Source organism: Rhipicephalus sanguineus, chromosome 8 (assembly GCF_013339695.2).
Source record: "Rhipicephalus sanguineus isolate Rsan-2018 chromosome 8, BIME_Rsan_1.4, whole genome shotgun sequence".
In the NCBI taxonomy this organism is placed as follows: domain Eukaryota; kingdom Metazoa; phylum Arthropoda; class Arachnida; order Ixodida; family Ixodidae; genus Rhipicephalus; species Rhipicephalus sanguineus.
In genome coordinates, this window is record NC_051183.1 from 167,252,119 (window position 1) to 167,396,297 (window position 144,179).

A 144,179-nucleotide genomic window follows, 5' to 3' on the forward strand; every position below is an offset into this window, starting at 1 on the left:
GTTATGACGCAGTGAGGCACAGTGATGTCACGTGCCAGAAGTACATCAGTAATCGGCGTGACGACGTAGTGCCCATCCAACACGGATGAAGTCGTTGTGAATTCGGCGAATGTTAGGGCTTTAGGCGGTAGGCGGATGAAATCCGTGGTGCAGAGGCTGTGTGGAAGGTCGGGGTGAATATCTGGCTGAAGAGGAAGGTCCAAGCAAAGAGTACCAGCGGAACAGTCTATCAGGGCAGAATGGGTCGATAGAAAGTCCATCCCTAGGATGAGGTCATGAGGACAATTATGGAGCACCGTGAATAGGACAGGAACGTAACGGTCGGCGATGCTTATACGAGCTGTACACATTCCAATGACAGGAACAGTTCCGCCATCGGCGACGCGTACAGCTTTTGTAGTAGCAGGCGTGAGGACTTTTTTCAGTCGGCGACAAAGACGAGCACTGATTATGGACACGTGAGCTCCAGTATCGACTAGAGCCGTCAAAGAAATACCGTCCACATGCACATCGATTAGGTTCTTGTTCGTAGGAAGCGTCAACGGAGGATTTGGTTCAGAAGGAGATGATGCAGCACTACCTCCAGGAGCTGCACGATCTAGTTTTCCGTCGGGTACGATGCAAAGTTGGGCGGCGAGGGGTGGCGGCGTGGTTGGGGCGACGGGGAACGACGGCGTTGAGGGGACGGTGAACGAGCAGGAGGGCGGCTGTTAGGTGTGTCACAAGTAGGGTCTGTACGGCTGGGCGAATACCGGCGAAGATCTTCATATGGGCGGGAAGGCGAGAAAAATTGGGTCCTATATGGCGGCGTCCAAGTGGCGCGGCAGTAGCGGGAGACATGACCAACGCGGTGGCACCGGAAGCAGATGGGTCTGTCGTCGGGAGTTCGCCATTCCGCTGGGTTGCGAGATCGTGGAGGAACGAATGGGTCACTTCGAGATGCATTCATGGGCATTGGTCGGGACGAGGGGCGAGAGACGGGGCAGGCGACAGGGAACCCGAGGTTGGCGAATTCTTGTCGTACGACCGCCTGAATAACGGAGACCGCGGGGGTGGGTTGTAGAGTGGCATGGTCGAATGGAGAGGGCTGGAACGGCGCTGGACTTGCCGCTTCAAGTTCCCGTCGAACGATACGCGTTACACTCTGCTCAAAGGGCGGTGTAGCGGCGGAATCGGAGCAGGTGGACGTGGCAGCCGTGTTTGGCAACCGAGAAAATTGAGGGTGCACACGACGGCTTTTGGCCGTTTCGAAACGGCGGCATTCTTGAATGATGCGGTCGATAGTCGAGACGTTGGTGTAGACCAGCAAATGGAAAGCGTCGTCCGCGATGCCTTTCAAAACGTGACCCACTTTGTCAGCTTCGGGCATTGCCTCGTCCACTTTCCGGCAAAGAGCAAGCACTTCTTGTATGTAGGAGACATACGACTCAGTAGGCGACTGGACACGGGTAGCGAGCTCTTGTCGTGCAGCTGCGTGGCGACCGGTCGGGTTCCCAAAGATGTCACGTAGCTTCTCCTTGAACGTGTCCCAGCTGGTGAGCTCGGTCTCATGTGTTTCGTACCAGATGCGCGGGGTTCCGTCCAAGTAGAAGAGAACATTAGCGAGCATCATGGTAGGGTCCCACCGGTGAGTTTGACTGACCCGTTCATACAGGCGAAGCCAGTAGTCGACGTCGAGGCCAGGTTGCGCGGAGAATGTCCCGGGATCGCGGGGGGTGGGGACCGCGACAAAGGTTGTCATAGGAGCCGCAGATGGAGATGGGGACGGGTTGTCATTGGAAGCCATGGCGAGAGGCTGGATGACGCGGCCACTGCGGAGCTGCGTGGTGAGGACGGGGATCGTTCCACCTCCACCAAATATGTTACGTGAGTTACGTGAGTGACGAGTCGCTTTTACAAGTCGCTATTCACAAGATGTATTCGCAAGAGCGGCTGCAGCGCTGACCAGTCCGGCTCCGAGCTCGAGCAGCTAGCGACCTTCGTCCTCTTCGTCGGGCGCACACGCGCGTCGACAATATGAATTCCGGCAGCCTACATGTAGCAATATATATATATATATATATATATATATATATATATATATATTAGTGTCAGTGTGTGCCTGCGTAGTGAAGTTCGAATGGCGCACACTTTTCTACGTGCACTGCGAAGTTATTTCCTGTCCGCCGGCCTTGTCCAGAGCTTGGATCCAAGGTGCTACGCGCCAGATGTGACATCCTAGGTGCGCGGTGATTGTGTTAGGAAGGGTCCCCCGAACTTTACTACTACTTGCGCAAATATTTTTTCGGCCAATGGCGAGAAAGACACGGACAGGCGCGAACTTCAAATGAACTCGTTAGCAAGGATATATATATATATATATATATATATATATATATATATATATATATATATATATATATATATGTGTGTGTGTGTGTGTGTGTGTGTGTGTGTGTGTGAGAGAGAGAGAGAGCGAGAGTGAAGAAAGAGAGAGTGGCAGAACTGACAAAAAACCAGATATTTAATGACACGGGAGTGGCACCCTCGAACTTCACGAGGGTGCCACTCCTCGGTCAGCTGCCTCCCTTTTGCACCCACAACGCGTCTTCGATGTTGTACGCCGGGGCAAGTAGGCGGCAACAGTCATAGGAGCGCCTGATCTTTTTTTTGCGCTTGTGTGGCTTTTTTCATCGCCGCAACTCTGATCTTCTGGCAGACTGTTAAGGCTGTCACGCGCTGCGGCTGTCATAACGTGTGGCGCTAAGAACAACGATAATTCTTGGTGTTTAACGTCCCAAAATCACGGCATGATTTTCAGGGACGTCGTAGTGGAGGGCTTCGGAAATTTTTAATCTCCTGGGGTTTTTTAACGTGTACATAAATGTGACGCTAACTGGACTAGACTGAGGACAGCTTTCAACTTGGGCAATTTTCATACACGTCTGTGTAAGGCCTCACACCAGTAGACGTCTGCAGCGATGTATTAACTGTAATGCCAGCTGCCGGAAAGTGGACGCCCCAATCGTCCTCTCCTTTCTGCTCTATTGCATTATATGGAGCGAGTCTTCCCTGGGTACTCGGATTAGTTCGCTCGGTCAGGTCGTTTGTCTGGGTATGGAATGCAAATTCGTAGTGGTGCTGGACGCACTCTTGTGAAGGTTCCTTCCTAGTTTCAGGCTGCAAAATGGTGCTCACATCAGAAATCTTGTTCAGATCAGATAGATGTTGATCGGATATAAATGCCTTCGGCAAGCGATGTCTTTTTTTTTTCTCTGCTGTGAGGGTTCGCTTTTCTCTGCTGTGTCTTGTGACCCGGCCGTTGGTGAGCAAGCCAAATGCATTTTGTATTCTACATTAGGAGTGATACAGAATAAAGAAGTGGTTTTCAGAGATTGTACGAATAGTTACTATATCATGTTGCATTACCAATCATTGTTGTCAGCGCAAAAACGCCAAAATTCGCTTTTCTGAAACTTCGTGCTCATCAAAGTGGACTATTGGGCCAGTAGGAGATTCATGATCGAGTTTGTACTTGCTGAAGTGCAAAGTTGAAAGAGACTGCGCCTACAGAACATGAATGGAGAGCTTCACGAGAGCTTCCAGGCCATTAGAGTAACCTGTTGGTGTACCTGCGCCAACAGGATTCAAGAGAATCACCTCCAGCATATGAGTCAGTCGACTGCGGAAAAAAAGAAAAAAAAAAGAAGAAAGAAAGAGAAGAAATGAGATAGGTTAGATAGGTGCCTTTCTTGCGCCCGATAGACGGCAGATGTAGAGGTTATTGCACAACGCGTCGGTCGTATGTGTTCTACTATACGTTCATTCGTACAAAAACTAACCAATTGCACATTTCCCGGTGTACAAGATCATCTTTCAAAGACGTTATCATTTTTGCACACCCGCTTCGACGGCGCCAAGCTTGCGGTGGCAGCCACATTTCAACAAGAAGTAAATGAAAACAAATAAACACTATCTTTAACTTCGTTTTTTTTTTTACTGTCATTCTTAGCGTTCTCAAACTTATCCAGTTTTAATTTGAGGTAACGCAAGGAGCAAACGAGCAACACCTAAGTGGTACACCAAAGCAAATTCGGTTATTACGCAACGACATTATCCTGTTCGTACCCCAACATAATGCTTCCCGCTAACCCGAAAAGAAACTCGGAAAGCAGCATGCTGATCCAAAAGCTCACCGGTACGGCAGCGCAAGAAACTAAACAAAGAAACAAATAAAAAAACACGATTCTCTTGATACATCGCGGGCGCGTCTATAACGGCCAGACATTCGGCACGGTACGTCTAGAAAAACTGCCGATTCATTGCCAGTCGTTGCCGTCGAGATAACGCTGACACACAGCGGTCTCTTTTCTGCGCACTGAGGTGAAGCGACAGTCTCGCGGCGTGTGTACCGTTTCTTTTGATTCTCTTTTATTTAGTGCCGCGTCACTGCATACGTCTTGGCGGGACTTTTGAATTCTTTAAGGTCGGTACGCCACGTGGTGTCGTTCAGGCGAACTAGACCGCTGGTGTCCAGAAAAGCTGCATATAAGTTGATACGCAGGTCGGTGATGGATCATGCGGCCGAGCCTTCCGAGTGCTACACACGATCCCATATGCGCGCCAGATGCAATATTCCTCCTCATACTTATTCTAGAAGTTAGAGAAAACTAAAAAAAAAAATCCCAGCATATCCACGTGGTGAATGATGATGAGTGGAGCGAAGTGAACTCGCGCTGCAGCACGGCGATGGCATTGGCGCGAGCGTGGTCCTTCTTGATGGAAGATATTGTGACTAGATTGTTTGAGAACCACAGTCTGTTGCACACACCGCAACTATGGCCGAAACTGTTATCAAGGAAGTCCCGCTGGAAGCGCGCGTCGGCGCCTTCGAGCAGAGCCCGCCTGATGCGTATTGGAGCCACTTCACGTGCTCGCACAGCCTCGGGCTCTGCCTGCCGGTACGCGCGCTTTCTCGCCGCTTCACGGTCCTTCACATTTTGAAGATCCGATTCGCGCCGCAGCCGTGCAGCTTCGGCCTCGCGGGCTCCAACGGCGGCGTCTTCGCGCCGCAGCCGTGCAGCTTGTCGAGCAGCTTCGGCCTCGCGGGCTTGAACGGCGGGGTCTTCGCGCTGCAGCCGTGCAGCTTGTCGAGCAGCTTCGGCTTCGCGGGCTCGAACTGCGGGATCTGCTTCGCGGTGTCGACGTGCAGCTTCGGCCTCGCGGGCTCTCACCTCAGGATTCTGTCTGCGAGCGCGCGCTGCCGCCGCCTTCCGTGCCCTCCGTTCCGCAGCCTTGTCTTCCACCTGGCGACTCCGAGCTAAAGAGAAAGCGTGCCAAGAGGGAGCCTCATGGCGCGTTACTTCTGAAACGTCGTCTTCTTTTACTGCATACCAGACCGCGCGCATTAAAGAAGAAAGAATGCCACACATGCGAACACGCACGAGAGTCTCACTCGTCAACGTCGTCTTCTTCTTCTACTGCATAACAGAACACGCGCTTCTCACGAGGTAGAGGTGGCTACTACAACGCTACAAACGGAGGATGGACAGACCCACGGCATAAGGAGCTTCGCCCCTAAAAAGGCTTTGTTATAGCGACGTCGATGCTCTTCCGAGCAACAGAAGCGGGCGTATGAGCCGCCTGCGCCACCCCTTCTGAAAAGCGGAATTTACCAGAGTCATACTTGCTACCATGTGTCTATCCCATTGCTATCATGCGTACCATATAGAGTAATTTCAGAAAGGGCCACGGTAAGTCTGAAGCCAAGCACTCCCTACGCGCGCTAGCCTCCGCAACGGCCGGAAGCGGGTTGGCTCGGAGCGCCCCCACAAAGTTGCGGCCTTAGGTAGAAACAGCCCCCCGTGCGGAGGCCGTAAAGGAACGAGCTAGCGCGCGCCTGCAGACCGGCCGTGCTTGAAGATTGACCCTTTAGGCCTAGACGACGAGTGCTTAGCTCTATCGGGCGCTCTGAGCAGCTGTTCCGGTTCCCGCGTTTGTTTTGAGAGAGCTTTCAGGAGCGTGCTTTTGGGAATCCAAAGTTTTGAATTATGCAGATTTGACATGTTGGGCTGCATTGCGCGTAGATAACTATGACAAGCAGGGGAATCCTCAGCCGTCTGGCCATCCGCGGACTAGGCCAGAGGACTGAAGATTCCGAAGATGGAGACCGACTACGATTTCTGGACGGTCAGAGCAAACCGACGTGAGGGCGGAAGTGTTTCGGTACCTAGGTGGCCCGAGAAGAGATATCGCCATGCTGCAGGACTATCCAGCTATGAAGGCGGTATTTATTCAGTATAACACGAATTTGTGCTCGTCTGCAGTGGTTGACAGACTGTTTTCTTTCGCGAGTCTTGTGTTTCGGCCGAACCGACGCTATCCAGAAGACAGCTTATTTGAGAGTCTCCCGTTGCTTAAATGCAATTAATAGAACAACCTCCTCAGCAAAACAGATCTTATGTGCAAAATAAATCTATACTTTTTCTTAATTCACTGGTGTCCGTTAATGATTCGAGTGATTTCTGTGAACTATGATATTTCTAGCATAGCTCAATTTTTTGTCACTAAGTATGTCGATTTCGGTGTCCAACGCGGGTTACGCTTGCTGTGATAGAGTCTACTTTTTATTGCAAATGATACCTGCAAATACGTCATTCTTACAAAGTATGTACTATATTTTGTGACAACGACCCCCCCCCCCCTCTTTAATGTTTTAATGGCGCTGAAGATACTGTGACAAATAAATAAATAAATAGATAAATATATAAACTGTAAGTTTCAATGCGCTGCAGCTCTATTTACAACATTAGGCTGCACTTAGTAAACATCTTCGTGCAGCATAAGTATCCATGAAAGAAAAGTATTCCAGTATCTGTATCGCTGTATCTGTATTCCGGGATACTTATTCGTGTTTTAGCAAACGCATTTCCGAAATATCCCGTTACGTCAATGCCAAATGTATCTCAGTATCTGTATTTTGGGCTTCCAACCCAGGTATTTCGATATGTGTATTACTAAACACTTTTCCGGGTATCTCTGCCCAGCCTTGCCTCCATCCCACATACCAGACTGCCTGCATGCGCCCCCCCCCCCCCCTTGTTTATGGCACTCGAAAGAAATAAATGATGCAATCAACTATTTAGCCAAGTGTCTGATAAAGCCCAAAGAAATTTCTAGTTCACTTCGCCATATATAGAATTGAAGTATCGGAAAAAAATTCCTTGAGATTTTGGTTTTCGTCATTTGTCCCCTCGTCACCTAGTCTCCCTTCAGTCGTACGGCGGGCGTTGATGTCTGTGTCAATAGGTGTTCGAGCACTTTTCGTCCCAAGTTTCGCGACTACATAATTTTACCTCGGTGGAACTGCGATGCCTGTCTGCGAATGTGGTATTTACTGTTAAGTTCTCACTGACTATATTACTAACGGCGTGGGCGCTATCGGAATGACGTGGCGTTGTGAATAGGAAGGTAGCTAGTGCACAGTTTTCGAGAAAGGAAGAGCTAGGCAGCCGCGTAAGGACGAGGTGGTATGAAGAAATGAATGCATCAAACAGAATTAGTTCGAAAGGAAAAGCTTTGCCGCAGGTTAGTTTCGAACATTAAAGGGATTGTCTACCGTCCTTCATCGCTTTTCTGTTTTGTACCACAATAGAAAGTGTACCGTCTCAAGTGTCCAACCTTGCAGCGGTTTCTCTGGAAAGTGAGTAAAAAGTTTTAAAACAGAATTTTTCGACCTGCGTTCTCTCTTCTTCCATTGGCGCGAAACATGCCCACAACACTGGTTGGTGGACACGGTGATGATTGTATTGCCAGTAAGAATTAAAACCGAAAGCACATGTGGTTTCTGTAACATTGCTTCATTTTCGCTGAACACTATTGTAATGAATGTAACAGTCGTTTTCAGCGCGCTAGCGGTTAAATGAAGTCCTATTATACGATTACAGAACACTTGTGTTGATCTAATCCCTGTCTATGCTTTTAGTTTAGCCCTGCTGCCGCAATCCAAGCCAAGTTGATTCATCAAAAAGATACTATAAATGCACGTCTTCACAGCACAACACTTGTGAGATACCCTAACATCGATACAGCGGCACAGTACGACCAGCGCGGAGGGCCGCATGGCATAGCGCATGAGTTGAAGCATACGAAATCGAAGACGGCGCCGCAAGCAGCGCTACCCGGCGCCTTTTTGACTGCGTGAGAAAAGAAAAAGCAAAAAATTGCTCTCTGACAGAACCGAAAGCCGTCTCAAGTGCGTAAAATATAATTTAAAGTTATACATGTTTGTTTTGAAGCAAAATGAGTCTACCTGCGAGGATTTCTTGTCCTACCAGTAGATTGACCACATCGCTGTTGGGTGACGATAGCGGTCATTCTTTCACGCTTTTCAGCATCAAATTAGAAATATAATTACTTTTTTATGGGGAAAAAGCATGCTCGTTGCCGCCGATGTGACGAACGATCTTCTCATTTTCACCACAATCAGAATTTTTTTTTCCGAGCGGCAGATAGTCTCTTTAAACCCCACACTCTAAAAAAAGAAAGGAGTGACCTCGCTCCTCGCACCGCCATCCGCAGCACGAAATCACGACGTAACGCGGCATGCGCGCAAGACCATGTGGGTTTAGGAGAAACGTTTCTCCGCTTGTGCTTGCCGCAAGAGAGCTAGACGGGTAATGTTTTCTTTAGGGCAGCATGTGAAGTGGACTCACAGCATTGTAGGTATCGGGAAAGTTTCGACATAGCGAAAGCTTATAGCCAAACAGGCCACATCCCCCGCGTACCTTCTGTCCACGCGGTCTTCACCGACCGAAGTGATACCACTCAATCTGCAAGCATCGCAAGGAGGCTGCATACGGCGGAGAACTACAGCAAGACGCTGACGAACGCAAGGAAGAAGTCGAAATGCGCCATGTCACACGACAGTGACCAGGGGCGTAGCCAGAAATTTTTTTTGGGGGGGGGGGGGGTTCAACCATACTTTATGTATGTTCGTGCGTGCGTTTGTATGTGTGCGTGTATATATGCGCAAGCAAAAGTGAAAAATTTCGGGGGGGGTTTGAACCCCCCCCAACCCCCCCCCCCCTTGGCTACGCCCCTGACAGTGGCGTTGCTGGGAAGGCCGCAACGCAGAACAAGCGCGAGATATACGAACGCGCCCTACTGGACGTCATTGGAAACCGAGACCGCACCACTCTTCCTTTTTTCGTCATTTTGTGCTGTAAACACCCGGGTGTTGCAACTATGCTTCTCCGTTTCACGGTTCCTTCGCGGTCTTTCACGCAACTAACATTCAGTTCGTGGCATTGACGCCTCATTTATTTAAATCCCAGAGGAGATTGTACGTGGAATTTTTTTCTTCGCTTATTTTATACGCCAGATTGCTTGCGCCGTTGTTCCGTTCGCTAGTGGCCCCTCGACCAGACATGCCTGCCGTTGCTACGAAGGTAAACGCCAGGCTCGGGGATGAAAGTGTCCATCACAGCGCTCCGCACCGCACATGCGATAAGTGGTGGATGCCTATGTCCATGTGGCTGCAGAGAGACAGAGTGAAGGAAAATAATAATGTAGAAATCCCAGGGTGCAACGTTGCCAAAACAACAAGAAGTTTATGGGAACACCGTACCGACTGATTCAGGAATAATTTTGACGACCTGAGGCTCTTTAACTGTACCAAATTTATTATAATGGCTTGGCTGAGCATTTTAAGCCCTAGCACAAGGCAGATTAGCACGATAAAGAGGCCGACGAACAAGGTCTTGAAACTTTTATTTTGTAAAGAATAAACTAATATGAAAAACTCACTGCACACGCGCAGAACGTTTATTTTCGCAACAAGCATTTCATTTTCCAAATGTGAAGTTAGTAGTGACTGTAGCGACCGAGTACATGGCCTCCTCGTATATGGTGCTAAGATGTTTCACGCTAAAGCCTAAAATTCTCCAACTATACCTACTCGCCCAAGTATACGTTTGTTTGTTTACTTGTTTGTTTTTTGAGATTTCGTCTCCATTGAATTCGATTATTTGAGGTTAACACAGAAGAACTGTCACTCCACAACCACCATCTAAGCAGCATAAGAAGGGCGCAGAGACGTGACGACACCTACCAGGGTTAGCGACGTTCTTAACGACGCACGCAGCGTGCGCGCTGCACTTGGTGCTGATCGGGGGAGCCGTGTACCATTTGCCGGCGGCGATGTCGTACCTCTCAACGCTCGTCACGGTGGTAGTTCCTGTTGGGGTGATACAGGCAAGCATCAGCATCAGTTCGAAGTGTGTCCAGGTACCTCTGTCTTGAACCAGCAGAGTTGAAATTATTCCTCCAGTTATTCCTGAAGGCTTCGTCAGACAAGCTAATTCACCACCGTCCTTTCTGCGCCTCACCTCACGTGGCGCCCATCGGAGATCTTTAGTTCGTCCGTAAAGTTCCTACCGTTGGAGGATTACGAGCTACCGGAGAGAGCCGTGATCCTATTAATGACAGCCAATGATGCGGACGCTAACCAGAGACAAGCTAGATAATATTGAAGCGACTCACGTCTTCTACTCGTCTTATGAAGTAAAGCATCGGCACTGAGATAATGGCTATCTCGAATTACTTCCATTAACTTTCAGTGAGAACAGTAAGGCGACTGAAGCGGCTTCCCGCTCAATGCCATTTAATGTACTTTAATGTAACGCTTGTAATGAAGAGGGAGCGCGTGCTGGGGCCGCAAAGACGAAGAGGACGACGAGGTAGAGAACAGCCGGCCCAGCAAACGGGCCTTTCGTCTGTCTCTCTTCATTACAACGGCTGCGTAATTTGTGCGATGCTTCAATTAAACTCCATCTCACAAGCTCGTTACAGCAGGGTGGAAGCTACGAGGTGTAAACAAACCACATGCTTGCAGAGCGAGACATAGTTCTGTTTGTAATTGCATTTTAATTGGAGAAGGTTAAAAAACTGAGTTTGTTTAGCACGTGCTTCGTCACAGCAATACGCGACACACTAATCACGATTCGCATGTACGTCATAAGCATTTAGTTATTGTACCGGTAATTGCCGATAATTGTAATGACGAACCAACATGGCAGCCTCCATGCAGACGCGACCGCCCGTTTCGATCCGCTCTCTCTCTTGCTACTTGCCCACTTTCCTCACAGCAGTAGAAGGACGGTGGAATCGACAATCGCATTGTGTTATCTCACGCTGAGGATAAAGTAAGAGGTACGATTTGTCCTAATTATGGAGAACAGCTGTTTGTTCAGAATTTCAAAATGAACCTTGGGAGTGCTACAAAACAGACACGAATACATTGCTGTCGAAGCGTCAGGATGCAAACATTCAGGACACAAAGCGTCGGTTTAGACCTTACTGGCCACACAGCTCACGACGCTGAATTCATAATTTTGAGGCACAAGGAACTACCGTCGATGTGTACTGCCATGCTGTCGTTATATTTTTCGGCGCTACCATTGCTGCTCAACGCTAAGAGCATTGGTTGCTACCTTATGCTCGCTTAAAGCGCCGAACGGGCGTTTCTTTTCTGTGTTTTTCCAGCTCTGCTATTGCTGTCCAACGCTAAGAGCGATGGTTGCCATGTGCCCGCTATACTCGCCGACCGCGTGAGCGCAGACGCTATGGGGACAGCGAGCACACGATGCGGCGCGGATGAGTACATCGTGAGGTGTGTTCGCTCTTCCTATTGGCTAAGCAGCCCCGTAGCTTACACAGTGCTGCAGCCAGCTTGTGAGATGGAGTTTTTCTTTTTTTATATACTGACAGGACCAAAATATGTGAAACAGGTCAGCGCGGCTGCCACAGAATTTACACATTGCGCAAGATTGTTCTGGATCTACTTTGGCCATCGTGGCCGGGCTGCTGTACGAGCCGACGTGAGGGGTGGGAGAAGGCTTTGCCCTGCCCAGCTCTCGATGATGAGGGGAGCTTCGTGAAGCGGGCGCGCGTTGCAGCTCAGTTCAGAGGTGTCGGAATAGGAACCCGCCCGATGATCTCTATAGGACTGCTGGCACTGCAAGTGCCACCCTGCCGGCACTGCAACCACCATCCAAACACGACGTCCATGCCTCCTCGGCACCTGCCACCCTGCCGGCGTTGCAACCAGCAACCAAAGACGGCGTCCATGCCTCCTCGGCACCTGCCACCCTGCCGGCGTTGCAACCAGCAACGAAAGACGGCGTCCATGCCTCCTCGGCACCTGCCACCCTGCCGGCGCTAAAAGCACCATTCAAAGACTGTGTCGAGGCCTCCTCGGCACCTGCGACCCTGCCGGCGCTGCAACCACCATCCACTGACGGCGTTGAGGCCTCGTCGGTGGCACCAGACCAGTTCACCGACACCGCGATACCTTCATCGGCATCACGATACCCCGACCACAAACGGGCTCATGATAGGATAAAGAACCAGTTTAGAGAAGAGAAACTGTAGCTTGACAACGGTAGGAAAATAAGCAGTGGTAGCACATGAAACTACCCATTGTATTCAAGAGATGGCGCCGCACAAACAGAAAGCGGAAGCGAAATTTTCGTATTGCTTTTCTGTGTGAAAACGGTGGCCGCTTTTGCTAGTTTTTTTTTTCTTTTAACGCCTTCAGAGCACATGCGCCGACGCTGTGAAAGAGGACGGGACTCGTAACATGTGCCTCTTACTCTTTCGCCCGCTTGTTTTAAGCGCGTTTACACGCCTAGCAGTATGCCCGCCCTTTGGAACGCTGTACTGGGGTGTACTAGGCTGGCATGAAACCGAAGGACATGTATTGGAACCAGTACAAACAATTCGCTAGTCACTACAGAGAATAATATTTTTTATGGAAATCAAGCGAGCAATGCTCTTTCTTTGCAACAGATAAAATTATCGTGTTTAAACCATTATCGGGAGCTGGCAAACGGCTCACCTTCGTCTTCGGAGACAAAACGAACGGGAAAGCGTGTTTCGCCTGTTAGCACAATCAGCTAGCGTTCACAATAACTAACTTGTATTACAAAACAGTCGTAAAAATCAGCATTCTCTGCTACAATGGCATGGACAGCTGGGAAGTTCAGCACTGGCTTTCGACGGGAATGGGTTAACACGGCCGGGTTTTTTACGTACGACATACTACGGTCAAGCTGAGGACACCAAGCAGCGGGGAGGGGGTTTACGCAAAGAAATCACGTTGGAGCGGATGTCGAGAGAAGCGTAAGCATTCGAACACGGGTAGGATCAGTGCAAATGTATGTACAAAAATACACAGCCCTGGCACTGACAACAAAGCACCAGACTGCTTTGTTGCCCACCAAAAATAACAAATATGCACGCATGAGCAAAGCAAATCTATATGCCGCCGCCGTAGAACCTGCAGAAATCGATGCCTTCGCCGGTATCTAGCTCCTCCGACACGATACAGCAGTACAGTGAATACCTACCATAACTACAATGTGGCTGCATGACTGAATTACAAAAAAAGAAAAAGAAAAAGATACGCTTGCAAGAAAAGGGAAAGCAGCGAACTAGGCTGAACATCGGATGAAAGCTAACTGCGCATCTGCGCGTTAGCTGCGGCCGCTGAAGAGCAGTGGCGCAGACTTTCTACTTCGTCTCTATACTCGGCGACAACTTTTCTTGGCATCACTGTGGAAGCTACAGAACCGAGACGCTTGCCTGCGCGCGCGCCAAGGAATAGTGCCCTTTTTCATTCCCCAATTTTCAGAGTTACCTAGCAAGGATAAATAAAGCTATATTCATTGTAAAAATAAAACAAGTGTGGGAAGCCGTTGGTGGAAAAAATTATCCTACACTTTAATGTATTTTTTTCTCATTTGTAGGAGAGCGCCTCGTTTACCGCACGCCTGTTCTCGCAGTAAACATGGTGTCCCCGATGCCGGCTTGACCGTCGTGTGCGGCCGAAAACTCGCCGTTTTGTTCTCCGAGAAAGATATGCTCGAAATATGACAGAAAGTGGCTGTCAAAACAGACCAAGCAAGTTATCTGCAACGACTATGCTGGGGTAAGGTGCCGCCAGCCTGAATTGTAGACGAATGCCGCGAGCAGGCAAAAGCGAAACTGTAATTGAAAATCGGCTGCAAGATGCTGAACTACTTGCGTAGTAACACAATGCCAAGATAAGTTGTCGCCGAGTATAGTCCGAGAATTCAGGGTAGAAACCATGTGGCAGGTCGTGACGTGGAACGTGCGAACGTCTGCTGAATATTACTGCATCGTAATCTCTAGACAAAAAACTTAGTGCTGATAAGTACTACGCAGAACACGGAATTCAGATATTACTTTTTATTTATATGATACAAAGCAATATTTTGCGAAAATGATAGTTCTCCTTGCGTTAAATATTGCGCTTATTACGGCGCCTCTAGCGGGAAACTGTGTGTTCACGGCGGCAGGCTTTTGAGCGGCGGCGTGGTCAATTTTTTCGCCCCCTTCGGAGATGGCTGGAACTTGAGTTTCCGGGGCCTAGGCTCGTCTTGTGTGGGGACGCAGTTCGCGCTATGACATGGATCCCGTGCCCACAATTCTTCCAACATCTGAGCCATCAACGGACGCCCTCCACGCTTCTTTGGCTATGGATCCCGCCGCCGAGTATGCTTTAACAGCCGCATACTCCACTGACGTGATCCCTGGATCTTCTGTCGCCTCGCCCGACAGCATCACGAAGCTCTTGCGTGCCCTCACGCAACTGCCGCCAAAGCTCGACAGCTGAACGTCGCCGTGCTCCGGCCGGCCGCCAAACCATCTCCGCTCTCTCTGAACTGCCGGAGTTCCGCTTCCAAGATGATATCTATGGCGACCATCAATGCGCCAGGATCTCTCCATGCCTCGCCACACTATCAAAAATGGCTGTTGACCATCAATCGCCTTCGTGGTGGTGATGAAGACGTGAAGCAGGGATGCTGGCGGGAATGCGTGTCAGCCTCGTTGCTGTTTTCCGCCGGATCTGTCATACAACTAGCCAGCACAACCACAACCAGACCACTACAAGGGACGGATCTCGTGAATGGCATCAAGCCGAAGGTGCAGCTGTGCCCTGGAACACCTCTAGAGACAGCTTGGCGAAATGCTCCGCGGAAGACATCGAAAAAGGCAACAAGGAGGGCTTCAAAGTCCAGATGTGACTCCGCTTCTTTACTCACCACACGGACTTCTTCGTCACAGACCACGGCCACCTCCAAGTCACAGCAGTTGGCGACGCATACCTAAAGGTCTGCTGCCGCCGCGCCGCGCCGCCGCCACCGCCTGTTTTTGGTCACGCTGCTTGCGCCGCCGCCGATGTCCCAAGAGAGATCACGCCACCGCCGCCGCCGCGCAATAATTGCGGCGCGCCGCCGGTAGTTTCTTTTATTTGGAATGGGGAATCTGGAAATGAAATACAGCTCTTCGCCGGAGGAGCTCATCAGCGCGGTGACATGACGGCTCACCGCTTTTTCGAATCACTGAATGCGCTCTGCCGAAATGGACTGTGAACATCTCCTTTGGATGAACGCATCGAGAATAGCTCCCCAGAAGTTGTAGTATCTTTTCGCTTTTCTCTTCTTTGCGCTGTTCTCTGCTTTGCGATAGGGGGCGAGACACTGGAAGTTGTAAAGGAGTACGTCTACTTAGGACAGGTAGTAACCGCGGAGCCGAACCATGAGAGTGAAATAACTAGAAGAATAAGGATGGGATGGGGCAAACGCGTGAGGGGGAGACAGAAAATTAGGTGAGTAGATGAGATTAAGAAATTTGTAGGTATAACGTGGCAGAAAGCACAGGACCGGATTGATTGGCGGAACATGGGAGAGGCCTTTGCCCTGCAGTGGGCGTAGACAGGCTGATGATGATGATGATATCTCGGTGCGTTAGTACAGTTTTTCTTTTCATTCTTACTCGAGTAAATTGATAAATAACTACAGAAGTAAAGAGAATGCCAAACTTAGAATGTAGCTGAGCTAGTTGGTAGGTATTCATGTTAAGAAGACATGACGTGGAAACACGGACATAAGAGAAAAATCAAGAGAGCGAACAGCTATCGCTCACGTAGACCAGTACTCGCAATTGATTGATAGGTATGACCTATTATGTGGAATGCGCAGATATACATTTGTGTGTACCTTCGGTTCCGCCGTTGTGTGATTTTTCATTTGTTAGCGGCGTTTCTGGTGTCTTGACATACTCTCCTGTGTCCGTGTTTTCACGCCCTGTTTTTATGAAGGGCCCCTAACAGGTTCTGAAAATACAACAAAAAAACAAAAACAACGAGCGCGTTATTCTATTTTGGCGTTTCTTGTCTTTTGGTGCACTTCGTGATACCAGAAGAGTGATTCACGTGGCATCATCAGGGTACATACTCTCGACTGGTCCATATACGAGAAATAACGGCTGAGAATTGTCTTCCATACTGCTTTTCTATGCAGCCGCCCACCCGCTCTTGCTTCTCTCGCACGACTATCGTGCGCGATTAACTGATTTCGCTCCATTTTGTGCGTTGCGACCGCTCATGCAGGAGATAACAGACTGTAGCCGACAAGCGCGAAATCATGATAGGTTCAACGCTTAGTGCTGACATCGTACGCGTGCTTTATGAAGAAATAAGTGGCGAGGAGACGTCCCCTGTAATAAAGGTATTGAAGGCGATAACGAAACCAGTGGAAAATGCGCCGGATTATATGATTCTTCCAACGGACGCACTCTTTACAGCGGAGACGATGCAGCTTTCCAGGAAAAAGGCGAGCCCGCTTCGACGGTTTTTTGTATATCTTTTATTGCGTTAGCGATTGTATGGACACTCAGGACAGGTTTTCACCGTCGCCGTCATGTTCCGTATAAACTATAAATTGATAACATCGCTCCGCGCATTGTATGTTCTACCCGCGAGCAAAAGCTCGCTAGCGTTGGCAAGGAACGTAGCTAAAGCAGAGATGAAACAAGCTGGCCATCTCCGTCACACGGAATAACATAAAGCCGCGTGCGAGGCCTGCTATCGATTACTCCTCAAGCAGAAGGAAACGCCCCGCCCGTCATTTGCTGGGCGAGGGAGCAGGAGGTGATACCAGTGTTTTGTAGAGTCAAGTGAGATCGGAGCAAAAAGAGTTAGCTGCTAGCCCTCGTTCATGTACCATTACGGCTTGTACTTATCGCGTTCACTGCTTCGCACTCCACCGCTCCACACCCCCCCCCCCCTCCCCCCACCATGCCGCCGCCGGTCCGATGAACCCCGCGCCGTTCACGCGTCGCCGCCGGAGGTGGAAACACCGGCGCGCCGCCGCCGGTGATTTCAGGTCCGGCGCACATGTCTACGCGTACCCCAAGCTTATGTTCGCTTGGTTCGCGAGGCACCCCCAATGGTTCCAAGGTGCGTAGGAAAGCAGACCAATGAATGATATTTGAGTTCTCTGGCTTTTTGAATAATATGCAGGACCTGGGGAGCCACCATGCTCATCTGAAAAGCCTTGATATTGACCTGAGAGTCTGAATAAATTCTGTCATGTACACCGTCCGTGAATGCAAGAACAATGGCAACCTGCTCTGCAATGATGGAACTAGAAGTGCGTATGGTAGCGCAGCTGATCACCTTGCTATCACAGTCGACGACCACTGAGGAGAAGGCTTCTTGAACGTACGAAGAAAGCTCGATCCTTGTCCAAGCGGACACTGGCGAGCAGAGCTTCACCCCTGTCTCGTGTTCGTGCTTCGTTGTAGGTCGTATGCATATTGCACGCACTCTAAAAACTGAAACTCCTGCAGTGAGAGTTACAGAGCTGTGTTACTCCCACAGATCTCATTATACTCTCTCTCAGGGAGGCGCTTTACTCTCTTTTGGCCAGGAGGAGTGAAAAGGCTTTTCACTCCTCCTGGCGAAGGAGAGTAAAGTGCCTGTTTCACTCCCGCATCCCACGAGAGAGTAAAAGGTTGTTTTACTCTCTTGCCATATAAAAGCTTGTGTCAGAGCTTGTTTTAGTCTTGCAACTCTCCAAATATAACGAGCTGGCAGTAGCTCAATCGAAGAAGTGACGGCGATAGATTCCTCGTCAACTTATCGCGACGAAAACCGCTGACATGCACAAAGAATCTGCGATTATACTCACACGTACGCACACTCTGAGTCAGGTCCTAGTTATTAACTGACCAGAGACGGCACGCCGCAGCGTACGCAATAAAATGCTGTGGACAGAAAGCACGAGGAAAAAAAAAGAAAAAAAAAGGGGGGGGGGGACTGTTAGTTTCGCCTTTAAAACGCGACAGCGGTATTCGTACACACGCATGGTCGCGCACACACACACACACACACACACACACACACACACACACACACACACACACACACACACACACACACACACACACACACACACACATACTATCGCCTTCTAAATCGCTAGCTTGCCTGCGCTTCTCGATGGAGACGTATACACAGTGCCGCAAGGAAAGCCAAAGTGCAAACGCCCTCTGTCTCTTTGCATCTACCTCGACTTTTCGCTCACGACCAACCAACGCTGCTTTTTCGCTCAGAACCAATGACGCCGACGCCGCCGACACCGGAATTTCTGCGAGACGAGCCCTTTGACGCTATCGCGTCCAAAAAAAAAAGATATATATAAACGCGACTTCCTTCAAGCAGCCGCTAAACGGGAGGGCTGTTACATGAGCCGCCGAGAGAAGCACGATAACGCAACCTTACGACGCAGGCACGCAGGCGCGAGCGAGGAAAGACCAAAAAAAAAAAAAACAGACACACACACACACACACACACACACACACACGCGCGCGCGCGCACCAGGAGAGGAGAAGCGTGCGTGCTCAAGTCGAAGTCTCGCCGTCGCCCGTCGCTGCCTTCGCCATTTTCTCCCGTTGCCCGGTCATCGAAGTTTCCGAATTGCTCAGCTGTGTCGGCTGTGCGTGCCCGTGTCCTGTGTGTGCGCGACTCTGATCTCAACGCTGGACGTGAACGGCATTTAGCGACGGCAGTGCAACATCGCGTACTGTGAGCGTGTTCGTGTTGGTTTCATGATGGTCTGAAGACTCAAGCGTGCTTGCACCTTCGTGTATTCGTGTTCGGCCAGCACCTGGTTAGGCACAGTCGGAAATGCGAACGGTAAGTGGTGCTTCTGTGTTCTCAGTTTCGCGTCGCTCACGTGTGTAGTGCTGCACAGTGTGTCGCGTGGAAAGTACAATAAAAAGCAGAATAGAAAAGCATTACGCGCACATACGTGTGATGCCTGATGCGCGTTTAAAAAGCTTTTGTGAAGGCACACGCTTCGCACGGCCAGTCTATCGAAGAGCGGGTACGCCTCAATGAAGACAATTTGTGCTATACAATTTCTTTGCTTGCCATTAAGCGTGAATACGGCAGCGTGCTTTCAGAAAATATAAACAAGCGAGAAGCCGCGGTTATCACTCCGTCATGTGTGCATTAAGGCTAACTTTTGTTTTCAGTTGATTCAGTTATTGTAGTTGTCAGCCTCGGTTGTACGATGGTTGCGGTGCTCGGCTGCCGACCCGAAAGTCGCAGCTTCGATCTCGGCCGCGGCGGTAGCATTTCGGTGGAGGCCAGGGGCGTAGCCAGAAATTTTTTTCGGGGGGGGGGGGGGGTCAACCATACTTTATGTATGTTCGTGCGTGCGTTTGTATGTGTGCGTGCCTATATACGCAAGCAAAACTGAAAAATTTCGGGGGGGGGGGGGGGGTTACGCTAAACGCCTGTGTACTCTGCGATGTCAGTGCACGTTAAAGAAAACAGATGGGCGAAACTTCCGGTGCCCTTCGTTGCGCCTTTCACTTTTTTAGAAAAACGCCTATTTTCATAATTCATTTTCGGTAAAACACTCCCCTCCATCAGAATTTCGCTCCCCCCCTTCCCCTGTGGCTACGGGCCTGGCGTACGCTATTCCAAAACTCCCTAATATTAGTAAGTGGGAATACTTTTCGATAACAATTTTGCATTGCGCACTCAGTTCGTCTCTAAGACAAAAAAAAAAAAAAAGAAACAGCATACCATATATGGGGTAATAACGTCATAAGGTTGGACTAGAACGAATAAATTATGCTGCAGAGATATGATTATGGCCATATTATGTGAAAGTTGTCTGCTAAGTGAGAGCGTTTATGGTGAAGCACGTGCATTTTACGATATAGTCACTTAATTCGTGACAATTTTGTGACATAATTAGTGACATCTTGAACTTTCCTGAATTTCATGTGGATATTCTCATCGAGTTGAAGATGTGTGAGCTGTGCCAGGCTTATTCAGTCACATCAGTGCAAGTCAGCTCAATGCAATACTGATGGCAGAGGGACAATAATTAAAAAAATGTGACTCTCATAGACTATTATGAAGCTTTGAAGCAAGGCTAAGCAGCCATTAAACATTATCACAGTTAAAAAAAACTAATGTTCAGCAAGAACAGAACACCTTTCGTCATTTCTAATGGTTTACTTCTTTAAGTCATATGTAAGCTTCCTACCTTCATGCTTCTTGATGAATGTGAATATTGTGTTTAGCGCAGCACCAGAAGCAGTAGACAATGGCACGCAAGTCACCAGATGACTCTATCGCAAATTCTCAAAGGATGTGCTGTTGTGCACCTACTCCTTGCTGTATCATGCTTTGTTTTGAGCTCTTTCATTACCATGATACACGGCAAACAACTTAATTTATCAGAAACTCAAATACTGTGTCTTTGACGAAATGGTAGGTGTGGAGTGAACTTGAAACCACAAGTATTTGCTTTCTAGTCTCGCACAGGCAGTGAAATTTGTGGTTGGCTGTAGGTTGGCTGTAGGTTATGAATGTTTGTGCAGTTGGCAACACTACACTACTGAACTTGGTGTGTATATTTGTAAATGCTGCAAGACTTAAAATGAAGGAAGGAAAGAAAGAAATAGATGGGAAGACAGGCAGGTTAGCCACTTCTCAAACTGGCTGGCCATGCTGTGCAAAGGAAGAAGGTACGAGGAATAAAGGATAATACAAAAGAAACTTTACAGAAAAAGAACAAAGCAGGAAAGAAGGGTATGATGCCTCGTAAAGTCTGTCTCTAAGCTCACTTTTGCGTAAGAAGCACAGCAGCACTTTCAATGTTAACCTCAAACGGGAGCAGCAATGAAAAAGCTTTGGAATCTGTTTTCCCTGAGATTAAAAAAAAACGCTTTATCTACACTGCCAGTTTTGTATTATGTACTGAATTAGTTCTTGGTGTTTGAGTGCATTAGGATAATAAACTTAGAGTTAAAAGATTGTTACATGCATGGACGTCTAACTGAATTTATGCCGGTTATCCGAATTAGGTATTGGTGTGCTTTAAGCTGTTTTAGTGCAGCATGAAATAGTGAGTCACTGCAAAAAATCTGTACATTTTTTTTTTCTTTGCAGATGGTGCTCAAGATGGCACATGCAACGCTATGCAGCTGTGGACACCAGCAGCTTGATAAGAACTCTTGAAGCTCATCTGGATGCTTCACAGAACCTGGGTTGGTAGCAGTAATCTCGTTAGGAGAGAGTGATCAAATAGAATCCATTTCTGAATTGTGCAATGCATACCTGTGTTTAATGAAGCAAGTCATTGATACATTGGAAACATTGAGAGTATCACTATTTTGAGTCCAATGTCATGGTAGCTCTTATCTCAATCATCCGATACAGTATGCAGAATCTGCACCTGCACTCTGTCACGCCTATAACACTATATTGAATTTACAGTGGAGTGCCTCGATAATAGACACCTGTAGCATGATATTGACTGTATTGTGAGGGATTCATAGTGTTCCTAGCGAAATGGTCAGTACTTATATAACGGCAGTGCTAAGAAGACAAGTACAAGAAAGTGCACATCAAGAGCGCTTACTCACAACTGAAAGCTTTATTGCCTAAACTTGAACTTCGCCTATTACCCGCCAACTAGTTCACATTCCCGTTTTGCTTCAAACGATCAGTATTGTGATGCATTACCTTAACAATGAAGTGGCATATACATCGATATACATTGAAGCTCACTAGCGCATTGTTATTATGGTGTTTAACTTTATTTTTGTGTTCGGTAGTCGCAAAACCGCTCACAATTTGCGACACAAATGTTAGTCCTGTTGTGAGTCACAACAGGACTAACATAGGATGGGCTGCATGCGCCTTGTGATTTAAGTTATCACTGTTAGGAAAATTTTTACATTCATTTCCACTTGATAGTTATATTAATTGCTTGTCTAGTTTGTGTTGGCTAGGGGAGATTTAAGGTAACAGCAAGCAGTAAGCAGCATATAAAATTTTCAGTATGCACGCATTTCATAGTTGGCAGAAGCAGGATGGTGCAGTGCTTACAGGCAGGTGCTATGTGCACAGCTGGTTTAGTCCGAAGTGCTGTGAGAAGGACAACATCTAGATGTTGCTTTGGCATAAACAGAGTTTTATATTTAAATGTAAATTAAAAAATCGAGGCTGTCCACTGTGGCATGCCTCATAAGTACTATATATCTATATTTTGTCCCGTCTAGCCTAGGATTTTTAATAATTTCTTTGGGAGAACATGCACTAAGTTTTGAGAATAAATGAATTATTTTATAATAGGAGTTGCCTCCACAAAACAACAACCAACACTGCACACTAGCTATTGTACCTTGTTCTTTTGCTAGGTGTATAAAAACATGGTAGCAAAACATGGACAAGCAATTGAGCCTCGTCTTTCTGTATTATAATGCTGCGTCTTTCTAGATATTACAAGAATGAAAGTGTGCTGCACACTTATTGCATATCTCACAAGAAAATACTTGGCAGCTTCTTAATTTTGTATTTTTCTGTTTTTTCGGAAAAGTCTGCAGTAAGAGAAGACAAGTGGGTATTTTGTATGGATGCAGAAAGCTTAATGGACTTCTTTGCTTGATATCTTTTTCAGGAAGACTGAACACTTTCGGCAAAGCAGCAACAGTTCTGGCCCACCTGTTTGTCTACAAGACGATCTCTTCTGTGAACACTCCTGTGCCTTACAGTATACTATACTGATGATCTTGTACATCTCTCAGTATTTAGGATTGTCAGCACTTGGACTGCTGCATTGTGTTATGCACGGTGCTGAGTCCAAACTTTCCAATAACTGTGTGCATTTGAAAATTTTACATGGCTTGAAAAGATGCTGAATGTAAACTCATTTAATTTACTAATCATGGTTCTTGACTGTTTTACAGGCGTTATTTATTCCCTGTTCAATTTTTATTCAACCTCATGGCATGTCCAGTCCTTGGCTCTAATGTGCCAAGCCACCACCAGTATTGATGGGCAATTTTTAATTCAAAGCATGTTATTGCCTAACTCTGAGGTAACTTTCTTGTCAAGGTATTCGCGGATTCAATTTCAATGTGGCACTTCTGCATGAGCCATAAATTGAGCTGTTGAAGGTGACGAGGAACCAATTTTCCGGTCGCATTTCATGGAACTAGCTGGCATGTAAATATTGTAACCATTGGTCTACTATTTATGCATAATAATACGGGTGAATAGGGTTGCGAAATAATGCCATGTTCCCAAGCTTAACTTTATAAATTTACATTATTTCTTAAAAATATGTGAATAAAGGCGACTGTGTTTACAAACCTTGGCAGATGGATCTATGGTCGACACCACAGGTCTTTATACAAAACATTGACCTGCACAATCATGCGTAACATGTTTTCATGCCTGAGGGCAAACTAATGCAATATATAAGAAAAATGGTACACCACCATGCCTAAGTGTTGCAAGCCTTTATTACTTATCGAGTTGCCTTCATGTGTAAGCAGACACCAAGTTCTCTGTGCATCAGGGGCATAGGCAGAAATTTTTTTCGGGGGGGGGGGGGTCGTCTCCTTGATTTGAAGTGGGAGCCGGGCAGGCATATGTGTTCAGTTGTCATTTTGGGCTCTGTATGCCATAGCAAAAAAAAAATTTCGAGGGGGGGGGGGGCGAGGGAGGCCCGGTGTGCCCCCCTGGCTGCGCCACTGCTGTGCATGCCATCTCTTTGGATTGTACTTGCATACTGGCATTGCGAAGTGTATGTGTCTTGCTTTGTGATGAATTTTCGAACTATACTTTCATAATATTTTACTGCTGTGAATTAGTGCTCAGGTTGCATTGTGTATGTTGTTTCATCTGTTCAATAATGAGCATAGTTTCTGTGGTAGATGAAAATGTATAATTTACATTGACATTGTGAATGTTATTGTTTTGATTCTAATAAAGTGCTACAACCAGCATTTATTGTATCATTTGAAGTTTTAAGAATTTGTAATGAATTCAAACAAAAAAGTCCTTGTACATGTAAAAGAAATTATTCAGGCTCTGATATATAGGTCGTGGTTCTCAGCCATGGATGTTTTGGAGACCCCTTGTGGACTGGTGGAAGTGATGAGGGACCCCTTGCAGTGAGAAGGAGGGTGGGGGGGGGTGAGGGCTTATAAATTAGCACAACATGCAGCATGAAATAGGTGCCTTGCGTTTCTCCGTGGCAAATAATGGTCAAACTAAAGTGCCACGCCAATTCAATCTCAACAGCTTGTCACTAAGTTGTGCGATCTGCCGCCACATTTCAGCTGTTTCTCGCTACGCTTTCTCTTCAAATATGCAAGCCTGGAAAAGCACATGTGGCAGAAAATTGCAGTAAAAGCTTTACAGCCATCTCATGAAAAGCTTAAGTCAGCTCCGCCGCAATGCATAACCGTTATGCGGTGAAGCAAAACAAAAAATCGTGGGGGCCGCGGTCATTGGACATACTGTTTCTTCAAAAAGGGCGTATTTTGTTTTTTGTTCGAAGATTCGTTTCGCGGACCCCCAGAAATGGCTTCGCTGACCCCCCCCCCCCCCCTTCTTGAGAACCACTGCATGCTACAGATAATGCTTGCGTTACTAGATGGGTTTAACCGATGATTCTTGCAAAACATCGTGCAAATAAGCGACAGGCAGTAAACGAAAACAGATCAACTGTGATCGAACATTGATGGGTTGATCATTCATCAATGGTCGCATAATTTGTAGATTTGGAATCAACTACAGGTACACGAGGTAGTAGGAGTGCACCTGGCACCCACTTTTTTTCAGTTTTTATTTATCTGCTGCACTCATGTTCGTACTATGTGTAATCCTGAATCACGAAAAAGTCAAGTTGTGTCCTGCCGTGACAAAAATATCCTAATTAAAATGACAGCTTATTTTCTGAAGAACAGCTGTTTCACTGAGGCATACAATAATGCCTTTTTTTTAATAGGTACTGCACAATCTCCTCAGGAGTAGTGCCAACTACACGCGGACGTTCGCAGTACAGAGGCGCAACAGTATTATCTTTTCTATTTTAAGGGAGACATGTCACTCGCGAATTAATGGACATCGTGCTTAACCTTGGTGGACGCCTTCGACATACATTTTAACGGCGGCGTGATACCGAAGAGTAAAGGTTACTTAGTAACCGGTAGCTAGTCTCCGAGTATAAAAGCAATTAAATACTGACTATGACTAATTCAGAAGCACTGTATGTCGTGCTTCAGCACGCGTAAGTGCTCATCACGCAAATATTCGTCTAACTGCTCAGAGGTGCCGCTGACCCTGCGTGCAGATCGCAACAGCACCTACACGCGCAATAAATGCACGAGCTTGTATAGGTGCACGCTAAAATACCCTTGCAACTCTGACATCGACGTATGTAACAAAAATATGTGACATGATGGTCTTCGAACAGCTGAGAACGCACTGCCGACACTTGCAGCTCGCGGCAAAAATAACCAAAACTGCTCCAACACCACACGCTCGTAGAATAGATATACGTGAGTTTCGCTATCTAAAGGTACTTTTCACGCCGGTATGAGCAAATTTTTGGGCGAGCGAGACATCCACGATGTATGGTGAACACACAAAAAACACACGTTTATCATTTCTCTTGCGGCACGACAAACAACGAACAGAAGTCGGAGCTGAAGGTGCTAACGGTGGCCTTCGTGAGTTCATGGAGCCGCGCTAACTATTTGCTAACCTAATCCACGCGCAAACACACGCCGATGATGCAAAAAAAGAAGTAGCAAACTCCACCCTCTCGTTGCAAACCACTTTGTAAATATACAAAGCCGTGAAAAGTTAACGAAGCATGCGGTAGCTCTGTGGCACAGTGGTTAGAGTGTCTGCTTTCGGTGCTTGTGGTCATGAGTTCGATTCCTGTGTCGTGTGCGATTTGTATGTGTTGTCCTATGTGCATGTTTACATTGATGTCCATTTTCTAATTACCCCTAGAGATAAGCATTACAGAAATTATTCCGTGAAACGCTGTTCGAGTGCCGAAATTTTTTCTTTTTCGCAGCCGCTTTGTGTGCCGTAGCTGCCGCCACGTCAAGCTGCGCCAGCTATGGAGGGTAAAAACAACTAACCGACACATAATGTATGACCTTCGAGATTCCGGGATTGTCACTCGCTAAGCCTACATCGTTGATTATTTGAGTATGGCTCTCGAAAACGGTGCCGAATCGACACGAATACCTTGCTGTCGAAGCTTAAGGACGTGAACCTAAAGCAAATAAAAGCATCAGTTCGGAGATAACGAGCGACAGAGCGAGCGACGGCCACTTGATAGATCCGAGGTGGGCGGCAATCGCTTTCGGCGGCGCGGCCATGTTTACCGGGCGTGTGTATGCGCAGTTCACACCCGGTATTCTGGTACACGCAAAGCAATTTGAGTATACCGGTGTGCCGGACAGACTAAAATCCTCTAATGTATGCGTTTTGGTTGCGAGCGCTCTACGTGTTTTGGTTGCGTGAATGTGTGCGCGTATGAATGTGCCATTTTCTGTGCTCGATTAATTTTATTTCAAAGCTGTTTCAACGTGATAGCTTTACTCCCTCGGAGGAGTGCTTTCACTCTATCGCAGACGGAGTACTGTATTCCATGAGGAGGCGTTGAATCACTCCCTGTCTAGAGGGAGTTGTTTCACCCCGGAAAAGGGAGTGCCCAGCGGGACAAGCCAAAACTCTCACAAAGGGAGTGCCCCGACGCCCTTTCTTCTAAGAGTGCGGCATCCGGTGTACGAAAATCTTGAATCTTACGTCGTTGGGCAGCTTCACAGCGGCAGGATCGACAACCGTGTGATTGCGCCCCAGCATTCGCAGTATGGCTCTACCCAGTGGAGTGCCAGAAAGTCTGACAAACTGTGAAAACTCTTGGGCTTCGACCATTTATTCGAACGTGTTGTGGATTCCCAACTTGAGGAGCTCTTCCGTGTGCGTTCGAACGGGAATGCCATGGGCCAGCTTGAAGACTTCTTCTTAAGGCACTGATTTTATTGCGCTCCGACACGAGTCAGTTGTGCAGAGCCGCCGCATAAGCGGGGCGGAATAGCAAAAATGCGTGGATAATCCAATTGATTGTCGCATGACCTGTGGTTTACGTTCGTCACGCACTCATGTCATGCCATATCAGTATTGGTGTATATCCACTTAACAAAACGGCTGGAAGCTACCAAGACAGTTCCATGTAAATCATGCCGTACATGACATGCATGTTATGATTTGCGTGTTCGGACCTGTCATTTGTCTTCGTCACACAGTCACGTCACGAAATACCAGTTTTTGTGTATATCAAGCTAGGGAAACGGCCGCGAGCGCACCATGAGCGTGGCATGGAAATCATGCTGTACATGAAATGCATGTCACGATTGTCATGTCACCACCTACCATTAGTGTTCACCATACAGTCGCGTCACGCAATCACAATATTGGTGTATGTGAAGCTGGCGAAACAGCCGCGAGCAGACCATGAGCGTTGCATGTAAATGAAGCCCTGCACGACACGCATGTCACGATTTTCATGTTACCATCTGTCATTTATTTTCGTCATACATTCACGTCACGAAATGTATATTTTGGGGTATACCAAGTTAGCGAAATGGCCGCCAGAAAACGATGAGCCTGGCATGTAAATCATGACCTACACGACATCAGTATCTTGATTTTCATGTTATCACCTGTTATTTATGTTCGTCATACAGTCACGTCACGAAATACGAATGTTGGGGTATACCAAGCCAACCGGCCGCGAGTGCACCATGAGCGAGGCATATACCCGTTTTCTGTTTTGTTCCCAACACATCAACCGAATAATCATGTTATAAATCATTATTCGGAAAATTGGAGTTATAATTACCCTGCAGAAAGCACTACTGGCAAAAGTATCAACTCCAGCGCTTGTTAAATGGGTGCCGCAAAGCTACAGTTGACCTGCCGCTCCGCCTCCCCTCGGCAGGTCAGGGGAGCTCACCCGGGCCCCCGCTGACTTTAAGCCCTGGGCTTCAGCGGCTGCGTCAAATTTCTTTTGCTTGCCGGCCAAAAAAGGTATCGTAACGTGGGCGTGGTGGAGGAGGTAGTGGTGGTGCACTCTAAGAAAAAAGCGACTACTTGGAGAGTATTTCTGCCACACAACAATAATCGTCATCTGGCTTGCTCGCATTTCCTTTCTTGAAAACCCGGCTCTCGTCACTTTCCTATAAAGAATGCCAGGTCACGCTGATTCGTGACCTGCAAGTGCCGGGACCGCGGCGATAACGCGAGGAAAATACGTGAGGTTGATGAAAATTATAGTTGTGTGGCAGAAATACTCCTCAAATACTCAATTTTTCTTAGAGTGTGGTCACAGGATGACAAAAATAACAGTTTTTGCGCTGCTGTTATGTAAAATAAGTTCAGCATTTACGTATTCGAGACAATTAACGTTAACAGACATTCGTTTGTCTTCTTGATACTTTCGATATCTCTGAATTCGGTTAATTCGGACATGCTTTCCCGTCTCGTGAAATCCGAATTAACGAGCTCTTACTGTATATGCTACCATACGAACTGGTTGACAAGTCTTACCATCGAAGCCTCCGATGGTATAGATGCAGCCTTCAAGGACGGCGGCCGCGAAGACGCTCTTGGCCTGGGGCATGCTGGGTAATTCGCTGAAGCGACCTCTCTTCACGTCGAATTCCGCCACTGAAAAGGGTGAATGGGCGAGCCTGAATTAAATGCGTGGACAAAACTCGGCTTGGCCATGCGGAAGCCTGGCATTGCCAGAGTTTATTTGCACTATATACTCTTTAAAAAGTAGTGCTATCAACTTTGAGGTAGTAAGCGCTTGTCATAGCATTCACTATCCATGTAGCAGCTGCAAAGTTAGTAACCTGACTACCATGACACTTAGAACGACCGATGGGTCCTTATAAGTGTCATGGTAGTTAAGTAACAACACAAGCGCCGACTTTCAGCTGAAAAGGTACACCACGGCGGATAAGAAAGTAGAGAGTAACTTATCTGCACATCCGCAGGCAAAGAGCGCCACCAGTTAATCGACCACCGAGTTAATCGACCACAGTTAATCGAGGTCGCGCTTGAATCTGCGTGAGAGATAACTGCTCTGGCATTTGATTTCGTATGCAAGTCAATCGACGGCTGGCAGGCGCAGGCGCTTCCACTACTATTGATATGTCAGGCCTGAACCGTTAGACGAGTTTATTCGTGCCTTTGCCTGTTGAACACTTTCGTGACCGCGCCTATTCCTATCCATAGTATGTTATCGATGACTTCAAGCTCAACTTTTAGCTAACGCTATTTAAAGGGTAAAAGAGTTGGTATTTGGAAAGTTTCGCTTTTGAGTTTCTTTTCTCCGTCGCGAGGGGGGAGGGGGGGGGGGGTTAAAGCTCCTTCGCAGGCAGGTAGGTGAGCGCTGGTGGTTTCGGTAATGGCGTCGACGTCGCTCGCGGGTGCTCCACGAGAACGGCGAATTTCGACAGATTGCGATGAATCTGAGCGTCAGTCTCTCGATGACGGTAGCAGCACAGACACGGAACACGACTTCGATTCGTCAGACTTCAGTACGGACGGAAATAGTGCGTCAAACCACACCGGAACATCACAGTGCACTTCAGAGTGTCCAGCACCAACCACAAAAGTTGAAACCAAAACGACAAGCTATGCTGCGAAGAAGGGAACATTTAGCAGAAAAAAATGCATTCTGCGAAACATGTGCAGCGAAACTGCTTCACGCTGCCGCAGTATAGGCACTAGTGCTTATAATATTGTATGTATGTAAATAACTTTTGCACTTACAGAGCTTATATTAGCAGCGTTATTGTATAAGGGCTTTATGTTCAAAACGTATATTTCGAGCTTTTTAATTTTTGCCCTCTGCAGAGTATCATTGATATTTTCATGAATTATTTTGTGTTTGTTACACTTTTGTTTGTTTTTTCAATTTTTGATAATATTTGAAATAAGTCTCTTGTTTGAAATTTATGTTGTTGGAATGACAAATTCTTCTTCTATCGTTTGATACCCTCCGCTTCAGCATCAATGAATTTCTGTGGCAGGAAAAATATTGCCTGAACTACCCGAAAACAACCGATTTTTCCGCGGTCACGGAAGTGTTAACATCACGCATTCATTTAATTTTGGCGAGGACTTAGAGTCTCGAAAATTCTGACAAACTGCAGCGCAAAAAAACACACGGACCAAACCCAAACGACGATGACGAGTGCTGAACGCTTCAAGGCTTCGCTCACATATAAAAATGTTCTTAGTGTAGTCGGGTACGTTGTTGATTATTTAGTTGTTTTAAATTATGGCCCGCAGGACAGTGAACTAGAAAGCAAAGTGCTGCTTTATATGTTCTTAGATGTGATGATCCCACTCCGCCTAACGCCCGAACTTCCAGTAAATGACCATATTATACTTTTAGATATCCGGTTTCTTTCTGCTTGTGCTATGAACCGCGCAGTAACAAACCACTTCTGCCTTTCAAGTCCGCCCGCTCTAAGCTCATTAAACGAGCTGTTGCCACGTCGTGCCTCAAGAACGCTCTTGGCGAATCTTGCCCACACTGTACTTCAGATGCGTTCGAGCGTCAAACTGAAAGACTCCTAAGCGCTGGGTATCCCCAGCCCCTCCTGATTTCGGTCGATGAGAGCCTGCTCATGAAAATGCGCCATCGCCCGCAAATGTGTGAAGCCAGCGCACCGTGCAGGCAGAAGGTGGCTGTGATACCCTATGTGCACAAGCTTTCACGCAAGCTGGCGCCGCTGGCCGAGTGGTATGACGTGAAAACCGACCTGGAGGCAAAGATACAGCAGGGCTATGGCACGAAACACAGGCGACACTTTGTAGAATGCGCAGAAGGGGTGGTGTACGAAATTTCTTTAAAGTGCGGAAAAGCGTACATTCGCCAAACTAGGAGATGCGTCAACAATATGTTAAGGCAGCATGCCAGCATTGTGAAAAATGCGCGTGAAGGAACAGATGTTCAAGGTTTCCTGGCTAGCCATTGCATAACCTGTCATGATTGCTCAGCCGACCTAAACAACACGTCGGTCATTAGGAAAAGCAAAACGCAAATTACTAGAGAAATCGTAGAAGCGGAACGCATTTCATAACTGGGGGAGGAGTGTGTAAGCATGCGTTCCATACAACTTAGAGATCAACAACGTTGCTTTTTGGGCGAGTTGGAACAAGTCAGTCATGATGGTATTTAGCGGAAACACTAGACAATAGACAAATCAGAGCACGTGGACGCAGCGCATTCTTCCAACTAAAATTTATTCGAAAGGAACACACATATATATACGGAGCAGGTGACCACAGAAAAAAAAGAGAAGAAAATAAAAACCCGAGAGTAAAAGGAAAAGTTTATAGAACCAAAAATGTGCCCGCTTGGAAAAGAATAACATGTCAACGCTCTGCCGTGGTACCGCCCCCGTCCCTACGTCACGCCAGAAACAAAAGTTCTTTGTCGGAAAGGTGCAGCGATGGCATGCTTACTCATGCGTCGCCAGACCGTGCGATTTCCTCAGGCTCAATGATATCCCTCACCCTTTGATCCTGGCTGCGTGCAAGGACCACAGTGGCTTCAAAGATAGGGCTACATTCGCAATCCCGCACGTGGATGCCAAGGTGTCCTGATACCGTGGTTCGGACGCTGTAGCGCTGCTCACAGAGCCTATCATTCAGACAGCGCCCGTCTGGCATACGTACCTGCTACCACACGTCAGAGGAATAGCGTAAACAATGCCTTTAACACATGGCACAAACTTGACCCTATGGTCTGTGCTGCAGCCTATTTTCTCGTTCATCCGAGATGTCGATCTACACAGGCCAGAAAGCTTTTCAGGGGCCGAAAAAACCACCCGAATCCCAGCGCTTTCTTCTATTTTCTTGAGCCTGTGTGAAACGTGATGCACGTAGGGCACCACAGCTGTCTTCCTCCTCTCTTGCGCCTTCGATCTGGCTCTGCGCTCCTCTTAGCGCCTGGGATCTTTCACATCCCTAAGCAGGCCTTCGGCCACAGATGACACCACGTCTTGAGTGAAACCTGCGACCTTAAGACGGGACACTTGCTCCGAAAATGCAGCATCCACCTTGTGATGGCACGAATTGCACAGGGCCTTCTGCAAGGCCGAGTGCGCAATCGCCCTCTTCACCAGCTTGCAGTGTCCTGACGAGAAAGGCAGCAATGGCTTACGAGCACGGGGCTCGTATCGCCAACAGGTGTGCCGTTTCGAAAAAAAACAGCCTCAAGTTCAGAAACTTGATTGTGCCACGTTCAGGAAGCTCATGCGTGGCCTCAAGAGGTCGTAGCTCGCCCTGAAAAACCTTCAAAATGACAAAGCATCCTGCTCGTGGCCTATCGATTCTGCCGAATGAAATGTCAAAAAATCATCCACCTTCACAACGCTGGACCCTTGCAACTGGTTATCTATTTTTCTATCAATGCGGGCCAAGTACAAGTCGCTAAGGATCGGCGCGACGCACGACCCTATACAAATACCCTGTCGTTGCAAGTAGACATCTGTCGTTGCAAGTATACAAGAATGCGTTGCAAGTACACAAGAGGGCTTGCGCATGCGCAGTAAGGGTGGCCGCAAAAATAACGTGAACGCCGTATCTACTTCCCCCTTTCTTTAGCATTTGAGGTAAGTAATGGATGTATGGAATACCTACGACACGCTTGCTACTGTTGGAACCATACTGGGGATTAAAATGTACGTCTTTAAACGTTCAGCGATAGTGGGTACTGCAAGGCGGGAATATTCATCGAACAGAGGCGTAGCCTGCGCGTTAAAGTGGCGCTCGTTATGCGGACACACGATTTTGTGCGAGAAGACCAAAGCATAAACTTTATTCAAACTTTAGAGTACTTCGACGACAAGTTTAACAGCGGTTTCAATGATCTACGAGAATACTGCCAGCACAACTGGCTGGCCTCCAAAACTCTCCACTTCCAGAGAATCGCTACTAAGGTAGAAAAAAATGTCTACCACAGCAATAGTACCTCTACTCCGCAAAAGCTCGCTAGACTTCCCCCTTTTGCTTCCCTCGTTAAAATACCTAGACATTATTAAGAAAATCTAGGAACTGCAGCCGTATTGAGAGCAGCATCTCCACTAGAGGCGCCGAAGTATAGCACAATTTTAACCAAATCAGTTTTTATCGGGCTAATCACAGCGTTTGATTATATTGCCACGCACGTTTACAAACATAGTTTTGTTGTATTCGGGTTTCAGCTACAAAAGCTGTTAGCAACGCTCGGCGCAGACCGCAGGGCAATGCTTGAGAAGCTTCCAGATTATTTCAGATCCTTTTGTCAAGATTACGCGCAGGACGCGAATAGTCATTTTTATTCGTGAGCTTACACGAGCACCAGCGATATCGCTGGAAGGCTCGATTGCTTTATAAAAGACGACGTACGTACAACGCCGATGATCAGATTATTCGACGGTCGACGACTCTTCACGCCGCTATCAGTTTACAGTGTGAATCGCTTGCACGCTGTATTTTCATTTTCCGGGCAAAGTTCACCCAAATAAAATGTTTAGTCATGAACACGCCGACTGCTGCCTTCGTGAACGTCACGAACACGTCACATCTGGTGGAGGTGCTACTTCATTATTGATCACGACGCCCCGCGACGCACTGATCCAAGCACAAGCCGCGAGAAGCCAACGCTAGCGACAACCCGGATCGTTGAATTAGCCGCAGGCAGAAAGGACTAAAGCCAGAGCACGGGCGGCTTCCCGAAACAACCAGGCAGCCCCAAACAGCGACATCTACAGAAACGATGACCACCCCAGTGGCCCCTACATTCATCCCGCTACATAAACCCAGGGAGCCAATAACCTTCCGCTGGTCTTCACTCGAAGACCCGGACAGCTGGCTTAAAGGTACGACCGCGTCGCCCTTTTTAACAATTGAACCGATGAATACAAGCTACGGCACGTTTATTTCGCCTTGGAATATCTCGCTCGGACATGGTTCGGGAACCGAGATGCCACGCTCACGACCTGGGAACTATTTCGCGCCGCCTTCCTGGACACCTTCAAGAGCGTATTCCGCAAAGAGAGAGCCGAAACCCTACTAGAGACCCGTGTACAGCTGCCGAACGAGAACATTGGCATGCGCACTGAAGAAATGATTTGCCTTTTTCGCCATGCTCACCCCGCTATGTCAGAAAAGAAGCTTCGCTTCCTGATGCAAGGAGTTAAGCAGGAACTGTTTGCCGGCCTTGTACGCAGCCCACCTAGGACGGTCATGGAATTCGTCTCGGAGGCCACGACGATAGGAAAGGCACTTGAAGTGCGTACTAGGCAGTACAACCGCCGCATTCCCACGACGAACTACGGGGAGGTTGAGGCGCTGCAATCCGACGACCTGCGCGAGACCGCCAGAGACATCGTGCGGGAGGAGCTACGAAAATTGTTGCCATCCTCAGAGCCTCAAGTGGACCCGATTGCTGACGTCGCACGTCGCACGCAAGAAAATCCAGTAATTTCTGGGAGAATCTAAACCAGCGCTACCTGAGCAACAAGCGATGAGCTGCGCTGCCGCACTCCGCAGTACCGCTCCCCACTCCGCGCCCACGCTAAGACATTTGCACCGCCGCAGTACCTTCGCCAGACACCACATCCGCCACCGATGCCATACCGTCCGCCTATTGGCCAGCGCTACGCGCCAAGGAATACCCATGTTTGGCGCGCCCGTCAAAACTGCTCGCTCTGCCACCACTGCGGGGAAGCCGGCCATACGTACCGCCGCTGCCAGAACCGCCAGGTGAGACTACGCGCCTTCGCCGTCAACGTACTGTGACCACAGCGTGTTGAGCGTCCATGCGACATCGCCAACTACCTGGCTGACACTGAACGGACACATCGACGTCCGCCGCGTTCGCAGTCGCCAGAACGCTACCGATTCAATAGCGACGACCGCAGTACAGCGGTCCTAACCGGAGCAAAACGGAAAGGCGAGCTAGTTGGTACTGATTCATAATGGTGTAATAGTAGCGCAAAAAAGACGAGGACAAGAAAGTGAACACCACAAGCGCTTACTCACAACTGAAAGCTTTATTGCTTGAACAGAAAATATATCTAAACTTGACGCTCGACTAATTCCCGCGCATGCGCATCGTGGGCAAGGCAGAAGGCAAAAACCAGAACAAAAACACATCGCCTTCAATCCTCCGCCCCCCAACAAGCTACCCCCTCTCCTTGAGTAGCATCACTTCCCTCTCCGATATGGCTAAAGACGGATGACTAACGCACGTAGATGCCCTCGTGCTAATATGAAAAGCTTCAGCGAGTTCTCGTGTCGTGCGATCGCGGTGTTTGAACAAGATCTCCGTCGCGGGGAATTGCGCTTCGCACCGGCACTCAGCGCAGTGCATGGCCAAGTGCGTTAAGGGTCTCCCCTGCAAGGAAGACTGATGCGCTCTTAGACGTATGTTCAAACATCGGCCTGTCTGGCCGACGTAGACACGACCACACGACAGAGGGATGCTGAGCGTGGTACATGGCAACTGGCAGTTTCTGAGCGTGGCACATGGCAACTGGCAGTTTCAGGCTTTTTGCAGAAACACTTAGATTCCTTGTCCATCCGTGATCCGTTTTTTGTACGCAACTCCGAGGAAGTAGTTCAATTTTTGTCTACCGTTGAGTGTTCCGCGTGTACGGCTATCAGCATTGACGTAGAGGATCTTTTCTACTCCCTTCCACATGACTCATTGATGCAACGCGTAAAGGAATGCATTGTGGACGATAACGATGAAGTGGAATTCAGGAATTCCTCTGGAACCACGGTAGAGGCCTTTTTGGAGTTGTTAAGCTTCTACCTAAGTACCACCGTGGTGGGTTTTAAAGATAAGGTCTTCGTGCAAAAGAGGGGTGTGTGCATAGGGTCACGAGTTGCCCCCGTGCTTAGCAACATATTTTTGAGCAAGATTGACAGGGACTTGCAGATTGATTTGCAGGGCATAGCCATTAAAGTTTTTCGGTATGTCGACGATTTTTTGGTTTTAACGAGAAGTGCACATATCGAATCATATGCGGATGTGGTACTCCGAGCTTTTAACGGCAGGGGCGGTGGATTGAACTTCACATGTGAGGTGCCAGTTGACAACACCTTACAATTCCTCGACCTATCACTGCATTTTTCTTCACAGCGCGTCTGCTGGATGTATGCACCCCGGTCTACAAAACCGCTCTTGAGCTACCGTTCCTTCCACTCTAAGCTGGTGAAGGCATTGCTATGTCGTGTCTTAAATCCGCTGTCAACAGATCGTGTGCGCATTTCGCTCTCCGCAGCTTTCAGGAGCAGGTGGAACGTCTAAAGAACGCATCCTTTCCTATATCGGTAATACAAATCACCTGCCAGCGCCTCATCAAACAGATAAAAGGTATCGATGCACGCGGCCAGAGCACCGATCAAAATGATAAAATGGCTGTTATGCCATACGTACACGCGCTCTCACATCGGCTTAAGAAGACAGCCCAGCGATTTGGGCTAAAGGTGGTTTTCTCTGCTAGTAACAGGCTAGACAGACTATGTTCAATGGTCGGCAACAGGCTTGACAACGTCGGGACGCGCGGTTGCTCTATTAACCACAAAGTTAGGTTTGTGTCGTGCAGGGCCAACGTCGTCTATTGCATCCCTCTGTCGTGTGGTCGTGTCTACGTCGGCCAGACAGGCCGATGTTTGAACATACGTCTAAGAGAGCATCAGTCTTCCTTGCAGGGGAGACCCTTAACGCACTTGGCCATGCACTGCGCTGAGTGCCGGTGCGAAGCGCAATTCCCCGCGACGGAGATCTTGTTCAAACACCGCGATCGCACGACACGAGAACTCGCTGAAGCTTTTCATATTAGCACGAGGGCATCTACGTGCGTTAGTCATCCGTCTTTAGCCATATCGGAGAGGGAAGTGATGCTACTCAAGGAGAGGGGGTAGCCTGTTGGGGGGCGGAGGATTGAAGGCGATGTGTTTTTGTTCTGGTTTTTGCCTTCTGCCTTGCCCACGATGCGCATGCGCGGGAATTAGTCGAGCGTCAAGTTTAGATATATTTTCTGTTCAAGCAATAAAGCTTTCAGTTGTGAGTAAGCGCTTGTGGTGTTCACTTTCTTGTCCTCGTCTTTTTTGCGCTACTATTACACCATTATGGGTCCTAACCGGGGCTGTTCCGCGAGGCCATATCCGGAAAACTAAGGGCAGCAACCGATGGATGTGCGGTTGTGTACGACGAACTACCGAAAATCCTTGAGAACACGCCGCAAACCAAACGGAGCCCTGGCGACAAAACCTCGTGGCCAGAAGAAGGCCGGACGACTCGAGGTAGAAGAAGCGGGACAAGCCGACCCAGCCATGACCCGACATCGCGACTTAACCGCAATGTAGCGAAACGTTGGAAGTCTGTAATGGGTCACCCTCTCGAGCGCTTTCTAGTGGGTCTTCCTCTTCGGCTCTTCTCTGACAGCACGCTCCTCGCGCTCAGAGTCCGCGCTCTGTCTTGACTGTCACCGTTGTGCTTCGTCGACTAGTGCCGTCAATAAAAACTTTTATAGCAACGCAAGACGACGGACCAGCGACCTCGACATAGTATTTGACGGCCACAGCATCACCGCTATCTTCGACACTGGAGCCAACTATCCCGTCCTCAGAGGAGCGGTTGCCACGAAGTTGAAGGAAAGACGCCTTGGCAAGGCCCCGAAATCCGGACCGCTAGAGGCCGTCTAATAACGCCGGCTGGAGTCTGCACAGCAACAGTCACCCTCAATAACCGGACGTATGCTGCGACCTTTGTAATCCTACAACATTGCTCTCGGGATGTGATACTTGGGATGGACTTTCTATGTCACCACGGTGCCGTCCTCCACCTGAGATCGGAGTCCATAACACTAACCTCAGAAGAAGCGCCTCCGCACCACACCACGCCAGGGAGCCACGCCTTGAATTTAGCTCACGAGCGGGTCACTCTTCCGCCTCTCTCCAGCATCATCATTTCCGTTGGCACCGAAGAAACCCCAAACTTGGAAAGCGTCATCGAGGGCGACCAACACCAGATGGTTATCGTGACATTTAAGTCGCAAGAGGAATAGCTCAGCTTCGTGGACGGAAAGCAAAGCTGATGCTCACAAATTTCAGCAATGAATACAAGCACGTCAACAAAGACACGACAGTAGAATTCATGGAATAAATGTCGAAGCCAGCAATGCTTTCCCCTCACATATTTTACGGAAACTTCTGCGACGACGCAAGGGCCAGAAACCGGTTTTGACACCAACCCGAGTCTTCCGCAGCACAGGCAAGTACCGGTCAAAGACCTGCTCCAACAATACGAGGACTGCTTCTCGTCGTCATAGCGAATTCGACAAAGTCCGGTTGCCAAACACTATTATAACAGAAGATTGTGCTCGTCCGCTCCGTCAGAGCCCGTACCGAGTTTCTACGCGAGAACGTGATGCCTTTAAGAAGCAAGCCGACGAAATGCTACACGACGATATTATCCAGCCGCCCAAGAGTCTGTGGGCGTCTCCCGCGGTGTTAGTGAAGAAGGATGGGACGCTACGTTTCTGCTTCGATTATCGTCGCCTAAACAAAATCACAACGAAGCACATGTACCGTCTTCCACGGACAGACGACGCCCTGGATTGACTCGTCAACTTGAACTACTTTTCGTCGGTGGACTTTAAGACCGGCTACTGGCAAATTGAAGTCGACGAGAGAGGCCGAGAAAAGACTGATTTTATAAGACCAGACGAACTGTTCGAGTTCAAGGTTATGCCCTTTTGCCTTTGCTCGGCACTTGCGACTTTCCAGCGCGTTATTGATACAGTACTGGCTGGCTTGAAGTGGCAGACATGCCTCGTGAACTTGGTCGACGTCGTTGTATTTGCCTGAAACCTCGACAAATATCTATGGCGCCTTAAAGCTGTACTTCAAGCAATCAAGAGCTCCGGACTTTCCCAGAAGCCAGAAAAGTGCCGCTTCGCGTAAGAAGAGCTGTTATTCTTGGGCGACGTAGTTAGCAAGTCTGGAGTTCGCCCCTACCCGCGGAATACAGCTGCCATCACTTCCTTCTCGCCGCCTGCCTACAAGAACGCCGTACGCCGATTTCACGGCTTGTGCGCCAATTACGGACGCTTCGTCACGAACTTTTCATGGATCGCTGAGCCACTAACACTCCTGAAAAAAAAAACCACCGTGGAATTCAAGTGGGAAGCAGCATAAGTCGAGGCATTTCAAAAAATGTAACGACACCTGCAGGCACCTCCGATATTTGTGCATTTAGAAGAATACGCCGACAACTAAATCCACACAGACGCAAGCAGCTTAGCACTCGGCGCCGTCTTTGAGCATAGGACTGACGGGTTAGAAAGGGTTTTCAGTTACACTAACCGGTCGCTATGCAAGGCGGAAGCCAGCTATTCCACAGCAGAAAAGGAGTGCGGCGCTATCATTTAGACTACATCCAAGTTTTGTACTTAGATTTAGGTGCACGTTAAAGAACCCCAGGTGGTCGAAATTATAGGAGCCCTCCACTACGGCGTCCCTTGTAATCATATCGTGGTTTTGGGACTTTAAACCCCACACATTATTATTATTACATCCAAGTTTCGCCGCTACCTCTGCGGCAGGTCCTTCAATGTTGTAAGCAACCACCACGCCCTGTGTTGGCTAGCTGACTAGAAGGACCCTTCAGGTCGCCTTGTGCGGTGGAGCCTGAGACTTCAAGAATTCGACATTACCGTCGTCTGCAGCTCCGGAAGAAAACTCTCCGATGCCGACTGCCCGTCTCGTGCCCCCGTCGACCAACCGCTACAGGACGATCAGGATGATGACTGCTTTTTGGGAACCATAACTGCCGACGACATCACTGAACGACAGCAAGCCGACCCGGAACACAGGGGCCTGCAGAATACGTCGAGGGCAGGGCCACCGTTCTTCTGAAGGTATTCACTTGAGCACTGGCGTCGTTTCTCTTGTGCAACGGTGTTCTTCAAGAGAAGAACTTCTCGCTACTTCGAGCCAAGCACCTCCCCATGGTGCCTTCATCGTTCCGACCAGAAATCATCCAGGCCCTGCAAAACGACCAGCGGCAGGACACCTCGGTGTTTCCCAAACACCCGCAAGAATACAGAAAAAGTACTACTGGCCTCGACTTGCCGCCGACGTCGCTTGCTACGTAAGCACTTGCCGAGACTGTCAGCGACGCAAGACACCTCCAACAAGTCCGGAAGGCTTTCTTCAGCTGATTGAGCCACCTCGGCGACCATTCCAGCAAATCTGGATGGACCAACTGGGGCCGTTCCCAACGTCAACTTGCGGAAATAGATGGATCGTCGTAGCTCCCAATACTTCACCATATAAGCCGAATCAAGAACCCTGCCCAAAGGCAATGCCGTCTAGGTAGCCAAGTTTTTCGTTGAGAACATCGTGCTTCGTCATGGCATTCGAGAGGTCCTAGTCACCGATATAGGTTCGGCCTTTACTGCTGACCTAACTAGGGCAATTGGGATAAGAGCAGACAAGCCACCGCCGGATCACCGCCTACCACCCACAGACCAATGGCCTCACCGAGGTCCTAAATAAGACCATCGCCGACATGCTCGCCATGTACGTCGATGTCGAACAGATGATGTGAGATACGATAATTCCGTTAGTAACTTTCGCATACAACACGGCCGTGCAAAAACAAGACGCAGATGACGCAATACAAGTTGGTCTACAGAAGGAACCCGCCATCGACGCTCGACGCTCTGCTACCCAACATCACCGACGAAGAAAACCTCGACGGCACCGTCTACCTTTAGCGCGCCGAAGAAACCAGACAACTCGCCCGTCTGCGCATCAACAACCAGAAAAAAACTGATAGCCGGCAGTACAATTTTCGACGATGCCACATGGAACACCAGCCCGGCTACCGTGTTTGGATATGGAGGCGAATGCGTCAACGAGGACTTAGCGAGAAGCTTCTGCGACAATACTTCGGACTGTACGGGGGTATCTCGACGTCTTGGTGCACTCGTCTACGAGGTTGTCCTCGACGGCATCCGGAACTATCAGCGGCACCGGGTACACGCCGAGGTCGTGTATGTGGCGCGCCTTAAACCGTTCTATGCGTGTTAAGGAACCTGAGGACTCTAGTTTTTGGTCACTTGGTTACTGTGACTTCGTATGAATGCATTCATTTTCACTTCCATGTTCTCTTTCAAGCATCGGTACGATGTTTTTTCAAAGGTCGGCGTTGTGACGCACGTTTATAAACTTTAGTTTGATGTGTTCGGATTTCAGCCGCAAAAACTATTAGCAACGCTCGGTGCAGACCGCGCCGCAATGCTTGAGAAGCTTGGCGATTATTTGAGATCACTTTGTTAAGATTACGCGCAGGACGCGAATAGCAATAATATCTGGCGTTTAACGTCCCAAAACAAGGATATGAATGTGACAGACGCCATAGTGGAGGGCTCCGGAAATTTCGACCACCTGGGCTTCTTTAACGTGCACCTAAATCTAAGTACACGGGCCTCAGGCATTCTCGCCTCCATCGAAAATGCAGCCGCCGCGGCAGGGAATCGATCCCGCGACCTTCGGGTCAGCAGTCGAGCGCCATAACTACTAGACCACCGTGGCGGGGCGGACGCGGATAGTCATGTTATTCGAGAGCTGACGCAAGAACCAGGGATAACGCTGGAAAGTTCGATGACTCCGTATAAAAGACAACGCGCTGCCGCCAGTATTAGTTTTCAGCGTTAAACACTTGCACGGTGCTTTTTGATTATCCGGGCGCAAGTTCGCTCAAATAAAATGTTTAGTCTTTAACACGTCTTCGTCAACGTCATGACCACGTGACAATATGACAGATGCTACTAAATTGTTTCTTTTTATTTATACAAAGAGATATTACGTACGAACTGCAATTTTTAGTTGTCGCGAACGCAAATTATTCAGAATCATTGACATCTCACATCATAATCATCATCAGCCTGTCTACGCCCACTGCAGGGCAAAGGCCTCCCCATGTTCCGCCAATCAACCCGGTCCTGTGCTTTCTGCTGCCACGTTATACCTACAAACTTCTTAATCTCATCTACCCACCTAATTTTCTGTCTCCCCCTCACGCGTTTGCCATCTCTTGGAATCCAGTCAGTTACCCAATGACCACCGGTTATCCTGCCGACGTGCTACGTGCCTCCCACATGACATCCCACATGACCTGTGCTTACCACCGTACTGGTCGCCCTTTCTCATGGCTCGATTTTGCTCTCCCAGGAGGATCCGATCTTAAGTCGAATCATTCGAAAATAGTATCGAGTGTAAGCACGAAGAAAAGCTTTTACCGCAGGAAGGGAAAAATTGCAGTAAAGTTTACCGTGAGAAGCATGGAGCTAGTCGTAAGCTGTACACGGCGCGGTACTTCACCTGCAAGCCGCGGCCATGAACTCACTGGACCCGTGCTTCCCTTCTTTCGTTCCGGCACCAGGATCGCCCGGCCGTATTTTAGTGCTCTCCCTTTCTGAGCACACACTGTAAACGAAAATATACCCTGGTGGGAGGTATCAGGGGATGATGCTCCCGCTAAACTCCGGTGGCCTCACTCCAAGTCAAACAGATCGGAATGTACCCGAGTATATAGATTCATTCAGCGCCGCTCTACTACCGCAGGCGACGGACGGAGGGAAAGGGCACACATTCCGTGATTATACTCCGGTGGATGCTCCACAAAGACTCCGGCGCATCGCTCAGCGGCTTTTATTCGCTGCTTGAGGAGTGACGTTGGTAGGCTCGCCGGGCGGCCGGGCGGCCGGTCGCCAGAAACCAATGTTAAATATCTTCCATTTCGCCCGAACCACCACGAGGTCTCTGACCGACACTTGCCTTCCCACGGTAGAGGTTAGTCGATTAGGACACCTGCCTATATGTTCTGGGAACGGGATGATGAAAAAGCTTGTAGCACCCTTTCCTGGACCGGACGGTGCAGCTAACAAGGAGTGATGGAGAGGGGGTGCACCCCCCTCCCCCCGCGCGGGCCACCCCCTCTCCTTTCCTTGGTCGGCGGCCGAGGAGCGGAGACGTTCAAGCAACGATAGGTGAAGGATCCTTCTTCAGCTCTTTAACAGTAGTAAATATGTAACTAAACTTTTTGTATCATCTGGAAACCTAGCGTCATCGATTTATTGAAATCGAACCCTTTTATAACAACCATCATGGCACAGGTCAAGCCACCCTAATGGAAGTGTAACGAGGATTGGGCGAAGCCTTCGGCCGCGTTCGCAACAAGGAAATCGTTCTGTGCACCTTGTGAACATCACAAGCGACTACAAGCGCCAACGAAGGTTGTCATCGACAGCAACAAGTTGCAAGAACCTTAATCGTGTGATGGTGCCGTGGAGCAAACGACACATTGTGGTCTCGCGAGTGGCGAACAAGCGGACGATCACAGGTGCGGCGCAAAACTGGTGAGTGAGCTCTTTTAAAGTGCTTTATGCCGGGGTCCATCAAAACTTTCATGACGTATTTCTGTCACGGAAATATGTGAGCAAAGCGAACGCCTTAAGAGCAATAAAAAAACTATAACAAAAAGTTCCATTGACAGGAGGCGAACCCACGACCTGTAGGTCCGTGACAATGGCTGGCGGGGGTTTAGCCCACTGAGCTGTCGCCAAACACATAACGGAGACTACATGAACACGTCTTTTATCTTTCACAGTTTCCTCTCACAGTGCTCTTGGATAGATGGATGGATGCAATGAGCGCCCCCTTTATAACGGGACGGTGGCACGTGGGCCACCAGGCTCGAAAAAAAAAAAAACCTTCGTGGTATCTGCAATTATCTCCGGCAACGCACCGTTCCTACGACCGTCCCATTCGGCGCGTTTATAATAGAAGTGCAATTTCGTCAACGCTTTAGCACACCGCGAGGTGGCGGCTTTTACCCAAGCCTCGCGAACATGGCAGCGGGACCCGTGGCAGCAGGAAGTCATGCAGGGAGGACGTGTTTTCGAGAGCTCCGGAGCGACAGCAACAGATAAGTGTATTTGCATGATTCGAGCTGGCCTCTGTCCTCTATATGTAGCTTTATAAGTACATAAGACGCTAGCGTAAAGCTTGATTGGGTATATTACGTTGTACGGTTTTTTGTAGTGCTTTGTACTGTGTTTTTTTTTTCCTGCCACCACGTGGCTGAGATCTGCGTGTAGACAGACACGTGCATGCACAGGTGCTTTGAAGTGTAGCGTATTTATTGATTCTTGTGGTCCTTTTTGGCTTACGGCAGTGTATTTGAGTATGCCGCGATTATTTGTTGTGACAGTTTTCTAACACTTGGGCATTGGTTAATTGATCTAGCCATGGTAAAAAAGACCGTTAAGTGTTCAAGGTGCGGGGTAGGTAGGAAGAGAGAAGTTTGTGGGGATGAGAAAGCAGAAGAAGCTGACGCCAAGTGTAGACAATGCGATTTCGAGGAGGAAATGGAAACATGATGGCTGTCCAGAGTGGGCTCATGGTGACAATCGCAGAGCTGGAGAATGCATTGGCGACAGAGCGAGAGAAAACGACGGCCATGGGAGAAAGGCTCAGTTCAGCCGAGGAGGGCCTATCGAAGGTCGTCAAAGTGAAGAAAGAACACGCAGGAGACGGCGGAAGCGTTAGGGCGACGACATCCCGTGGGGGAGAGGCGAAGGGAACATTAAGAATGGCACAAACAGAAACTGTGGTCACATGGTCCAGCTTCCGGGAAGTACTTTTGAGGGAGGGAGGGTACAAAGCGGCAGCCGTGACTCACGCAAGTCACCTAGTCAGCAACCAGGTGCACGTTTCAGAAGGAATGTCTGAGCAGGTCATTATCGCCGGTTACTAAAATTTAGTCCGATGCGCAGAGGCAGTCAAAGAGAGGGTGAAAGGCGATAAGAGAGTTTCGACAGGGCCATGCCCAGGACATTCGCTGGAGTAGTAATGATGCAAGCAAGTGGAAAACGCGCAGCTAAAACTAACAGACGTAACCTCGTGGTAATTGCGGGAGAGCTAAATGACGTCTTGAACAAAGAATCGTCGGGACTAGCGACGACCTTGGTGAAAAGGGTCGAGGTCGTGCGCGCCGTGTCACCCCAGGTGCAAATTGCAGTATGCACAGTACCGGAAGTACCAGTGCGCAACGGCAACGTGCAAAGAGCGGTTGTCGACGCAAACAAAGAGATATGGCGAATTAGTCGAGAGAAGGTGGGGTTGTTTCCAAAGGGACAGAATTCACTTCGATAAGAGGCTGGGTCATGAGGTGGGCTAGCGACTGGCAGGACGCGTAGTAGCTTTTATGGGGTCACGCGGGCCCTTCGGAGTCCGGGGTAGCTAGTAACAGGGAAGGAAACCAGGAGGACGGCTTGGCAGGTAGTATTGCGAAAAACCAGAAAAAAGGTAAAGCAAAAAGCCAGAAGGTGCGTGTTGCAATTAGTTACATAAACATGCAGAGTGGCAGAAAAAATGCAATATGGTTAGAGATTGAGGAGCAGTTAAACGAAGAACAAGTAGGCGTTTATGCGGTTACAGAAACACACCTTAGAGACTTGGAAGAGCCACCACATATTGAAAATTATGTTTGGGAAGGGTGCAACAGGATCATATCAGAAAGGAAAGGTGGGGGTGAATAAATGCTAATTCACCACGGCGCCAAATGGGTAGAGCAAAACAGACGTGTTCAGCGCACCTCTAGGTTTTGGGCACAGTAGGTGGAAAGGAATCTTGGCTAGGGGTAGCTGACTTGTGGACGGGGAATAACTGCAGAGAAAAGAATCAGGAGATAGTGGATTGCATGAGTGAGGATATTAAGGAATTTGGTAATGGGGCCGAAATCATCCTTCTAGGGGGCATGAATGCCCACATACACGGCTGACGGATATTCAGACACCAATGCAAAGTTATCACTAGATCTCTGCGCGAGCAACATGATCTGGAGATAGCTAACACGGGGCCTAGATGTGACGGCCAGATCATGTGGGAAGTCGGAAACAAGCAATCAAGTATTGATTATTGTCTCATGGCTGAAGGAATTTACCACGAACTGAGAGAAATGAGAATAGACGAGCAAGGGATTAAAAGCTTTACTGATCATAAACGAATAACATTACAAATGGGATATGAAACTGGAAATTAGAGCATGGAATCAAAGTCTGGCAGCTCGTATTTAAATGACAAACAAATAATAAACATAACCGCAAGAGTCGAGGAGGAAGTAGGCAATATACCGGGCAAGGACTGGCAGTACATACAGTAAGCTGTTACATCTAATGACGAAGGAGATAGGAAAGAGAAGAAAACTATTTGGTGGAAACGAAAGAGGAAGCAAAAAATTTCGTGGAACAAGGAAATCCGGGAGGCGATCGAGAAGCGACGCGAAGCATCACGGGAGCATAGAATGGCAAAAAGGAGAAGCGGCCGCAGGACGAAATCAACAAAATATACGAAATATATTAAGAGAAAAAATCTATTTTACAGAAATTGGTCGAGGCAAAAATTAAAGGTGAAAGTCAACGCTGGGTGATAGAGATTCACGAAAAAAAACATGGCTGATCCCTCCGTCATAGGAATCGGTATAACACGAAAGTGAAACGTGTCTTCACAGAAGTAGTGCTTATGATATATGAGAGCTTGTACAATGTCTATTCGTGTTTGGCAGCTATAGCACCGTTTGACGTGGATGCACCCATGTTGACAGCATGTCTCTATCGCGAAGACTAACGCCCATGATCATGATTAAACCGTTCAGGTAGCTGACGGTGTGAACATATATTTGGACACAGCGAATCGTGAATTGCGCGTAAGGATGTTATCAACAAGTTCATAACCAACATTGGTACCCGGTATGCACTTCTTCAAAGCGTCGTCAATTAAGGAGAGAAACGGCACGGTGTGCGCTTTCTAGTAATGGGTAGCCGACGCCTGTGCTCATGCATACATAACACACACTGCACTTCAGCAACGCGGGAGGTAGAGGTTCGTAGCCTGAGCCGCAAACGCGTGCGTCCCCCTGGCCTCTGTCTCGCAGGCGCTGCTCTCGCTCCACCAAGGCACGACATTCGCCCGTCGAAATCGCGTCCTTTCTGCAACGCATATTGCAGCAGTTTTGTTAGTCGGTGCTCTCGCAATTGAAGCAGTCGGCGGCAGAGAAATCCCGTTCGTGCACGTGGAAGCTGCACTACTCCGATGAGCCGACGCACGCTAACACGAATCCAAAGGCAAAGAACGTAACTGCGTCAAGGGTGCCTCGGCGACGCCAGCGCGGCCAGTCTACCTCTCTGGTATCGAGACGCTTTAACCATGACCTCCGATATCACGTGCAATCTCGGAGTAAGCGCTAGTAAGTGTCGATCGTGAAGCATTACTTCTTTTCACCTCTCACAGACGGCGGCACCGGCCCGCTCCGCCCGCCGCGAAAGAGAAGGTGTGAAACGTATAAGGCGCGTTCGCGCCGTGCCTAGCATCTCCCGAGTTGGCTTAGTCGGTAGAGCATCGGGCGCTTGCCGTCGCGGCCGCAACGTCGTGGGTTCGATTCCCAGTGGGGTATCTTTTTCTTGGTTTTTTTCTTTCTCACCCGTTGGCGTCCATTTTATCAACGTCATATCCGTGACGGATGTACTTGGTGGACCCCGGCATAAAACACTTTCGTGTTAAAAAGGGGGCCGCGCCTAGCATGTTTTGGAGCCACATAAAGGCGCTATGTAGGAAGTCTGTCACAATCCAACAACATATTGTCACGGGGTCGCGACGTCGACGAAGACAGCAGTGGGCGTTTTCAAGACGAAACTGTTTATTTGGCGAAATTTGTGGCCGGCAAATCAGAACTAGAACTATAGCAATACAAGCTGTACACTGATAGCGGCAAACATGGCGTCGTCCGTCGATAAACTGACAAGCGGTCAAGCGCGTCGGCTTTTATACAGGCACTATTGAACTTTCCAGCGATATCGCTGGTGGCGGCGTTATCTCCCGACAAAGCTGGAACATCCGAGTGCGGCGCGCAATCTTAACAAAACGATCTACTACAATCGCGAAGTTTCTCGAACACTGCTTCGCGGACAGCATCGAGCTTGATAACCGTCCTTGCTGGTCAAACCTGAATACATTAAAATAAAACAAGAAGTGGGTGTGGCAATATTACAATAGTGTCTGCCTTAAGGCTCTGATATACTCCAGCGTAACGTCGACGAGCGCGTGCGCGCGTCATGGCGACGTTACGTCAGCAAAAAACAGCCCTCTATAGTCCGGCGTCGGCTGACCACCGACGCGGCCGACGGCTGCTGGCGCGCTCGGGCGTGGCTCGGCGCCGAAGAGATGCTGCTGCATTTCGCGCCGGCCGCGCCGGACTCGCATGCACAGGAACCTGCTTCGCGGGCTGTTTCGTCGGTTCCCGGCAGGTGGCGCGGGCGTTCTTCGCTTTACTGCGCATGCGCTCCTCTAGATGCGATCGTACCGGCGCGTTGGAGCCGGCTCGACTGTAGTGGAGACCGATTTGCGCCTGGCGTAGCGTCGCCGGCTCGGCGTGACGAAACGCAACGTCCTCGCGGGCGCTCGCGTCGAACGTCGGAGTATAACAGAGCCTTTACTAACGATGTTGTACCGGTCGAAGGTGGCAATTGGATTACGCGGGTTGAACTGGCAGGAAGTGGACTAAGAGATTTTGTTCTGTTTTCGGGGTTGGTTCGAGTTTGGTAATAAAGGCGTGATGAAGCTTCTCGACGCTAACTCATTGGATGCATATGGTTCGAGTTAAGGGGACATCACCCGGTACGAAATTTGTAAATATTTTTTTTTCAAGCCAGATATATTGTCAAGCGGATAAATTATGTCCCACACCTTGTTTGGTGGACCTATGCTATTCCTGCACAGTCCAAGGCTGTTGCGACAGCATCATGTAGCTCTGACAACATATGGCGGAACACGACGAAAGCTGAGACGCTAACAGTGTAGGCACGCAAAGGAGACTGTGCCTGTCTAACTCGCGTAAGTTGACCACCGGGAACCGTGACAGAGCCCCGGCAAAATAACGTGTTTGTATAGTGATTCTGTGTAACGAGACCGCGCAGACCTTTCGTTTTAGTTGACTGCAGGAACTTTCAAGAACGTTGCCCTGTTTTGAAGATCTGGAATTGCTCTTTCGATGATCAGTTAGAGGTAAATATTTATTAGATCAATTTATTGTTTTCCATTTATTACTGCAAGCAGAAAATAAACTTCAGGATAGAAAAGAATAGCCAATGTAGCTAATAAAGCAAATAATAGCGAGATGTTCTATATAAGCACCTAGTCTATCGAGTAGCCCCATCTGCAAGAAGCAAAAAAGTTCAGTAAACAGGAATTTTTCGCATGGACGTATTTCGCAACATGCCCTGAGAATTCTAGCCCAGAGCCAGGAATGGACGTGCTTGGAAGAACGTAGATATCTAATTTGGTTCCCGGCACACACAAACACAGCCACCTACAACCCGAACGAAACGGTCTACGCGCTGTCGCGAGAACCCGCCGGCAGCCCAAGGGGTATCCTCGTCGGGACATGCTGTTGCCGAAAACGTACTAATGAAAGACAGAATAACCAGCTATGGAGAATACACAAAGTACTATCGAGACTTGAGGAGGCTTTTCCCTCCGCCTCACCCAAAATTACATAGAAAACCGGCGACAGAGTGGCGCACATTGCAAACCAATTCTTATCCCAACCCCGTTAAGTTACACAGGATGTTCCGAGATCTACCCAGACTCAACATGTAAAGCATGTAGAATAGAAGAGGCCTCCCTAAGCCACATGCTATGGGGGTGTCCCAATCAGCGAACAGACTCCCCAGAACCTCTCCGGGAGCGATGGCGGAAAACGCTGCTCAGCTCCGATCTACAGGACCAAACCTGGGCTATCCAGCAGGCCAGGGAGGCTAGTGGAAGACAAGGTCTTCCGTCCTCCATCTGAGCGTTCTGGCCCGGACCAGCAACTAGCCGGATTTCGCAATAAAGTTGTTTCATTCATTCATTCATCGCTTATGAAACTTCTCCAAATCGCTTGCCCCACATAAAAAAAAGCGTTTTTTCGAGATACAATATGTGGAGCATATATGTGTGCACAACATATGTGGAACAATCTCAAGAACTGAGCAAAGTCCAAGCCCGGCCCGGCCCGACCCGAGCCCGCCACCTCAAACCTGGGCCCGGTCCTAAGCCCGGAGCTTCAGGCCCGAGCCCGGCCCGGGCCCGCTGTGAAAAATATTTTAGCCGGCCCACCTGCCGGGCCGGGCCCAGGTTTTCCGGAAGGCCCGAGCCCGTGGAGTGCTCTAGCACACAATACCACTACTGGCACCCGGCGAGGGTTGTTGTTCTTCCCCCCTCTCGCTCTGTTGTCGCGCTGCTCTCAAGGTAGTTCTAGCAGGGTGCTTACGCCAGGAATGCTTTTCTTTTTCCTGAAGGGACACGCCCTAACAGGATTAACTCATATCGAAGCAACCACATCGTGTAAATCCTTACCACGCGCGGGGCCCCGATGTGAAAACTGTGCTTTCAACGTCACGAAAGCCTCAGTGAAGATCATAGGCGCTCCCCCGCGATGGGGCGCTAGTTTGTTATGATCTTAGGCGGGCGTTTCAAAGTTACGTTAAAACTGATCACAAGTAACGACGCTAGCATTAATAATACGGCACGCTAGAGCGGTTACGACTAAATTTCGGGATTAACAGACACAAACCTACAAATTACAGTAAGAAAGTCACAAACAAAAATTTCGCTGTCAGAGGTGCTTTAACGTCACTTCGAAACGCCCGCCTAAAATCGGTGAGAAATGCCCGCCTATACAGGACTTATAAGGGTACGTGCTTGGGTCAGTTGGCATCTATTCATTGTTACGTTATTGCGCACCACTTTGAGTACGAAGACAACACCATACGAACACAAGCGCAAACATCTCGATGTTTCAATTTTGGTGTCAGGGAACTTTAATGATCATTTATGTTGTTGCGACGTCATATGACCGATACTGTTAAAATTTGATCTAACTGAACCCGAGTTTACGAAGTTCGCGATCTAACGGAGAAATTTCCATTCCCCGACAGGTACCCACGGGGTTCTATGTTTTCATCAAGCCGAATTAACAAACTAACTTGGCTACCGAACCCTATTTACCCAAGTTCTTTCTGAAATAACTCAGTAAAGAAGTGTCGATTTCGTTCTCATTATGAAAGAGACAGTTTTCTTCGAGCGTCCATACTAACGCTACCGCCATAAAACATCTAGACGCCCTAGCTTCACTGCACGAGGCTGCACGCCGCGCCCATGCACGCAACAGCTGACTCGGCAGTCGGTAGCGCTCTTACGTGCTGGATGGTGCTAACTGTGGACATATCTACTAGCGCTAAAAACACGAAGGACGAGGTAAAGACAACAGACAGGACGTTGGTTGTTTTCTTCAGTGTGGCGCAGCCTCCTGCGCAGCTTGTGATTTCTTGTGTCTTGTGGAAGTAAAAGATCAGTTGAAGTTTAGCGCTGCGTCCTGTCTGTTGTCTTTACCTCGTCCTTCGTGTTTTTAGCGCTAGTAGATATGTCCACTGTTAATACGCACCAACTAGCCCAACTCGCTTCTCTAATACTGGATGATGCTAGTAGCGGCCGTGGTTGCTTTCGCTATTTCATGGTTTATGCGAGAGATAACCTTGATAATCTCGTCGCATCTTTCTCACTCGAATCTTTCTCCTCGATCTCCTCCGATAATCTCCCGGCATCTTTCACACACACACAAACACACACACACACACACACACACACACACGCACACACCTGTGCGTATGTAAATGTGTGCTTTTTTTTCGTCCGTGTTTTCCGTGCGCTTTCAGTCTTCTTCAACATGTTTATCATGCACTGATATACGAGAGCTTGCACAATGTCTATTGGTGTTTGGCAGCTATAGCACCGCTTGATGATGATGCACTCTCGTTGAGGCCTGGTGGCACATCTCCATCCCGACGACTAACGTCCATGGACATGACTAAACCTTTGTGGTAGCTGTAGTAGTTTACATTCACCTGGACACAACATATGGTGAATGTGTCAGATAAGACAGGTAAGCAAGTACACAGGCGTCCACTGTTAAAGGGAACATCGGAGCGTGTGGCGGCAGCTCGGCGCCACCGCCGGCACGCGGCTGCAACGAGTTACGCGCAGGCGCAGTGCGCGCTGTGAGTCGTGCTCTTTCGTCGCCTGCTGCCGTCTGCTTCCGCGCTGCGAATCGTCGCGAAGCGAACCGTTGACGCGACGAAAGAGCACCGGGCACGGTGCTCACTGCGTCTGCGCGAATCTCGTTGCAGCCGACGGCCGGCGGTGGCGCCGAGCTGCCGCCACACGCTCCGATGTTCCCTTTAACAGTGGACCCTTGTGTACATTCCTTGCTGTGCTTCTGCCGTGTACTCGATCCCACTTTCGTGTGACCGTGTGTATATTGGGCAGACGGGGCGCTGTATTAATGTACGACTACCTGAGCACAATAATTCTCTAAAAGGCCAAGCTAGCTCGCACCTATCGCTCCATCATCGCGATTGTAGTTGTGTGCTTTTATTTGGTAACACGGCCATGCTGTATCGACACAGGGGGCTAAATGATAGTTACTACAGTTTCTGTTTGTTTGGTCTTTTTTGTAATGAGTTTCTAGCTTTTCGTCTCCTCATGTTCACGTGGTACGCAGCGATGTTATTTAAGCATGGGTTATGCGCAATAAATGTTGTAGTTGGCAGTCAGCGCTTGTCCTGTGTAGTATTTCTTCTTCTGTCTCTCGTTTTTTCGCGCTGTAAATTTACTATGAACGCTTACCAACTAGCCCGGCTAAGCACTCTTGTGAGTGTACATACACTTGGACGCAACATATTGTCACCTGGTCGTGACGTCGACGAAGACCGCAGGCGAGGTGTCCAAGATGAAACTTTATTTGGCCGAACTTGTGGCCGGGAAACAGAAAGTTAAGTTACAGCAATACACACGGTGTGCACTGATAGCGGCGAACAGAGCGTCGACCGTCGATCAACTGACAAGCGGTCAAGCGCGTCGGCTTTTATACAGGCGCTACGTCCAGAGGGCCCACGACGCGGCGGTGAGGCTTGGCCTCCCCGTCCCCACGTGGGAGCGGCCTGCGGCTCTGTCTATCGAACTTTCCAGCGATATCGCTGGTGGCGGCGGTATCTCTCGACAAAGCTGGAATATTCGCGTGCGGCGCGCAATCTTAACAAAACGATATACTACAACCGCGAAGCTTCTCGAACACTGCTTCGCGGACAGCCCCGAGCGTTGATAATCGTCCTTGCTGGTCAAACCCGAATACATCGAAATAAAACAAGAAGTGCGCGTGGCTCTGCCCCCCCCCCTCCTCTGAAAAAGCATCGTCCCGATGCTTGCGAAAGAACAAAGAGGAAAAAAATCAAGCGGATACGTAAATAAATTGCAATAACAAAGGAAAAATAGTCCCAAAGTTCGCTCACGCGCAAAAAACGGCTTAAGGAGCACGACATGGACGACTTCAGGTCGTGCGCGGCGTCGCTGGGAGTTCGTAATGCCATCCGGGATGACCTCGTAGTCAACAGCACCGAGACGTCGAAGAACATTGCATGGTCCGAACTATCGCCAAAAGGGTTTTTCCCTAAGCCCACGTCGGCGTATCGGCGTCCAAACCCAAACACGGTCGCCGGGCTGGTATTCCACGAAGCGTCGTCGAAGATTGTAGGGACAACTGTCGGTGTGCTGCTGGGTCTTGATGCGCAGGCGGGCGAGCTGTCCAGCTTCTTCGGCACGTTGTAAGAAAGCGGCAGCGAAGAGGTTTTCTTCATCGGTGACGTTCGGTAGCATGGCGTCGAGCGTCGTCGCCAGGCTCCTTCCGTAGACCAACTTGTACGGCGTCATCTGCGTAGTTTCTTGGGCGGTTGTATTGCAAGCGAAGGTCACATACGGAAGGACGGCATCCTACGTCTTGTGCTCAACGTCGACGTACATGGCCAGCATGTTGGCGATGGTCTTATTTAGACGCTCGGTGAGGCCATTCGTCTGCGGGTGGTAGGCGGTGGTGCGGCGGTGGCTCGTCTCGCTGTATTTGAAGATCGCCTGAGTTAGGTCCGCAGTAAAGGTGGTACCTCTGTCGGTGATGAGGACCTCTGAGGCGCCATGACGCAAGACGATGTTCTCCACGAAGAACTTGGCCACCTCGTTGGGCAAGGCCTTTGTCTCGGCGTAGCGGGTGAGGTAGTCAGTTGCTACGACGATCCACTTGTTGCCGGAAGTCGACGTCGGGAACGGCCCCAGTAGGTCCATCCCGATTTGCTAGAACGGCCGGTGAGGTGGTTCTATTCACTGCAGAAGTCCCGCTGGCCTAGTCGGCGATGTCTTCCGTCGCTGGCAATCTCGGCAAGTCTTAACGTAGTGGGCGACGTAGGCAGCAAGGCGTGGCCAGTAGCATTTTTCCTGTATTCGGGCGAGCGTGCGGGAAACACCTAGGTGTCGAGCCGTCGGGTCGTCGTGTACAGCCTGGAAGACTTCCGGTCGCAGTTATGAGGGCACGACCAGAAGGTAGTCGGTTCGAAGTGGTGAGAAGTTCTTCTTCGGGAGAACGCCATTCCGTAAGAAAAACGACAGCAGTCCTCGCTTGAATACCTTCGGAACAACGGCGGTCGTGCACTCGAGGTACTCAATAAGGGTCCCCAGTTCCGCGTCAGCTCGTTGCCTTTGGGCGAAGTCATCGGCACTTATAGTTCCGAGGAAGCAGTCATCGTCGTCGTCTTGCGGCGGCGCGTCGACGGGGGCACGAGACAGGCAGTCGGCGTGAAAGTGTTTTCGTCCGGACTTGTACACGACGGTAATGTCGAATTCTTGAAGCCTCAGACTCCATCGTGCGAGACGACCCGAAGGGTTTTTCATTTTAGCTAGCCAACATAAGGCGTGATGGTCACTGACAACTTTGAATTGTCACTGACAAATTGAACACGTCTTCTTTCGCGATTTTGTTCAGGCGCCGATAATCAACACAGAAGCGCAGTGTCCCGTCTTTCTTCTTCACTAACACCACGGGTGACGCCCACGGACTCTTGAACGGCTGGATGATGTTGTCGCGTAGCATCTCGTCGACTTGTTTCTTTATCGCGTCGCGCTCTCGAGTCAAAACTCTGTAGGGGCTCTGAGGGAGTGGTTGAGAATTTTCTTCTGTTATAATGCGGTGCTTAGTAAGGGGCGTTTGTCAGACCCGCGATGACGTCAACCCGGACTCGGGTTGACGTCAAAATTCGTTTCGGGACCTCTATTCGCCGAAGCAGGTTCGGCGGCATCGAAGAGGGCGAAAGCATCGCTGGCGGCTACACATTCGCCGATGTAGGCAACCGTCGTACCAATGTGAGGTGCCTATGTTCGTGGCTCATATTTGTCAGCACTACCTTTGCTTTACCGTCACGCAGCTCAGCTATAGATCGTGCGACGCAAATATGACGGTTCAGGAGTAGGTGCTGATCGCCCTCGATGACGCCTTCAAGGTTCGCAGGTTTTTCGGTGCCGACGGAAATAATGACGCTGGAGCGCGGCGGAATGGTCACCTGCTCTTCTATCACATTCAATACATGGTTCCCTGGCATCGCGTGGGGCGGGAGCGCTTTGTCTGAGGTTAGTGTTATCGACTCAGACCTCAGGTCGATGACGGCGCCGTGGTCACTTAGGAAGTCCATTCCAAGTATCACATCCCTGGAGCAGTTTTGTAGGAGTATAAGGCTCGCAGGGTAAGTCCGTTTATTGATGGTGACTCGCCGCGCAGACACCAATCGGCGTTATCAGATGGCATCCAGCGATCCGGATCTCGGGGCCTTCCCAAGCAGTCCTAACTTTCTTCAACTTTGCTGCGAACGGCCCACTGATGACGGAATTGTCGGCTGCAGTGTCGACGAGAGCGGTGACATTGTGGCCGTCGATCAGAACGTCGAGGTCGCTAGTCCGCCGTCTTGCGTTGCGGTTACGTCGCGGCATCGGGTCACGGCTACGTCGGTTTGCACCGCTGCTTCCGCGTTGCGTCGTCAGGTCTGCTTCCGGTCGCAAAGTTTGGTCTTCAGGACGCCGTTCGGCGTGCGGCGGGGACTCGGAACTTCGTCGCGGCGTCGTCGTCGACGGCGGAGGATCTTCCGCATTTCATCGTTGAGCAACCGCACCTCCATCGGTTGCTGCCCTTAGTTTTTCGGATACGGGCTAGGCGACCGGCCCCGGTTTGGGCCAGTGTACTACCCGCGGTGCGGTGACATGTAGCGGCCGGGTGACGGAGAGCGGGAAGGTCGTCGTTCTTGCCATTGTGTTCCGGTGAGGTAGTCGTCGATGTCGCGAGGCTGTTCGCCTGGCTGCGGGCGCGGCACGTTGACGGCGAATCAGCGTAGCCCCATCTGTCGGTACTGGCAGCGGCGGTACGTGTGGCCGGCTTACCCGCAGTGGTAGCAGAGCGGGCGGTTGTCTGGGGTGCGCCAAACGTCGGTCTTCCATGGCGCGTAGCGCGGGGCATAGCGCTGGGCGACAGGAGGACGGTAGGGCGTCGGCGGTGGTGGCGGCGGTGGCGTCTGGCGGCCGAAATGTGGCGATGCGGTGTCTTGACGTGGGCGCGGAGGGGGAATGTAGCGTCAGGCTACTGCAGCGCAGCTCATGGCTTGCGGCTGAGGCAGCGCTGGCTGAGGAACACCCAGTGACTGTTGAATTTCTTCCCGCACAACGTCAGCAATCGACGTCACTTCGGGCTGCGAAGAAGGTGCAAGCTTTCGCCGCTTTTCTCGAACGATGGTTCGGATCATTTCGCGCAAATCGTCAGAGCCAAGGGCATGAACAGCTGCGCTGTCTTGAATTGTGCGCCGATTGTACTGCCGGGTGCGCATTTCCAGCGTCTTCTCGATCGCTGTTGCCTCTGACATAAATTCCTGAACTGTCTTGGGTGTGTTCCGTATCAGCCCCGCGAAGAGTTCTTGTTTGACTCCTCGCATGAGGAAACGGACTTTCTTCTCCTGGGGCATGTCGGGGTCGGCGTGGCGGAACAGTCGAGTCATTTCTTCCGCGAAAATGTTCACGTTCTCGTTCGTCAGTTGTGCCCGTGTCTCCAGCAAAGTCGCGGCCCTTTCCTTTCGGACGACGCTCGCGAACGTATCCAAGGAAGTGCTGCAAAAGAGGTCCCAGGTTCGAAGTGTCAATTCCCGATTCTCGATACATGTCCTTGCTGCTTCTTCAATGTAGATGTATACGCGGCGCAGCTTGTCTCCGGAATTCCAGTTGTAGCGAAGCGATCGAACTTAGTAATGGGTCGTCCTCTCGAACACCTCCTAGTGGGTCGCCCTCTTCTGCTCTTTTCGAAGAGAACGTAACTCGCGCTGAGAGTCGGCCCCGCCTTGACTGTCGCTGTTGAGTATCGTCGCCGCTAATAAACCTCTTTATAATTTGGTGGAGAGTGCTGAGCCTTCACAACAACTTCGGCCCTCGTTCGATGCCCCTGGCTCTTCGATCCCGTACCCTGCCGCCTACCATGTCTCAAGACGCCTCCCAGCAAACGACCCCGCCCGCACTGACATGTCCCGGTGTCCCTCGTATTCGCGACCCTCCAGTCTTCACTGGCGCCGATGGTACCGACGTGGAGGACTGGCTCGCCATTTACGAGCGCGTGAGTGTCCCCAATAAATGGGACGAGGCCGGAAAATTGACTAACCTGGTTTTCTACGTCGCGGGTGTGGCGGGCCTGTGGTACAACAACCACGCATCCGATTTTACGACGTGGTCCGACTTCAAGACCGCCATTATCAACGTGTTCGGCCGACCTGCCGTTCGTAAGCTCCAGGCCGAACAGCGCTTACGTGACGCGCTCAGCAGACCGGTGAGTCATTCACCAGTTACATTGAAGACGTCCTCGACTTCTGTAAGAAAGCCGACGCCACCATGTCTGATTCTGACAAGATCAGGCACATCATGAAAGGCATCGACGACGACGCCTTCACCATGCTGCTCGCCAAGAACCCCAGCACAGTGGCAGAGGTCATAACACTCTGCCAAAGCTATGAGGAGCTGCGCCGGCAGCGATCGATGACCCGTCGCTCTCCATCACGCGACGCCGAGCTTGCTGGCTTGACGACCATACCCGACCACTCCGCGTTGCTCGCAGAGATCAAGACCTTCGTGCGCGAGGAAATCGCGCGCCAGTTCTCTCTGCTGGACTTTGCTCGCCCTCGGTACGCTCAACAGCCGTCGACCACCCTTCTGCCTCCCCTCCGTCGAGCAATTGAGCAGGAAATCGCGGAGGTCATGCCCGAGTACCACCAGCACCATCCGGCTCCTGCACCTTTGAGTTACGCCCAAGTTGTAGCAAGACCGCCCCCATCAATCGCTACGGCTGCCCCACACATTTACGACGAAGCCTCCACTCGACCTCACTCTTTCGAAGCTGATGTACCGGTAGCCTACGCCGACGTCACGCACAGGCCACGACTGCAGCCCACCATGCAGTCCTATCAGTTGCCGCCCCGTCAATCCCGTCCTGCACCATGGGTGGGCCCTGCCCCAGCGAACCGATGGCGCACACCTGACAACCGCCCCATATGCTTCGCATGCGGTTACGCCGGCCACGTGGCGCGCTATTGCAATCGCGTGCAGCCGCCTAGAGTCGCGTCGCCTGTCACCAGCCAGTCGAACCGGCCGTATTACGACCCACCTACGCCTCCGTCGCCGCCCTCTCGCCCAGCTGCATCTACCCGCCGTTCACCGTCGCCACGACGCCGCTCGCTGTCACCGATGCGGCCACGTTCGGTCCCACGCGACCAGGAAAACTAGTTGTCGCAGTCCACGAGGCAAGGGCTGCGACGCTATCGAACTGCGAAAGCGCTCAGCGAAGACCATCGAACGTGATAGACGTTTTTGTGGACGGTGTTCGCGCATCTGCCCTTATCGATACTGGAGCCGCCGTATCTGTTATGGATGCTAAACTAAGCCGCCTGCTACGAAAAGTGACGACGCCGCTTTCCGGGCTCTCCCTCCGTACAGCCAGCACCCAAAGTATTCACCCGACGGCGGTATGCACAGCCCGTGTCATCATTCAGGACGCTCTGTACGCCGTCGAATTCATCATAATTTGTTCATGCTCTCACGACGTCATCCTGGGATGGGATTTTCTCGCCCGCCGCGACGCCGTCATTCATTGCGCACCAGCCGAATTAGAGCTCTCACCATTCTCACATTTGACGCTGGCAGACAGTTCATCGGCTGGGACCAAGGTATTCGTCAAAGACGACATCACAGTTCCTGCGAATTCGTCAACGGCTGTGTCAGTCTATTGCACCGGTCTCTGCGACGCCGTTGCACTGCTTTCTCCATGTGACCGCGTATTCACTAGGAAAGGCTTGCTGGTGCCATTTGCGACCGTGGAAATCACTCAGGGCGACACGGAAATTTTCGTGACCAACCCATCCCCGTTCATGGTTACGTTGGTGCGAGGGGAATGTCTCGGCAGAGCGGAACCCCTCGAAGACGCACAACTTATGGGCGCACCGGGTGACACGCACTGCGCCAGCTCCCGTACGCTCAGTGCTGTTTCCATATCTGATTCTTCATCCGCTGATGTATTTCGTTCCTCGATTGCTGACAACCTTACCTCGGTCGAGCGTTCCCTGCTCCTATGCCTGTTGGAATAATTTCGTTCTTCGTTCGATGTCGCGCAAACTCCTCTCGGCCGCACGTCTGCTGTCACCCATTGCATCGACACTGGCGCTCAACCACCACTGCGGCAACGTCCATATCGCGTATCTCCAGCAGAGCGTCGTGTAATTAACGAGCAAGTCGACGACATGCTTCGCCGCGACGTTATTCGACCCTCAAAGTCCGTGGGCGTCTCCTGTCGTTCTTGTTGCGAAGAAGGACGGCTCTGTGCGGTTCTGTGTGGACTACCGACGACTAAATAAGATCACACGTAAGGACGTTTATCCCCTACCTCGAATAGACGACGCCATCGACAGCCTGCAAGGAGCAGAATTCTTTTCATCGCTTGATTTGCGCTCAGGGTACTGGCAAGTCCCCATGGCTGATGACGCTCGACCGAAGACAGCCTTTGTCACACCGGATGGCTTGTACGAATTCAACGTCATGCCGTTTGGGCTGTGTAATGCGCCCGCGACCTTTGAGCGCATGATGGATACCGTTCTGCGCAATTTGAAATGGCACACGTGCCTGTGTTACCTCGACGACATGGTAGTTTTCGCCCCGGACTTCTCCACGCATCTTCAACGCCTACGCGATGTGTTGACGCGTTTGAGCGACGCCGGGCTACAACTGAATCTAAAGAAGTGCCGATTTGCAGCACGGCAGCTGACAATACTGGGCTACGTCGTGTCCAAGGACGGAATTCTCCCCGATCCAGCCAAGCTTCGGGCCGTGTCAGAGTTCCCCAAACCTACGTCGGTCAAAGAACTGCGCAGTTTCGTAGGACTATGCTCCTACTTTCGGCGCTTCATCCGCAACTTCGCGACTATTGTATCGCCGCTGACGAAGCTCCTTGGCAGCAACGGGCCCCTCAATTCGTGGTCGTCAGAGTGCGATGATGCTTTCGCAAAGCTCCGTAGTTTGTTGACTTCTCCTCCGATACTACGCCACTACGACCCTACGGCCCCTACAGAAGTACACACGGACGCCAGCGGTGTTGGCCTCGGCGCTGTCCTTGCGCAGCGCAAACCTGGGTTCCCGGAATACGTCGTGGCATATGCAAGTCGTACGCTTACTAAAGCTGAGACCAACTATACCGTTACGGAGAAAGAATGCCTGGCAATCATTTGGGCCCTTACGAAGTTCCGACCTTATTTATATGGTCGCCCATTCGATGTCGTCACCGACCATCATGCACTATGCTGGTTGTCGTCCTTGAAGGATCCCTCAGGCCGTCTCGCCCGGTGGGCACTTCGCCTGCAAGACTACGACATCCGTGTGCTGTACCGCAACGGACGCCAGCATGCTGACGCCGACGCCCTGTCCCGCTCTCCCTTGCCTGACGACAATGCCCACAGCTCAGTGTCTCACATAGCTGTAGCTTCAATCGACGTTCACACCATCGCTACCGAACAGCGCAAGGATCAATGGATTGCCTCACTGATAGACTTGCTGACCGATCCATCGGTCACACCATCCTCTCGCGCATTGCGTCGTCAAGCCCACCATTTCGCCGTTCGCGACGACCTCCTCCACCGACGCAATTACGACGGCGACGGTCGCCAGTGGCTACTAGTAATACCCCGCAGTCTGCGTTCTCACATATGCGAGTCGTTCCACTCTGATCCGCAGTGTGCACACTCTGGGGTATCGAAAACCTACCACCGCATTCGCCAACGGTACTTTTGGCGAGGAATGTACCGCTACGTGCAGAAGTTTGTTCGCTCCTGCATCGATTGTCAGCGCCGCAAAACTTCAACGCACCTGTCGCCGGCAGCTCTGCAACCTCTACCTTGCCCTGACCGGCCGTTTGGGCGCGTTGGCATCGATTTGTACGGGCCACTTCCTCTGACGTCCGCTGGTAACCGCTGGGCCATCGTCGCTGTAGACTACCTCACGCGATATGCTGAAACTGCCGCCCTCCCTGCGGCTACAGCGCGCGATGTGGCCTCCTTCCTGCTCCACCGATTCATGCTGCGTCACGGTCCACCCCAGGAGCTGCTCAGTGATCGAGGCCGTGTCTTCTTGTCGGAAGTCGTCGAAGCCATTCTCAAAGAGTGCAACGTTGTTCACCGCAAAACTACTGCTTACCATCCGCAGACGAATGGCCTCACCGAACGCTTTAACCGCACGCTCGGCGACATGCTCTCGATGTACGTCGCCGCCGACCACACAAATTGGGATGCCATTTTGCCCTTCGTTACGTACGCCTACAATACCGCCCCTCAGAGCACTACTGGTTTCTCACCCTTTTTTTTATTGTATGGCAGGCACCCGTCGCACACAATCGACGCAATCCTTCCCTACAAGCCGGATCCATCTGATTGTGCGCCTATTTCTGACACAGCCAGGCTTGCTGAAGAGTGTCGCGAGCTTGCAAAGGCCTTTACAACGCACGAACAAGAGCGGCAGAAGAGCCTTCGCGGTGGCACCACCACTTCTGAGTCCACGTTCCTCCCCGGAGCGCTCGTATGGCTCTCGGTCCCTACCACTGCAACCGGCCTCTCTTCAAAACTACTGCCGAAATACGAAGGCCCCTACCGTATCGTCGAACGCACATCCCCGGTCAACTACCTGATCGAACCCATAGAACCATCTTCGGACATGCGCCGTCGAGGGCGCGACATTGTCAACGTGGAGCGCCTGAAGCCCTACCACGACCCCCTCATAGTGACAAGTTGCTAGGTCGCCAGGCGGCTCCCTTTTCGTACCCGGGGTAATTGTAGCGAAGCGATCGAACTTAGTAATGGGTCGTCCTCTCGAACACCTCCTAGTGGGTCGCCCTCTTCTGCTCTTTTCGAAGAGAACGTAACTCGCGCTGAGAGTCGGCCCCGCCTTGACTGTCGCTGTTGAGTATCGTCGCCGCTAATAAACCTCTTTATACAGTTATTAAATGTTGAGACCCTTTCGAAGGTCTCTTGCCAAGTCCCGGGACCTTCACATGGCGAACCATGGAAGGTCGGCGGCTCTCTGGGTGGCTGCACCTCGATCGCTGTAGAGGGCACTGCTGCAGTCATCGTTCCTGTTGTCTTCGTTGCCGTGGTTTTTGGCTTGTCCGGTAGGAGTTCGTGTTCTGGTGGGATACCTTGCTGTCTGCGGCTGGCTTGCTAATTAGCGGCGGCGCCGATGTCCCCTTGACGGTGTGGGCTTGGCTCACGGCTGGAGGGGGGGGGGGGTGTTCGGTACATAGACCGGGAAGCACCTCCACCAGATGTCACGTGGTTGTGACGTCGACGAAGACCGCAGGCGAGGTGTCCAAGATGAAACTCTTTGTGTGGCCGAACTTGTGGCCGGGAAACAGAAAGTTAAGTTACAGCACTACACACGGTATGCACTGATAGCGGCAAACAGCGTGGACCGTCGATCAACTGACAAGCGGTCAAGCGCGTCGGCTTTGATACAGGCGCTATCGAACGTTCCAGCGATATCGCTGGTGGCGGCGGTATCTCTCGACAAAGCTGGAACAGTCACGTGCGGCGCGCAATCTTAACAAAACGATCTATTACAATCGCGAAGCTTCTCGAACACTGCTTCGCGGACAGCGTCGAGCGTTGATAACCGTCCTCGCTGGTCAAACTCGAATACATCGAAATAAAACAAGAAGTGGGCGTGGCAATATAGTGAATCCCGCGCAAAGATTGCTTCCACATGCACATAATAAACACTAACTCGACATGCACTCTTTCAAAGTGTCATCATTTGAGGATAGAAACCGCAAGATGTCCGCTTCCTAGCAGTCGGTGCCAGTGCACTCGAAGCTGTAGGCGGCGTATACACCGTTAGCCCTTTTGGAAACGGCCGCACGCTGGCGAGGAGGCGTCATGCGCCGACGCGAAAGGCGAATCGCGTAACTGCGTTGTCACCGACTTGAATCACCGTGGACGCCGCATTTGACCGACCACAGTTTTCTACAAGATTGCAGCGAAATCCTCCGCCGCGCTGAGACTACCGAAATGCTCGCAGTCAGTGCTCCTTTGTGTGATTACGCATAACTCGTGGCCTCCAAGATTGGCTCCGGCAACGTGCCGTTGCTAGTGTTGCGCAGGCCGTTCCATTCGCGCGGGGAGAGCGTAATCGGAAAAGCGGTGTGGCAGCCAGAAGAGCGTCGGTTATTGGACGCTCAGCTTCATTACTGAGCTTGGGCTAAAGTCGTCATCCGCAGAATGTTAAAACGCGCGCCTTGTTTGTTTTTTGCGCCGAGGCGCGCGCGGCGTTTTATTTTCTTTTTGCGCCGCGGCGCCGCATGTATGTTGCAGGGAGGTTCGACGGCGAGGTGGGGGCCTAAAGGCCGAACCATATGTAGCGTTTTTGCCAGCGTTTTCCGGGCGTTTCGTTCCCCGGCGTCTCTCGGCGTCGACGCTACAGGTGACAGTGGCGAATCGTCCACCTCAGGACGGTCCAGACATCATCGGCGTCAGGGTCGGCGCCGGAAGCAGTTCGATGGACGCAGAACCAATCAGAGTGCGGCTGGCAGCGACTTCCGCTCCGTAACGGCGTCATCGCTGCCGCCAAAATGGCTGCCGCCCGCCTCGGATCTATTAAGTCATCGCTGTGCACTGTGTAGCCCGTAAGTTCTCAACTGATGCTTGTATTTGACTTAGCTTGTTCCCTAGAAGCTTCGACAGCAAAGAGCTCGTGATATCTTTGAACTCAAGTTCATCGGTAGGCTTATCGAGTGTATCGGCCGAATTCGTTGACTCAAAGATGTGCGACATCTTCAAGCTCAGAGGTCATATATTACGAGTTTGTGGTTTTTATTAATGCCAATAGCTGGCGCTACAAGTCATATAAAGGCAAATGGACCTTTCTGCGCCACTCTCATGCACTACAAGACTGCAAATGAGACATCAAAGCTATAATCAGGAATATAAGTTGGTCCATTGACGGAAATTGCACACTGCTTTGCGAGGTGAGGGTTTATACGCTGGGCTGGCGTTGGCCTGAGCGCTTCTCATGTGATTGACCGCCCTCACTGGCAGCGTTTATGTGACGACGCCGAGAGACGCAACGCCAGAAAACACCGGCAAAAACGTTGCATATGGTTCGGTCTTAAGGATCTTGGCTCCAAAATGTTAACGGAAAGATCACACCTCGGCCAGGCTGGAAACGCGACGCGCGTCGCGTCTCCCCTCTAGTCTGGCCGTGATCTCTCATTCGAGCGGGCAACGCCGTGTCGCAGCCAGGCAAGCATGGCAGAGCTATTTTAAGTGCGAATGCACTTTATAAGCGACCCTGAATCCGCCGTCCCATAGCAACGGCGCGAGGAGCGGAGAGGAGCGTCTGTAGCAACGGCGCAGCGACGTCACGCCCCACGTGACTGCGCGCGCTCCGCCCTCCGCTCCGTGGCTGCGCGCGCCCCGCGCATTGCCTGTGGTGATGAAGGCCGGCGGCGAGACGCCGAACAAAAGCGTGCGAAGCGAGCCGAGCACCCCGAAGCCGATCTGGCGCGCGGACGCGCGATGCGTGAGCGAGCGCGGGCCCTCGAATTCGATCGGCCGGACGCGCGCTTCAAGCGAGACTTCCTGGACCGCAGCTTCGGGTATAGCTGCGCGGTGTGCGATCGACTGTGGTTCGACAACAACCTGAGCCCCATCTCGGGCGTGCGCAACGCCGCCAACAAGTTGAACGCGTTGCGGGTTCTTTGGAACGAGTTAGGAAGACAGATCATCATCATCAGTAAAAGTGCTTTGCACTTAAAAACGGCCAGACCTCCGTGGGTCGGCTGGCGCGTGCTCTCTCGCTGCCGTCTCCTTCGCTCGGCTCTGCAGTTTAGTCGCGCGCGCCCCCTCATAGCATCACCCCGTGCTTCGCACTTCCTCATACTCCCCTTCGGGGAAATGCGGGTTTTTTTAATATGGATGAATGCTATGAGCGAGCCTTCGGCTAAAGCCGCTACCTCTCGGTGTAAGGTGTTGGCGGATCTAATCGCGGAGGGCATGCATTACTTCACTATTCCCAGATTGCGACACCACCCCGCAAATCAAGAGCACGGTGAGAGGAAAATGTGAGAGATAAAACGCGTGTTCTTGAAGCCTCCGACATGTGTGACCGTGGCTCAATAGTTAGAGCAACCGTCACTTATCGTCGCGCACCGAGAGCTTGTGAGTTCGGCTCCCGTTGACGAAACGTTTTTATTGCGATAGCAATTATATGAACACACTGGGCAGATTTTCGCCGTCGCCGTCCTGCGCCGGATATGTATATGTGTGTATATATAAATAAAAGCAAGAAGTAACAATAATTCAGAAGAAAAAACTGGCCGCGTATCTGCGTGCTTCGCTGCAAATGTCGTCTAAAGACGATAGAAGAGGCACTGCGTGAGACATGGACGCCATCTGGCAATACGTCGGGAAACGTGAGTGCTGTGTTGCGGGCTGGTAGTCCCGGCGCAGCAGCAGGCGAAGACCGGCGGTGACCAACGCGACCGGCGGGGGCGCCAGCCAGTCCGAACACGCGGTTTCGCGCGAAGCGCTGAAGCAGAAGAAACGTCCGCACTCAACGAGTACTCTCCACACACTCTTTTATTTACACGTCGCCTGGGTAAAACAGGAATGCCAGAGGGGCGCCCTGTGGCATTCGTACAGTGCAATACACAACCGAAACCGAAACACAACAATGAGCTCGTGCAGAGGGCACGGAGGAAGGCAAGTTTCAGCGCAGTGGCATTTTCAGCGCAGCTTAAGAAACTAGGGCCTTTACAATTATGTATGTATGCATTTTCTATTAAAGGAACACACCACCTAATACTTACCTAGTCATGTTGCGCCTCAGATATGCGTAATGTTTGCTTTTTGATCGACAATGTACACAAGCATGAACCTAGTCAGCCGTTCAAGATGGCTGGCCCTTGGGCAAGTGGTTCAACTTTGACCGAGTGGCTGAATCGAGTGACGTGCCGACAAACAGAAAGACAGACAGAGAGACCAAAATTTCTCCGTTTAAGTATCCCAAGAAAGACTATCGTCTTTAAAAGATCCCGAAGCGCTCGACCGGGGTTTTGAACCTGCGACCCCCTGCTCCGTAGCTTGCTGCCTTATACAATTACGCCATGCCTCATTCGGCCTCTTTGGTACTAGCGGCAGAATACAAACGCACGTTAAGCAGGTAAAGTATAACCATCTCAGCGCACGCTCGCGCGAAAAAGAATTCTTCTTCCTCTTGTTCTTCGAGCGCCTTGATGATGATAGTAACGCAGGCAAAACCACATAGAGTATAGCCAACTGTAGCATGCGGCGCTCGCTCCACTCCGGCGCGTGCTCTAGTTTAATAGAACTAAAGAAGAAGTAAGAAGGAAAAAGAAGTGAGTTTGCGCTGTAATTTTAGCGTCAGAAATATTTACCAACTAGAGCCAAATGACGTTGTATGTTAGTGACCACAATCGACTCTCGTAGGGAACGCGAGCCGTGGCTTCACTTGCCACTGCCTTGCGCGGTCTTTATTTCTTCTCTTGAGGTCGCGCGCTTTGCGGTTTTGTCTGCCGCCGAAACGAAGGCGCTGCAGGGTCTTGGGACAACATGAACGCAAGAGTACGAGAGTGGCTTGCGTTCTGCGCATGCTTCCTGGCCGCTCGAAAATTTCTTGGGGCCCCATTTCTAAAACTGCCTATTGTTTCGCCGGACTTTCAGAAGCCACGGAAGTGGCTATTTCGCACAAGGGGAGGGTTGAGGGGAGCGCAAATTTGTGTTTTCTTTGCGCGAAATAGCCACTTCCGTGGCTTCTGAAAGAACATGAACCGACTAGCCCAACAACGTGTGCTTCTGTTTCGCCGGAGTTGGGATGTGTGCCTTCGACTTGTACTTTGACATACAGAGTGTGGTCGACCGTGCTCGCACGATTATTTCTTGAGGGGGAGTTTTGTACGTCTTGTGCTTTCAGCAAAGTTTGCGTTGAAGCTATAGACCACGCGAGGGTCACTTTGCTCGCTGCAGCGGCAGCGTTTGCGAAAGGAGTGATCTGCTACCTTGAAGAGCCAAAGTAGGGGTTAGTTGAAGCGACAACTGTGACAGTTCGCGCTCGTCCTATGTATACCTGCGTGTTTTTCTTCTAATTTGTTTCGTTGCCATCTGATCGTGTGCATTTTGATGTCGTATTTCCGTGACGCAAGTACGTAATGAAAGTCTTGGTGAACTCCGGCATAAAACACTTTCGTGTTAATAATTCGAGCAAGACCATCACTTCGTTAAACAGAGTTTCAACTGTGTGTGCTAATACGAGTCGTACAGCGATCAGGCAACGCGAAATATAGGCACGTATACTCATTGCCGCAATCGATTATTTAAACATTGGTTACGCTGTTCTCATAGACGCAGGCGTCTAATGCCTAATCGTTAACAGAGGTAACAGAGGCGTACGGGTTGAAACGCGCGAGGTGCCGTTGTATCCGCCGATGACGTAGATGATGCCCTTGTGAGCTACCAACTTGTGGCCACTACGTCGCCAGGGCATGGACTGCACCCGGGTCCAGACGTTGGTCGACGGATCGTAAAACTCGACAGATTCCAGCACCGTCCAGCCCGTGAAGCCACCCGCACTGCGGGAGAAAGTATCCCCATGGCAGTTAAGAATGCAACGCGGACACAGAGTACCAAGTGTATGCATTGACAGATTGCAAAATGATAGGCACTGCGCATGCGTGAGGAGGTTTGTTTTCAACGCGAACAGTCTCGACCACAGAATAGCAGACAAACTATTTTTTTTTCCATTCGCCACTACTCTGTGTTTTTACTTTATTGCATTTCTCCCGTTCTCTCTGTACATGGGGGAACTTACAATGAGGTGTGACATTCTTCCAATACGTTTCGAAAAGCCTATGGGGAGCTGACGCACCTTCACTGGAATGCCGATGGGTAAACGCGCTTAGAGCTAGAACACGGCCGCTAAATAAAAAAAGAGGTGCGGCCTGCCGAACGCTCTTTTGCGCCGGTGACAGCGCTAGTTCTTGCTCCCGCCGCCGCAGCGCTGTAGAACGGTAAAGAAAACCCGCTCTCACAGGCGGCCAGCCGGCTGCGTGCATTCATTTTAGTGATCATTACAGTCGCCTCACATTGACCTGTGATTGCATTTCGGCTATTTATGTCCAAGACACGCCAGATGACGTATCAGTATGGTTTCCTTCGCGGTTATTGCTACTACACGCAAGAAGGGCATGCTCCCATGAAGATACGCCTATAAGCGTGCTATACAGCGCCGCTGCCAAAAGATAGATGGATGAATGTAAAACTTTATTGAACAATCGTTCTTTTTTTTCTTCTACTGGGAACAAAAGTGGTCCACTGCTCTTCGTTGATGTCCTCAGTCGTTTGAATGCTCTAGCTTTTGTTATCTGCTTGGACGACTTCCTCATTGCGGGGGCTTTTTTAAAAGATGCGTGATTACTTTCTGCTCTTCAAAATAAACTAGCGTGACATGGAATATCTCCCACGTATATACTTGCTAAATCTGGTGTATATCTGCTTCGCATTGTACTAATAGGTGCCCTTTTAAATGACACCCAATTCAAACATGAGTTGTTACCATTGAACTACATTACTGAAACACAGTGAGTGCAAAAGTCTTGCCTACATATTGTACCAAAATGGCAAGTTGGGCGAGTTGGCGCGTACTCACGTCCTGATGAAACAGCGCAGATGAAAAACGAGAACAAGAAATGGCGTAATGACACACAGCGCTGCACACCGAACCGGAGGTTCATTGGGTTTTAACTCTCGCGTTTTAACGAGGTCTTCCACGGTAGGGCTGTGTAGGCGGCCGTCCAGTCCAGAGAATCCTTCCGCTTTCGACGTCATTCCACTCACCACGCTTTCTGTTTCAGTAACTTCTGCACGCAAAGGATTGATAACTTCTTTTCTTGAGCTTTGGCACTCATCTAGTTAATATTGTTTGCTGTTCGATATGGAAGGAAAAGGCAAAACACGAACAAGTGGTCTACCTTTCAATGACGACGCGGCTAGCTTGTAAGCTGGAAAAGATGAAAATATGGTCGGCACGGCTGTCGATCGCAGCACCTTGCGCTCTACATTGAAGTCGTACTGCTTGAAGTGAACGAAGTGAATGTGCGACTTCTTCGCAGTTGCCAATCTCCACCACGGCGACAGGTCTTGGGCATCGCAGTTATGGTGAAATGTCCATTCACATGAAGCACTCACTGATAGAGCCAACGCAACAAAAAACCCGCACCTTTTCTACCTCGTAAGCAAGCATACGGCTGCTCATTTCCAGCAACAGCGTTTGCTTGCGCTCGCCCAAGCCAACGCCCTGAGCGTTCGCTTACTAGCGGCCGCTGTTTACCGATGTGTAGCGCCCCCGCGGTAGCGTCTCAAAACTCTGCATGTACGCGTTCCCCCATTGAAAACGCACCCATTCGGCAGGCCGCACCTCTTTTAGATGCGAAGTATCTTAAGGCGGAGCTCAATCCGGTGGTGGTGGTGGTGGTGTGCGGCGTGACCACTCTTACTGCGCATGCGCATACCCTCTCCACTCACCCTCTCCCTTCCCCTCTCCACTTTCCCTCTCCCATCCCCCTTATCATACCCCTTCCCTCCCCCTTTCCACTCTTCCTCTGAAACGCGGGCTAGACCTGCCGAAATTCTCTCCTGCGCAACGCCGCAATGAGCTCGAGCGCATGCGCGTCCCCTCCCCTTCTCTCTCCTCTCCTACGCTGCCCCCCTCTCGCCCGCCTGTCGACCGCGTTCCCCGCTCGCCCTGTGAGAATTAACGGCCAGGCTAGATGGAAGATACGACGCGCGTAGCGTCCCTCTTCGCGTTCCACGACGCAAGGTCGGTTGCATACCCAGCGAACGCCAACGGAACGCGATCGTGCAAGTGCTCCGGCTTCGCATCGCCTCATGGTCCCCTTTAGCGGGAGATGGTGTAATTTTTTTTTTAGCGGCCGTGGCTAGAAGCGCAGTCTGGGAACCAGAGGTTTCGTGTGGAAAACATTCTTGCAGGAAAGCCAACTTACATAGGTTTGCCAAGTGTACGCTAGGGGATGCTTACTCTTTTGGAAATATATAGTTACTGTGTATGCTACCTTTAGGTGACAAAGATGCGCGAAGGTCTGGCAAGAAACTACAACTATGCGGCAAAGCCACACTCCATTTTTGCAGGCGACATGCCTACCGTGTCGACGATCGACATGTCTGGCGTGTCGAAGAGCGAGGATAAACTTGACTGTCGATGACTAGTGTATATCCAGTTCCCTGCAGCGGTGGCGTCGAAAAGTTAAACAGAAAAATGGCCGGGACGTCAGCTTCTTCGCAAAGCATCGTTGCTAGCAGCGTTTGGAAGACAGACGCGCAGCTGTGCTACCTAAAAGAAGCATATACAGTAACTCGAAAGCCAATGTGTCAATTCAGCCCTGTCTTTGAGAGTTCATGTGAATATTCGACCCGCCGGGGTAGCTTGTTTTACGGCTGGGTATTGCGTTTCTAAGACAAGAAAAGGACTCTCATCCACGGCGACTGTATCTGGACGGAATGCGAAAACAACCTTACCACTCGCATTTCCGCGTGTTAACCCTGTCAGTCAAAACACTCCGCAGTCCTCCACCACGGCGTGTCATCAATGATTTCTTAGCTTTGGCACATAAATTACAGAATATTATTCGATTAAGACTGCCCTATAATTAGGGTAAGAGGAAGTGGAGTTAGATGAAAAAAAGGATGACTACCCACATCTCTGACTATGTATACGAATTGATATTGCAGTTAAGAAATTAAAATTGGGTAGTGGCTCCTAATGCTCGAAAAGGACGCAATACTTAAGGGACACGTTTAGTGGGACCACTTGGGTCTACAGTACACGGCTGTATATGCAAGGAAGCGGAAACCTTTTGACAGAGTATACTTTAAACAATGAACGTCTAAAAAAAGCAGATAGTTTATAAATACCTAGGGGTAGTCTTGTCATCTGACTGCTCGTGGAATGCGCATGTAGATGATGTGGTTTGTAAAGCTGGAAAGGCGCTAAACTTTATCCAACGTAATTTAAAAACTTCGGAACTGAACTTAAAAAAGACAGCCTATTTAACATGTATACGACCTATACTGGAATACGCTTGTGCCGTGTGGGATCCTTCGCAAGCCACATTGATTGATAAAATTGAAAAAATTCAAAACCGGGCGGCCAGGTTCGTCTTGGGACGGTACAAGAGAGGGGAGAGCTGCACTCAGATGAAAAATGAACTTGGGTGGGAATTGCTTTCCTCACGTCGGCAAAAGCTGCGACTGAAGTTCTTTTTTCAGATATACAATGATAAAACAGGAATTAATAAAGAAAAATACTTTAAGGAACCTCATTACCGTTCATCTAGAACTGACCATGTTTTTAAAATAAGAGAATTATATGGCGGCTGTGGTTAGGCATCCAGCTGCAGAAAAATGTCAGTGTGACATCACGAATGTCAAAGTCCTCGTTTCTTAGTGTAGGCACACCTGCTCCGTAATATTCCTTAATATTGCGCATGTTATGTCGCTGGTTCCATTACAGGGCTCTGTTGTGATGACGTTGATTCTCTGGCAGCGCCAAAGCCAACCGCCAGGGTAGGGCATAGGCTCCAAGCAGAAGCGGCGCTCTCGGGCCAAGCGTTGAAGACCCACTAGCTCCTCTTCCTGCAAATCTCTTCGCTGCGATGTAATCATTTTTTTTCGACGCCTGGTTGCCAGGGCCAAGGAGGCAGCAGGGCCCATAGGATTCATCTAATGAGGAAGCATAGAGTAGAAGCGGGGCTCATACTGTTTCAAAACAAACGCTTATTCCCCCTCCTCCAATTAAGCACTGATCAAGAACTTAGCAGATGCTCTCAATATCTACAACGTCTTGTCGCAGGAACGTGCAGGTTTCGTTGTCACCTGCATTTTATTTAAGATGCCGTGAAATCCGTGAGACGTAGTACGCAGCGAACAGGACCAGACGGGAAAAAGTCGTGACGCGAATCTTGAAATGCAAAACTCTACCACTCACATGTAGACGCGCCCGTGAGCCACCGCGGCGCCAGCGTCACTGCGAATGTCGTTCATATCGGCAAGCTGGGTCCAGTGATTCGCGTTCACGTCGTAGCGCTCCACTGTTTTAAACCGCTGGCGACCATCGTAGCCGCCCATGGCATAGATGTGGCCCTGCGAAAACGAGATGCACTTCTGTCAGATGACCACTATGAACCAGGATTGGGAAGCAGCTACAAGTCGCGCCTTCCCCGGCAGTGGCCGCTCACATGGCGTAACTGAATCTCTAGACCGACAACAACAAGAACAAATCTGATGAACCTAACTATACTCCATCTCACAAGCTGGTTGCAGCACTACGAAGGCTACGCCGATTTAAACCAATCACGAAGGCAAGTTCCTCCGCGTTGTATTAATCCGCGCACATTTTTAGCTGTGGCATAATCGGTTGAGTGCCCGCACCACGAGATCATTCATATCTCAGTGGATCCAAGTTCGAATCCAGTCGGGTCAACAGAAAATTTTTAAAGCTTTCTTTTAAACGTTAACCTCTTTTTGCTGCCTCATGCCAAATGCACCTTACCGCAGTGTTCAACAAGTGGGTTTGTTCGTTTGTGTATTTACAAGGTGTCCGCTACTGCGATTGCTCCTCGCGGAATCCGATAAAAACATCTGAAGGTCGCCTGTTTCTACGGAGCATTTTGTCGTTTTAAAGTAATGCTGTTTCTAGTTAACACCTCGGGATTTCTTCATGATGACGTATGCCAGAATGCGCAATCCAAAAAAGCAGGCGTGGTGACATAACTTCTCAATGTCTGTACATACCAAGTGTCCTAGAAGCAGAAGTCTAAAACTTTGACCTTACCCAAATTATGTGACGCTTGACTGCTCAGACACCTAAACCACTGTGGGGATGTCTATCGCAAGCATTATTGTGAATAATTATCATTTACAGTTATACAAATAACGTGATGTCACCACCAATTTTCTCCACGATCTACACAAGGTAAGCATGAAACGGACAGAGCCGAATTGTCGGCAGGCGTCTTTATTGTACCATAATGACGACTAAAACTGCGCTAAAAACACAAAGACAAAGACGAGGATAAAGACAAAGACGAGACAATACACGCGGTGTATAAGTGAGCCTTCAGTACCTCTTGCTGATTGTGAGCTGAAATATTTAGGTGCCACTTTGTGACGTAGACATATCTGTGTCCAATGATCCTATTTCATCAAATGTTCACTGTGTATATATGTCATCCTTCAAACATTAAACGTTCAGTTGTGAGTCTGCACGAGTCCTGTTTTCCTCGTCTTTGTTTCTGTGTTTTTAGCGCAGTTTCAGTCGTCATTAGGAATTTAAACCAAATAGCCCGACTTGGTGCTCTACTTTATTGTACCAGCAGGTTTGTTTTTCACGCATCGTCATGTCTCTACACAAACCAATAGAAAGAGACACAAGAGAATACGACAGTTCACAAACATTCGCACAAACACGGCACATTTCGTAGCACACGTTTGCATTTGTGCGCTTCGGAAAGACACACACACATGTCACAGAATCCTTAGAAGAAGTTTCCACTGCAGATTAGCACTTCTTCGCTGCTTGTTATCTGGATCATATTAAAGTTATTTCATCATCACCATCATACATTTGCTGTTCTTTTCGAAACAAACATCAATGCCCTATGTACAGACACACCAAACACAAAGTACATGAGACAATGAAACTCTTCCCAAAAGTAGAAATGCAGGTGCAAGAAAATTTCACTACCTGGCCGCACGATTGGTAATATGAGCACAGCAAGATACTGCTACCTAGCAACCACAATTAATAATAATAATAATAATATTAATAATAACGGTAGTTATAATAATAATAATAATAATAATAATAATAATAATAATATTATTATTATTATTATTATTATTATTATTATTATTATTATTATTATTATTATTATTATTATTATTATTATTATTATTATTATTATTATTATTATTATTATGTTAGAGCGTATTGTTAGATTTTCTCGCTTTTAATTCCCTACAGCAGCACAATAGTATTGCCAATTCCCGTGGTAACGTCTTAGATCTGTGTATTTCTAATAATCAACCTATCGAAGTATCACTTTCTCACATCTCTCTTGTTCGTCCTGACAAATTTCACCCACCACTCAAACTAACACTCTGTATTTCACCAGAAAAACCAAGCTTTCCCAGAAAAATCGAGAAAACGCCCAGATTTGCCTTCAAGCGAGGTGACTACGTTGGCTTGTACTATGACTTGTCCACCGCAGATTGGTCACTGGTAACTGACAAACCCAATGTTGATGATTAAGTCGATCAGTTTACGGAACTTATCTTGACCAGCATGAGCAAGTTCATTCCCCAGTATACACCTAATCATTGTAAATATCCCTCGTGGTTCTCATCAGAACTTATAAGTGCACTGAAACATAAAGATCGTGCACACAGGAAGTATAAATGTTCTCCATCCACTCATTTGAAGGAAGAATTCTGTCGTTTTCGTACTCTTTGTAAACGCCTTTATAAACGGGATCACAGTCTATATATTTCATTTTTAGAAAAAAGCGCGTCTGACAGGCCAGCTGAGTTTTGGAAGTATGTGCGCAAACGGTCGAGCAAAAGTGGCAAGTCCTTCAGGATACTGGACCCAAATGGAGTAGAAGTTCAAGCCGTTGCTGACTGTTTTGCCATGCATTTCTCATCTGTTTATGTCTCCAGCCTCTGTAGCTAGTAATGGTCGACAGGTTAAGGCAGCTGGCACAGCTGATGTTGTGTCGCTAGATGAAGATTACATTTCAGAATGCATTAAGCGCTTGAAACCATCCTTTTCAGCTGGCCCAGATGGCATCCCCTCTGTCATACTAAAAGCCTATGGTAGTATACTTATACCAGTATTGACTACCATATTTATTAAGTATCTGCATGCTTCAACTTTTCTTAGCATGTGGAAAACTGCTCGTGTTTTCCCAGTATTTAAGTCTGGCTGTAAAAGTGACGTCTCGAACTACCGCCCTATTTCCCTTTTTGTGCCGCATCTGAAATCTTTGAGCTTGCTCTTCACAAAATATTGTCTTTTGATGTAAAAAATTTATTGATTATGAATCAGCATGGGTTTCTCGCTGGCCGCTCAACTGTCACTAATCTTGCCAGTTTCATGATGCAAGTCTCCACGCCTATTTCGCAGAGAGGTCAGGTTCACGCTATTTACTGTGACCTTAGCAAAGCTTTTGACGTTGTCAGCCATTCGCTGCTTGTGGATAAACTTGCACACTTTGATGTTGATTCTTCGATTGTAAATCTCCTCCATAGCTATCTTCTTGATAGATCATGTTATGTTGCCGTTAATGGCCAAACGTCCTCTTTGTACAGAGCTACTAGTGGGGTTCCTCAAGGGTCGGTACTGGGCCCACTCCTCCTTTTAATTTATGTTAATGATGTTTCTTCTCTCATTCGGAATTCTTCTTTCCTTTTGTATGCCGATGACTTAAAGATATTTAAGGAAATTCGTTCAGTTATCGATTGTCGCTTGCTGCAATCTGATTTGTGTTCTTTTTCTGAATGGTGTAGGAGCAATAACCTCTCCCTAACTATTTCAAAGCCAAGGTAAAACATCTAGTGTGCCATTTTAGGGGCGAAGCTCCTTATAGCGAGACCTGGTCGGTTGCCGATCGTCGATCCATCCGGCGTACCCAGTAGCGTTCCCTTATCGTACAAAAGAGGGCGCTGTCCCATAGAGATCCATGCAAACTGCAATTGGGTGACGATATACTAGATGGCGTTGTACGCATTCTGTGTCATCTCCATTTCTCATCTCGTTTCCGAGAGGGCGCTGTCCCGTAGACATGCGTACAATATGGCGGTTGGGTGAAGGTACGCTAGATGGCGTTGGCTGTGCAGCTGCTCTCCGACTGGCTGCTGCGCGGGGATTTCTCATTCCCCGGATCGTCGCCGTACAAGTGCGCTCGCCGGATCGTGCTGCTTGGCGGACCATGGACGACGAGGAGCGCCGGGTGCGGAAGGCCGCTGCGTCTCGTGCTCCTCGGCAGGATCCCGAGGTGCGAGCTCGAGAGGCTGCCTCCTAGCGCCGCACGCGCTTGGCGGCGGCTTCGCGGGCGCGCACCGCCTCGAGATCCGCCTGGCACCGCGCTCGCTTGGCGGCAGCCAGGCGGATCCCGGAACGGTGCGTGCCAAGGACGCCGCTGCGAAAAGGGCTCAGCGAGAAGCGGATCGCGACACCATGATTGCTTCAGGAGCTTCGCCCAAGCTCTTCATCATTCACCCGTGGATATGCTGTAATTCTTTTATATTCTGTCAATTCTGTATCGTTGTGTAAGGTATGTGAGATCAATGATCTAGGTGTTCTTTTTGATAGCACCTTACACTTTTCTGCTCACGCTAAACGTGTTGCTTTGCGGGGTCTTCGCACCCTAGGCTGTGTTTGCAGAATGTCTACAGAATTCCGTTCTCCTATGCCCTTCCGAAAATTGTACATCGCGCTATGTCTTCCTCAACTTGACTATGCATCTGTGATCTGGAATGGCGTTTCTAATTCCAGCAGCAACGCCATTTAGCGAGTCCAGAAAAAATCCTAAGCATTTACAACCATCGTTTTGCTAGAAATGACTCTGGATCTTGTTCTAACGCTGCTGGATTATTATCATTGCCATCACTTTGCTGCCGACGAAATCGCGCTGATCTGTTATTTTTTACAAGCTTGTGCATGGTATTATATCCTGCCCTGTACTGTTCAACTGTCTTAATTTCCGAATTCCACGTAAGCTGACCAGAGAGAATAGACCTTTTCATGTAACCGCCTGCTTCTGTGAACATTCGACCATTGGCAGGACACAACGTCTTTACAATGCTTACTTTTTAGAGCTCTATATTTTTCACAGCTCCCAGTCGTTCCGCTCCGAGCTTTGCACTGTACTTACATAGCCTCGTTCACTGTTGACATTTTTTTTTCTGCCTGCGCATAGTTGTATATGTGCAATTTTATAACTTTTTTTATCCCTGATATTTTATTATGAATGTAGGCCCTTTTTTTTTCGTGCGTCAGTACAAAGACTTTATGGTTGTTCCTGGGCACGTTAAATAAACGTTTGATTGATTGATTGATTATGTTTTTTAATACTATACCTGCAGCTATGGAATAAATATACAGCGCTCTTCAGATTCGAACACCGCACAGGAGGCACACCTTTGAGCGGTATGCACACTTCAAAATTACACGCGTAAAATGCACCCATAACATCTACTGCACACTACTTGAGAGCCTAACGCCTGAGAAGACAGGCATGCTTTTGAACGTTATGCCCGCCCGAGAACCACACGCGCAAAATGCACCAGTAAGGTCTATCACAGCTCACACTCAAGGTCGTCTTCGTCAGCGAACATTGTGCAATCACTACTGGTTGTGTCATCTCCGAGGTTCACCGCCACTGGCTGTAGACTGTCAACAACGTCATCAGTAATGTTATCGAGTTTCTTCATGTAATTTTCTTCGTCGAGAACGTGCTGAACGTAGTCCTTCCATTTCTCAGCGCTGAATTGCTCGATCCCCTTCCATACCAACGGCTCTAAATCTTGCATGCTGAATGTCTTGTTTTCCCTTGCGACAAAACCCTTCACGTCACTCCATGCAAGCTCTATCGGATTCATTTTGCAATGGCAGGGAGGCAAGCGCACAACGCAGTGGCCTGATGCTGAAGCAATACAGTCTACTCGGTATCGGTCTCCCCCCGTTTTAGTGTTGTTAATAAGCTTCATGAGTTCAGCCTTTACCATGTCCTGACCATATGGCACACCCTTTGAGAAAAGTCAGTCCTGCATTTCAGTTTTGAGACTGCTCATTCGCGGCACCTTATCCTGCTTCAATGAGTGATAAGGTGCATTATCCATGAGTATGACACTTCGAGGTGGCAGAAGTGGCAGCAATTTCTTAGTGAATCATTTTTCGTAGTGGTCACCATTCATCTCACGGTGATAATCGCCTGCGCTTTTCTTTGCGCGAAACACTTCACCTGCGCCTTCCACAAAGCCATTTTCGTTGCCGCAATGAGTCACAATAAGCCAGCCGCTTCTTCCACTAGGGTCTTGAAGGCCTGTATACAGCCCGGATCGACGCGCTCTATGGACGGTATTTATGGTTTCATCAACCCACACTTGTCTACTCGTGTGGCCAGCGTTGACCCATGTTTGGTCGGTGTAAAAGATCGGCCTGCCTTGGCGCGGCAACTCCGCAATCTGACGCAAGTAGCGGCGGCGAGACTACACAATGTGTGTCGCTTCTATGAGGAGTGTATTCTGAGACCGATTCTTATATCGGAAGCCAAGCCTCTTTAACATCCTGTGCATAGTTGCCGTCGAGAGCTCGCTGTCCTCTTCGAAGTGGCGCGTAAGCTTGGTGACAGTGGGGATCTCGTTTCTGCGAAAGATACTGTGCACAGTCCTTCGCAGCACTCCCGGGTCAAAGTTGTCCAGCTTCTTTTTGCGCTGGCGTCCTTTCCCACCACAACACTTGTTCGGTGCCAACACTCTGCCCGCGTTTTCTTTCTCAAACGCCCACTCGTACAGCGTCCGCTCGCTCACCTTTGTTAGTTGTGCAGTCCCCTTAACGAGAAACTTCACGCTGGCTCCTTCTCCGCCGTTTAACTCTGGCGTCTTCACCTCTTTCGGATAAAATTGAACTTTCGAAGAACGGCATGAACTAGACGCTACTACGCTGGAGGAAGCCATGTTTTCCAAGGACGGCGCAGTACTTTTTAGAGCCTCCGCATCGCGTTTTTTACCTGCGTTTGTTGGCCCGCATGTAATAAAGATCTCATTGCTTTTTCAAGAATGCTATTAAATCAGTGCTGAATCAGTGAATAGATTTCTGGCATACTTTCAACATAATCTGTGAATGTGCAAGGAACTATTTATTAGATGACGCTGTCAAAAAGTAAAAAACAAATTACGATACTAAAGCGGAGATCACCAAATAATCACAGCGAATGACTTCTAGTTGGTTTCAAATTATAGGAGCACGCACAAAAGCACTTATTGTAGTTATTAGACCAACAAAAATACACGCCCAATAAGCCTACTATTTTGCAGTGCGCCGGGATATTGCCGCCGTGCACCTCATAGCTTCCACACGGCTGAAACCAGCTTGTCAGATGGAGTATAGCAATTAAAATTAACTCACGCGTATATACACACCATATGGGGCGCACTGGAAAATTCTACTATTGCACCACAAACCCAGACAGGCTGGAACTATACACCTGACGAAAACACTCAAAAATATGGTTGATCCCTCTGTCATAGGAATCGGTGTAACACGAAAGTGAAACCTGTCGTCACACAAGTAGTTGATTGCTCTAGTGCATTGGTATATCAGTGCTTGTACAATGTATATTGTTGTTTGGCAGATGTAGCACCGCCTGATGTGGACGCACTCACGTTGACTTCTAGTGGCACATCTCCGTACCGACGACTGATGCCCACGATCATGATTTAACGCTTGCGGCAGGAGCGTAGCCAGAATTTTTTTGGGGGGGAGGGGGGGGGGGGGCTCAAACATACTTTATATATGTTCGTGCGTGCGTTTGTATGTGTGCGTGTATATATATATACGCAAGCAAATTTGGCAATTTCGGGGGTTTCAACAACCCCCCCGCCCCCCTTGGCTACGCCCCTGCCTTGCGGTAGCTCAAGTTATAACATATACGTGGACATCGCATATGGTAAATCCCGCGGAAATATGGAGAGGAGAAAGAAGAGGAGAAAGAGGGGGAAGCGTAGGAGAGAAGAGGGCGATACATATCACGTACTGTCGCAGCGCATTGTCTTTAGGGAGCCTTCATGTGTGCAGGCCCCCTCCGTTTTAGGGGCGTAGCTCCTCTTAGTCTAACCTTGTCACGTCTCCGTTGTCCGGCGTAAACAGATCTCCCTTATGATGCAATAGATGGCGCTGTCTCTAGAAGTACGTAAAAACTGCAGTTCAGGGACGATATTCTAGATGGCGCTGTACACAATCTGTGTCGTCGTCACCATTTCTCGTCTCATTTCCTAGATGGCGTTGGTCCAATAGAATTGTGTGCAATATGGCGCTTGTGTGAATCGACACTAGATGGCGCTGGAAGTGCCGCTGCTCTCCGATTGACTGCTGCGCGGGGAGCGAGCGCCTCTCTCATTCTCCTGGATCGTCGCCGTACGTGTCGGATCGTTGGCGGAGCATGGACGATGCTCCGCCAACGATGCTCCCCCCCCCCCCTATCTTGCCTCGCGGCGCAGCGGCGCCGACGCAGGCAGCGTCGCGGCAGCGTCTTGATTGAAAAAACCGACCTCTCGCGCTGCACAACCATTCACTGACCACCCCGTATATATAGGCACTGAATTTTGACCTCCAAGGTAGTGCGTGTGTGCGATTTCTCCTGTGCGTGATTGAACAATGAAAATTCACAGCGTACATGTAAAATTGAAGTGAGCTGCAAGTCGTCATAACTCTCATCGAACCTTTAGTATACACACGCCCGATCTCACGTCGGTGATGATGTACTGGGCAGAATTCACGGAAGATTCACGGTTTACCGATGAACCTCCGCAGCTTCGCCCACTCATCATCATTCACTCCGTGGATATGCTGTGATTTTTAGGGGCGAAGCTCCTTAAGGCGGCACCCGTTCGTCCCTCGTAGTGGTCGTAGTAGTGAGTAACAAGTCTTACGCTTTGACCTCCAAGGTGGTGCCGGTGGGAGATTTCTCCTGTGCGTTGTTGAACAATAAAAAATTCGCAGCGTGCGCGTTAACTAAAAGCCGAATTCTTCTGTCTCTCATTCCCCATTAGCAGCCATTGGCATGTTCCAGTAGGAAACGTTAGTAGAAGTAGAAGTGTAAGTGTTAGCTAAAAGCCGACTTCTTCTGTCTCTCATTGCCATTAGCAGCCATTGTTTACCTCCAAGGTAGTGCCTGGTGAGATTTCTCCTGTGCGTGATTAAACAATAAAAATTTTGTTCAAAACGCCGTTGATTGATGAAATAAACCAACGAAAGACGCCAGATGTTTTGTAAAAGCAGAACGAAAGAACGCCAGATGTTTTTCTTAAAGTGTAGTAGTAGTAGGGTAGTAGTTGCATGTAGCCACCTCGCCCGATCGTCAACGGGCGAGGTGGACCGGCAACGGCGCGAGGACCCTGCCGTACGAGAGTTAAATCACACTAAAAGACATACTTTGCGGGCGATACACTCTAGTGAGCTTTCAACTTTTCGTCTTAGTGTACATGATAAAGAAGTTATTTCTACGAAAAACGCAAGGCACACCTTGAGCAATACGTTTGGTTTTGGGACGCTAAATGGAACCATGAGGCGATGCGAAGCCGGAGCACTTGCACGATCGCGTTCCGTTGGCTTTCGTTGGGCATGCTACCGACCTGGCGTCGTGGAACGCGCGTCCTGTCTTCCCTCTAGCCTTGCCTTTAATTCGCACAGGGCGAGCGGGGAATGCGGTCGCTCTTGGCGCTCTTTCGCTCGGGAGTGGACTTCTTCCTTGCATTTCACCGATCACAAGTGATAATGAAGGGACCACGTAAACCAACAGTACAATAAAAGTTTGATGTTTAATATATACACGATGTTTCACACTCTTAATATTATGTACTGGGCGCATTTCACGGAAGAGTTTCACGGTTTACAGATGATTCCCTCCGTAGCTTCGCCCCACTCATCATCATTCACCCCGTGGATATGCTGTGATTTTTTTTAAAGGGCCCCTAAACCACCCAGAAGTCGATATTAAGCTGTGGCGTTGCAGTTGCGCACGAGCCTACAGCGAACGCTGGCGGAGTTGCACGCGTCTTCTCGTTTCGCTCTTTCCTTCGCCAGGCCGCGTTCGTCGGCTCGTTTATCCACCTCTCGGAGTGCCCTTCCTCAGCGTCCGACGTGGAAACGCAAGAAGCGCGCGCATCTGCTAGCAGAAAACACGCTCTACTGACAGCGTCTCGTGCTCGCGACGTCACCTAATCATACAGGTGACGTCATGACGGCTGTTGTCGATATAGGAAAGGCACGGAGAGGAGCTCGGGAGCGTCTGTTGGTGGTTTAAGGGCCCTTTAAGACTGGTTACACACTACTACGGGACGAACGGGTGCCGCTATAAGGAGCTTCGCCCCTAAGACACTGATACTCGATATGCACTCCTCCAAAGCGTCGTGAGACGCGAAGAGAAACGCTACGCGCGTCCTGTCTTCCCTCTAGCCTGGCAGTCAATTTTCACAGGGGGAGAGGGGAACGCGGTGCGATCACTGATCAGTGGGTGCGACAGCCAGGCGAGCGTCGGAGAGCTATTTTTCGATATGGATGGATGCTATGAGGGAGGCTTAGTCTAAAGCCACCACGTCGGAGTGTGTTAAAGCGTTGACGAAATAACACTTTTATTGGAAACGCGCCGAAGGGTACGGTCGTAGCAACGGCGTGTTTTTTTTTGTTGTTGTTTTTTGCGAGCCTGGTGGGACACATGTCTCCATAGAGTTTCTTACAATACTTACTAGAGGGAACTCTGGCGCTAGTGTCTATGGGAGCTGCAACGCATGGCGCTTCAGCCAGCATGGGAATGATGGGTAGTACGCGGATTGGTCTAAACTTCGTTCTTTCGGCTCCCTTTGGCTCCGCGTCGCCTGCATCCGCTTTGTCGCAAAGCGAAGTTGAGCAAAGGTCAGCAGTTCCACTTCACCACTTTAACCTTTTTAGGCTTACCAATTCAAATCTGGTCACGAAGTTCACAACGATCCATTCTTTTATCCGAAAGAAAACCAGAACACAGCAATAAACAAAGCCACAAGTGCGTTCGAAGTCCGCAAGTACGAAGACTAGGCAAATCTGTGTACTACCCATCATTCCCATGGTGGCTGAACGATCGCAGCGTCAGAGTCCCCTCTAGTTAATTTTAGGAATCTCTATGGATGTCCCCACCCGATTATGGGCACCGTCCATTGACGAGAGGGCGCTGCGTTGCTCGCACTGCCCTCTCTCACGTTCGCTGACATTAGCCGTTAGGGGCACGCCGAAAACAGACACGCGGCCCCCTCGTAGCTTGGCCACAATCAGCCCACTAATGCGGGGATGAAGACGCGCGCATCGCGTTCCATTTTTACCGACCCCGTCTCATTATTCCTGTTCTTATCCGCTAGGCTTTGCGTTTTGGCGCTGCAGTCGCACTGCAAAACTTGACTGTACGGTGCCTATCACTCTTAATCTCGTTCCAGATAGGTTCCACTTAACACAGTGTTCGAGGTGAGTTAACCGTAACAGACATGGGTCTTATGTGGAACTGGATTGATTCACGCGCTTTATGCGGAACATTAGCTGTTTTTTCTTTTAGTTTTTGCTTAGTTAAGTGGAACAAGTCATATTTAACCTAAAGCAACGATTCGTTCCAGTTACCGAATGGCGTGCTTTGCCACTTGTTCCACTTAAGACGCTGAGGCAACGTCGTATCTGGATCTAATGTTCCATTCATATACTTAATGTGCATATGTGTAGACCTTAATCAAGGACGTGACGAGTCGGCCAGTGTGGTGTGCCCCGAGATCGCATGTGCAATTCCTCATGTTACACCTGACGTATACTTTAGGTATAATCAGATATAATACGAATACGTATAGGTGTGGTAAAGATCGCCACCCAAGCACTCAGCACAGATTGTTAACCAGCGAACCTTGAACGTGCGGCCCCGATGTTTATTACGGGGTTAATCCCGTCGACTCGTTAAAGCCTTTCTTCATTATTAGTTACGTCTGTCCAGAAATTTTAATTGGCGTTTGACGCCCGTGTGTTCCCTTTTTCATATTCAGTGGACCAGTTGTGACTAGCTTGCCCACTTTCTGTGGCATATATACGTTAGCAGCTCTTGCGTACATATATACACAGGAAGGACTACTTTTGGTTTCGCCTAGCCATATTCAACTTCGCAGCCAAACTCATAAATTTAAGGGAAAAATCATCAGTTTATGAACCACTGAATAGGCTTAAGAATTTGAGCGCTTGGCAACATCTCCCATGCATAGCCGTGCAGCTAATATTTCTGAGCGCTGAATTTTCCATTTCATGAAGGCTACATAAGAATACCAACACGCGGAGACGTTACTGCATTGCGAATGCATGCCGGAGCGAACACCTATGTCCATCCATGCCAGCTAGTTCACTAGCCCACGCGATGACTTATTTAAATTTTGACAATTTCATAATGTCTTTTCAGCTGGTAATGCTGATCACATCTTACTTCATTAGGATTACTTTCCCGTTCTCTAGAATTGTGCAATAATGTGCGCTCACGCTCCATTTTTTCCTCCTAGACTATATCGAAGAAAAAATAATTATCTACGCCTTTTGCCTTTTTAAGCTAGACGACTTGTACACATAAAATTATACTGTGCTAAAAGAAAAAAAAAACACCGCCGTGGATTTCTGCTCATCTCCGCCGACGTAAGTAAATTGGTATACAAGCTCTCACTTTTTTTCTTTCCTTCACATTATATAGAAGACAGAAGCTCTAAATACAAAAGCCAACAAGACACACAGTTTCCAGGGTAATGGGGTCATGAACTACACCTCTGATAAATGGCTTATGGCGTATCTGCCTCAAACGGTCCTTCTTCGTGCATGTGTTTACAGTCAGTTTTAATGTTTAGCCGCGTGACAATGCATGCGAATAAAAATGAGAAAAAAAAACTGAATTAAACCGTGATAGGGTAACCTGCCTTTCGCAGGCGTGCTTTCTACAAAAAATGCAACGTGCGCGTCCGTACGAATATTAAACTACATTCAGCGCACGCGCACGCGTAAGCTAGACGCCTCCATGCTGCGGATCACGTGCCGTCACCTTTGGAGAAGAGATGGATGACAGCGTTATATAAAAAATCCTCAGGAGAAACGGGCGACAGCATTTTTCGCAAAATTCTGTAGTATAAGCACTGAAGCAGCGCCCAAAACCACTAGTCACCGCCTTCACGTCTAGCAGAATAACGCGGCAGGCTACGGCGGTTCCGCTACGCTGCCTCGCCTAAACATCGTCCTGATCACCACCAGGCAGCGAGCGAACTTGAGTTAACGCTCACCGCCTCACTCACTACAACTCGCGGAGTGCCGGCTCCGCCAAGACGGACGGAAACAAGACCAATTTTTGACCTTGCTGTTCCTTCTCACTTCCTTTGTTCACTCACTGACCTACTCTGCCTTTGTCAGACGCCCAAGAACATTCCAAGAACCTTTTCTCCGATTACGAAACCACTATAGCTGACTATAGTGCTGCAAAGAAACAAAGCACAGCAAGGGCTGGACTGACGCTGTAAAGAAACGACTGCAGCGCCGCCGTGTCTCTCTGCAGCGCATTTTGTGAGAAAAGAGCGCGCTAGAGCCGACAAGCGAACTTGAAACACAGGGACAGCCCTTCGGTTTGCGGCAAGGGAGTTGTGTATCAGGTGCCTTCACGTGCGGTAAATTCTATATAGAGCAGAGAGGCCGCTGTATGAATGCGTTCCTGCAAGGTCACTGTCGATATTTGAATGGTCAGCCTTCGTCAATTTGGCCCTGCACTGCCGTGAGTGTAGGTGAACTCCTCGCTTGTCTGAAGACAAAGTGCTCGCACGTCATAGAGACCAGACGGCACGTGAGCTCGTTGAATCTTTTTTCATTTTGAAAGCTGGAGATGACTGTGTGCAAAGCGTTCCCTTGCATTAAATAAGGCAGAGATAAGGTACCTGGATGCGCACATCTGAGGGTTTTGGTTCTGTTCGTGTTGAACATGTGGTTTGGGCTTCCTATATATGTTCGTCTTTCTAACAAAAGTTCAGTTATTAGTATGCCCTTGTGCTGTAGGCTTCTTCGTCTTGTCTTACGTTTATTCGGGCTATTTTCATTCATCATGAATTACCAACTCGCCGAACAGTCTATTCTTTTAAGTTTATGGTGTATGTGGCATGTCATAAATGTATAAAGTTGCCCTGAATAACAATAAATAAAGACGTAACCCGCTAATAAGCTTTTTTCCCCACATTTTCTGTTATTCAGTGTCAATTGTCACATGTGACTGAATATACATTATTATTTGAGGAGGTTAATGTTTATCTGCAACCTTTAAGAGTGGCTCAAAACAACGCGCTTGTTTATAATATGGTGGAAATGTTATAAAACTGCTATATAATAGGGCTTTACACTGGGATGCAATACACGTTCTTTAGGACCAGCATGACACCAGCAGGCTTTTTCCAAGGCCGTGTGTTATCATGGAACCTGGATCAGAAAGAATTGTATGCAAGAAACAGACTGTGAGCCTTGTGCCTAGATGTTCCATTGAACGAGGACTGATTCTGTGTTTGACTTTTTATTTCATAATTGATCTCGTATCCGCATGCGTTTGGACAGACCTTAGGGTTGTTGCAAAACATCCTAGTAAAGAACAACACATTTGAGCAATGCTTTATGTCACATCGGCTGAAAGCTTTGTTGAAGCAGCTGAATAGCTGTCTCACGAGGACAAGCCACAAGGCTGACCTGGCTGAAAACTGAATATGCAGCTAACTGACCGTTTTTTTTATGAAGGTTCAAACAAGCCCCTTTTGCTATTTTGAATGCAAGAACAGCACGACAAGGACTGACATAGAAAACACGCACAGCGCTCAGTTTCAACAACGTTTACTGGCGAAGCGATACACACACACACACACACACACACACACACACACACACATATATATATATATATATATATATATATATATATATATATATATATATATATATATGAAGTATGGAATGAAAGCACGCGTCGGAGAGGGTGCTGTTAACCGCGTCGATGACTTTACAGTAACACAAGAGCGGAACGCAGTAACCTTGGAATTCGCTATTGTGACTGCGGCTGCGTGCCCCTCTGACCATTCCAAGCTGTTAGGTAAGCAACGCTCTCAGTTATTGCGAGAGATACTTAAGATGTATCACATCAGAAAGTTTGATAGCTGGTGTGTAAGTTCCCCATCGGTTGCGTAACGGGAAAAAGAGATTGCGTACCTCGGTCAATTTTAAATTGCGTACTCTGCTCCGGCACAATCAACACGTGACAAGTGATTTGTTACTGTAAAGTTGAAGCAGTCGATAACTGCACCCTCCCCGACGCGTGCCTTCAATCCAGACACATACGTGTTTCGCTTCGCTAATAAACAATGTCGAAAGTCATTCTGAAAGGGTCTGTTTTCTTCGTCAGACATTTTTTTGTTGCGCTGTTGTCACATTCATCATGCGCCACCAGCCATCGCAAGTTTCCACCCTTATATATTTTGCTTGGATGATAGGAGTAGCCAGTGCACATTCTTTATCTGCACTGAAGGTCGACCACTGCTCTAGTGTGCTTAATTAGTACACTGATATATCTGAATACTCCATTCCAATACTTTTCATACTTTTTATTTTATCTAATTTCGTGTTTTCATTCCAAGTGTGCTGATGTTCATCGTACTGACTTGTGTACTATGGTTTACTCATGAGTTTCTACTCTGGAATTGCATTGCCTGTATGTCCATCTCACCATGCTGCAGAAGGTTTTCTGCAAAATAAAGGAGTCAAAAGTGTTTTCCACCCATCTTACTCATGTTGTACTGCCAGCCGAGATAGCAGGCCTTGTTAGCAGTACTGTTATTCTGCGAGTAGTACTTCATAGGATTGAGTGCCTTCAGCAATAGGCTTCAGCTTTCAGATCATGCCCATGTGAAGCATGGGCGAAAGCTATCACAAATGTAGCCTAACATAGATTTTGTAACACATATATATATATATATATATATATATATATATATATATATATATATATATATATATATATATATATAGGAAGAGAAGGACGCAGGCCAGAGAATAGAACAGCCGGCCCACGAACGGGCGTTGTCGCTGTTCCTCTCTTGACAATGGCGCAGTCGCGACACACAGAGCCATCAGAAGACGTTAATACGCCTGCCTCTATCACCCTTCGAAGCGGGCGAGTGCTTTCGGACTCGCAGCCACTACATTCCGGGGAAGGCGTCCAGGCCTCCACGGCGGCTCAAGCACAGGGTGGCGACTCCGAAATGACCCGTTTCTTGGACGTGTTGACGCAACGCCTCACCAACATGGCAAGCAGTTCCACTACCGCTATTGGATGCGCCGCACCTGGGCCGCTACCTGAGACTGCTATTCCGGAATTTCACGGGTTTCAGCACGATCCGACCACCTGGGTCTCGACCGTCGACTCTGTCGCCACGAAATACTCTTGGCCAGAGTATACGAAGAAATCCGTCGCGGAAGGGCGCCTTCGAGGAGCTGCACAAGCCTGGCATCGTCTTCAGGGAAGCAAGTATGCCTCATGGACTACTTGGTGCGCGGCCCCCACGTCCACATTTGCACCGCTTCCGGGAGCCTATGACACTCGCTTCATGGAGATGCGGTCGCGCCGGCAAGCCCGAACTGAAGACATTGCCGCATACATCTGCGACAAATTATGCCTCCTGCAAGCTTGCGATATTGCCTGGCCCTCTCCGGCAGCCAGACAGTATGACATCGATGGCATATACGATTCGACGCATGCGGCCATACTGTCTGTGCAGACAGTCCATCAAAGCATCGATGCTTTTATCCGACAGGCAGCAGAGTTGCAGGAAATTGCAAGACGCCGCGCTCCTGCAGTCTCCCCACAGGAACCCGCTACCACGCGGCGCGGATGCTTTTCCTGCGGGCGCTTGGGGCATGGATACAAGGACTGCCCACAAACGCCACGCCAAGCCACCCAGTTCCAAGCGCGGCCACTTCCAACTGTTCGGGCCCGCGTCGACGGCATCGGTGAGCTCATGGCACTCGTGGATACTGGAGCCCAGCGAACGGCGCTGCTTCGCCGACACGCCCCAGTCACCCTCCAGCCTTGGACCGAGCCGCCCCTACTGGGCCTCGGCGGCAGCGTACTCCCTGTAGGTGCGGTGGACCTGCAGCTACACACCGAAGCCGGGAGTAAGTTACTTTCCGCCGTTCCCGTCTTCGAGGACCTACCCGCTGACATGGTTCTGGGAGCGGACTACATCATGTCAGGTCAAGTGCAGCTCACCATAGATGGCGACGGCGTCCACATCCGTGGATTGACCCCGAGTTCTTCTCCGGATAAAAGCTCCCAAGGGGAGCCGGCAACGCTGCAGTCAATCTCAGCCGTGCTCGAAAGGCACACATCACTTTTTGCCGATAGTACTGCGCAGCTCCCTGGCACTAGCTTACTAGAACATCGTATACCGACTGACAATCATCCGCCGGTGTCTGTGCCGTTACGGCGATATGCAGAAAGAGAGCGGGCCGTGATTGCCGAACAAATAGAAGAAATGCTAGCCGCTAATGTAATCAGGCCGTCTTCTAGTCCATGGGCTGCGCCTGTCGTTTTAGTCCGCAAAAAGAACGGTAGCCTACGATTCTACGTGGACTATAGGGAGCTATACAAGCACACCATACCCGACTCATACCCGCTGCCGCGTATTGACGACGCTATTGACACCATACGAAATTCAAGATTCTTTTCATCTCTGGATTTGAAAGCGGGGTATTGGCAAATCAACGTCGCCGAAGAGGATAAGTGCAAGACGGCTTTCCGTACGCCTTCTGGCTTGTACGAGTTTAACCGTATGCCTTTCGGGTTGCGAACCACCCCAAGCACGTTCCAGCGGGCCATGAATACAGTACTGGGTTCGCTGAAAGACCAAGCCTGCGTTGTGTACCTCGACGACATCCTTGTTATCGGTGTAACTGAAGAAGAGCATCTACGAAATCTCGACGAAGTTCTGAAGAGGCTGCATGACGCTGGATTTCGCCTTAACCGGGAGAAATGTCAGTTTGGCATGATGACAATATCCTATCTCGGGTATACCATATCTCAGGACGGCGTGCAGCCCCTTCCTGAAAGGATTCAAGCTGTGACTAACTATCCCGTGCCAACCTGTATTAAACAGCTACAGGTATTCCTGGGAATCGCGTCGTACTTACGCAAGTTTGTCCCCAACTTTGCGTCATCAGCTGCACCTTTCGCAGCGCGGCCGAGTGTGATGACGAAGAGCGGCAGCGGGTTTGGGCGCATGCTCGGGTAGCGCGAGGAAAAGAAGGATATATATATATATATATATATATATATATATATATATATATATATATATATATATATACATATATAAGTGTTCTACAAAGTGTGGTGTGGCATAGTGCTATTAAAACAGACCTAACTGCTGGAACTACGATCCAGCTAGTAAGTGGGGCGCTGCAGGGTGTAGGGTCCAGTGCAAGCAACCGAACACTGTTCCGCATAGCTGAGCTTTATCTGGATCACTAGCTGCACCTACGTAAGTGGAACTTTTGTCCAAACAAGTTCCGCTTGCTAGCTGGAACTAGATTAACAGTCCACTTTTCTCTCACAATACTCTTGCATGGATGGATGTTATAAGCGTCCCCTTTGAAAGATCAAAGGCGCGTTCATGTAGCCCCCTTGTCTGTTCGGCGGTAGCTCAGTGGGCTAAACGCCCGCCAGCCATCGTCGCGGACCGAGAGGTCATGTATCCATCTTGGTAGGAAGCTCACAAGGATTCGGCGCCGTTCTTTTGCAGAGGACTGTCGGATTGGAAAGGGTAATCAGCTGTGCTAGCCGGTCGCTATCAAAGGCGGAAGCCAACTATTCTACGACAGAAAAGGAGTGCCTTGCCATAATCTGGGCTACATCAAAGTTTCGCCCCTACCTTTACGGCAGGCCGTTCAAAGTTGTGAGCGAGCACCATGCCCTGTGTTGGCTAACTAACTTGAAGGACCCTTAAAGGGACACTAAAGAGCAAAACGATTTTTCTCGCATTAGTAGAGTAGTCTTCCACGATACCGAAAGCACCACGCTTTCTGCGCGAAGACGCTTAATAAGCGAGAAGACGCGCAAAAAGAAAATACAGGTGGCGACGCCACCTTGGAATTCCCGCACCATTTGCCGTGACGTCACATATTTTGGACGGCGCCTGCTTGGACCTAAGTAATTCCTAATCGGTTTAATCGAAGTACATTGTCCCCTGAGAGGGCCAGAGACTTGACATAACGAGTTTGTGGAAATTTCGTCGAGCCAGTGGCGCCAAAATACGTTAAATGCTTTTTGAAGTCTTTTACGTCACGAATTACAAAGTTCGGCGCGAAATTTAAAAATGAAACTTTGAACTTGGTTATCTCCTCTAATAGTAAACCTATGGTGGTGAAATAAACTACACAAGAGTTCTCCAAGCGCACTTTATCAATCTAAACCAATTCATTGTTTCTCTTTAGTGTCCCTTTAAGGTCGTCTCGCACGACGGACCTTGACACTTCAAGAATTCGACATTACCGTCGTTTACAAGACCGGAAGAAAACACTCTGGCGCCTGCCTGTCTCTTTCCCCCGTGGAACTGCCGCCGCGAGACGACCAGGATGATGACTACTTCCTGGGAACCATAAGTGGTGACGACTTCGCTGAACAACAGCGATCCGACCCGGAACTCAGAGGCCTTATCCAGAGGGCAAGACCACCGTCGTTCCGGAAGTACTCAAGCGAGCACTGGCGTCGTTTTTCTTACACCGCGGCGTGCTCCAAAAGAACAACTTATCGCCACTTCGAGCCAAATACCTTCTCGTGGTTCCTTCAAAATTGCGACCAGAAGTCCTCCTGGCCCTGCACGACGACCCGACAGTAGAACACCTCGGTTTTTCCCGAACACTGGCAAGCATACAGGAAAAGTACTGCAGGCCGCGCCTTGCCGCCGACGTCACTCGCTACGTAAGGACATGCCGAGACTGTCAGCGACGCAAGACACCGCCAACAAGACCAGCGGGCTTTCTTCAGCCGATCGAGCCACCTCGGCGACCGTTCCAGCAGATCAGGATGGACCTCCTGGGGCCGTTCCCAAAGTCGACTAGCGGTAATAAGTGAATCGTCGTAGCTACCGAGTACCTGACCCGCTACGCCCATAAGCAGTGCCGCCGAGGTAGCCAAGTTCTTTGTTGAGAACGTCGTGCTACGTCATTGCGCCCCAGAGGTCCTCACCACGGACAAAGGTACCGCCTTTACTGCAGACCTAACTCAGGCGATTCGGGGATACAGCCAGACAAGCCACCGCCGGACCACCGCCTACCACCCACAGACCAATGGTCTCACCGAGCGCCTAAATAAGACCATCGCCGTCATCTGGACATGTACGTCGACGTCGAACACAAGACCTGGGATGTCATCCTTTCGTACATGACATTCTCATACAACACGGCCGCGCGAGAAACGACGCAGATGACGCCCTACAAGTTGGTCTACGGAAGGAACCCGGCGACGACGCTTGACGCCATGTTGCCGAATATCCCCGACGAAAAAAATCTCGACGTCACTGTTTACCTTCAGCGCGCCGAAGAAGCCCGACAGCTCGCCCGCCAACGCATCAAGAATCAGCAGATGACTGACAGCCGCCGTTATAACATTCGACGACGCTTCGTGGAATACCAGCCCGGCGACCGTATTTGTGTCTCGACGACGATACGCCGACGTGGGCTCAGTGAAAAACTTCTTCGGCGATACTTCGGGCCATACAAGGTGCTTCGACGTCTCAGCGCTCTTGGCTACGAGGTCATCTCGGACGGCATTACGAACTCCCAGCGACGCCGCGCATGACCTGAAGTCGTCCATGCTGTGCGCCTTAAGGCGTTTTTTGCGCGTTAGCGAACCTGGGAGTCTGCTTTTTCTTTGTTATTGTAATTTATTTATGTATGTACTCGTTGTTTTTTCCTTTTATGTTAGGTCACAAGAGGGGGGCAATGCCACGCCCACTTCTTGTTTTATTTTCAGGTATTCGGGTTTGACCAGCAAGGAGGGTTAGCAACGCTCGACGCTGACCGCGCCGCAGTGTTCGAGAAGGTTCGCGACTGTAGTAGATCACGTTGTCAAGATTGCGCGCAGGACGCGAATAGTCTAGATTATTCCAGAGCTTGCGCGACCACCAGTGAAAAGACTGGAAAGTTAGATGCGTGATATATAAAAGACGGCGCGTCCCAGCCATGAGCAACTTTTCGACGGCCGACGCCCTGTTCACCGCTATCAGTGTACAGCGTGTATTGCTGTAGTTTAAGTAATAGGACATGTTTACTAGCGAAAAAGACGAGGACGAGAAGAAGGAATACAGGACAACGCTAGATTCCTTCTTCTCGTCCTCGTCTTTTTCGCTAGTAAACATGTCCTATTATTCACGTTACCAACTAGCCCAACTTTCCGCCTTAAATGTAATTTGAGTTTTCTTTTCCCGGCCACAAGTTCGGCCAAATAAAGGAGTTTCATGCTGCTGCCTTCGTCGACGTCACGACCCCGTGATAGTATACATTTCCCGATAGTTGGCGCTCTGCCGCAAGAATGAAGCGGCTGCAAGTGGCATAGCGGGCATGCTACGAGGGTGCATTGAAACATTCTGTATAAGGTCATTCGTCTGAATTATACGCTCTGTTGGTACGATTAACAATAGTATGACATTCGGCAAGATGGGCTTCCATAACCTCAAGCAGACCTGTTATCAACTATAAGCAACAAAAAAAAAACTCGCCTTGTAAAACCCGAGTGCACTGCATTATAAGGCTAAATTACCGTAAATAGAGTAACGGGCCCAATACGCGTGCGCGATGAACACTTAGTCTGCTTAAATAGATACTGAAATGTTTTTTTTTACTTTTATCAGCGTATAGGCTACAGCATCAAATCATTCGCACCATAAATTCATGAATGCGCCTTGTATGAAGCCATGTAGGGACAATTAGATGTAAGCTTGCTCCTTAGCACTGCCTTTCCTCCTTAACTCGACGAGTGCGTAGCCGTCATTGGCGACGGCAGTGCACTTAATTGACGGGTTGAGCTGCGTTACCCTCTCCGTGGCATCCCTGACCAGGGGCGTAGCCAGAAATTTTTTTCGGGGACTGGGGAGGGGGTTTCAACCATACTTTATGTATGTTCGTGCGTGCGTTTGTATGTGTCCGTGTATATATACGCAAGGAAAATTGAAAAACTTCAGGGGGGGGTTGAACCCCCCAACCCCCCCCCCCCCTGACTACGCCCCTGTCCGCGACCATGTGCGGCAGTATAGAGGCTAAACCCTAGAACCGCTTTAGCGGCAGCGCGCCGTCGGGCAGCGGACACGAACCGGATCGCGGAAAGGTTGAGATTTGCATCGCCATGTACCGTAACAGTACCAGCGGTTCTTAGTTTATTCTCCTATACGCCGATAATCCGGAAACACCAATGTGTATGCGGACAAACAAAAAAGTATTTGAAAACATTCGCCGATAAGCGTAAACTCGGGCAATGTAGTTGTGCTTTCAGAGGTCAAGTTACAGTGGACGCGTGGATCATGGCGTTGATCGTATAGCGAGAGCCCGGCGTCCACTGCAGTGGCAAGCTGAAGCGACTCCGCTCGGCGGTTGCCTTACGTGTCGTACACGAGCTCGCAGCTTTATAAGTCACCAATCATTAGACTTGAACCGACAGAGGCAATCCGTAGTGTCCAAGAAAAGAAACCTCGAGATAAACACTGTCGCGCAGCTCACGGCAGTACGGAACACGTTGTAACACAAGACGAGGCTCGCTGTGCACCGGAGGTTCGGTGGCGTAGACTGAACATATTCAATCAGATCGGTAGCCGTTGCTACGTGTAATGGAACAATGCTACGTATAGGGAAGGTGAAAGCTCGTGTGGCGGCGCTGCTTCGATCTGTAGTGGTTCGCATGTTTGAAGTCTTGTAAAATATTCGCAGAGAGCGTAATCGGTCTCAAAATGATCCTTAATTAGGACTTCCTATGCAGGCTCGATGTCTTTGTACGAGATCGTCGAAGCTGTCCCTTTAAACAGCAACCATGGAGAGATGAGTGCTTTGCGCGAACCTGAAATAACAACCGTCCACACTCCGCTCCCATAACGCGTGCCGTGTGCAAACGTTGTCAAGGCAGCTACCGTGCTCACTCGGTTTTCTCAGATGTGTTCGTTGCGGCATGTTAACGGGTGTCTCGGGTTCGCAATTTGATTCTCATAAATGTAATAGGTATGGCGCGGCATACTTTGTACATGTTCAAGGGTCTTCTGCTGCTTATTAGGTGAAACCTCGCCCATGTAGCCTCGACACGTAACTCTGCATTTCACCGTCGTAGACACAGTATTGCATCTGGCTGTGAATAGTGGACGAGAACATGGTAGGCCTATTTGATTCACGATTTAACGCCTGGCAGGGGCAAGAAATGATCGTCGGATTTTTCACGAGGATGATTTTTAAACTGACGCGCCCCTCCGCCACATTGTGGGCCCTCTGAACAGCCCGGATTTGGACCTCCCGGTTCGAGCGGGTGATTGATGTCCTACAGGCGTCCTCAGCAGGGGCGTAGCCAGAAATTTTTTTCGGGGGGGGGGGGTCAACCATACTTTATGTATGTTCGTGCGTGCGTTTGTATGTGTGCGCGTATATATACGCAAGCAAAACTGGAAAATTTCGGGGGGGGGGGGTTGAACCCCCCCCCCCCTTGGCTACGCCCCTGGTCCTCAGTGCTGAGAGGCTCGCCATCGCGCAGCGCCGTGCATTGTCAGAGCATGTGAGGCCACGTGCATCGTCTCTCGTCGCAATGAGGGCAGTGCGGCTTTATATGCTGTCAATAAACTTACTGTAAGCTCATCGCGACGGGCACCCGTTCGCAGCATTCTTAAGGTGATTGACTGGGTCCTCGAGAGTTGAGGTTGCGGAAGCGCGAAGCTACGCCTGGCCAATTCATAATATTTACAAATTTCATTAAAGGTGAGTAGCGGATCAAGCTGCCGGATGTCATCTCCCAAATTAGAGGCCGACTGCGCGTCACGGTCGGACAGTTCGCGTGCGCGGGTATGGGCAAGCTCATTGACATTGCGGTGGGCATCCTTGCCCATGTGAGCAGGAAACCAGGTCAATCTCTGTGCCATTTCGACTGCTGCTAAGGAGATGGGCCGCCTCCTCCTAGGCTGACCCCGTCATGAACACTCGTGTAGCAGCCCGAGACCCATTGTGGTATCTAGAAGAGATGCTGCCGTGAGGATATTACCGGGAAGATCAGTGACCACAGCCCCGAAATTGGCTCTGCCGCGGTACTTTGCTGCGTCAACGAACGCCACAAAGTCAGGGGTGTCCGCGGCGGAGCTGAGGTGCGACCTAGTACTAGTTGCCCGGTGGCCTACATTGTAGAGCGGGTGAATGTATCTAGGAAATTGTGGCGCTGTAACCTGCTCTCTTTATTTTGGCGGGGACTTGTATCTTTTTGTCTGCTACCAAAGTGGGCTCGCAGCCCAAAACCTCCAGGATACCCCTCCCAGTGTGAAATATTAGAAGAAAAGGACGACGATGAGACTAGCGCATGTTTGAGCGAGCGGCTCGTGTCTCGCGCTGAACTGAATTTGGAACGGCCTAGAATGGACGCTTTGCAAATGTGCTACGGGCAATAAAGTCGCCCCCTTTTTCCACTCATCTACGACGAAGCTTCCTTTCTTCTACATTTCATGGTGCCGAGAAACCCGGGAGTTTTGTGAACCAAGCGACCCGACCACGAAAGGACTTCAACAGCAACGAAGATGGATCGGATCAAGGGCAAACGAGCGACCCAACGAGCCTTGCACACGCGTCTCCGTAACGAGGCAAGTCAAGTCATTCAATCGAGTCAGTTCAGCGCCCCGGCGCTTCGAGTGCTACACGACAGACTGAAGAACTGCAACGACGGACTACGTGTGCTCAACGAACAGCTGGAGGCACACCTCACGGACGAGCAAGCTGCCGAGGACTACCCGTCGGTCTCGGAGTATGAAGACAACGCGGCAGCAACGTTGTCCCTTCTCTGTTATCACATCGAACAACTTCAGCCTGAAACGACGGCGGACCGAGGCCTGCCGATGCCCAACGACGTCTCAAACCCAGGTACGACTTCGGGAGATCGTTCCATCGGTGATGCCTCAAGGCCGGTTGCCGGTGCTTCCAGACTACCGAAGCTTGACTTAGTTCACTTCAACGGAGCAGTGCTACAGTGGCAGCCGTTCTGGGATGTATTCAAGCATGCCGTTCATACAAACGCCGCTCTGACGAACGTCGACAGATTCCACTACCTGAAATCCCTTCTGGGTGGACCAGCGGCCAAAGCGATCGAGGGAATTCAAGTGACTGATGCTTCATATGCCGATGCCATCGAAATTCTAACCAACCGCTTCGGAAACACCAGGATCATCGAGCAGAAGTACTTGGAAAACCTCAGAACACTCAAGCCTGTACGATGCTCCACTGACGTGACCGCCATGAGGAATCTCCTAGATACGGTGACTATACACGTGAGAGGTCTCAAAGCTCTTGGACGAGCTTTCATACGCTGCGATGCTTGTCGAGATTCTGACCAAGGTGATCCCCAATGACATCGTGGTGGAACATTACAAGCGACAGAGCTCACTGCAAAGGCCCAACGAGACTCAATCGTCGGAAACGGAGCTACAGCAGCTGTTGGATCATCTACGGCTGGAGGTAGAAGCCCGTGAGAAAAGCGGGCAACAGGAGAACTGTGTGCGCGACACACCTGAAGGAAGGCGTGACAGGAGGCCCAGTGCGACGCCTACCGCTTCCGTTTTGCACAGCGAATCTAACAAGACGACAGGTACTTGTTTTTTCTGCCTTTCTCCCGCACATGCTACGGAAGCGTGCACCTCTACCTTAAGTTTGCATGAGAAGAAAAGCCGCCTAGCCAGATCGGGTAGATGTTTCAAGTGCACAATATCAGGTCACCGCTCTAAAGATTGCCGACGCAACATCCGATGTGCTAACTGTAAAGGGAAGCACGCAACAGCTGTTTGTGACCCTAACTACGCACGAACGAAGAAAGCAAGTGAACGCCCGAGCCCAAGCTTGCATGCTGCCGCTGAAGCGTCTCCAGACAGCTTGTTTGAGAATGACGTATTACTGCAGACGTTCCGAGTATGGGCTCTAGGTGACCACAGTTCTTGCTTCATAAGAGGAGTACTCGACAACGGAAGTCAAAGATCGTTTATTAGAAAAGATATATCTCGAAAACTAAGCCTGCCCATAATGAAGAAGGTAGATGTAGACGTGAAAGCGTTTGGTGGTTCCAGTGGCGCGCCAAAAGAGCAACTCAACTTAGTCAAGGTTACGTTGATGAGCCAGTTTGACAGCGTCAAGCACGAAATCGAGGCATTAGAGGTTCCTTTTATTTGCGATCATTTGATTGAACCTCCACAGTCACACGCATTTGTGCAGAAGCTTGTTGCTGAAAATAAGTTTATTGCTGACTTTGTATCGCTACCTGGCCTAAAGACAGAAGTCGGCATTAGCTTACTCATTGGAGCCGATCAAATGTGGAAGATAGTGCTGAACGACGTTTGTTCGCACGAGGAAGTCACCGGACTAGCTGCGATCAGCACTAAGCTCGGCTGGACCTTTCAAGGACCGCTTCCATATGATGGACGCATTTTTAAGGAAGCCAGCACGCACGTTTGTGTACTCCGCACGAGTTGCGCAGAATCTAACGTGTCTGAAGCCCTACAACAGTTCTGGGATCTAGACAGCATAGGCATTTCGGACCCTTCTTCTAACGAAGACCAAGAAAATGAAGTGGTACGGGAATTCACGGAGAAAATTGCCTTTAAAAACGGGAGATATGAAGTAGCGCTTCCGTGGAAGCGCGTCAGGACAGATCTCGCAGACAACCGAAGCGTTGCAGTTAGACGCCTACAAGGTTTAGTGCGGAGATTTGGAAACAACGAGGAACTCATTCAGCAATACGACAAAGCGGTCAGACAGTATGAAATGGATGATCACGCTGAAAAAATCAACGGATCACAGACGGCAGAGAGATGTTACTATATGCCACACCATGCTGTTATCAGAGAATCATCCTCGACGACACGGCTGAGGGTGGTTTTCGATGCTTCGTCACACGCACGTGGAGCAGCGTCTCTGAACGAATTATTAGAAAAGGGACCGAAGATCAACAACAACATGGTCAAGATGTTGGTGAATTTCAGGCTGCACAAGATTGGCCTTACTGCCGATGTACAAAAGGCCTTTCTTCAAATCGGCATTCACGAGCCTGATCGAGACGCCTTACGGTTCTTATGGTTTGACAGCCCGCCGATGCCGAGTGAACCTACACCAAGAATTGTGGAATATCGAATGACACGAGTGCCATTTGGAACCACGGCAAGTCCATTCCTCTTGACAGCGACGCTCCAGTACCATTTCAGTCACGTCGATCCTGCGCTGAGATCAACGGCAGTGCAACTTGCTGAGAACTTCTACGTTGACGATCTCGTCACAGGAGTTAGTTCTTCAAACGAAGCCTTCCGCCTCTACAAAGAAGCAAATCTCATCCTGAGCAGAGCTGGCATGAAGCTGCAGAAATGGTCCACTAATGATGATGAGCTCAGACGACACATCACTAATGGATTGGACTCCGGCTCAGCAGCGCCTCTTACCAAGGTTCTTGGTTTGCTATGGGATACGAAAGCTGACAAGCTTGTTTTAAACATGGAATCACTGTTGGAGCTTCTCAAAGAAAGGAACAACACAAAGAGATGTGTCCTCCAGACGACAGCAAGGTTTTTTGACCCATTAGGTTGGCTATCACCGTTCATCATTAGGATGAAAGTGCTCTTTCAAAGATTGTGGGAGCACGGTACAGCGTGGGAAGAAGTTATGCCTGAGCCACTTAAAAATGAGTGGGAAACTTGGACCAACGAACTGAAAGGATCTCCGCCCTTCTCACTTCCCAGGTGCGATCTCAAGTTATTACTTGACAAGCCTACAATCTCACAGCTTCATGTATTCGCGGATGCCAGCTCTTGTGCTTACGGTGCCGTCGCTTATTTGAGACTTGAAGATCGATGCGGTAACGTGGGCATTCAGCTTCTCTTTTCGAAGTGTAGAGTGGCTCCAATCAAACGAATCACGTTACCACGTTTGGAACTGGTAGCCGCTGTTCTGGCTTCTAGAGTCCTAAAGTTCTTGCAGGAAGCTCTAAAATCGAGGCACTGGGAGATGGAAGAGCACATGTGGACGGACTCAACTGTAACGCTTTGTTGGATCCAAAGCTCAGCAACCAAGTGGAAGCCATTTGTTTCCAACAGAGTCAACGAGATCCGTCAAGCAACAGATCCAAGTCAGTGGCATCACTGTCCGGGAACACAAAACCCAGCCGATCTGCTGACGCGGGGACTTTCAATAACAGACCTTCGAAATAGCCAGCTCTGGTGGGAAGGACCAGACTGGCTTCGACGTCCGGCAGATAGTTGGCCAAGATCGCCTGACAATCGAGATTCTGGAGCTATAGACGAACAAGTTGCGTCCGAGTTAAAGACAAGCGCCCCAATACTATTGAGCGTCACAACAAAACCACTTTTCAATGTCGACAGATTTAGTTCTTGGTTGCGGATCACAAGAGTCACCGCATGGATAAAGCGCTTCGTGTACAACTGTCGATCGCCCATGTCTCATAGGGAAGGGGGACTTACAGCTACTGAACTTCAAGAAGCAGAGAAAGTCTGGTTCAGGCAAACCCAGACAGAAACTCATGCCAAGGAGAGAGCCCAACTCGAAGTTGGACAAGACCTCGACAAGACGTCCTCAATAAGAGACCTGAATCCCTTCATCGATGAGAAGGGCGTCATGAGGATCACAACTCGCCTTCAGAACGCCGACGTCACGTACAACGAGATGAAGCCTGTGCTACTGCCTTGCAACCATGCGGTCACGCGCCTCATCATTTTTCAAGCGCATAAAACTGTGCTCCATGGTGGTGTCGGCGATACCTTAACTGAGCTCCGCACCCGGTTCTGGGTGCCCAGAGCGCGGCAAGCAGTGAAGCGAGTGCTACGAAAGTGCGTGATTTGTGCGCGGTTCCGAATCAAGGCTGCGAGTGCACCGGTAGCCCCACTTCCCGGTGATCGTGTGTGCTATTCGCGCCCTTTTGAAGTTACGGGAGTTGACTTTGCAGGGCCAGTGTTCGTGAAAGATTTCACGGGCGTTAAGGTGTACATAGCGTTGTTCACGTGTGCAGTTGTCAGAGCAATTCATCTTGAGTATGTTGTTGGACTTACCGCAAACGCTTTCGTCATGGCTTTCAAAAGATTTTGTGCAAGGCGGGGAATACCGCGAAAAGTGTACTCTGACAATGCTACCACATTTAAGAAAACTGCACGTGAATTAGCTTCCATGCACCAGTTGTTGAGGAAAGATGAAGTCAGCCAGTATTGCTCCACCCACAGCATAACGTGGAAATTTATTGCAGAGAGAGCTCCTTGGTGGGGTGGCTTTTGGGAGCGGTTAGTTCGTATTGTAAAAATGTGTCTTCGCAAGTCGTTGGGTAAGGCGTCTGTTGATTCACAGCAACTGAGCACTTTGCTGACTGAAACTGAAGCTGTTGTCAATTCCAGACCAATATCTTACATTTACTCTTCCTCTAGCGAGCCAGAAATCTTGACTCCATCTCATTTTTTATTAGGTAGCCGTCTCTTGTCAAAACCTAAAGCTTCAGACGAACGGGGAAAAACGAATACTGAGTTGCTCAGTTTGTGGGTCCACAGGCAGCTAATAATGGAACAACTGTGGAAGCGATGGCTTCGTGAATATCTCCTCACACTCCGAAGCGTTCATTCGAGGAAACCATCAAAGACTAACAGCATAAAGAAAGGGGACGTGGTGATTATTCACGAGGACAACGCTCCCAGACTGTTCTGGAAAACTGGTGTAATAAGTGAATGCGTTCAAAGTAAAGACGGCATAGTTCGTGCGTGTAAAATTAAAATACCCAATGGCGCGCTGCTGTTCAGGCCTGTGCAAAAATTGTATCCTCTCGAACTCGCCACCTCAGGCCCCGGAGTGTGAAATATTAGAAGAAAAGGACGACGATGAGACTAGCGCATGTTTGAGCGAGCGGCTCGTGTCTCGCGCTGAACTGAATTTGGAACGGCCTAGAATGGACGCTTTGCAAATGTGCTACGGGCAATAAAGTCGCCCCCTTTTTCCACTCATCTACGACGAAGCTTCCTTTCTTCTACACCCAGCTTTGCAAAGGGACAGTATTGCAGCTTGTGCTGTTTGTTGCAGTTCTGTAATCTCATTAAAAGTATTATGCATACCAAGTTTTGAGCTTTTCTTCATTAGCGCTGTGGCCTGGGAACTTCTTGATACAGTTTCGAATAATCACATCTTGTTTTCCTTGTTCTTTTATTGCCACCTATGCGCTGCGGCAGTGTAATTTATGTGACTCATAAGAAAGGCATAGAAGAGCTTCATCAGGTTGACCTAATAATCATAATTTTTTGCTCCATTGACACTTTTCTGTCAATGGCTGCAGAAGTTCTACCAGTTCAGTGCTTTGCAGAACGCAAAGCAGTGAACAGGTAGAACTTCTGCCATTTAGAACACCATATCTTGCAGCAACCTTTTTTAATTGGCGAGGACCGCTACACCCGTTCCCTTGTCGCATTGTGCGGCCAGGGAACTGGTAGAAGCTGCCATGAATAAAAAAAATTAAGGACACTTCGTAAATTCCAAAGTGTGTTCGGTAAAAGCCTGTGGTCATTCGACTGACTATGCCATGGCCGCCGACAACGCCGCCGCTGGACGCCGCCGCCGCGTTGTTGCGCTACGCGCGTTGGAAGCAGCAACGTGCCACTGTTGCTATGCGCCGCTGTGCCATCACGTGATTGCTGGGAGAGTGAAGGGAGAGGCCACAACTGGTACCGTTCCAGGGCAAGGACGGAAGACGGACGGTCGGATGCCGCGAGTATGAGACATTAAAGGTTTTCGCCTTAAAAGTGAGACTGGTCTGTGTGTTAGTCACCCTTCGCTACATCTATCGGAGGCTGAGTTCGGGTACCTTCAGCGAAACCTGTAAGATAACTTCGGTATGCCGCGTCGTTGATGTTAGCTTTGGTGTTGAGGACTTCAGATTTCTGTTTTTCACGCTAGTTAAAACTTTTTGCATGAGTTCGTTTCGTTCACGGATGTGCCCGTGAAGGCATGTCTTGGGTGATTTGCTGCGACGTACTAGCCAACTACAAGATACGCGTTTCCCTTTCAATAAACTTCAGTTTTCAGTCAGCGCGCCTGTGCCGTGTCTTCTTTGTGTCGAGTTTTCCACGCGCCGAGCCTCGCCACCTGGTGTTCTTTAAGTACATGGGCCTCTAGCATTTCACCTCCATCGAAATGCAGCCGCGGCTGGGATTCGATCCCGCGACTTACGGGTCATAACTGTTAATCGAGGCACTGTTGGCCCTCAAAGGGCCAGAACGTGGGACTAAACATTAGTGAAAATGGAAATTCAGTGAAATATTGCGGACAGAGTCGAGCATTCTTTTAGCGATATGAATAGGATTTGTATACTTCAGTGGCGTTTGAAAATCACAAAGAACCATACATCACGCCCCTTGATGGACAAGCCTTGGGACTGCGCAAATGAGTCGTCCGGATTGCTGTACGCGATACTGTTTCTTTGACATTCCAATATTAGTGCATAAAGTTACAGTCTGTGTATTATTAGGCATCCCTCATTCATTCAAAAGGTGTCAGCGCTGAGACACGGCGCGGCTTTCGCGGTAACTAGCGATTCCGGAAGCTGGTGTCGAGCCACGGCGCATGCGCGGCGTACCGCAACACGCGAACATTAACCGCGGCATTAAAGGCTTGAATTGCAGCATGTTTCGATAGAACTGCTTGCAGCATACTCTCTGTCTACAACGTCATCGTCACTGCAGGCAATCCAGTCAAACATGTTTCACGTCGTTTTCCGCGTTGCAATTCCGGAATTAGACACTCTGACCGATATGCGTTCCAATGGACTAAAGAGAACCAGTACTGCAAAATCGGTTGTCAATATCTTTAAAGGGACTAATTACTCCCAAATGGGATGAACCACACCGGCATTTTAATGCTCTTTTGCCTTGTAGAATAACAATTGTATATGCGTAACGAAAACTGTATTAAGTTTGCGCACTCCATAATAGTGAGGTAGCTGCGTTTAAACAGCCGCAGGGTTAGGCATGCATGACAGATTTACTCCACCTGCTGATATCGAATGTAAAAAACAGACATGTTATGAGTACTTCAGCAGTTCGTGATAGCGCGTGGTTAAAGCGGCTGCTTTTCGTCGTCCGTGCTTGCCTTGAGAACGGCAACGCTGACGTAGCAGCGCGGGAACTCCATGTTCGCCTTGGAGGTCCATCTGTTCAAGGTGACGTCGAAGCACACGACAGAGTGATAGATCTCGCGGCCGTTGAAGCCGCCCACAACGTAAATGCACTGGTTGATCACTGCCACACCGTGGTAGCATCTGCGGTAGAGAGCACATTCTTTTGTGCAAACCTTACAACTTGTATGCGAGAGCACGTCTTAGCATATGACCAAGCACCATCTCCACTTTCTCTGTACGATTGGAAGCTTTTGTACCGTATTAACTCTCGCATTACCAGCACTAGTAAGCACTGGTTAATGTTGGCTGAACAATTAGCTAATTGTGTCTAGTCTCGGTCTAGTGTTGGCAAATGTCGTCAAGAGTTGCCATATGTTGACTATATCATGGCCAACGCTGGCTAAATGGCGAAAATTGTTGGGTAATCTTGGCAAATGAAGGCTGCAAAAATGTTCCAAAAGCCGGGAGAGTTCATGATTAAAATAGATACCTATGAAGTAGAGAAGGATAATGCCTTGCCATTTTTGGATATACTTGTCCGCAGGGCTTGTAATGGCGGGGTGGAAACAACAGTGTACCGGAAACAATGCGATACCGGAGGCTTTTTGTCCTTCCACTCACATCACCCGGCCGAGCACAAACGGTCCGTCGTTAGGACGTTCTTGTCCCGTTGCGATGCTGTTTGTTCTGATCAGCACTTGCGGCGACATGAGATGGAAAATGTGGTTGGAGCGTTGGAGCAAAGGCATTATCCGAGGACGTTTATCAACGACACCATGAGACGTATGCGAGGGGGAACAAGAAGTGCGGCACGAGAAAACACAACATCCATTGTCTCCATCCCTTACGTTCAGGGCGTGTCAGACTCTGTTCGGAGAGCACTTCGTCCGCTGGGCATTAAAACCGTTTTCAGACCTCATTGTACCTTGGGAAACGTGTTCACCAAGCCTAAAGACCGCACCCCGGCGAACGATCAAAGCGGGGTCGTTTACAAGGTACCGTGCGGGGACTGCGACGCCACATACATAGGCGAAACAGGCAGGAAGCGGTCAACAAGGCTCAAAGAGCACAAAGGGGACGTCGCCAAAGCCACCCATGCCACACATTCCAAGAGCGAACTCGTCGAACACTGCTGGACGACGGGGCATGCCTTCGACTTCAGTAATGCGACGACGCTGGCTCGGGAACAAAGGTGGGGCAAGAGAAAGCTTCTCGAGTCGTGGTTCATCCGCCGTGACAGGTCGGCGTGCAACAGCAACCGTGGCCCCCTACCGGATGTGTACAGAGACATACGAGACTAGAAATGACTGGATGACCTCCGCTCATTCGGTGCCAGTTCATACTGAAGATGTCACCCGCATAGGTGACGAAACGTCTGTGTAGTTTTTGTTATATTTTGTTATGTTAAGTCGGAGTATCTATTTTAATCAAAATGAAGGCTGTGCGTTGTCCAAGTTAGAAGGAATGGCCTTTCAGCATTCATGCTATAGGCAACCTCAACTGATGCTGAAGATTTTTTAAAATCTAAGTTTGGCCACCTGGCCTCGAAGTATCAGTGTAAGTAAGCAAAGCGTAATATATTCATTTTAAATAACTTCTCCTAACAGCGCCGATGCTACGATGCCTATATACAGACATCCCTCTTCGACGAAATATAGTGCCTGCTTAGGCGGCCAGTAATTTTCACGAATATGCGATAAGATGTAATATTTCCTTAATAAGCGCACCCCTTCCATTTGAGCATTCCAGCTCAAAAGAAGTTTCCTTTATATCCGACTAATGCTTAACGGTCAATCAACAATTTAGAGTGAATCACGCTGCATATATAATTTTACCATTAAAAACTCTGGGACGCAATCGTTCATAACGTATAAAGTAACATGCAGCGAGGAGAGCCGACTTGTGGCGGAGGTGCTGCACACTGCTTTGCTCTTTGGATAGTTTGGCGCCTGCCCACTGGGGTTCGTTGGCCGTAGTTCATAGACGATGCTGGCATTGGCAAAGAAGAAACGAGAAATTTGCGGCACATGCGACGCTCTCTGTTAGAACCTACATACAGCAAAGCTCTTTAGATCGATGCCAATGACAGGACGTGTCTTGATACACCTAGTCCACCCATTTTTGTTGCGAGAGCAGTGCTACCGACATTAGATGTAGGCTAATTTCCGCCGTCGGCGTCCGTGCCGCCGTGGGGCTCCGTATAACCTTCAAGAGCAATTACATCGTCCCGCACGTTCTATGTTCTATGTTGCAATTTAATAATACCAGAAACGTTGTATAAAACTTACTAATACGAGACGGTTCCGTGTTTTCTTTAGTGCCCCATCGCCTTTGCGTTCACGGTCTCTAAAGCTTGGCTCGTGTTCACGAAGCACCCTTTGCGTAACTGCGCATTCACGTTGGCGAGCCAGCTATGCTCTGCAAATATTCAGCATCCCGATCGCTTCAAACTTTCTCTTATGAAGAATTGTATAGTTAAGACGTTTCTACGCCTACAAGCGGACTATATTTTACCTGGGCGAAGTGTACATGTTGCCCATGTCGCGCCACTTGACAGCGCGACAGTTGTACGTGTGCATGTTGTTGACGGCACCCACAGTCCATCCGCCGAAAACAAAGATGATATGCTTCGGAACACGAGGCGTCATCCACATTTTGTGGGAAAGGTTGATGCCAGCAACTTCACCAACATCCAAAGATTTCCCGGTTATTGACTGCGTGGAGAAAGCATGTTTTTGAGTGGTCATCAAATCAGTAGAAGACGGGCGCGTTCCGACGGAAACTTGGTTGAGCTTTTAAAGGGCCCGTAAACAGGCTGCGACTTTTTTTTGTACACCCCCCAAACAAGCTCGCTAATTCGTGCAGTAGACCGCGGCGATCACGTTTTCCGAATATTACAGCGCTGCGCGCCGCGCAGACCCTTCATTTCGAAAAACAATTCCCGCGCTTCTTTCCTACGCATGACCAATCCTCCTCGTACGCGCAGCACCTCATGCAACAAAGTGTTCAGAACCAGGTTCAGAAGTTGCGAAGCGCAGGGTATCCTAATTCAGTGATTGCCTCCGCTGCCCAGAAGGCTCTCAAGTTGGCCAAGTTGGAAGGCAAAAGTAAGCAGGACAATGAGTCGCCCAAAAAACGGCCCTCTGTGATTATTCCGTACTTTCACGAATTTTCGCACCGCTTGAAGCAAGTGGCCGCTCGTCACGACGTTGATGTCGCTTTTTCTGCAAAGAACAAGCTAAGTGCTATATGTCCTGCTTTGCAGAAGCGCCTTGGCACTAAGGAGCGTGTCAAAAGTAATCGATGCAAGGTGAAACATGGCTTGCAGTTCGTGCGCTGCAAACAGGGGGCTGTGTACCACATTCCTCTCGCGTGTGGACGGTGCCATGTTGGACAGTCGGGCCGATGCCTGAATGTAAGGCTTAGAGAGCACCACAGCTGCCTCAAAGGAACGGCCTATTCGCACCTTGCGATGCATTTCCGTGAATGCGGATGTGAACCTGGTTTATCCAACACTTCTGTAATTTTCAGACACGATAATAAACTAACAAGGGAGATAGTCGAAGCCTATATGATTAAAGAGAAAGGCGACGCGTGTGTCAGCCAGCCTTCACTGAGTCTGTTGGAATGCGAATATAATCTACTCCAGAAATCTGGTGTCATACCAAAGTGATTTTGTGGCGTTTTTCTTGGGCGTTGTGAGCAGTCTGCGCAAGTGTGCACGCATGTGCGCCATCTAATAAAGTTCAACTTTCTCTACTCTTTCTTGTAATAAATTTCAGTTTCAAGTTAGCGCTCGTCGTGTCCACTCTTTTTCGTCTGTCCCTGTTTTTTAGCGCTTTGAAGTTGTGCCATGATGTCTTACAAACTCGCCAAAGCTTCCGTGCTTCTAAGCGTAGCAACTACCGAAGAGGGTCGGCCGGGTACTTCTCAGTCGGTGACACAGTATATCTAAAGACGGTGAGAGGTGAAGTAGAATCTTGGCAGGAGGGAATTATCGAGCGAGCGGTCAGCCCAGCTACATGTCTTGTCAAAACCGATGTTGATCACTTGCGAAAACGATGGACAAGTGCGGCTACCGGCCACCACACTCAACCGCAAGGCACAGAAGCTCGTGAGGACGTAACCATCCGCAAACCTTCGCACACCGAGCCTTCTTCACAGGGAAACGATGTAATTCCAAGTAGTGACCTTGATGAGGGCACTTCACGGGGGGTGTTTCGGGACGAACGCAACGTGCAGAGTCGTGACGAAGCCGACGAGGACGAAGATGTTCCTGACCCAAGGACAACAAAAGTGACAGCGTCTACTTCGGTTAATGACCTATGCACAGCACCACCGTTACGGAGAAGCAACCATACCCGAAGACCTCCCGCGCTCTTAAGGCAAGCACAAACATACTCTTTACCGAATGACTTCACACTACATAAAATACAACAAGCCCCGAATACACCTCATTGCCAAGTGTGCGGCTCCATACCGACTCTATCCCACACATACTGGCACTGCCCCAGAGCCAACACGCCACAAGGCCATTCGCAACATACTTACATGGGAGGCCTGGGTTGCGAATCTGGACGAAACCACCTCCTCGTGGGCAACTCTCCTTAACCACATACTAACCATCTTAGGGGAGGTCAGTACAGCCTCACCCTAGAGCCCAGACCCGGACTTGGGTTTCGAAAATACGTTTTCTTTCTCTCTCTCTCTCTCCCGACAGATTTCAGCCTGGAGACATGAAGAAAAACTCTACTTAGACCAACAACCTTTTCTTTTATTAGGAAGGGAAGTGTTTTCTATCCAAATAAAACACCGGGCGCGTCGCTTAGGCGTCCCTATCGCGAGCTTAGAGGTGCGCGCTCGATGTGAATAAAGATTCATTCTTCCTGCCACCTCACGCCTGTTCAGACGCCTTTACTGCGTCGGCACGAAGCCTTCTCGGACGCCGTCGTCTGGGCGGCGCTCGAACCGTACGCCTGCCTGAATGTATGTCAGACTGTGATCGCGTTATATCCCTTTCGATCTCGAGCTTTTTGTAGGGCAGATGCGCACGATGCGCGCCAATTGCATCCTAGTGTCCAGTGTACTGGACATAAATACATTCTCGCATTGCGCGCACACTTTTGATGACAAAGGCTACCTTTTCACAACACTGTTTTAAGAGGAAAATGGCACGCATGATTTAAATTATTTGAACTGAGCGAAGATAGCCCCTAAAATACGTTCGCATACGTATTTGATCGCACCGAACACGCGAGTTCTCTCGCGGTTCGCGCCATCACTCTGAGGCTCCCACCTAAAGAAATGCAGCTGAGGGAGGAACTACGTTAAAATGGATATTGCTTGCCTCTTAGGGAAGATGTAAAGGTGGTTTCGGTACAGATTTTAGCTTTGGTTGCTTTTCTGCACCGTTTTTTTTCTGATGTTCAGTACACTGGTCGAGGGATTGGAAAGGGATATGCCACGCGCGCTCCTTTTTGTATTTCTATGTAACCGGTCCGTTACACGTGTAATCAACCCGTTTCGTAAACCGCACGCGGATCTCTGGGAACCTTCCAGACTGTTTTAGAATCGTCTGATAGGCTTGAGCGTGCAAACGCAAACAGTTGAAATATGCTGTAGAAGGATTGAAAGCTGGCCGAGTTGAGTTTATCCTGGAAATACCGCGGCCACCTGCGATAAGACTCGAATGTTTGGTGCCGCATGTATAAATGCCGACTCGCCTTGCCGCAGATCAGATTACTCGACGGTTGACGACTGTTCTAGCATCTATCTGTGTACAGCGTGAATCGCTTGTACGCTGGCTTTTCATTTTCCGGGCAGAAGTTCGCCCAAATAAAGAGTTTCGTCTTGAGAACACCGACTGCTGCCTTCGCCAACGTCACGACCACGTGACAATATCGGCCAGACGGGAAATTTCGAATAGCCGGTAAGGCAGCATGCCAATGACGTAAACAAGAAAAAAAGCGTCTTGAAGTGCCTTCGTATAACACGCAGATAACTTGAGCCATGAAATCGTTCGGGATAACGCCATGATTTTGGAAAAGGAGAAAAGTCTCTCTTCAAGGCAGCACTTGTTATCTATTCTGATTCAAACGACCCCTAATACACTGAACCGTAATAACGGAACCCTTCCTCGTATTTGCGCTGCAAACCCTTTCAAGATGCATTTTCTCGTATCTACACCCGCTACTTATATCCCTTTGAGTCACGAATTAAGATTCACTGTCTGCAAATGCATCTAATTTGCATGGCATGACTTGAAGGCACTCAGTATTACATTCCAATAAATAAAATGAAGGAATGTGTTGTTTTGTGTGAGTTTCAGCAATAAATGGTAATTAGCATGTAATTAAATATCTAATTATTATGCAATCAGCCAGCTTCCATCCTTGCATAAAAGGAATCAACTATTAGGCCCAAAACACATGCACAGTTTGTTTTTGGGTTGCATCTTTTTCGAGCGAAAACAAAAATACTCTTCACATCGGTCCTGGAACGTCGAACGATCGTCGAACATGGTATTGTCTCTAGCAAAGTGATCATCTGCAGCAATAAGCAGCATAATGAAGTTAAATATTTAACAGCTGGTTTTCCACTCAGGAAGCCTGCCACTAAGTTTCAGGCCATTTGAAGAAACACGCGGTTCGTGATGCGAATTGTACACGTACCGTGACTGAAAGTGATGTCACAATTTCAAGCCTTCGTAAACATCGCTTCACTCGTCCTCGCTTTCACTGTGAACAAGACTCCCGTCAGGGGAACCGAAACGTCTTTTTACGTACTCTTTTTCATGGACGGTGTCCTATTAATTTTATGGGGGAAGCAGCGTAAGTTCTCGGCTTGTCAGCATGTCGTGTCATCGTCACGGTAAATAAAGTTGTGAAACTATGGTAAAAAAGTGTGTAATCGGTCAAAACCGGTTCAGAATAAACTACCATGATTTAAACTAACTTAAATGAATAATCAGGAGTTAATTGCATAATTACAGAAATTTCTTAAGTTCCGTCTCAAAATTAGTTTCAAATGCCAAGTCTTCTCCGGTAAAGCATACTTCGTAGCATGTTGTGGTGTGTAACACGAAGACAACTTACGGCAAGTCTGTCTGTCATTTAAATGAATAAAACCGGGTCAACGCAAGAGAGGGTGCCGCCGCCTCCGCCAGGCCGCGATTGCTTCTCCCGCCGGCGCTGCTCCGGCGCCCAATCAGCTCCTGCCGTGTGGTGAGAGAGAGCGAACGGCGCGCGTTGGCTCTGGAAACGCTCTTTCTGGGATGGACGCTAAACTGTAAGCTCGCCAGGAGCGAGAACACGCGCTCGCCCGCGAATGACAACGCCGACGCGGGGCCGATGAAGCTGAAACATCGGCGCACACTGCATGCTTCGCCCCTCCGCAGGTTTCACGTTAGTGGAGCAGAAACATTTGCCAAGCTTCGTTGCTTGAAAAGTTTTGTAGGAAGCCATTTGTAATGGCTGGGAAGCCTTGAACCACCTACTCGTGAAGCAGTTGGCATTCTGTGACGCCAGGTTGTTATTTTACTCTTCTACCACGCTATATTGCATCTGTTACCGTCGTTCCTGGCCCGAGACGAAGCCTCTATAAAGTCTTTTTGCGGTGGAGTTCAGAGCACCAGCATGGCTCTGTGGTAAATACTGGACTACCGCGAAGAGGGCCTGGTTTCGAATCCCGCTCGATCCTGGATGCTTCATTGAGCACGATAGCGTTACGGACAGAGTCGGCGGCGAACAACTACGCCACCAAAATCGGCTGTTGCTTTGATCTATCGGCTGCTGCTTTGATCTAGATTTCGCAGTAAAACTAACATTGGCCTACACCGACTCAAAGGCGAAAGCTAGTCGGTATGCACTTCAACCGTGCTAGAGTGACCTAGAATAGGGGGATTGTTCAAAGCGCCGTGCGAATACATAAAAGGAGCGAGGGCTTTTTGCGGTGAACTGCCGCGCCGCGCCGCTGCCATGCCGGACCCGTGGACTTTCTATGCGGCCGAAACCGCGTCAAAGCGGCGAGCGTCTGCTACCACTCTGATATTTTGACCGGTTTAGCCAAAATTGCGGGAATTTGGGCAATATTTAATAATGCGCCACTTCAACATAATACTGCAGCGACTCATCGAGCAGAGAAAGCGTTTGTGTTATGTGAAACGCAGATTTTGTACATTTCCTTCCAGCTGGTTTATCACCGCATATCCACACTTACGCGGCTGTTTCAGGAACACTTTCTGCGCGCACTTCCTCGTGAGAGAAGGCGCTTAATTTACTTTCGTGTGGAATGACGAACGTAAACTTGCTGCAGGAGAGAATAAGCTCGAGATAACCAGGAGAACGCAGCAGATATGCACGTAGTAAATGGCTAGCTCATGCTAACACGTTTGCACCCTTCATATCCTGTCTTTTATTTCGTGCGTTCGGTTTGTTTTGCAAGGCTGCCTCCCGCGCTCTGCTGTTTCAGCCTTTTCACGCGAAGCCGAAAGTGTCCGTTGGCGTGGCCGCGGTGCCAAAAGTAAAAGATTGCTCGCGTTTCGTTCACTTCGTATATACGAAAATTGGCATGTAGGGGCATGAATGTATGCCTAACATGACCGAGAGGTCATGGCACGACCGCTACATAAAAAAAAGCCGGCAGATCCCACGCATTGTGGGAATCGATGTAATGCGAAGCAGCCAGCAAAGAGCTGCATACATCGTCTTGTATGTCATTGAGGAAAATCCGTGTCATGGTTTTCATGGTGACTCCTATTATTTATGTTCGTCACACAGTAACGTCGCGCAATACCAACTTCGGGGCCGATCAAGTTAGAGAAACGGCTGCCAGCGCACCATGAGCGTGGCACGTAAGTCATGCTGTACATGACATGCATGTCATGATTTTCATGATAACTCGTATTATTTATGTTCGTCACACGGTCACAGCGCAAGATACCAATTTTGGTGTATATCAAGCTAGCGAAACGGCCGTCAGCGCGCCATGAGCGTGGCACGTAAGTCATGCTGTACATGACATGCGTGTCATGATTTTCATGTTAACTCGTGTTATCCTGTTCGTCACACAGTTACGTCGCGCAATACCAATTTCGAGGTAGATCAAGCTAGCGAAACGGCCGCCAGCGCCCCATGAGCGTGGCACGTAAGTCATGCTGTACATGACATGCGTGTCATGATTTTCATGTTAACTCGTGTTTTTATGTTCGTCACACAGTCACGTCGCGCAATACCAATTTCGGGGTAGACCAAGCTAGCGAAACGGCCGCCAGTGCTCCATAAGCGTGGCACGTAAGTCATGCTGTACATGACATGCATGTCATGATTTTCATGATAACTCGTATTATTTATGTTCGTCACACGGTCACATCGCAAGATACCAATTTTGGTGTATATCAAGCTAGCGAAACGGCCGCCAGCGCCCCATGAGCGTGGCACGTAAGTCATGCCGTACATGACATGCGTGTCATGATTTTCATGTTAACTCCTGTTATTTATAGTCGTTACACAGTCACGTCACAAGATACCAATTTTGGTGTATATAAAGCTAGCGAAACGGCCGCCAGCGCTCCATGAGCGTGGCACGTAAGTCATGCTGTACATGACATGCGTGTCATGATTTTCATGTCAACTCGTGTTATTTATGTTCGTCGCATAGTCACGTCACAAGAGAGCAATTTTTGTGTATATCAAGCTAGCGAAACGGCCGCCAGCGCACCATGAGCGTAGCATGTAAATCATGCTGTAGATGACATGCGTGTCATGATTTTCATGCTATGACTTGTCATTTATGTTCGTCATACAGTCATGTTACGCCATACCAATTTTGGTGCACATTTGATTAACCAAGCGACCAGGAGAGCACAAAGTCGTAGTAGGCGGCTAGATAGATAGATAGATAGATAGATAGATAGATAGATAGATAGATAGATAGATAGATAGATAGATAGATAGATAGATAGATAGATAGATACGCTCAAAGTCGCAGAAGTTCGCTAAGAAATGCTTCGCATTTAAAACAGATACGGCCTGTTGCGTGGCGCCGCAACGGTGTCTGGGGCCTAGTTCTCCTTGCGCCCGCTCTGGCGCCACCGCTCCGGTACAGCCGTTCACAGAGAAACGCTTCGGCAGTCGCGTTTGTACGCGCGACACTTCGATCAGGCCGCAGATAACGCGTTATCTACCACCGGCGTGACAGTTACCACTACCACCGGCGTAGCCAGGGGTGAGGGGGGTTTCGGAGGGGTTCAACCAACACCTCCTTCAGCTCCTCCCTCCCCTAAACTTGTCCGTTTCGTATATGTTTATGTACACGCATACATCTAAGCGCACGCACGTACATACATAAAGTATGGTTGAAGCCCCCCTTCCTAAAAAACTTTCTGGCTTCGCTAATGCAGTGAGTACCTTACAAAGTAAATTACGAAAACAAAATCCGCGTGCACAAAACATTTCTCTTTGTTTTTGCTCTTCACTCTCCGCTGACGGCTCTCCACGGTCTCGCATTCGCTAACCGCTCGCGACAAGTCTCTGAGGCGACGAATGCTCGCCGGCGTGTCCCACTTCACGGCTTCGATAGCCGTTGTTTCCAGGAGTTGGTTGAACAGGAGGACTAGGTTGAACCCCACAGTTCCGAACAGTCAATGTTGCGCGGTAACATGAATAACGGTCTCAAACTGCTCCCGGGACCGAAACTTGAGGATAAATAGTGTTAATATCAGTGCCAATTAAAAAAAAAAGCATTTATAGTCATTTGTAAACATTTAGGCACAAACGCCAAAAATAGGCACTTATAGGCACCATAAAAACACTATAAAAGCCCTTCTTAACCTCTTATTCATGCCCATATTTCAAAATGGCGTGATAGAAGCGCAAGGTACAAAATAGGCATTTGCCTAAAATCCGGTCTCTAGTAATGTGTATGCTTTTGTAACGGGTGGGCGGCTTTAAACCACCAACTATTTATGCAGTTCACATGGTATGACGCTCGATGGTAATCTACGCTTGTACCCCGTTTTACTGCGATATTACATCTCGTACTGTGACACCTGTACACAGGACGCGTATGTATGTGAAGCAATACTATGAATTTCAGTGATGTTCCAAGCAATGGAGTGGCTCTGTGGTAGAACACCTGCTTGCCACGCAGACGGCCTGGGTCCGATTCTCACTCGAACCTAAGATTTTTTATTTATTTTTTCGGTCACGGACAAGATCATGATTTTTCGCTCACAACCGGCGACGCCGACGCCGACACTGGAATGTCTGCGCAACGAGCTCTTTAACGCTGTCATGTTAAAAAGCAGGTGAGGTGCAGAAAGCTTGCAATGCCTTCGATCCTGTGGGCAGTCCGAAACCACGTTATGAGCACAAAGCTTTCGGAGAGGGGCGAGGGAGGATCAATGCATCGACTGACGAGAAAGAAGAAGGTGGCTTTCGTTTTCGAGTCGTCTCAGGAAGATGTATAAGGGACCATGTTTTGTTTTTTCACGTATTTTTTTTTCGCATACATTTTACTCATGCGGTCAAGGCTTCAAATGAATGGGTAAGTCTTACATGTTGACGTCGATATTGGCGACCACCACGTTTTTGCCACCTGACGGAGACAAATCATCAGCGCACACATTGTCAGGATTATTTCTGGCTAAGAACGGTGGTTTGCGCCCCCGCGTCATATTAATATCGTTAGTCGTTACGTAAATGGCAAGCATGTCAAGTCAGTGATGCCATGACCACGGCCGCTGCATAGAAAAACAAGTGCGGCCTGTTGCTTCACGTCGCCGTCAATGGGCGAGCACAGCTCGGCTGAGTTGACAGTTGCGGCCGCTGTTTTGGGTGAGGGCACCACTACTCACGTACACAAAGCAGACGCCGGTTCGTGTTACAATGTGGTCGCCTCAGGATTTATGCATATCCGTGTGCTTTTTCGTGTGCTTTCTCGTGTCTTTCTTGTGTGTGACCGCGTGCGCGGGCAGCTCGCCTCATGTTTCCTGCGCCCGAGTACGGTTTTTTGGTGCGCGCGTGTGTGGCAAACGGTTTTTTCTAGCGGTGTGATGCTGCGAAGCTGTTGTGTGCCGCTGTGCAACTCGAACGCGTGAAAAGACGCTACTGTGAAGTACCATGTATTCCCGTGCGATCTACAGTGTCGGGAAACGTGACATTCGTAATAGAGCACTTCTTTTTGTCACAAACGAAGGCTAAAACAGGCGCGCGCAACGAAAAAAAAAAAGAACAAGCATCAGAAGGCGCCCTGGACGTGCCCTTACCTTCTCCACCGAAGACCCCGTCGCGACAGCCTAATCAGCCTAACGACCTAACGCCCACGCAGATCGGAAGAATTCGAAAAATCAAAGTGGGAGCGACCGTTTCAGCAGACGAACCGGAGAGGCGAATCCCTTTCCCCTAGCTGTCGCTGTGCTACGTGCTTCGCGTCGAACAATCACTTGGAAAGTTCGCGAAACCGGGAAGGATCGAAACGAGAGACGACGGAGGGTAGGACAGGATGGTGAAGTCGGCGAAGAGTTACGTTGTTCGAGTGAGTCGCATAGTGCGGCCAGTCGATCTTGATGAATCCAGTGATGACGCCGTAGGAGTACTGTTTATAAAAGTGTCGCCGAACGACGGTGATCAGACCTGGAATTCGTCTTAGTGTTTCCTGGAAGTGAAATATTTCGAAGAATTGTGGGCTGCACTCGTTTGGTGAATATTCAAGGCCTTTAGGTGTTCTTGGATAGTTTATAGTTTCGAATGAATGAGATTGCACTTGTAGCGCGGTTTGTTCCCGTTGTTTTAAACACCAACTGATGTTGTGAGTTGTAATCGACACCTGCCGAGTGTGCAAGTTTGCGTGACGCTTGTGCTGCCTTAATTGAGAGTACATTTTGTTTGTGTTGTCTCTTGGCTCTAACTCGGTCTTTGGACCGCAACCGGCGTTCGTTGGCGCACTAAAAAGACCTACATTTATATTGTGTGTGCTTTTGTGGTGCGTTTCGGTGGGCCGATAAGCCAGCCCTTGGAATTTGCCTGGCAACTGCCTCCCAATTAACGGGATCAGTGATTGAGTGACACTTTTCACTTTAGGTGAGTCAAACGGGCAGCATTCATGAAGAGTATTGAGGCCCACTCGCGTAGACGACACTTGCGGTGCGCTGCTCAAACACAAAGAAGTAACAACTGTGACAGCTGTTAGTACGCACTCGTCCTATGTATACCTGCGCGCTCTTTTCGTGCGTCTTCTTTTTTAGCAGCGCGCTGCATGTGTCGAACTGGGACAGTTTTTAATTGATGCTCCTCCGGTGTATGTTCCTTTCGTGCGCTCTTTGTGCTTCAGCAGTGCGCTACAAGTTTCCAGCTACTTGCCCTTCTGCGCATGATAATCCAATTTGTTGCTATTGTATTCTTGTTTCGCCCTTGCGGCGAAACTGTGACTTTTTACAGCGAAAGTTGTTAGATCACAACGGCGGTGGAGTAGTTGTCCGCCGCCGTCGGCGTCCGTAACCATTATCGCACGAAATAAGAAAAGATTAAATAAATAAAAAAATATCCAGAATCGGATGGATCTTGAACCCGGGCGCTCTGCGTGACAGTCGAGTATGCTACATCAGAGCCACGCTGTTTTTTTGTTTATTTTTTGCAGAAACTGGCGGTGGCTTCTGGCAACATGAAAACAAACGTTAGAGGTTACTTGAAAGAAGTAGCTAATTCGTGTCTCTTTTTAAAAACGCGTTTTTCTTTAGAATATCTCTGTTATGTTTCCCGTAAAAAGTTATACAAAGATCTAGTAGATACAATTCTTCCTGTTCCTCTTTATAGAGCAATGTACCGTGTAACCCATATCAGAATGTCTTAAGCCGAGTAAAAAAAATGGAGGTAACACCTGGAGTAAAACCCTTTTTCTTCAAATTACACAGTGCAACATTGCCTGTCAAAACATGGCTGCAGGAAAAGGGCTTATTCGTTCTTTGGGGACACCTTTGTTTACTATGCGGGAAGCCGGAGAAAATCGAACATGTTTTTCTGTGTCGTGTCCTTTCTGTTTCTTTTGTTCCCGTCGAAAGTGCGCTACCTAACCTTATACTGCACAGTATATGGCAGTCAAGAATGGCGGTGCGCCATGCTGATATTAATGCACGTCCGGTTCGACACTACTTCTTCGAGTCTATATGTTCATTTGTGGAAACACAAAAGGTCCAGCAAGATGTACCGGATTGGCTTCATCAAGTAGAAAGCCTTCTACAGATGAAGCAATTTTAGCAAGCTTGCAAACTGCAGTTTTTTTTTATTTGTTCCGTATATATTTGTTTGTCATTGCTGTATGTATGTACATAGGCAATAAATAAAAAAAAAACAGAGCCTGCGCTGGTGCTTGAAACTTCTTTGCAAAAAGACCCCATCCAGGCGTCATGTCGGGCAAGGAATCGCGTTAAAATGTGGAATATAGCGTGGCATAAAAGTAAATTAAAAACAAGGTGCCGCACAATGCTAATTGCGCAACGAGTGTGTGGTCTGAACCTTTCTACCCACTACGAAGTGCCCAACCATAATTCTTCATCGTTGTCAGTCACATGCAGCATCATCAAAGTGCACATAATGCCTAACAGATCTGTAGTGGGTAATTAGCGTATCAGCAGAAAGACGAATGATGGCATAGGGAATGCTTCCCTACTTCACAAAAAACATGGCTTATCCCTCTGTCATAGGAATCGGTATAACACGAAAGTGAAACGTGTCTTCACAGACGTAGTTGAGCGTTTGTTGTGCATTCTTTCGCCACAAGGGCGAAAGAATGAATGCTACAGCAACAAATTGTAATGTCACGCGAAGAACGGCAAGCAGCTCGAAACTTGCAACGCGCTGTTCAATCAGAGAGGACGCACTGAACGAAAATAGACAGGATGAGAGCAAAGTGTCACATTTGTAACTTATTTCTGTGTGAGCACCGCGCTCTTTTCGCAAAAGAGGCCGCTGCAGTGAGCCAAGTGACCTTCGTGCTCTCAACGCACGACGTACGAACCACCGCGAACACGAGATAAGCGCACGCACGAGCGACCATGCCCTGTAGAGGCGGGCGCTTGTCGCAACGGCGGCGACTTTTAAAGCGCGCTCTTCGAGCCCTTCGCGCCACCTCGCTAGTGATAACGAAAACACGCTGTAACACCGATCTCCGAGTGCCGCTACCGGCAAATGGTGTATATAAATAGCTCTCTCTTAGCGTTGAGAACACGGCGTCCGTGGCCGAATCGTTTCTGCGCGCTGCGGAGCGAGGGGTCGTAAGTTCGATTCCCGGTGACGGAACTTTTTCTTCAGGTTTCTTCTTTGCCCACTGTTAGTCTTTATATTTTAAAACGTCATATCCGTGACGGAAATACGTCAGTGGAGCCGTGGTGGACCCCGGCATAAAACACTTTCGTGTTAAAAAATTATGCATCGTGGCGCAGTGGATGCCTTGCATGTGCACTTGCATTAGTTTCCCCAAGAGAGTTTAAAACGGGCCGCTCTTCAGGCTTTCGCTGTGACTGTGCTACGCGCTCCGCGCAGGGCGGCCATATTTAGGGCCGAAGCACCTTAAGGCCAAGGCATGTCCGTCTATCCATATGGAGGCGTCCGCGCTTACACGCCTACTCGACCACTCGTCATGATTCACTTCGTGGAGATGCGTGGTTTTAACATCAATAGCGCGAATTTCTGGGACGAAAGACAGGAGAATGCGACACACACAAGCGCTAACTTCCAACGCCGGAATTTGAAAAATGTGCTGTACTGTTCGCTCATGATGACCAAAAAACGCGAGAGATAGTAGAAGCAGCAGAGATGGCCAATGATGTTAGGCATTGTATAAACGTGCCTTCCATTGCTCTGTCAGCAAAGGAACTATGTTTTTTGGGCATATTGCAAGATAGTGGTATGTGATTTATTAACTTTTATTTTGTTCTATGTAACTCGTGGTGTGCCTTTAGAGAGATAAATCTTATCACTTAGGAGTGAATGTGGTTACGTGGATGTGAAGCTGCGCAGGCGTGGTGTTACCCTATATATTCGTGTGTTTCCTTCAATAAAATTCAGTTGGAAGTTAGCGCTTGTGTGTGTCGCATTCTCCTGTCTTTCGTCCCTAAAATTCGCGCTATTTAGATGTTCAAATGGAGTACCAACTAGCCCAAACATGCACCTTGCTAAGTGGTTTTAGCAATAGGTTTACCGATAGACTAATATCAATCATAACTGTGACAGAGCAATATAAAACACCAGCAAGCACAAACCCTTTATACTGGTCGGCGACTTCAACGTTGACACATTATGGACCTTAGGACCTAGCTTTCTCGTCGACTCTTTGTCACTTTACGTCACTTAATTTACATTACATGGGGCAACGCTCGGTTAACGTACGGTTACTCACCCATACGATACCGAGAGCTTCCCCAACTCGTCATGATGCCCTTCGTGGAGATGCGTGTTTTTATTGCGACAGCAATTTTATGGACATTCTTGGCGGATTTTTACCGTTGCGTCGCCGTCATGCCCCGGATATGTATATGTATATATATAGAAATAAAGGCCAGAAATAAAAATAATTCAGAAGAAAAAAATCCCGAAGCGCTCGACCGGCGTTTCGAACCTGCGACCCCTCGCTCTGCAGCTTGCTGCCTCAGACAATTACACCATACCTCATTCGGTCCCTTTGATACTAGCGGTAGAATACAAACGCACGTTAGGCAGGTAAAGTATAACCATGTCAGGGCACGCTCGCACGAAAGAGAAGTATTCTTCCTCTTGTTCTTTGAGCGCCTTGATGATGATTGTAAAGCAGGCAAAACCACATATAGTATAGCCAACTGTAGCATGCGGTGGTCGCTCCACTCCGGCGCGTGCTCTAGTTTGATAGAAGTAAAGAAGAAGTAATAAGGACAAAGAAGTGCGTTTGCGCTGTAATTTTAGCCTCAGGAATACTTACCAACTAGAGCCAAATGACATTGTATCTTAGTGACCACAATCGACGCTCTCAGGGAACGCGAGCCGCGGCTTCACTTGCCACTGCCAAGCGCCGTCTTTATTTCTTCTCTTGAGGTCGCGCGCTCTGCGGTTTTGTCTGCGGCCCAAACGAAGGCGCTGCAGGGTCTTGGGACAACACGAGCGCAAGAGTACGAGGGTGGCTTGCGTTCTGCGCATGCTTCCTGGCCGCTCGCAAATTTCTTGGGTCCCCATTTCTCAAACTGTATAGTGTTTCGCCAGAGTTGGGATGTGCGCCTTCGACTTGTACTTTGACATACAAGGTGTAGTCGACCGTGCTCGCACGATTCTCTTCAGGGGGAGTTTTGTACGCCTTGTGCTTTCACCAAAGTTTGCGTTGAGCTATAGACCACACGAAGGACACTTTACTGGCTGCAGCGGCCGCGTTTGCGAAAGGAGTGATCTGCTACCTTGAAGAGCCAAAGTAGGAATTAGTTGAAGTGACAACTGTGACAGTTCTCGCTCGTCCTATGTATACCTGCGTGTTATTTTCATACGTTATTCTATATGTCTCAGCAGCGCGCTGGAAGTGTCGGGCTGTGACAGCTGTTAGTTCGCACTCGCCTTGTGTGTTTTATTTTCCGGCGTCCCTTGTGTTCGAGCAGTGCGCAGCAAGTTCCTAGCTGCTTGCCCTTTTTTCTGTGGCATTCCAATTTCTTGCTATCGCAATCATTGCTTCGTCCTTGAGGCGAAACTGTGAGTGACTTTTTGCTTCACGCGAGCGCCGCAATGACAAAATGAACGCGCAGCTTGTGCGCCTCGAGCCACAGTTATGATGGTCGCGTGATGCGCCTTTTAAGGAAACGTTCCGGAATGCTGACGAACGTTACGAAGAACACGCCATGTCTGTGCCGCCCAATGCCGATCAAGGAAATAAGCGTACCTCTGTCGAAAATTCTGCACCACCGCTGTGTCGTGCGTGTGCTAAGCCGCGTCGCTGGTTATCCACCTCCACAGAGCGCAATGACTCCTCCATTTTTTTTCCTGCACTCGCGCTCACCGTGTTCTGCACAAGGCGATGCTAAGAATACATTGGCCCTGTTCTGAAATCATAGGTCGGCAAAAAATGAGGTTCTCACTCAGACTCACTCATGAAATATATGTTGCCCTTAGGGCTCACCCGGACTCAGACTCCCCGCCTCCCCTTTCTTTCATAACCCACGCATCTGCTCAATACATCATGAGATGGCATATGAACGCTATTGCTTAGAAGTATGCGTGAGTAGACGTGTGTAGTGTATAAACGTTAGCCTACATAAGCCTAATAGTAATGCTGCAGTTGAGTAGATAGGACCATAGATCGGCAAAAAAAGCAGAGCTCACTCATACTCACTCAATGAATATATTTTGCTCTTAGAGCTTACTCGGACTCAGCCTCACCAGAATTTTCCTCGTCCGGACTCACTCGGACTCCGACTCCCTAAAGTATTACTCACCCGTGCTCACTCGGACACAGACTCATGAAAATATTACTCAACCCGACTCACTCAGAGTGGCTCAATGTGAGTTTGAGTGAGTCGACTCATGAGTGAGTTTGCTGACCTATGGCTCAAACACACAAGGGCAACGAAGCGAATGGTTTAGCTACGCTTGATTTTTTAACATTTTGAGCCAACGCCTCAAACTATTCGTGCATGATTATGCGAAGCCCATTTTTCTCGAGCTCCGTGGCCACTTTAGTATGCCCGCCTAACGCATGAGGTCGCAGCTCTCAGTTCTGAGCGCGCAGCGTGGATGTAAACATGCTTCGGATAATAGAGTGTGCCGCTTAGTGTGAAGTGGGTGTTGTAATTCAATTTCTGCATGCTAACGGGTACAGCTGAAATACATCGACGAGTGAGTAAGGCGTACGGCAAGACTTTCACGAGTGACAGCAAAGTGCAGGACGTTCATGATGCAGGCGGACAGGGAAGGCAGCCGATGATCTTGCTCAGCCAGTAGATCGGGCCATTCGAGATAATCAACGGGTCATAGTTTCTGTGCTGAGCGATTCCTTTACCAAAATTTCGCAGTCAGCTTTCTATACCACTGTGAGTGAGAGACTGCAGTACCGCACGCACTGCGCCAGGTGGGTTCCCAAGATGCTATCACAAAACGCAGAGCATGGGCGCCGCCAGGGGCGTAGCCATGTTAGGGCACACCCGGGCCCGTGCCCCCCCCCCCCCCCCCGAAATTTTTTTTTGCCATAGCATACAGAGCAGAAAATGACACTCGACCACGTCTGCCTGCTCGTCCCCACTACAGATCAAGGAGGTGCCCCCCCCCCGAAAAAAATTTCTGCCTACGCCCCTGGGCGCCGCCTTTGCTCCAGCGCTACCATGATGAAGAAGACTCTCCTAACTGAATATACTCAGAGTGGACCAGACATGGGCCCATTTGGAAACTGCAGGAACCAAAGCGCAATGCAAACAGTGGAAGCATCTGATTCCCCGAGAGTACTGAAGTGCAAGCGAACCTTCCTCAGCAAGAAGTGTATGGCTGCTGTGTTCTGGGAGAGAAATGGTGTTCTCTTGGTGGAATTGACAGCGTGATTCTTGAACGCCTACGAAAGGAAATTCAGAACAAGCCAAGAAGAATCTTGTCGTCAGGCATTGTCCTTCTTCATGACAATGAGCGGCCGCGCAATGCAGCTGCAACAACGAGGCTGCCGCAGTGTTCGATATGCGCTGGCGTAGCCAGACAGGGGTAACCCCTCCCCACAGCCGAAAGTTTTCAAGCTTGCATGAGGCGCACACATACAAACGCACGCACGAACATACATATATGTATTGTTAACGCCCCTCCTCCTCCCCCAGAAAAAATTCCTGGATACGCCACTGGTTCGTTGGCGTACCATACGCTACAAACGCAAACTAGCCTAACTGGGCGTTTTGAGGGCTACAATTCATCCTCCTTAATACTACCTTCATCTGGACAGTACTCCCTTAGGGTGTAATGAGGTGGGTGTAATAATGTTCTGCGTCCTCAATTTTACTTCGTTAAGAAAAATATGTGGAAGGAAGGAGGTAAATTCACTATCTGACGCCATTCGTCGAATGGAGTTCAAGATAAAAAAGACTCCCATCTCACTTCCTCTGGCACGTTTTCTCTATGTTTTCCGAAGCTCTCCATAATGCCTTCAGTGCTGGCGGGCGTGCATGCAGCTGTGCGGGGGAAAGTAAAATAAATAAATAAATAAACAAAGAAACTAAAAGGAAAAGCCTGCGAACTCTCGATGTGGCCAATCGACACCGCACGCACGCTCAGTATACGCTTGTGTATAACGAATTGACTAGAGGCGGCATGCTTCAGCGCACCGAATAAAATCCCGTGCACAGATATCGCAGAGAAAGAGATACACGCGAGTCTTCGAGTGGCCCCTCTGAACGGGTGCTGTATGTGTTCGACAGGAAGCGCCCTTTGAGCTTGGCGGCTGCGGCCAACTGCGGCCGGCCACCGCCAGCTCAAGAGCAAGCCAGACAAGGCGCTACCGAAGTGAAATGGGACAAGGCTTCGCGACGCATGCGCGCGCGAAGAAAAGATATACGGAAAAAGAAAGAAACGCGAGGAGAGAGTCGTTTAAGTTCCCAATTGCTCGCGGCGGCGCGATCGTACCTTGGCCTTGTGAACGCCACTTCTAATAATATCTGGGGTTTAACGTCCCAAAACCACGATATGATTATGAGAGACGCCGTAGTGGAGGGCTCCGGAAATTTCGACCACCTGGGGTTCTTTAACGTGCACCTAAATCTAAGTACACGGGCCTCAAACATTTTCGCCTCCATCGAAAATGCAGCCGCCGCGGCCGGGACTCGATCCCGCGACCTTCGGGTCAGCAGTCGAGCGCCATAACCACTAGACCACCGTGGCGGGTCCTGTGAACGCCACTTCTCAAGCGCTCAGCTGTGTCGACCGTGTGTGTACGTTTTGTGCCTGCAGCCTCACTGTGTTCTCTCCGCTGGATGTGAAATGCATGGTTTGACGACATCGCGACATGCTGCACTGCGAGTGCGATAATCGCAACGGCCCGTCGACTCAAGCGAGCGTGCGGCTGTGTATTACCAAGCAGATGATGGGCGCCCTGCGTGCTCGGCACAGCCAGGAACAAAAATGGTAAGTAATACTGATTTTCTCTATTTTGCGACTCTTTATTGTCGCTCGTGCACCTGTAGGTGTCGTTCTGCACATTGCGTCGCGCGTCGCGTGAAAGGTGCAATGAAAAACAAAAAAAACACAAAAAAAGCCATGTCAAGCTTGCTAAATGCCCGCCAGTGCGCCATGATGTAACCCATGCCGTGCATTACACGCATGTGATTGTTTCCATGTTACCAGCTGTCATTTATGTGCGTCATACAGTCACGTCACGCTATACCAATTTCGATATGATATCAAGTACGAGAAGCGCCCGCGAGCGCAATAAGCCTTGTACGTAAATCATGCCGTAAATGGCATACATGTTGTCATTTCATGTTACTATATGTCATTTATGTTCGCCGCACAATCACGTCACGCTATATCACTTTTGGTATATGTCAAGGTAGCGAACCGGCCGCGAGCACACCATGAGCGTGGCGTGTAAATCTTGCCGTACATGACATGCACTTAGCAAGGCCTGACTTCTGGCCTTGTTGGTACGACATATCTGAAGTGCTTAGCGCAGAATTATGAAGACGGGACAAGGAGGGAGAACACGTACACAGGCGCTAACTTTCAACAAATGATTTATTTGAATCCGGATCACACATATTTATACACTTGAGAAAAAATCACGCATGCGCAGGTACAGCACTGTCGAGGAACACCAGTTCTTTGTTAGTCAGCGATAGTGACGGGGTGCTAACACAATCTTCGCCAAGCCTATGAATAGTTGCCGATTTGATGATTAAACGAGTTGTTACTTCAAGGTGCCTACCGACAATGAAACATTTATCAAAAAGCGGAACGCAACCACACGCGCTGCAGTGTGTGGCTAACCAGCCATCGCTGCCTTTCCTGACATTGTTGCAGTGCTCCCCGAGCCTGTCATTAAGACAACGCCCCGTCTGTCCTACATAATGCTTACCACACGATAAGGGGATCCGGTAAACAACACCTTCCTTGCAGGGCACGTAACGTGCCCTGTGGTTCTTACTGCAGCCAAGCCTTCCTTGAGCAACTGGGTTGCTGCTTTTGCAAAGTTTAGCCAACTTATTTGACCTGTGTTATTTGAGCCAACCTATTAGCGCCTGTGTACGTGTTCTCCCTTCTTGTCCCGTCTTCATAATTCTGCGCTAAACACTTCAGATATGACATGCACGTCATTATTTTCATGTTACCAGCTGTCATTTATGTCGGTCGTACAGTCACGCTGCGCAATACCAATTTTGGTGTATATCAAGCAGGCGAAACGGCCATGAAACGGCCACGAAACGGCCACGAGCGCCTCGAGACCATGCTGTATAAATCACGCCATACATGACAAGCGTGTCATGATTTGCACGTTAGAAACTGTCAGTTATGTGCGTCATGCACTCTTGTGACGCCATACCTATTTTGGTAAATATCAAGTTAACGAAACAACCGCAAGAGAGCCAAGAGAGTGACGTGTAAATCTGTCGTTCATGAAATGCATATCACGATTTTCAAGTTATTACCCGTCATTTGTGTTCTTCATGCAGTTATGTCATACCACACCAATTTTGGCATACATTCCATTAAAGAAACGACCACACGAGCAATGAGCCGTAGGCGGCTAGACAGATAGGTATCTACCTATCTATCTAGATACGCTCAAGAAAGGTGAGAATAGACAACCACCCGTTTGTAGCACGAAGTCACAAGAAAATCCATACGGATTTCTCAGAAATAAAGCCTTTTAGTTGCCGAAAAGTTCGTCCGGGACTAAGAGGCTTTATTTCTGAAAAATCCCTGTGGATTTCCTTGTGGCTTCGTGCTACAAATGGGTGGTTGTCTATTCTCACCTTTCTTAACCCTTCCGCCACCTTGCGGGTTTCCGCAGAACTGATTTGCAATAGATACGCTCAAAGTCGCAGAAGTTCGCTAAGAAGTGCTTGGCATTTAAAATTCAATAAACTCAGATTGCAATGATGTGATGCGTGTTTTGGAACTCGTGTGAATATAAACTGATCCTTCACACGACCAGTCAATCGACCCACGAGTGCGCCCAGAAAAAGTTGTTTGCACGATATAATTTTCTTGCTTGCGATAAAGCATGGATGAGGCATGATAATTTCAGGGAATAGGCACTAGACCAAAAGGCCACGGTTATCACATTGTCACGTGATGGAATGTGCATAAAGGACAACTTTTTTTCTATTTATTATGTTCTCAAACTTAATTTATTTGTTTTGATCCTTCGTCATGGTGTCAATTTGCGCGCATTGACATGTGACGAGACAGTGCGCTCTCGTTTTGCGGATTCTACATTGGATACAGTCAACTACCCTGAACATCCTTCTGTCGCCATACAACTGTGAAAACGAACCGAAGCACAGATTATCAGGAAGTGAAAAGACTTTTCAGCCACAATTTTGCATTGCGCACTCTGCCCATCTCCTGAAATAGTATATTAAGGTACCTTGATACATATGCATCAAGGAACATTGAAATAGCATATCAAGGTACATTAATATCATTAGCTTCGATTCATTTAGCTAGAACGAATAAATCATGTTAAAGCTATAGAATGACGGCCATATCATGTGACAGACATGTGCTAAGTGCAGTGTGTATTGTGTAGCACATGTATTTATGGTATTGAATGAATGAATAAATGCTTATTCCAGCAACATACAGGAAATGGGCCTCGAGCGAAAAGCGGCATTGGTAGCTTGAGAAGTGCACAAGGCCCAGTAGAGCAAAAAAGAAGACAGAGCAACATAAACGTGTGCACATTCCAAGGCAAAACACATGCGCATACAAACAGAAACAGGAAAGACAAAGCAGAAGAATAATGTTATCATTCAAAAGCAAAACACCTACGCGACCTGCAAAGTGACAAAACTAAAAAGAGTGACCATTATTTGCGCTAGTGAAAACAATCAAGACCAGAAAACAGGGAAAACAAAAAATAATGAACGGCCATTCAACGGCATGGAAGGAATGTAACTTCATTGGTCACACATCAGCAGTGGAATTTGCCAAGGTTACATGCAGAGTTTCTTACAATACTAACTAGAGGGAACTCTGGCGCTAGTGTCTATGGGAGCTGCAACGCATGGCGCTTCAGCCAGCATGGGAATGATGGGTAGTACACGGATTTGTCTAAACTTCGTTCTTTTGGCTCCGTTTGGCTACGCGTCGCCTGCATCCGCTTTGCAGCAAGACGAAGTTCAACAAAAGTCAGCAGTTCCACTTCACAACTTTATCCTTTTTAGGCTCACCAATTCAAATCTGGTCACGAAGTCCACAACGATCCATTCTTTTATCCGAAAGAAAACCAATACACAGCAATAAACAAAGCCACAAGTGCGTTCGAAGCCCCCAAGTACGAAGAGTAGGCAAATCCGTGTACTACCCATCATTCGCATGGTGACTGAACGATCCCAGCGCCAGAGTCCCCTATAGTTAATTTTAGGAAACTCTATGGTTACATGTGCATATTCTTAGCCATTAGAAGATATGCAAGGCTAATTTAATGGCATTGATATAAGTCAGCTGTTGAGTCTGTTGAATCACCTTGTTTATTCCCTCTCGTTAATCTGCTGTTTTGCATTATGTTGCCATAGTTTCTAAGGTCATTACATAGTGTCATGACTGATGACACAGTTTCACAAGGTGAAAGTGCTGTTATTGCGCCCAGGCCTTCGTTTATCCTCATTAGAAGTGCGCTGTTTATTTTTGCCATGGTTCAATAGCAAGTTGCCCAACCTACACTCCTAAACAGAGTAGGTGCGGTTGATCAAGACCTTGCTAACATTCACAACCCCTTTAAAGTGTAGGTATATTGATAACTTTACTGACATAAAAAACGATCCAGATAAAGGTAAACATGAAAAGAGTACACTTCCCGTTGTGTTTCGAATTTTTTTACCTCAGTTTGTTTTTCGCCCTGTGCACATTAAGAGATAAGCTCACAAGGAAATACTTAGCAGCATTCAGTTTCGTATTTATTTCGTATTTTGACACAAAGTATGCAATAAGGATAGTCAAGTGAGAGTCTTTGGTAAGACATTAATTTTTATGGATACAGAAATCTTAACGGACTTCTTTTTTGTGTAATTGTCAGGAATACACTTCTGGCAAAGCAGCAAGTGTTGCTTGCCCACCGGTCTGTGTTCAAGACAAGTGTATTGTGGGCATGAGTGTCGGCAGGATTTGGCTTGGGGTGTGCAAGGCAGCATAACGTAGTGGCCTGGTGAGCGGGAGAGCATTGGTGTAGCCTGGGTGGGGTCAAGTGCTGGTGTGTCTTGAGGGAGGCAGGTGCCCTTTTTGCAAACCCCTGCCGACACCCATGATTGTGGGAACACTATGATGTTCCTCACTGTACCCTACATCGAACAGCTCGTACATCTTACCACATTTGGGCCAACACTGCTATTGATGCAGAGTGTTATGCGAAATACTGCATGCAACCTTTCTCATATTGTGCGCATTTGAAAATTTGGCATTGTTTAAAAAGACGCTGAATGGACCCAGTGTTATTCAGGAAACTTAAGTCTTAACAGGGGCAGCTGGTCGAGTTGGTGTATATTCATAGTTAAAGAGGGTGCAAAAAGATCACAGCACAGAGAAATGAAGGGGACAGGATGACGCGCTACTAGCAACTGAAGTTTAATCGAAACCACAGAAATATTAAACAGACAGTACGAGAAAATTGCAAGATTGAACAATCACTTTAGAAACAGCGCTAAAAGACGGGACAAAGAAAGGACACAAACCACGGCGCTGGAATTTGCCAAGTTGCCAAGAGTTGTGTGTGCTACACACAACCACGTGTCCTTTCTTTGTCCCGTCTTTTAGCGCTGTTTCTAAGGTTAATCATGAACCAACCAGCCCAAATGCGTACCTTATTGAACAATCACACATCCACAAAGGAATGAAAGGGGCAGACAGGACAATGCGCTAGTACTAGCAACTGAAGTTTAATCGAAACCACAGAAAGATATAAATAGACAGTATGAAAAAATTGCAAGAATAAACGATCACACGTCCACAGAAAAAGCCAAGCACATGTTCAACTTCAGTTGTCAGTAGTGTGTCGTTCCGTCGCTTTTGTTGCTATGTGGTGTGGTTTCGTTTTCGCGTTTTCCCTACCTAGGAACTTAACTCCTGACTGTTACACAACCTCTATACATGAGTGGTAAATTTTTATTCATCCTCATAGCATATCAGTCCTAGGATCCAATGTGCAAATCGACCAGTCACTATTTATAGGACATTTTTTATTAGTGCATGTGATTGCCTAATTCCAAGTTGACAGTGCAACCATGGTATTCAAATTATTTTCAATGTGGTAATTATGCATCAGCCATGAAGTGAGAAAAATAATGATGAAGAGCTTTTGAGTTACAGATGGCACTAGTTGGCATGAAAACATTCAAACGTAGCTGTACTGGTTATTCATAATAGAAATATTGGGACATTGCAGTCGTGTGATTATGCCGACAAGTTCCCAAGAACAGTTCCAGAAATTTACGATGGCTTCCAGGTACATGTGAGTAAATATGAACAGCAACATATGAAAGCAACCTTGTCAATTTGTGGGCATTGCTCAATGCTTTTATGCATCTTAGTAAGTGGACCTACAGTCAACACCACTGGTCTATTTTGGGCTTTTCCGCAGGAAACTGAACTACAAAATCATGTGCGATATGTTTTGATGCCAAACTACTGCAATAAAAACCTGTACAACTGTCTGTCTACACGGTTTAATATTTCCCAAAAGCGATGCTAGCCTTATTGTACTATTTTAGTTGCCTTCATGTGTAGGCTGACACCAAGTTCCTTGGGTAGCCTATTTCCTTGGATTGTACTTACATACTGGCACGGTGAAGTGCACACGTCAGTGTGCATCATGATGAAATTTTGTTTTCAAATATCATGTTTTCAAAATAAACCCACGCTATCTTTTGTGGGATGACGAGTGCATTTGCATGAGCTTGATGCGGGGTATATCACGATGTTCGTTTCCAATAAACGCCAGTTGCAAGTTAAGCGCAAGTCCTGTTGTTTGTGTTTCGTGTTCGTTGTTCGCGCTTTCAAGTTTTCACTAATGATGGACCAACTCGCCCAAACCAAGGTATTGTTGCAGCACATTTCTTCTACATTGGGCTCTTTTCTATCCCCACCGGCTTCTACTGACCCTGCCCTAACCTGCATCAACCTTATTGCCATATGCACCTGTCAATCTAGAACGTTGTCCTACTACCTTCGTTCAAAATTGACGCACCCAGAAATTCAGGCCTTTTTTGGGCTTGTTGAACCGTCCTGGGGCCACGTCAGGAGAATGTGCAAGCTCTTGAAATCTGAAAAGTGGCGCCAAATTCGACTCTACTATGATTGGCTCAAGGTGTTAGTTCAAGACGGAATTGACCCCGAGAAAGACTTCAAAAAGCTGAGCCGCTATAAGAAGTTAGCAGGCCAGACTACGGAATTCTTGTGGCAGCGCACCAGGCTCACGTTACCCAAAAAGCCACGAAAAAGTAGCGACGATGACGCTGTCACCTTTCTGGAAGGTGCAAGTCTTCCCAGCTCCGTGAACAAGATCCTTCAGAAAGGTCCAAAGTATAGTTTTGAACCTCAGCTCAGCGGACAGCAGCTCTTAGCCTTGGCCAGAAATATAGGCGACCGAGCAGATGAAAGTGAGCGCGAACGTGCCACCAGTGAAGCAGTGGAATGTGTGCTTACAAAAGTTGACCGCGGAACGTTGCGCCGTCCACCGCTATTGAAGATAATGAAGTGCTTGAAGGATGAAAATTTGGCCATCCTCCAAGCCGACAAGGAAGGAGGATTTGTAGTACTGCCTGACAGCCTGATGGAAATCAAGGCCGACGAAGCTATTAAGAAGAATTTCAAGATAACCAACTTTAATCCAGATCAACAAAAGAAAGCTGCGCTAAAATTGACGAAAGATTTACAACTAGATTCTCTACGAAAACGGGTTAAGTCTGCTGAAAACGATTACTTGGAAGTCTTCTTCACGTGCAAGACGCACAAGCCTGGCTATCCACTTCGTGTAATCGTCTCTGAAAAGATTCATGGCAGCTCCAACTGGGAAGTTCCTGCAAGGAAACTTAAAGCAGCTTCCAATCGACGATCCCTTCTTAGTGAGGAGTTCAGATGACGTTGTCCTGGAGCTACAAGGTGGTCTAGGAACAGCCGCAATCGGTTTCTCCCTAGACGTTGAGGACTTGTACTATTCTGTGACGCGTGAAGGTATCTTGCGGGCAGTGCGTGAAAAAATCAATGAAATTGGTGAACTTGCTTTCCAGAATTCCGTGTGCATGAACTGTGAAAATTTTTTAACTTTGCTGGAATTCTACCTACATTCGACAGCCATCATTCATAGTGGTTCTTACTTTATCCAAAGCACAGGTATCTGTATTGGCTCATCAATAGCGCCCATATTATGTGACATTTTTTTGGCATCCCTTGACAAACGTATAAATGCGAAACTAACCGAAATGCCAATCATTCGTATTTTTAGGTATGTCGATGACTATTTAATAGTCCTAAAACGATCACCTGCCCTTTGCCTTGACGATGCAGTAGCAAAATGTCTCACATTGTTCACCAACCTTTCTGAAGGGCTGAGGTTTACGGTAGAATTGCCCTGTGGAAATTCCATCCAGTTTCTAGACCTTCAGATTATTTTTTCATCATCTAATCATGCCTGTTGGAGTTATAACCCTAGGTCAAAGAAAAGTGTTTTACCCTTCGACAGTGCCCACTCCAAGCTAATAAAAAGAGTCATAGCCTCTACTTGTATTATTAATGCCTTGCGCAAGTCATGCGTTCACCAGATAGAACCAAGCGTGTCCAAGCAAGTTAGCAGATTAAGGAAGGCAGGTTTTCCAGTGCATGTTGTATCATCTGTATGCGAGACATTGCTCAAGAAATCAAAACAGCCAAAGGAACGCGCCACAAGAAATCTTGACAAAAGGCCTGTGCATGCAATCCCATACCTTCACAAAGTGTCTCATAACTTGAAGAAGATAGCTAACCGACATAATATCAATCTAGTTTTTTCAGCGCCTTGCAGACTATCAGCTGTCTGCAACCTTCAAAGGACCAAGAAACGCGTGCAATGTCACACCAATCATAAGACTGTCTACACTGTGTGTACTGCATTTCTAGTTCTGCGGGCCCCTTAACATATACGTCCCTTCACCCCTCCTTACTTGTAAACTTCATCGCCCTCGTCGTGTGTCGTGCTAGAGCTTTTTCCTATTGTCTAAGGATGAAGCAAACGCACCCGGAAGTGTTGGCCCTGTGTGGTGGCTTTCAGCCTTCGGTGAGCCACGGTAACCGGATTTCGAAGATACTTCGCTCGGAGTGTTACCGGCAGTCAAGGCTTTACTGGGATATGCTGCACAATCAGATATTCAGTCAACCGGGTTCCATGTACCGGAAGAAGAAAAAGTGGCGTGAATCCTGCGGACTTGTGGAATGCGCTTCAGAACGTCTTTGGTTTACGGTGTTGTCTCAGCTGAGGTCCGTACAACAACCGAAGAAACCTGCTCAGGAAAATCCTATCCACACTGCAGATGGCGTCATACTTCCTGAATTTGTGAAGCGTACGCTTAGACAAGGACCAAAATATGCCATCGAACCGAGACTTACCGCGCCTAAGCTCTTGTCCCTCGTCAGAAAAGTTGCGGGCCTTGCTCCGGACAGTGAAAAGGAACGATGCATTTCCGAAGGTGTTGATGTGCTCCATAGGTTCAAACCCAAGCGTCGACAGTTGCCCATACGGAAGTGGTCACCTACCTCATAGAATCAGGACTCTGCATCATTCCTTCTGACAAAGAAGGTGGGTTTTGTGTTTTTCCGAGGGGTACTTACTTTCAGAAAGCGCAAGTAGCAATTGCCTCAGTCTTCGATTCTAAGCCGAAAGTGTCACTTAGGTCTGTTAGGACCGCTGCAAAAACTTGTGCAACAGTCTCCAGTTACCTGACTTGGCCAAACAAATTGTGAAAAGCGACAAGTTAGGCTTAGATATGTTTTTTAGTGCGAAAACGCACAAGGAAGGCATGCCATTCCGAGTGATTATTTCAGAAAAGGGTCATGGCAGAAGAGTGTTGCCCTGTTTCTGCAAGAAAAGTTGAACGTTCTGCAACCTAATGATCCTTTTCGCACGATGAATTCAGAGCGGATTGTAGAATTTCTAGTATCTAATGCCGAGGTACAGGTGAAAGGGTTTTCCATTGATGTAAAAGATTTATACTATTCCCTACCCCACGATTTGCTTCTGGAGTTTGTTGAGAAGTGTATTCTTGAACATGGTGCTGTGTCTTTTCAAAATGCTTGTGGAATGTCTGTTCGAGGTTTTTGGACTTATTAGCGCTTTACTTAACGTCTACGTTTGTTAATTGGAACGGACAATATTTACATTCAGAAGCAGGGAATTTGCATTGGGTCTGCTATTGCGCCTGTACTTAGTGAAATTTTTATGGCCCACTTAGATGTGTACTTGATGACAAGTTATTAGGAACTAATGTTTTGAAAATCTTCAGGTTTGTGGATGATTATTTGGTTCTTTTGAAATGTGATTCCAATGAGTTTCCACGTTGCGCTGATTTTGTCTTTAAAGAATTTGAAACAGCTTGTCGGCCCCTAATGCTAACACACGAAATGCCAAATTCTAACGCACTTAAGTTTCTTGACCTGACATTACGGTTTTTGGATAACCATGTCTGTTGGTTTTATGAGCCCAGGAGCGGGAAACCTTTGTTGCCTTTCTCCTCTGCACACGCAAAAGCAGTGAAGAGGTCTGTGGCACGTATGTGCCTTCTCAGTTCTTTGAAGAAATCTTGCCTACACCTAATGCAGAAAAGCTTTGAGCAACAGGTTGCACGATTGCAGGCGGCAGGTTACCCACTAGACTCGTTGCGGCTGTCGCCGAATCACTCTATCGGGACCTCAAGAATCAAAATCGACCACGTGTTGATATATCTCTGCAACAGCAAAAGTGTGCTGTTATTCCTTATATCCACGGCGTAGCACATAATCTTAAGAAGATTGGAAATAAGGCTGGCGTAAGAGTGGCTATGTCTGCACCAGAGAAGTTGTCTAAACTGTGTAGTGAAAACTTGCCCTGTTCAGAAAGAAAAAAAGTGTTGTAAAATTAACCATCACAATGACTATGTTCAGTGCGCACAGACTGTTGTGTATAGGATACCCATGTCGTGTGGCCGCGCATACGTAGGACAAACTGAAAGATGTATAAATGAGCGAGTAAAAGAACATGATAATAAGGTGCAGAAAGGCGTGGATGGCCACCTGGCTATCCACTGCAAGGATTGTGGCTGTGTGCCATACTTTGATAACACCTGCATTTTGTATCGCAACAGAGATATGTTAACGAGATTAATAGTTGAAGCTGCAGAAATGAAACGGGATGATATTGATTGTGTCAGTGCACCGTCTATCGCGCTTACGCAGAAGGAACTTCGTTTTTTGGATGGTGTGTTGGACAATAATGGATGAGTAATAACCGATATGACACGTGGGCTTTTGTTTTGTTTGTCTTCTTTCTTTCCTTTTTATATGTCGCGCTTCCGAATAAACGCTTAGTTGCAGTCAAGCGCTTGTGTAGTGTCTTTCTTTCTAGCTGTCCGTGTGAGTGGTTTTGCGCTTCTTACGAAGATGGATCTATACCAACTAGCCCGTAACACTTGTTTATTAAGATGTATATGTTGTTCCACGTGTTCAGTTTTGAGAGCAGGTTCTGTGCGCGACGATGGAAATATATACCTATATCCTTACATTGACACGAGAACTGCTACTGTTTTGATCCCAATAAAATATTGCAACCACTGGTTCTTGTATCAATTGAAGTATGTCTACGTGTCGTGCATGCAAATTGAAGAAATGAACTTGTGCTTGCAAAACAAATTGCTGAAACACTGCCTGCTCAATTTAACTGCTTGGCAAGTACTGCAGAATGGGCAAGTTGGTGCATTATGACAACGTATTGTTATAGCGCAGCTCAGTTTGAGCATAAAGAAAAGAGGCTTCAGCGAAGAAGGAAACACAGGCGACAGGATGAGCGCTAAACTTCCAACTTTTTGTTTATTGCATGACCCTACAGCACATTATATGGCTCACCTCACAGCACACGTGACGCCGCTACCTGACCAAAAACCAAACATGTGGCGCAGCACACGTGACCAGAAAACGCAGTTTACACCAATATCACATTAACTACACCTCACTGCACACGCTCAAGAAAATCGATCTCTTTTTCAGATAAGGCTATAGATGGCGTACTCACACACAGCTTCACACATTTCGCAATAGAATTCGCCTCGATGATCTCACGTGTCAACTGATTACGACTGCGGCCCAAAACGACACAAGCGACGGAAGAAGCGGTTCCACGCCTGGTTTCTGAGGGTGTTGACGTGGTTGCCCGCTCGAAGGGTGCACGTCCTAAACTCTCGGTTAAGCGCGTCGCTGACTACCTGACTGCCAATTCTCTTTGTGTGGTGCCGGCTGATAAGGAAGGTGGCTTCTGTGTGTTTTCATCAGGGGTGTTTTGTGAAAAAGCCAGCAATGCCATTGCCAAGGTCTTCAACCGGCGGGACGATGTGTCACTGAGCAAGGTAAAGTCCTCAGCTGTTAAGCTTTGCAAGAAGTTCAACCTTGAGAAATTACAGAAGTCCTTAGCAAGCAGCAAAAGGGACCACCTGTTGGTTCAATTCAGCGCAAAAACCCATAAGGTGGACGTTCCCCTAAGGGTGATTGTGTCAGAATATGACTCCTGGCAGAAGCCAGTAGCAATGTTTTTACAAGCCAAGCTTAGGTGTTTGTCAGTTAACGACCCCTTCTTGATAAGGAACTCGGGTGAAATAATCAAATTTTTAGAAACTAATGCTGACAAAGGTTGCCAAGCTTTTTCCATTGACATCAAGGATCTTTTTTACTCCATTCCTCACAAAGACCTGCTAGAAGTTGTGGAACAATCTATTGACGAATATGGGGCCATCAAGTTCCAAAATGAAGCCTTGATATCTGGTAGCCATTTTTTAGAGCTTTTAAACTTTTATCTCGTGTCAACATTTATTAAATGGGATGATGCCGTTTATCTACAGAAGAAGGGGGTGTGTATAGGATCGTGCATTGCACCCATACTCAGCGACCTTTTTTTATCCCGACGCGATTTCATTCTGTCCGATAAGCTCACTAAGACGAAAGTGCGAAAAGCTTTTCGTTATGTTGACGATTTCTTGTTTTTTATTGAGTGTGCCTCAAGTGACGTTGAACGTCAGGTTGCAGAAATTCTGCCAACCATTAAGGATTGTCTGGTTCCCCTTGACGTAACGTATGAAATACCGCAAGAAGGTACTATCCGGTTTCTAGATCTTCGTCTGTTTTGTGCAGTTGAACATACTTGCTGGTGCTATGAACCGCGCTCAGAAAAGCCTCTCCTGCAGTACAATTCAGCGCATTCAAAACTAATAAAACGAGGGGTTGCCAGAGCATGCTTTAGGAATGCCTTGATGAAGTCATGTCATCACACTATGGCCGCTAGTTTTGCAGGACAAAGCAAACGATTATCCCTGGCGGGCTATCCAGTGTTGGTGCAGGTGTCAGTGGCTGAGTGCTTGTTGCAAGGTTCACGTAAGCGGGGACGTCCGCAGAACAATGGTGTGCCAGATGCTGGAAAAACCAGTGTCATACCCTATGTGCATAAAGTTTCACACCATTTGAAGAAGATAGCCCTGAGAGAAAACGTCCGCGTAATGTTCTCTGCCCCAGTTAAACTAAATCGACTATGCAAGCTGACGAATCCTATGAAGGAGTCGCAACCCGCCTGTGAAAAGAGGCATGTGACTAAGTTTGTGGAATGTTCCCTAGCTGTCGTGTATATGTTCCCTCTGTCGTGCGATGCGGTTTACATAGGACAGACGGGTAGGTGTATCAATGACCGCCTACGCGAACATTGTTGCAATGTAAAAAACAAGGTTTCCTCAGGCAGTTTCCTGGCTATGCATTGTAAGAAGTGTGCATGCACTCCATTGTTTGACCGTTGTGTCGTTTTGGGCCGCAGTCGTAATCAGTTGACACGTGAGATCATCGAGGCGAATTCTATTGCGAAATGTGTGAAGCTGTGTGTGAGTACGCCATCTATAGCCTTATCTGAAAAAGAGATCGATTTTCTTGAGCGTGTGCAGTGAGGTGTAGTTAATGTGATATTGGTGTAAACTGCGTTTTCTGGTCACGTGTGCTGCGCCACATGTTTGGTTTTTGGTCAGGTAGCGGCGTCACGTGTGCTGTGAGGTGAGCCATATAATGTGCTGTAGGGTCATGCAATAAACAAAAAGTTGGAAGTTTAGCGCTCATCCTGTCGCCTGTGTTTCCTTCTTCGCTGAAGCCTCTTTTCTTTATGCTCAAACTGAGCTGCGCTATAACAATACGTTGTAACTGCTTGGGTTTTATTACCAAACAAATTGAACAGAGGATTCACAGATTATGACACATTGTAGAAGTGAGATGGGAAACAGAAAGACAGAAAGTCATAACTGTGTTCTAACGAAGATTGGGTGATCTTTCATCAATAGTAGCATAATATAAGGTGCCTGTTGTATAAATAAAGTTTAACATAATGTGCAGGTGGACGAGGGAGTGCATATATGATAGAGTTTTTCCAGTTTCTTGCATATTTGCCACAGTCCTCGTGTTTCTGTGTTACGATTGTGAAATTATGAATTGCAAGCAAGCCAACCTGTCTGCTGCTGTGATTAAGTAGTTCAACAGAACAATATTTTCTCAAGAACAGCTATTCCATTGAGGAAGAGCGTAATGTTTTTTTTAGTGCGTACTGCATCATCTGTGCAAGGGGAGGGCCAAGTACAGATGGACTTCACAAGAGAGAAGTGCAAGTGCATTAACTTTTTGTTTTGTGAGAGACCTGTCACTGGTAAACTTGGGGAGGTTGTCCTTGACCTTGGGGCACGCGTGAGGCATTCGTTTTAACGCGGTGGCGCGATGCTTAACAATAAAAGCTAATTAGTAAGATATGTAGGTAGTATCCGAGTATGAAAGCAAATAAATACTGAATATGCGTTATAGAGAATCACTGAATGCCGCGCTAAAGCGTACATTGTGAATAAACGCTAATTGCGGAATTAGATAAGCGTTCAGCTGCTCAGAAGGAGCTGCTGCCCCTGCGTGTAGCGCTTTAAATGCTGACATCTGAGTATGTAATTTACATATGCGAATGCAGGCGGTCTTCGAACAGCTCAGAACACGCTGCCGCCGCTGGACGCGTTCACCTCGCGGCGGCAGAAATAACGAGAATTGCTCCACAGCATGCGCTCATGGAATACACATACGTTCGGTCATCTGAAGATGCCTTTGTCACGCTGGTATTCGCGAATTTCGAGCGAGTGAAGCATACATTGGTACATATATAAGCCCACGAAAAAAGCACCCGAAGAAGTGGTGGCGGTGTAGTGTAATGGTTATGGTGTTTGCTTGCAGTGCGTGTGGTCGCGAGTTCGATTCCTTTGTCGTGTGTACTTGTATGTAAAGGTCAAAACTGTGCATAAATACATTGATGTCCATTTTCTAATATGTCCTAGTGATGAATAATAGCAGAAATTGTTCGTGAAAGGCTAATATACTGCTCGAGATACTTTTGTTTCTCGCGACTACTCTGGGGCCGCCTATAAAAGGAGGTTTTAAAAGCTCTTAAAAGAAGCAGAAAAACTCCCAATGCACTTCGATCAAGCCCCTAGAATGAGTTAAATAGAAGCACCAAACGACTCTGTTAGTTCCACCCAATTACTCCATTAACAAAGGATGTTGTTGCAAATTGTGTAGAAGACGAGGGGTGGCGCCATCATCATCTATGAGATCAGTATGCTCGAATAAAGAAGAGGTCAACGGGGTTTCACCATGGGGACGGCGGCTTGTCCTTTTCTCTACATTTTGGTGCCGTGAAACCCGGGAGAAAGGACCTTAAGAGGTGAGACCGAGCAGCCTTTACGATTTCTCGACTGCATCGGTAGCCTGCAGGACTTTTGTGAAGCCGTCGTTCGGTGAAGCTGATGAGCGAGGCCTAACCATCCCCGAGACCCAGACCGTGAAGAATGTCAGCCCGACAACTAACTGATCTTCGTCGTGCGAGACTTTTGTGATTGATGCCACGTCGACGTCGCCTCGCAACGCTGCCGTCCAGTGATTTGTTACGTTTCCGACACTGGACCGGATCATGGAGGTCCTATTCGAAAGGCGGAATCAAGTACGGAAGGCCGTCATGCAAGCCATAGCAAGCATCGAAAGCCTTTTACACGGGGAGCGCCCATCAGTAAGTGAGTTGAGGAATATTCACCGAATTTTGACTGACCAGTACGAACTTCTCAGAGGAATTGATAACGAGGTAGAAGACGCAGTTGGCATTGATCATTTAGAAGCGGAGATGGAGGAAGCCGATGTTTATGTGCGCCAGATCATTCTAGCAAAGGTCAGAGCAGAACATATGATCGCGGACACAATAAGAGCTCGGCAGGTTCACTTGGAATCAGTAAGGCAACGAATTAAAGCAGAAGTAGAGGGCAAAATGCTCTGTCCGTCTACGTCACCACCATCTAGCCAATGCGCATTGAACAGCAATCTTGTCGCGCAGAAGCCAGACGAGCCAGCCTCCCAACCAATAGCTGAACGTACTGAACGCCGACAAATGAGCGCTTCGAATACAGAAAAGACCCTTCGAGAAACCCACACAGAAGGAAAACTTCAGCCTCTAAAGACTTCTTGCATGCCTTCGCAATTCTTGTCAACGTGCAACACTCAAGAAGCTAATGACAAGACACCTGCAATAACACAGGCGTGCGTGGTGGAAGAGATTCCTATGATCGAAAAGCGGGAAGCCTTGGTGAATCCAAAAGGTCGTCGACGAGATACTAAGGATGCATGCGAGCCAAGGACGACGGATTCAGATGTTACGTCTCCAGCGCGGGGCATACAAGTGCCTAGCGGAAGCAAATCAAGACCAGTACGTACAGCGAAAAGAAATAGAAATAAGACCATCACGTCACAAAAGCAAGCCTCTTGTACTGCTTATAGCTTCGGCTCTTCGAGAAAGTTGCAGACGGCAAGATCGAAGGCAATGCGGATGATACAGCTTAGTTCAGCTAAGATGCAATATGCCGAGACAGCGTTGAGGCCACGAATGAGACAGCCCAGACCAAGGCAGAGGAAGGAGGCTGATGCTTCCAAGGCGAATGCAGCCAAGACAAAGAAGTCAAGAAAATTTCCCAGAAATGGCTACACCAGAACCTCGCGGAAGGGTCTGCATAATGGATGTTCATACCAACGAAAACCGCTCATCGTGAGCACAATTCACCAAAGACGACGCGTTCAAATGTACGAGTATGGAACAAGCGTCGGAAGCACCGCTGGAAGATCAGGTGCAGGAGAAAACCCGAATGATCCCACCTGGATTGACTTGGACTGTATACAAATACCGATGAATAAGTAGTGTCTACTTAGAGCCCGTGTGCGTTATAGTGTTCATCGTCAGACATCATTTGGGGGCGCGGAGGATGTTGCAAATTGTATAGAAGACGAGGGGTGGCGCCATCATCATCATTGAGATCAGTATGCTCGAATAAAGAAGAGGTCAACGGGGGTTTCACCATGGGGACGGCGGCTTGTCCTTTTCTCTACAGATGTAAATAAAACCTCCTTTTGAAGGGGTTTTTGCGTAGTACTTTTAGGATGCACGTTATGCGTCGAGCCCAAAACTCCCTAAAAGGCTGAAACCCGTTTGCAGTGTACAGCCCGGACTTAGCTCCCTCTGTTTGTCATCTCCTTGCTCATATGAAACGCTGGCTAGGAGGATAGGAGTTTCCCCTCTTGATTTTTCATTATGTGCCGCACAGTTCGCTGAAAGCGCGCCAATGTGTACATTCGGGGGGCGGAGTTAGTCAAGCTGCTTCTCAGCATTTTCTCCCAGCCCCCTCACCTTCTTGATGAAAAATAAAGGACCTATTATTATTATTATTATTATTATTATTATTATTATTATTATTATTATTATTATTATTATTATTATTATTATTATTCAGCGAGCTGCAGACCGGCGTACCGAACTGGTAAGCACAGGCGGCTGCCTTCTTTGAGGAGGCATTTAGGGAATTTGGTGCCACGTCTCGACAAATGTCTCAATCGATACGGCGACTATGTAGAGACGTAGCTGGTATGTGTACCCAACTATTCCAAGTAAAAGTTTTCATTTTCACTCTGATATTTATATCGCGACCAATAGTACCATGAAAAAAAAAAAGGAGCCCTTGCACAAATGTTGCCTGCCGCGCCTGAGCCATTGGTCATGAGTTGACTTGTAAGACCATTTCTGTTATGAGGCGTTACATTTGTGTATTAACCTTTGCAGAAACAATAAAGATTGGCGTAACAGTCGTATAGTCCACGAAAACTGTTCTCAATCTGCCTCTACGCTGTTGAAAGTGTGTTTACACCAATACGTGAGCAGTGGATGCTAGATGCCTATTCACTGCTTTTTTAATTTCTTGCGTTCATGGTTAAACTCATCTTCGCGGAATGACGCTACCAGCAACTGACGCTTGTACCTTCGTAGCAGCCTTAGAAAGCAAGGGACGTCGCGGCGCAATACACTGGGATACGGCAAGCTATGTGGAAGCCCATGTATCCGTGTAACTGGTCACCGAGGTCTAGCCTTGCACACTTGACTGTGTTCGGCTTTTATTGCGATAGCAATTACATGGACACTCCAGGCACACATTTGGCGTAGCCATGAGGCTACACGTAAACCTCAACTTTGATAAATTATAACACCGCCGTATACATCCTGTAAGAGCGTGCGACGGCAGCCGACGATAGCGGCTACGCAGAGATGAAACGCGTCCT

At 48.6% G+C, this 144,179-nt stretch overlaps 1 protein-coding gene and 1 long non-coding RNA gene across 2 annotated transcripts; both read right to left on the reverse strand.

The window, feature by feature from the left end:
• Nucleotides 1-9,324: 9,324 nt before the first annotated feature.
• On the reverse strand, nt 9,325-28,935 carry LOC119403034 (uncharacterized). Its single transcript, XR_005186080.2, has 3 exons — nt 28,800-28,935; nt 10,091-10,216; nt 9,325-9,515 (listed from the first exon to the last, which is right to left on the reverse strand). It is a non-coding gene; the product is annotated as an uncharacterized LOC119403034 (long non-coding RNA).
• Nucleotides 28,936-32,215: 3,280 nt separating this feature from the next.
• LOC119403672 (kelch-like protein 10) lies at nt 32,216-108,616 on the reverse strand. The gene is made up of 6 exons (XM_037670583.1): nt 108,497-108,616; nt 107,653-107,852; nt 105,111-105,279; nt 72,879-73,033; nt 68,270-68,448; nt 32,216-32,409 (listed from the first exon to the last, which is right to left on the reverse strand). Exons 1-6 carry the CDS (start codon nt 108,614-108,616, stop codon nt 32,216-32,218), a joined length of 1,017 nt encoding a protein of 338 aa, XP_037526511.1.
• Nucleotides 108,617-144,179: the final 35,563 nt, after the last annotated feature.

Bases quoted from the DNA above. Each gene is read 5' to 3' on its own strand.
- LOC119403672 (XM_037670583.1), bottom strand. From the start codon at position 108,616: ATGCATCGCAAGGTGCGAATAGGCCGTTCCTTTGAGGCAGCTGTGGTG. The intron at 73,034-105,110 runs GCAAGCACGGAC...TCGTTTTCGCAG, and splicing joins TCAGCGTTGCCGTTCTCAAG to GGCCACATCTATGCCATGGG. The intron at 32,410-68,269 runs GTACGCCTCTGT...CTTTCTCGTCAG, and splicing joins CACCTCGCGCGTTTCAACCC to GACACTGCAAGCTGGTGAAG.